We start from the raw sequence: 144,179 nt of genomic DNA on the forward strand, positions 1-144,179 counted from the left end.
GGGCTCACATCCCAGTGGGGAGAGAGACAATGAGGAGACAAATACAGCAATTACATATCACCTAAGCGCCAAGACGGAAATGAACGTGGTGCTGAGATGGCAAGTAACGGGGGACCCAATTAGCCCGGATGGTCAGGGGAAGCCTCTCTGAGGAGGCAGTATTCTGAGCTGAGACATGAAGAATTAGGGGAGGAGCATTCCAGGTGGTGGAAACGGCAAGTGCAAAGGCCCTGAGGCAGGAAACGTCTTGGCTTTGTCTGACAATAACAGAAGACCATGTGTCTGGAGGGCCACGAGTGAGGCAGGTAGTAAAAGGAGATGAGGCTGAAGGGGTGGGCAGGGACCTCAGGGGCCAGTGGCAGGAGGCTGACTTTTAATAAGTGCATCTGGAACCCACCTGTGGGTCTTTAGCAGGAGAGCAACACAGGGTGCTTCCCCTGCAGGGGCAGTGGGGAGACTGGCCAGGAGGGGGCAGAGTGGAAGTGGGGGGCTGGCTGGGAGCTGCCCAGGTATTCAGGTGAAAGATTCAGGAAGTGGAGGTGGTTCAGAGCAGACACAGCAGAAATGCATATTGTGGGACGAATAGACAGGCCTTGAGGATGGACTGGAGGTAGGGGTGAGTGAGAGAGGAACCCAGGGTCCTGGCCTGGGCAGCCTGTCGTCACTCACAGTGGCTTCCCTTCCGGCCTGTGCCATACATACCTGCTGTGCTTTGGGGACTCAGGTCTGACTCTTTGGGGCTCCATTATGAGAGATTAAAGCCCAGAAAAGCGGAACAAGAGGCCAGGCAGGGGAACTGGATTGCCCACTTCATGCCTTAAAGTGCTTAGTTAGTGGCTTCTCAGTCTCAGTTGGGTAACCTGAGCTCCTTGAGTTTAGTCTTGGCAACTGACTCATTGTTTCCCAAATCCTCCAAGATGATGTCTGGTGTGTAGGGAGGGGTTAGGACTTTTGGGAATAAGAAAGTGGGCCTCGCAGGCCTCCATGGTCAGGAGTGGGGTTCACTTGAGCTCTGCTCTGTGGCTTCCAGCCTGGAGGGAGGGTCCTCCAGGCTGAAGGGGCGGTGGGACACTGAGGTTCCTCACTTAGATGTCTCGGTGGGGGAGGAGGCTGCTGGGCAGGATGAGCCCCAGCTGCACCGAGACGTCTGGAGTGTGGCCCTGCACGCAGAGCCTAGTCTGCAGAAAGCCCACGGGTCTCCCTCCCCTGCTTGCCCCTAGGAACCTCTGCTCCAAGTGTGGTGACAGGGTCCCAGAAGTCCTCCATGAGGGAAGGAGAAGGGACTGTATTAGTTTCCCAGGGCTGCCGTAACAATGTGTGACAGACTGGGCAGCTTAAACAACTGAAATGTGTTCTTTCACAGTTCTGGAGGCTGGAAGTCCAAGATCAAGGTGTCAGTAGGGTTGGTTCCTTCAGTCTTCTCCCTGTGTCTTCACATGGTCTCCCCTTTGTGCTTGTCTGTCCTATTCTTCATCTTATAAAGACACCAGTCAATTGTGAGATGGGAATTGACATATATACACTCTTGAAACTATGTCTAAAATAGATAACTGGTGAGAGCCTACTGTGAACTCTGATCAGTGCTCTGCGGTGACCTAAATGGAAAGGAAGGCAAAAAAAGAGGGGATATATCTATACGTGTAGCTGATTCACTTTACAGTAGAAACTAACACAACATTGTAAAAGCAACTATACTCCAATAAAAATTAATTTAAAAAAAAGAGACACTAGTCGTATTGGGTAGTACTCACCCATATGACCTGTTTAAGCCTTAATTACCTTTTGAAAGGCCCCATCTCCAACCACGGTCACATTCTGAGGTACGGGGGGTTAGGACCTCAACCTATGAATTTGGAGGGGACACAATTCAGCCCATAACAGGATCTCAGGAGAGAGCCCGTGGGCCTGCACATAGCTGTCACAGGAGGGCAAAAGGGACCTGCAGCAGTGCGTGTGTACTGTCACCAAGGCTGGGTGGAGTGAGGGTTTGGGACCCGGGCCAGTGAGAAGGGCCCAGGTCAGCAGGGGTGTCTCTTAGACCAGATAGAATCAGACCTGTGACCTTAATCATTAAGCTGTGCTCGTTCCAAACAACCTCATCAGTCCCCCTGCTGGGATGAACCACCCAAAGGGCATGGGGGCTTTGAGGCTAATGTTGGCCCCATGGGTGTCCTTTTAGGGCCCAGCCCGCTGCTAAGCACATTGCAGGCCGTTTGCGCAAACATCTCCTGGTTGTTTGTGAAACACCCTGTGGACGCCCAGGGGCACCGCTCATCCTTACGCCATTTGGGGATTTCCAAGCATCCGCTATCAGGAGTTTCATCTGAACCTCAAACATGCCTGGGAGGTCAGCAGGGGGTTCTTGTCCGGGCTTCTGTTTGGATTTGGCTTCTGTTTGGATTTACAGAGATTTCCTGGGTACCTCTCTGGGTCAGGCATGAAATGCTTCCAGTTTGGTGGGGAAATGTCAGACCCATGAACAGACCAATTCAATATGGTGAGAGGTTGGTCCCGGGGCTTTGGGAGCAAGAGACAGAGCGCTTCGTCCCAAAGGGGTTTGGGAGGAAGTGACCGCTGAGCTGGTGCTTTTAAAATTTATTGTGAAAAACCAAATTCATAGACATACACGCTTTAAAAAGCGGAACAGTCCTACCCAGTTTACAACAAAATTAGAGCTGCCTTGCTCTACCTGATCCCCACTCTGGTTTTTCCCTCCAGTGTCCATTTTCACCCCACTTAGAAGTTTCTTCTGGGGTTTGTTGCCATGTCATTAAATGACATGCTTATCCTACTGTTTCTTGCTTATTCTGGGAGATGAGAGTTCAGGTTTCCGGTATCCTTCTTGCCTCACACCCACTTCCCGCCTTCCCAAAACAGGGAAAGGAAGGGAATTCTTATTTGCTGTTTGCCTCATTATGACCTAAGTTCTCATTATTCACACTGAAGCCGTGCACACGTCTATGCTTCTGTTTCTGTTCTTGACATCTTTTCATTTTCCTTGGAACCAATAATTCCTCTAGTAATGATGAGTTTTCTGTGTCCCAATCTATCACCTGTTTTCCGCCAGAAGTGTAACTCCCCTCTCAGGACGTTCAAGCCCTCCCCAGGCTCTCTCCTTGCTTAGGCCTAGGCTGCTTGCTTCTACATGGCCGTCGTGCTGGGCATTCCCCTTGCCTCTCTGCGGCACTGAGTTACCTGGATCTGTCTCTTTCTTGGTTTTGTCCCTTGTTTTGGTAGAGGGCATCATCTCGTCACATTCTGAGGAGTGATGCCTAGGAGTAAATTTTTTTTTTTTAAGAACTTCCGTGTCTGAATAATGTTCTGTTTTGCATTCATGCTTGTTTGGGCATAGAATTCTAGGTGGCGCAGAATTTTCTGTCTGAATTTGAAGACACAGAGTCTTGCTTCTGGTATTGCTGTTGAGAAGTTTAATGCCCTTCTGATTTCTGTTCCTTTGTGTGTGACCTGTTTCTTGTCCCCACTCCCTTTTGGAAGCTTTTGGGATTTTCTTTTTGTCCCTGGTCTTCTGAAATGTCATGACTCTGTGTCCTGGTGGATCTGCTTTCGTCCATTGTTCTAGGCCAGAGCTGTCCATCCGCCTTTCTGCGCTGATAAAAACGCTCTCTACCTGTGTTGTTCAATACTGTGGCCTCCAGCTGCTTGAGGCTACTGAGCACTTGAAATCTGGCTGATGTGACCAAGGAACTGCTTGTCTGGTTTTATCTAATTTTAAGTAATTTATATTTAAATTTAATTAGCCATATGTGACTAGGGGCTACCATGTTGGATTGGTCATTGCACTTCAACGACCTTTCAGTATGGAGACTCTTGCCCTTTGGTTCTGGGAAGTTTTCTTGAATTATTTCTTTTAAGTTTTAAAAATTATCTGTTCTGAAACCCCTATTGGTCAGATGATGAAACTCCTGCAACGGTTCTTTATTTTTCTTATTTTTTTCTCTCCCATTTTCCATCTTTGTCTCTATTTTTCTTTTGGAGTGAATCATTTAACTTCACTTTCATACCTTTCAATGGGATGCTACATCTTGTGTTATTTTTATTTCTATGAGCGCCTTTTTGCTCTCTGTTCTGATTTCACATCAGCACAGGACTCAGGCCACTGTGACTGTTTTCCAAAGCTCCCTTCCTCCTCCCACATTGCTTCTGTTCCTCTGAGCTCCTTTTTCTGTTCGTTTGGATCTTTCCCTTTAATGCTGTCTTGCCTGTCTGCTTGTGTTTGAGGATGTGTGGGAGTTGTCAATGGTGGGCTTCGGTGTAGAGCTATCTGGCTGGAGAATCCCTGAATATCAGGGTCTGTAGATCCTTTGGGCTGTTCTGCTTCCCAAGAAGGAATTCCCTCGTCTTCTGCCCAGGAGACGGAGGGTGGTGGAAATCTCATGACTCCTTCTGCTTTCAGTAATGCATCCTGACATCCTCTCTGCCAGGTGTCTCCAAGTCCAGAGTACGTCCAGTTCAACATGTGCAGAGAATATCCCCCAGTCTTCTACAGGCTAGGGGAGGTGGCCATAATAAAGTAACACAACCTGGGTGGCTTAAAACAATAGAAATGTATTGTCTCACCGTTCTGCAGGCCAGAAGCTCAGGGTCAGGTTGTCAGCAGGGTTGGTTCTTCCTGGAGGCTCTGAGGGAGGGTCTGCTTGATGCCTCTTCCTAGCTTCTGGTGATTGCTGGAAATCCTTGGTGTCCTTGGCTCGTGGCAGCATCACTTCAGTGTCTGCCTCCATCTTCATATTGCTTCCTTCTCTCTGTGTGTGTCTGTGTGTCTGTTCAATCATTGAATTAGGGCCCACTCTACTCCAGTATAACCTCATCTTACTTACCTAATTACATCTGAAAGTCCTATTTCCAAATAGGGTCATATTCTGAAATTGCTGGTGGACATGAATTTTGGGGGAACATTATTCAACCAAGTACAAGAGGGAAGTCTAATACTTTATTACATAGACTTTAAACAGTCCTCTATTTTCACCCTCACTTAACACTTCCAGTTACAGAGGTACCTGGTGCATGCAGTTCCTGAGTCTTTCTGGCCTCCAGTGGCGTGGTTCTGTTTACTCCTGGTCTCCCGAGTGCTGTGGGCTCAGCTTCAGTTTTCTCTGCTCTGCCAAGTGAGTGCTTTCATGGCAGATACACAGTGGTCATGGGCATAGACTCTGGAGCCAGACCACCTGGGTTTAAAGCTTGGCTCTGTGGCTGTGTGACCTCGTCCAAGTGACCTAACTCCCCTGTGCCTGTAAAAAGGGAGTGATAATGAGAGAACCTTCTATGTACTGTTATTCTGAGGACTAAAGGGAGAACTTAGGAAGGTGTCTTGCACGAAGAGCTCTTGATGACGCTTGGCTACATCTACTTGTAGGTTCAAACAGTTGGTGGCTGTGGTCTCCTATCTGGTTGTCTTTGTTCCTATGGATTTATGCCTTTTAAGAAAGCTCTTTAGGGACTTCCCTGGTGGCCCAGTGGTGAAGACTCTGCACTCCCAATGGAGGGGGCCTGGGTTCGATCACTGGTCAGGGAACTAGATCCCACATGCATGCTGCAACTAAGAGTTTGTGTGCCACAACTAAGGAGCCAGAGAACCACAACTAAGGAGCCTGCGAGCTGCAACTAAGACCTGGTGCAACCCAATAAAAATAAATAAATATTTTAAAAATTATTTAAAAAAGAAAGCTCTTTAGTGCATTTTATGGGGGCTTCAGGCAGCTTCAGAAGTAAATGCTTGTGTTAAACCCACCATGTTTAAGCTTCTGAGAGGAATGTTGAAGAGGCATTCAGGAGGGAATAAGCAGGTGGAGCAGCCTGAGCAAAGGTGGGGAGGTGTGAGGTCACATGGGCTGTGCAGGGACCTGCAAAAACTCCAGTCCAATGCAGCATAAGGTCTGAGGCGGGGGGTCAGGGACACAGCTGGGGTGTCACCTATCACCTAGATGAGGCACAGGCCGTGTGGGGCTGTGGGAGGGGTCAATCGGGGATGCCCTGATTAGATGTGCAAAGGCTGCCCTGTGATAGGTGATCAGACAGGAGGCTGTGGTCATTGTCTAGGTCAGAAATGGTGAGGGTCTGCATGGGGGAGGGGAGTGAGAAGAGAGGAAATTTTTGAAAGATATTGAAACTCTTAAAAATATTGTTAGTTATTCCTTCCTAAAATTTTATTTAAAAAATTCAAATACAGAAAATTTGAACAGAAAGATGGAAAAAATCTTATAGTAAACACCTATCTACCACCTTCTGGACTGAATAATTCGCATTTTGCTTTCTCTGTTTCATCACCCATCTTCCCATCCCTCTATCCATCCATCAGCCCATTTCACTTTCTGACTCAATTCAATGTACGTGCAGAATGAGAATACTTTACCCGTGAACACTGCAGCAGGAGTGTCATTAACTAGATGAACCGTGATGACTAAATAAAACTGATCTACTGATACTATCTTTCTTTAAAATTTGGTATTTTGTTCTTCCTAGATTTTTTTGCATTAATATTGATTTTTTTAAATAGTAGGTTAGAATATAATTTGTCTTGATCACAGATTTTTGGCAAATTTCTGCTCAAGTGGAATGCCTTACTTTCCTCGCCCTATTCCCTGCCCTGCCTGGAAGTCCTGACTGAATTTTATAAATACACTGTGTCTGTAAGGAGGGAATGAGCTCTCCTTACTCCTGTTTTTGGTTCCTTTGGGATTTGTTCTTTCTGTGTCAACAATGCACTCACTTTGGGAATTTTTAGAAATAATTTCTGCTCCAGGGTAGGAGGAGGAGAGTGGGAGGGATTTCAATCCAGGGTCTTTGACATCCTACAGGGGTGGGGAGACCTGAGGCTGGAGGGCCTGCTCAGGGCCCTGAGCTCACACAGCTGGACAGACACCCCCAGCCCCAATTAGAATCCAGGAAATAATGTCCTGAACATTTATGACTCAGTGTCTCCACACACAGCAGGTGGTAAGAGGAGCCATTTAAACACGATCAATAAGAAGGAAAGGGCTTCCCTGGTGGCGCAGTGGTTGGGAGTCCGCCTGCCGATGGAGGGGACACGGGTTCGTGTCCCTGTCCTGGAAGATCCCACATGCTGCGGAGCGGCTGGGCCCGTGAGCCATGGCCGCTGAGCCTGCGCGTCCGGAGCCTGTGCTCCGCAACGGGAGGGGCCACAACAGTGAGAGGCCCGCGTACCGCAAAAAAAAAGACAAGAAACAACAAGTGTTGGCAGTGAAATGGAGAAAGGGGACTCTCCTGCAGTTGGTGGGAATATAAGTTGGTCCAGCCACTATGCAAACTAGGATGGAGGTTCCTCAAAAAACTAAGAGTAGCACTACCATATAACCCAGCAATTCCACTTCTGGACATTTATCCCAAGAATATGAAAACATAAATTTGCACACTGCAGCACTGTTTACAGTAGCCAAGCTATGGAAGCAACCTAAGTGTCCAACAAGGTTCTTGAGTTGCCACCACAAGGCATTTAGATTTTATCCTGTGGATGATGGGAGTGGTTGGAGAGATTTGAACAACAGAAGAATGTTATAAGTGTAACATTTTAATGGGTTTTAACAGGTTCTGTCTGGTGGCAGGGTAGGGGGTTCTCAGGATGAGGCCAGCGTAGGGTTAAGCAAAACTCATTAGGTGGTTACTGCAAAAATTAGGAGAGACTGCCAGCCCTTCACCCCCTCTTTTGCAAAATAACCTGCGATGTTCATCTTTCCCTTCATCTTACACTTGCTGTTTCATTAATTACCTTCCTCGTGGTCTTCTGAAATTTGCCTCTTGGCCTGTGAGTCCCCTTTCACTCATTGATTTCTTTTTTCTTTCTTTTATAAATTTATTTATTTTATTTTTGGACGCGTTGGGTCTTCGTTGCTGCACGCAGGCTTTCTCTAGTTGCGTCCAGCAGGGGCTCCTCTTCATTGTGGTGCGCGGGCTTCTCATCGCGGTGGCTTCTCTTGTTGTGGAGCAGGGGCTCTAGGTGTGTGGGCTTCAGTAGTTGTGGCACGCAGGCTCAGTAGTTGTGGCTCGCAGGCTCTAGAGGGCAGGCTCACTAGTTGTGGTGCACGGGCTTAGTTGCTCTGTGGCATGTGGGATCTTCCCAGACCAGGGCTTGAACCCACATCCCCTGCACTGGCAGGCGGATTCTTAACCACTGCGCCACCAGGGAAGCCCCACTCATTCATTTCATCATTTTTTACTTCCTGCTTCTTGGAAACCCAAATGATTCTGATTGCTACATGTCAGAACTGTTTGCAACATCCCCTATGTGCTGACACCATGAGTTCGGTGAATACATAAAATTTAGTAGGCAGAAGGGTGTGCTGTCATTTTTGTGGCCAAAATCACCTCTGTAGCATTTGCACAACAGTGGAAGCATGGTGGGAGGAGTGGAAGGAAATATTTATCCCATGTGATAAGCTATAAACCTGCCAACTTATTTCAGGGGGCCCTTTGGAGCCCAACCATATATGCCACTGGCACAATTTTGAATCACAAGATGCGGCTCTATTTCCTGGATTCATGATTTAATTGCTTGGGTAAGACCTTTCCCCACCCTGAGCTTCTGTTTCCACATCTGTAAAGTGGGAATTAAATAATCCCAGCACTGCTTATCTCACAGAGATTTCATGAGGATCAATTAAGAGAGACATGAAAGAACTTTATAAACTGTACTTTGCAGTAGAGATGTTAGTGGTTAGTTTATAATGATAAAAATTCTGGGATTGTGGAGAAAGTGAGCAGCCAGAGGAAGTCTTCCTCCTCTTCTTCCCTTTGCTGTAAAGTCTATGAAAGTGCTTCTGCTTCTGGGCATAGGGGAGGGGGTGTGTAGCGGGGCTTTCTGCATGGTGAGGTATGTGTGGGTCAGAAAGAGCATAGCCCTGCCTTACCCCACTCCCCACTGACAGGCTTGCTAGGGGGCCTTGCCTTGTCTCTAGGTTGGGTCAGAGCGCTGGGTCACTACCCTCTCAGAGGACCTGGGCTCTAGACCCAGTCGTTCCACTAATTCTTGGGCAAGGAAGGGCCTGGTAAAGTTAAGACCTTGGGTTATAAAACTAGAAGATCTAGGTTTGAATCCCAGCTCTGCTAGTAGTTAGTTATGCGTCCTTGGCTGGTCACTTAACCTTTCTGTGCTGCAGTTTGCTTATTTGTGAAAAAGGGACACGTATTTTGTAAGTTTAAGGTGTACAACATGGTGATTTGATACATGTGTATATTGCAAAATGATTACCAAAATAAGGTCAGTTAACATATTCATCACCTCACGTAATTACAGTTTTTGTGTGTGTGGTGAGGACATTTAAGATCTACTCTCTTAGTAACCTTCAAGACTATAATACAAAATTGTTAACTCAACTTTGATTACTCAGGACTGAAAAAGCAGATCAGCCATTTACAGTTGATGCGGACACTGTGTTTCTTATATCTATATAATTACTTTCACTGGGTTGTACTGTACTATAATTACCTGTTTATTTGTCTCTGTCTTCAACCTGATTATTGTCTGGGTCTTAGTCGTATCTGTACCCTAAGCACTGAGAACAGAGCTTTGAAAGTACATGCCAAGCCCATTCGTGCACAAATGGGTAGATGAGAGATGTTGGGGTGGGGGGTGATATCCAGGCACACGTCTTCCTTCACAATCTTAGTCTGTCAGACTTTTAAGTTAGGTGTGCCCTGCTGTGGAATGAAGGGGCACGAAGATCATGCCTTCTATTATTTCCCCTTGCAGAGCAAGGCCATTTGCATTGATTAGAACAGGGTACTTGCAGAATTTCAGTCCTAAACAATGACTAGCCTGTCGCCTCTGGGATAGATTCCAACCAGCTGGACCAGGCCCTGAGGCAAATAGGGAAGCAGACGGTCCTGTGGGTTTAGTGAGAAAAATCATTGTAGCCCAGTATGTGTTTTGGAGAAAGATGAAGGCATATAGTTTCCACAATGGTTTTGTTTCCAATAAGAGTAAGAAAGGCTGTGGGTTTAGTTGAGTGAACTAAGTTGTCAGAAGTTATCAGATGACACCCCAGTCATCCCATGTGGGATGTATTTTGTGTTCCTCTCAGTTGGGAACGTAGAGAGGTGGATCCTACACACAAGACCCTAGCGTCCTCATAACCTGCACCTGTCTTTATTCTTGGTGAGGTGAGATAGAGTCCTTGGTTCTGGAGACCCGTGGGGGAGCTCCTGGGCAGGGGTAGCTATGGAGGTAGGAGCCAGATTGTAACCAATTTGCTGTTGTAGTCTTGGGTCTCACTATTTCACATAGTGACCCTCATTGTGAAACAGCAAACGTTGAATACTGGCATTTCAGTGCAGAAGACTTGCCAGTCTATCTTCATGTTAGCTTACATGTGACATGTTGTGATCAATAGCTGTTGAGAAGCCACCTGCAGTCCCTGAGCCTCAGTTTCTGTATCTATAAACTGGGGATTGTATCATGACCCTACTTAAGAGCGCCCAGAGAAGGTACCGAAAGAGGGCAGAAACGCATAAGAATTTGTGGGACTTTCTATGCTACTTTTCCTCAGGATCATCTTCCAGCTTCCCAGGCCTGTCCTTTGTTGGTACTCAAGCTTGTATCCACTTCTCTCCTTCATGACCTCTCTGTAGGGCTCCATTATCCTAGAGGTTCCAGAGGTATGCTACATACTAACCTTGGTTGTGTGTCTCACTCCCTCCTCTGGGAAGCTGCTCTCAAGGTAGGGGACTGTATGGGCTTCTAGCCCCCAGCCCAGCGCAATACCTGCACCTGACATTCACCCACTTGGCCTTGAATCAACGCGTGGATGAACAGATATATTCAGGCATTGTATTTCCAGTGGCAGCTATGGATTTTAACAGGTGCCTCCTGGAGAAAGTCTGAACCCAAAGTTGATAAGCTATGATGGTAGAAATTTCATGTTGCATGACAAGGTCCCAAGGAAATAAAAAAGGCAGGTGACATAGTTGGGACTTACTATAATTTACCAATGAGACCTCCACCCACTCAGGCCAGTGTTGGGCAACTCTGGGGACTTTCAGGCCAGAGGGATGGAATGTATTGGCAAGAGGTGAGTATCGCTTGCTCCAGAAGGACTGAAAATGAGAAGGATAAAGGGAGAAGGAAGTGCACAAACACAGCTTAAACGTCCTGTGTTCCTATTGAGTTTAAGAACTTTTGAGGTTTTGTTTTTCATATAATTCACAGTTTCTCAGTCAAGGAGATACAGCATTTTGGTCAGAGGGAAGACAGTGAACCAGTGTAAATTTCAGACCCTCAGTCCTCTAATTTCTCCCATGAGGAATGGGGTGGAGGCTCACAGATGCCACTGACTTCTACTACAGACCTCCTCCTTAGTAACAACTTGCTACCCCTTAAATATTTTCCATCTAGTCAATGATAAGGAAGCATCTGCTCTGACTGCCCCCCTCCCCCCACTTTGCCCCATAGAAAAACCTCATGTTTCCTTTATGGAGTCTTGTTTGCTGTATGTGCCGCATCACTGGTGGATAAGGAGGTTGGAGGTCCACTTGGTCACTGGGCTGCTCTCTCCGCTTCACTCCCTTCACCCTCATTGATTTTGCACTTGTGGCCTTTCCGGAGAGAGGGGGTCATTCTTTCGTTAAGAATCTGTGTAACTGCTGTCCACTGAAGGACCCTCTGAGGGGCGGGACAGGAGGACTGAATGGATACCCCTTGGTGCAGCCATCACCGTATGATCCATGTCTTGTCTCTCCTTTGGGGGCCCTCTTGTCAACAGAATCCTGATGGATCATCCTGAACGTGCAGTGATGGTGGCCAAGGCACAGCCAGGCCCTCTTGTTGTATTAACGATACAGAAAGATGATGCGGTCACCAAATAGCCACAGGAAACAGACACACAGGGGCCCAGAGTTCTCACTACTACCAACTCAAGTCCACCAACCTTTCTGATGTCCATGCTGCAGAAAGCATTCTGCAAGGTACCAGGGGCATAAGGGTGACTAATACTCAGACTGTAGCCCAAACTCTCAATCTCTTAAGGGAAATAGGTGTGGAAACCAACAATGGTTCTGGAGGATAGAAGGACAATAATAGGATTGTGTGTGTGTGTGTGTGTGTGTGTGTGTGTGTGTGTGTGTGTTGGGGGGGGGCACGACAGAAGTCATCCAGAAGAGGAAGTGGTTATTCCTATTGTTTAGGGAAGTCTCTAAAACAATGTGCTTTCTGAGCTGGGATTTGAAGGATGAGTAGGTGCCTTATGGGGAAACCAGGATATCTAGGCAGAGGAAACTGCATGGTAAAGATTAGTAGACCTAGCATGTCTGAAGGATTTCAAGTTTTGGAGTTCAGGCAGTTACAGAGAAAAGGGCAGTTTAGAGGATATTTGTGGCTAGTGGTTTTATTTGAGTTTCTGTAACCTTTGAAATTACTGATAACACTGATTGAGTTGTTATTGAATGGCCACAGAATATGAAGTCAAGGGAGGTCAAACTGGACTGTCCTTGATGCCAACTATCAAGGCAGGGAGGGCTCATGCAGGTGGAGCACAGGTAGCCCTTCTATTGGCTGCAGCTCCAGCTCTACCGCCTTCCCAGGACATAAACATTTCAGCCTCAATGAATCATCCCTGAGTGTGAAAGGAAGCAGGCAGGCAAAGAGTAACACACGCAGCTGAGAAGAAACTCAGAGGAGAGAATCACCGAGGAGAGTGGCCATGGACCTGATCCCGAGCTTTTCCGTGGAAACCTGGGTTCTCCTGGCTACCAGCCTGGTACTCCTCTATCTGTGAGTATCTGTGATTCTGATCTCCTCTGTAACCTTGGACTTGGGGTGCTCATCAGGTCCCACTTTCCCTTTACTGTTTTGAGGATCAGTTAGTGGAGGGAAAGTTGCTTAAGCTGTGGGTGCTACAAACACCAAAGGGGTTATTATCGATCTTAACCCAGTTCTGTTGAATGAGTAATCAACAAACACCCCCCCTACCACCACCCCGCCAAGTTTTTATCTTCTGTAGCTGGGAGGGTTTAGTGACGTTGTTTACTCCTGGGGATGATTGACTGCCAGTTTCCATGGACCCAGACTAATCAACCAGAATCCACCAGGGGAAGATTTAAAACAACTGGTCCCTGCGCAGTGGGGTGCTGTCCCCTTCCCAAGCTCTGGGGATCCTGGAGGCGTGAAGTAACTTGGGATTTGTCTCATCTTCACCTTCTGGGTTCAGTATCTGCTGCAAGAGCCGTATAGAAGGATTGGCCCCTGTGTCACTCAGGGGGTTCCTGCTTCCTTCCCTCCCTCCCCAGATGTCATTTACACAGGGCACCTTGTCACCCAGGGGCTGGAAATTGATTGCCCTTCACTTCATATCAGCTCTTCCCCCTTTCCTGTGTCCCTCCTACGGCAGCCCCTTCCAAGGCTCAATTCCCCCACCCTGTACTATGCAGAACCATCTACCCCCAAATGAGAAATCTTTAGAGGAGAGGACACTTGGCAGAAACCTTGAAATTATATTCATTTCTTTCAGCTTTTCCTCTCGTCTCTGAGAGCTTTAGCATCAGCATAGAAATCTGAGAGTTCATGTAACACGTTGAAAGTTCAGAAAGGGAAATTGATTTGCCCTGGTTGTGAAGGTGAAGGAAGAAACGGGGGTTGGAATAGCCCAAGTCACTCCCATTTTGGAAGTTGGTGCTCACACCTCCAACTTTTCTGGAGGAAGGATCTAAACACCCAGCTGGGCTTGGCCAAAGTGCCTCTGCTGCCTCTTCAAGCACAGTTCCTTTTAGGCAATTTTTGGGTTTATTTTATCACATAAGATTTGATGGATTTGTACAGAATATTTGGAACCTGTAAGACCTTAAAAACTAAGCTTCAAAGAAGAAAAAAGTCTTAAACATTCTGGAACATTTTATGGTTATTCATTCTGTGTTGCACAATGCCTCTTTTGCTGTCTTCAGGGAGGTACCTGAAGTTTGCAAGGCCCACTTTTAGCTAAAAGGGCTTGCAGAGCATGTTGAAGCATTTCTACATAGCACACTTTCAGCCATACCTTTCTAATTTGCCCCTACAGAGTTAGTTTTGACGGCCTAGCAACTTCATCACTAAAACCATTGCCAGCAACCTCTTCCCCTCAACCTCTCTTTTCCTCCACTCTGTCAATTCTCAGAAACACCAGACTGAGAAGACCTGCAAGATTTCAAACCCCCCATTTGCGGGATTCCACACAGAACACGTGAAGATGAGTTTCACGTACACCAGCTGTAGGAAGCACCAGCCTTAATGGCTTTTTGAGGTAGTTGGCGCACAGAGGCAGTAAACAAACTAATCTGTGATAGAGGATCTTGAAAATAATGAGTGTACCTGGTACTGTGTTTAGCAGGTGAGTATCACAGGTTGGAGGACCAGATACCATTTGAGAAAGAACGGTCTGGAAATGGATCCTCTAGTCGTTGGTTCACTTATACAGTTACATTCAGGGAACATATGGTCAGTCACCCTTCTCTGTAGGGCAAATCAAGCAAATTGCCTGACAACAGAGACTTGAGTGTAGCTGAAAGGTGCTCACATTTCTATGATGCCAATGGAAGCCTTGAACACAGTTTGTATTTTATAGAAATTAGGACACTGTTATTCTCTAAGGCTTGATTATGAAGTTGGACTTAAGAAGAATTAAATCCTAAAATGGGGTCAGGATACAGAGGGAAAGAAAAGCATAAAAATCTCCGTGCAAATTGTAAGAACAATGTCACAGTAGGCTCTCAATAACTGTTGTTTTGCAGACGAAGTTGAGCAAAATCTCATTATTGGAACAGAAAAAGAAATTTTCCCTTTCTACCTAGAATGAGAATCTCCAAATCATCTAAGAGTCAAGTTACCAAATAAATATGAGTGAATTCCCTGGAAGAATTCCAGCCTGAACCTCTCAGGACCACTCCAATTAGAAACATTTATAAAGTATTCACTCTAAGATTGGAACTGTGAAGACTTAAGCTGACTTTGGCTAATCATCATTACCTTTAATGGGTCTCGTATTGGTGGTGGGCAAGGAGATGATGAGTAAATGTAATGATTGCTTTTGGAGCTGCTGGTATTTTTTATTGCCTACATGCTATCTCCTTAGGTTGACTGTTCCAGTTCTGAGTCAGTGACTGGCCAGCTCCAGCACCACTATTCCATAATTCCTGTGACCTGGTTTCTTCTTTCACTTTACAGATATGGGACTTATTCACATGGACTTTTTAAGAAGCTGGGGATTCCTGGGCCGAGACCTCTGCCTTATTTTGGAAATATTCTGTCCTACCGAAAGGTGTGTGTTGTTTGAGCTCCAGCTTTGCTTCTTATGGTGGCAAATCTCAGCTTAATAATATAGTAAAACTGCCCCTCCTCAGGAGGAAGTTCTGAGGTTTCACACTTTCCAGAAATATCATGGGCCCCACCCAGCACATGGCCAATTTTACAACACACCTCTATTTTTAGGTGTTAGGAGCCTCAGGTTTTGCGGCTTCAGACAGACCAGCTCTCTAGCTGATTCAGCACAGGACTTGATTTTCCATCTGGTGAGTATTGTGAAGAGGATTTTCTTTCTGCCGGGTGCAGATTCCCAGGAAGGCACCATCCCCTTAGTATTAGGAGAAAAGCATGAAGAGGGTGCCTGGTCGTGGCTTATTAAGCTGCCTACACTACAGTCAGGCTTTCCTGTTGGTAGCATAAGCTCTGGGTAGCATTTTTTTCTTCCTCCTGGATTGCTTGGTAACTCCAGTTTCTAACGCAGCCTGAGTATTCAATGTCGGGTAATTTGCACCTACTTGAATTATCTCAAGAACTACTAATGCCTGTAGTTATTTCTGTGGCTCTACTCCATTTTTGCTATAACCCTGACATCTTCTGTGTTTCGAGGGGTGGAGCAAGAGCTTTTTGCTTTACTTCCGTGCCTCCAAAGAAAGCACGTTATGGATGCATCTGAGCAGTGAGTAGGTGTAACGGAGACAGGATGGTGGTTGTCTAGTTACTTCAGGTATTTAACCACTAAATAAGTTGTGGGGTTTTAAAAAAAAAAAAAAAAAAGGCAGAATCGGGTTTCCCTGGTGGCGCAGTGGTTGAGAGTCCGCCTGCCGATGCAGGGGACGCGGGTTCGTGCCCCGGTCCCGGAAGATCCCACATGCCGCGGAGCGGCTGGGCCCGTAAGCCATGGCCACTGAACCTGCGCGTCCGGAGCCTGTGCTCCACAACGGGAGAGGCCACAACAGTGAGAGGCCCACATACCGCAAAAAAAAAAAAAAAAAAAAAAAAGGCAGAATTACATATACAAAATCACTAGAAAGGATATGATTTGACAAAATTATTAAAAATTGAACTGAACTCAATAGAATGTACTAGGTGGCATATGGACTATGAATTCTGGCTGAGCCTTGATATTAATCCAGCTCTGATGCCTTGCCCAGGGCCTGGCCCTGAAATGAAGGTCATGAGCTACGTCCATGTGTCCAGGGGGCAGAGCCTTGTGTGCAGGCTGCTCTCTGGCTCAGATTTCCTTTCCTGCAGACATAAGCCTTGTTTCTCAGATCCTGATTCTCCCAACTGAGGTCTTCATTGTCTCATTACTGCCTGTGAACTTCATGAACTGTTCTCTCTCTGAAAAAGCAATAATTTATTTTCCACCTTTCCCGGATGAAACTCCTTAGTAGATGCACTCCAAGACCCATGTTTCTGGGACCTTCATTTTCATAGGTAAACCATCAAATATCACAGCAGAAACTTAGTAACAGGAAGTTTGTTTTCCTTTAAGCAACAGAGGGAAAATTCAGGGCAAGTGTTTTAATTGGTGGTGTTGTTTGTAGTTGTGGTAACTCCCCATCTTTTCTGTGTTGAGCTGGAAAACTAGAAGGTGATCTACTTTGTCATTCATTCACTCATTTATTTTCTCACTCAACACACACCCCTTAGACTTACTTAAATCTGCTGGACTAAAAAGGTCGCTGGTGTCTTTAACTTCCTAATTCTTCTAGAAATCTAGAGAAGGCTCATGAGATAAATGAAAAGGCTGCTTAACTAGGAGATGAAAGTGTGTACAGGCCAATCTAACTTACCCTTCGCTTCAATTTTCTCATGAAAGACAAGGAGGTACTTAGTATTCACAGGCAAAGGTAAACATTTAGTATCTGTAATAGAGAAAATGCAAGAGTGATTTAAAATTCTCTGTTCCAATATCTCCTTTTTTTCCCTTCATTTCCCCTAAGAAGTCTCTGAATATGAACTTCCTTCTACCTGCCAGTGGAAAATAGCCTGATTTCATGGGTTTCAAGGTATTTTTGTCCCCAAAAGAGGTAGGGTTTAATACATTTAGTTTAATAATCTAATTTTGTTTCTCTTGCAGGGTTTTTGGGAGTTTGACAATGGATGTTTTAAAAAGTATGGGAAAATGTGGGGGTGAGTATTCTGGAAAGTTCCATCGGATAGACTTGTTATGATGTGGCGCCCCCTGTGGTATGGAAGATAATCTCAGTCCAGAGCTTCTTGAGATGAAGTCTATTGTAAAACTTTGGAGTCTTGTTCTTTCTACCAGGGATCCCAGGTGTCAGCCAGGTGTCCAGGTCTACAGTCTGAATTAGGCCTGGAGATTTGCAGGTCATCACTTTTCTCCAGACTTTGAGGCCCAGGGACTCCTAACATCGCTTTCTGTCCAGTGTCACTCTTCCCCCCTTCTCCATTTTTCTTTCCTTAGGTTGCATTTAATTGCATAAAATGCATTATTCCAGAACATTCTAATATGTGCCCATAAATGCATTTTTGACCCTTTTCCACATGATTCACTTAATTAAAAGCCAAGAATCCTTTATTTAAGTTTTGCATTTAATATGTTCTTTTGGAAAAAGAGCTGGGGGTTACAGGTAAAGAAAATAGGAAACAATTTCTGCTCAGCTTTTTACATTCTCTACAAGTATGGAGGTTTTTTTGTTATTGTTTTTCATTTTCAGCCAAGACTTTCCAATGTAATTGTATTCAGTTATTGTTTTATCTACTATTTTTCTCTGGCTTTGAAGAGATGTGGGATATATCTAACCCAGAGTGTGTCATGTGGGCTCACAGACTTTAGGAGTTTTGTAGGTTTGATGAGAGCAGCAGGAGAGGTGTAATGTAGTGACTGTTTGCCAAAAGGAAATGGGAGAAGGCTCTGCCTCTCTGTACCTCTTCATCTTCTCTGATCAAGTCCTCGGAAACCATAGGGCCCTGCTGAGTTGCCATGGCCCCAAAAGTCAATGTGATTGAGTGGACAGAGCACATAGCTGTGGATCACTACTGGACCAGCTCCAACTGCCCCTTCAACATTTAATACTTGTGAGCTCTGGATAGAGTCACTTTTTCATGGTGGATCCCAGTTCTCTCATTAGAAAATGGTTCTCATGCTTGGGTGTAAATGAGAACCACCTGGGAGAACTTGTTATAAATACAGAACTTTGACCCCACCCATCAGCATACCAAATCAATATGATCTGGGATAGGGCCAAAAATCTGTATTTTAACTGGTAATATAAGAAATACTAAGGCTGGAGTGACATCTGAATATAAAGTGTCACCCCAAACCACGATCTCTTCTCCACCCAGGTGTTTTTGAAAAAACATGATGGGAAGAAGGGAATCATCCAAGTAATATGGTCAATCAGATGGAAGAGCAGATTAAGTACCTCTTCAATCCCTTCCGTCACTGCTTCAACACTAAATGCACATGACACCCACTTAAACCCTCTGAGTTTTAGAATTTTTTTGGGGGGGGAAATAATGCACTGGTTCTCATCCATTTTTATATGTGATCACAAAACCATCTGAAACTCCTGTGTGAAGTCAGAGGAATAATAGGTAACATGTAGAAAACCTTCCATTGTGTTCTAGCCATCGCAAGCGATTGATAGAGGAAACAAAATGCCGGAAGACAGTGTGATTAACTTAGAGTCAACCTCATGCCAGTGGCCCATTCCCATGAACGGGCATCCTGACAGTCAGGAGATCAGGCCAAATTGGGATGTATCACATCTGAGGAGTTGGCTTTATGTGGTTAGGTGGGTCAAACATAGGCCTGCCCTGCTGCTAATGGCTGTCACCTACACGGAGCCTGAGGCCCACTTGGGACCCATGTCGAAGAAAAAATATAAGTAATGAAAAGAACATATTTTAAAAATGAATTATACATGCTCCTCTGAATTTCTTTATTCTCTTTGTCCTTTTGTTTCAAATTTTTCTAACCTTGATGCTACCAAGGATATCTCCTTATTAGTTAATATAATATTTCCTTTTAAAAATTATGAACTAGAAAGCAAATTTTAGAAAATAGAGCAGAGAAAATCTTTCATAATCCCACTCTCACTTGTGGAGTATTCCAAATCTTCTTCCATTTGCAGACACATTTTACATATTTATGATCAATGTGTCTATAAGTTTCATAGGCCTTTTTCATGCTTTTGATATATCTTCAAAAATGAGTGGGTGGACTCCTTAATTAATTAGTTTTTTCATTCTTAGACAATTTACTTGCCTTCAATTATTTACTAAGCTAACTTCCTTTTTGATAATGAAATATTTTAAACCTATAAAAGTTATGGAGAATGGCATAGGAAATAACCCATGTAAACAACACCTAGACTTAACAAATGTTCTAATGTTATTTCTAACCATGATCTCTAGGAGTAAGGATTATGTAATGTCAGGATGAGAGTCTGGACTTAAGCTGTGAGTCCAGCTGCAGAAACCAGATCATTAAATTTAATCACATCTCTGTTCCCTACACAGGTGTTATGAAGGTCGACAGCCTCTGTTGGTTGTCACAGATCCAGACATAATCAAAACAGTGCTAGTGAAAGAATGTTATTCTGTCTTCACAAACCGGAGGGTAAGCATCCATTTTTAAAGTTTAAATATTATTTATTTATTAAATATTTATTCTGTAATAATTATAAATTCACAGGATATTGTCAAAAAAGAAAAATACAGGAAGGTGCTGTGAAGGAAACCCTTCATCCTGTTTCTCCCAAAGGTTAATACCTTGCATAATTATAGTACAGTATCAAAGTAGGAAATTGACATTGATACTATCCACATAGCTTATTCAGATTTTATCAGTTTTATGTGCATTCATTTGCTGTGAGTGCGTGTGTGTTACTCTATGAAAATTTATCATAGATGTAGATTTGTGTAACTACCACCACAATCAATGTATAGAAATGTTACTTCCCCATCAATCTCCCTCTAACCATTCTTTTATAGTCACAGTGAGTAGCTTGTCATTTCCTCTTATCAGGGTCTTAGTAGAGCAATTTTTTTGGTTTTTTTTTTTTTTTTTGCGGTACACGGGCCTCACTGCTGTGGCCTCTCCCGTTGCGGAGCACAGGCTCCGGATGAGCAGGCTCAGCGGCCATGGCTCATGGGCCCAGCCACTCCGCGGGACGTGGGATCTTCCCGAACTGGGGCACGAACCCGTATCCCCAGCATCGGCAGGCGGACTCTCAACCACTGCGCCACCAGGGAAGCCCTTTGGTATTTTTATAGTTTATTATTTTATCCATACTAAAACACTTCGTGAAATCACTTACTGTTTCTTTTTAACATCTTTATTGGAGTATAATTGCTTTACAATCGTATGTTAGTTTCTGCTTTATAACAAAGTGAATCAGTTATACATATACATATGTCCCCATATCTCTTCCCTCTTGCATCTCCCTCCCTCCCACTCTTCCTATCCCACTCCTCTAGGTGCTCACAAAGCACTGAGCTGATCTCCCTGTGCTATGTGGCTGCTTCCCACTAGCTATCTATTTTACGTTTGGTAGTGTATATATGTCCATGCCACTCTCTCACTTTGTCCCAGCTTAGCCTTCCCCCTCCCTGTATCCTCAAGTCCAGTCTGTAGTAAGTCTGCATCTTTATTCCCATCTTGCCCCTAGGTTCTTCATGAGCTTTTTTTTTTTTTTAGATTCCATATATATGTGTTAGCATACAGTATTTGTTTTTCTCTTTCTGACTTACTTCACTCTGTATGACAGTCTCTAGGTCCATCCACCTCACTACAAATAACTCAGTTTTGTTCCTTTTTATGGCTGAGTAATATTCCATTGTATATATGTGCCACATCTTTATCCATTCATCTGTTGATGGATGGTTCAGTTGCTTCCATGTCCTGGCTATTGTAAAAAGAGCTGCAATGAACATTTTGGTACATGACTCTTTTTGAATTATGGTTTTCTCAGGGTATATGCCCATTAGTGGGATTGCTGGGTTGTATGGGAGTTCTGTTTTTAGCTTTTTAAGGAACCTCCATACTGTTCTCCATAGTGGCTGTATCAATTTACATTCCCACCAACACTGCAAGAAGGTTCCCTTTTCTCCACACCCTCTCCAGCATTTATTGTTTGTAGATTTTTTGATGACGGCCATTCTGACCGGTATGAGATGATATCTCATTGTAGTTTTGATTTGCATTTCTCTAATGATTAACGATGTTGAGCATTCTTTCATGTGTTTGTTGACAATCTGTATATCTTCTTTGGAGAAATGTCTATTTAGGTCTTCTGCCCATTTTTGGATTGGGTTGTTTGTTTTTTTAATGTTGAGCTGCATGAGCTGCTTGTAAATTTTGGAGATTAATCCTTTGTCAGTTGCTTCATTTGCAAATATTTTCTCCCATTCTGAGGGTTGTCTTTTTGTCTTGTTTATGGTTTCCTTTGCTGTGCAAAAGCTTTGAAGTTTCATGAGGTCCCATTTGTTTATTTTTGTTTTTATTTCCATTTCTCTAGGAGGTGGGTCAAAAAGGATCTTGCTGTGATTGATGTCATAGAGTGTTCTGCCCATGTTTTCCTCTAAGAGTTTGATGGTGTCTGGCCTTACATCTAGATCTTTAATCCATTTTGAGTTTATTTTTGTGTATGGTGTTAGGAAGTGTTCTAATTTCATTCTTTTACATGTAGCTGTCCAGTTTTCCCAGCACCACTTATTGAAGAGACTGTCTTTTCTCCATTGTATATCCTTGCCTCCTTTGTCATAGATTAGTTGACCATAGGTGCATGGATTTATCTCTGGGCTTTCTATCTTGTTCCATTTGTCTATGTTTCTGTTTTTGTGCCAGTACCATATTGTCTTGATTACTGTAGCTTTTGTAGTATAGTCTGAAGTCAGGGAGTCTGATTCCTCCAGCTCCATTTTTTTCCCCTCAAGACTCTTTTGGCTATTTGGGGTCTTTTGTGTCTCCATACAAATTAAGATTATTTTGTTCTAGTTCCATTAAAAATGCCATTGATAATTTGATAGGGATTGCATTGAATAGATTGCTTTGGGTAGTATAGTCATTTTCACAATATTGATTCTTCCAATCCAAGAACATGGTATATCTCTCCATCTGTTGGTATCATCTTTAATATCTTTCATCAGTGTCTTACAGTTTTCTACATACAGGTCTTTTGTCTCCCTAGGTAGGTTTATTCCTAGGTATTTTTTCTTTTTGTAGCAATGGTAAATGGGAGTGTTTCCTTAATTTCTCTTTCAGAGTTTTCATCATTAGTGTATGGGAATGCAAGAGATTTCTGTGCATTAATTTTGTATCCTGCAACTTTACCAAATTCATTGATTAGCTCTAGTAGTTTTCTGGTGGCATCTTTAGTATAGTATTATGTCATCTATGTATAGTATCATGTCATCTGCAAATAGTGACAGTTTTACTTCTTCTTTTCCAATTTGTATTCCTCTTGTATCTTTTTCTTCTCTGATTGCCATGGCTAGGACTTCCAAAACTATGTTGAATAATAGTGCTGAGAGTGGACATCCTTGTCTTGTTCCTGATCTTAGAGGAAATGCTTTCAGTTTTTCACCATTGAGAATGATGTTTGCTGTGGGTTTGTCGTATATGGCCTTTGTTATGTTGAGGTAGGTTCCCTCTATGCCAACTTTCTGGAGAGTTTTTATCATAAATTGGTGTTGAATTTTTTCAAAAGCTTTTTCTGCATCTATTGAGATGATCATATGGTTTTTATCCTTCAATTTGTTAATATGGTGTATCACATTGATTGATTTGCATATACTGAAGAATCCTTGCATCCCTGGAATAAACCCCACTTGATCATGGTGTATGACCCTTTTAATATGTTGTTGGATTCTGTTTGCTAGTATTTTGTGGAGGATTTTTGCATCTATATTCATCAGTGATATTGGTCTGTAATTTTCTTTTTTTGTAGTATCTTTGTTTGGTTTTGGTATGAGGGTGATGGTGGCCTCATAGAATGAGTTTGGGAGCATTCCTTCCTCTGCAATTTTTTGGAAGAGTTTGAGAAGGATGGGTGTTAGCTCTTCTCTAAATGTTTGATAGAATTCACCTAAGAAGTCATCTGGTCCTGGACTTTTGTTTGTTGGAAAGTTTTTTTGTTTGTTTGTGGTACGTGGGCCTCTCACTGTTGTGGCCTCTCCTGTTGCGGAGCACAGGCTCCGGACACGCAGGTTCAGAGGCCATGGCTCACAGGCCCCGCCGCTCCACGGCATGTGGGATCCTCCCAGACCGGGCCACGAACCCGTGTCCCCTGCATCGGCAGGCAGACTCTCAACCACTGCGCCACCAGGGAAGCCCTGTTGGAAGATTTTTAATCACAGTTTCAATTTCATTACTTGTGATTGGTCTGTTCATATTTTCTATTTCTTCCTGGTTCAGTCTTGGAAGGTTATACCTTTCTAAGAATTTGTCCATTTCTTCCAGGTTGTCCATTTTATTGGCATAGAGTTGCTTGTAGTAATCTCTTAGGATGCCCTGTATTTCTGTGGTGTCTGTTGTAACATCTCCTTTTTCATTTCTAATTTTATTGATTTGAGTCCTCTCCCTCTTTTTCTTGATGAGTCTGGCTAATGCTTTATCAATTTTGTTTATCTTCTCAAAGAACCAGCTTTTAGTTTTATTGATCTTTGCTATTGTTTTCTTTGTTTCTATTTCATTTATTTCTGCTCTGATCTTTATGATTTCTTTCCTTTTGCTAACTTTGGGTTTTATTTGTTCTTCTTTCTCTAGTTCCTTTAGATGTAAGGTTAAATTGTTTATTTAAGATTTTTCTTCTTTCTTGAGGTAGGCTTGTATAGCTATAAACTTCCCTCTTAGAGCTGCTTTTGCTGCATCCCATAGGTTTTGGATCATCGTATTTTCGTTGTCATTTATCTCTGGTATTTTCTGATTTCCTCTTTGATTTCTTCAGTGAGCTCTTGGTTATTTAGTAATGTATTGTTTAGCCTCCATGTGTTTGGGATTTTTACGGTTTTTTCCCTGTGATTGATTTCTAATCTCATAGCGTTGTGGTCAGAAAAGGTACTTGATATGATTTCAATTTTCTTAAATTTATTGAGGCTTGATTTCTGACCCCAGATGTGATCTATCCTAGAGAATGTTCCATGCACACGTGAGAAGAAAGTGTAATCTGCTGTTTTTGGATGGAATGTCCTGTAAATATCAATTAAATCTATCTGGTCTGTTGTGTCATTTAAGGCTTGTGTTTCCTTATTAATTTTCTGTTTGGATGATTTGTCCATTGGTGTAAGTGAGGTGTTAAAGTCCCCCACTATTATTGTGTTACTGTCGATTTCCTCTTTTATAGCTCTTAGCAGTTGCCTTATGTATTGAGGTGCCCCTATGTTGGGTGCATATATATTTATAATTGTTATATCTTCTTGGATTGATCCCTTGATCATTATGTAGTGTCTTTCCTTGTCTCTTGTAATATTCCTTATTTTAAAGTCTATTTTATCTGATATGAGTATTGCTACTCCAGCTTTCTTTTGATCTCCATTTGCATGGAATATCTTTTTCCACCCCTCACTTTCAGTCTGTATGTGTCCCTAGGTCTGAAGTGGGTCTCTTGTAGACGGCATATATATGGGTCTTGTTTGTGTATCCATTCAGCAAGTCTGTGTCTTTTGGTTGGCGTATTTAATCCATTCATGTTTAAGGTAATTATTGATATGTATGTTCCTATGACCATTTTCTTAATTGTTATGGGTTTGTTTTTGTAGGTCCTTTTCTTCTCTTGTGTTTCCCACTTAGAGAAGTTCCTGTAGCATTTGTTGTAGAGTTGGTTTGGTGGTGCTGAATTTTCTTAGCTTTTGCTTGTCTGTAAAGCTTTTGATTTCTCCATCGAATCTGAATGAGATCTTTGCCAGGTAGAGTAATCTTGGTTGTAGGTTCTTCCCTTTCATCACTAAGTATATCATGCCACTCCTTTATGGCTTATAGAGTTTCTGCTGAGAAATCAGCTGTTAACCTTATGGGAGTTCCCTTGTATGTTATTTGTCGTTTTTCCCTTGTTGCTTTCAATAATTTTTCTTTGTCTTTAATTTTTGCCAATTTGATTACTATGTGTCTCAGCGTGTTTCTCCTTGGGTTTATCCTGTGTGGGACTCTCTGCATTTCCTGGACTTGGGTGGCTGTTTCCTTTCCCATATTAGGGAAGTTTTCGACTTATAATCTCTTTAAATAGTTTCTTAGGTCCTTTCTCTCTCTCTTCTCCTTCTGGGAGCCCTATAATGGGAATGTTGTTGCGTTTAATGTTGTCCCAGAGGTCTCTTAGGCTGTCTTCATTTCTTTTCATTCTTTTTTCTTTATTCTGTTCCGCAGCAGTGAATTCCACCATTCTGCCTTCCAGACCACTTATCTGTTCTTCTGCGTCAGTTATTCTGCTATTGATTCCTTCTAGTGTAGTTTTCATTTCAGTTATTTTATTGTTCATCTCTGTTTGTTTGTTCTTTAATTCTTCTAGGTCTTTGTTAAACATGTCTTGCATCTTCTCGATCTTTACCTCCATTTTTTTCCCGAGGTCCTGGATCATCTTCACTATCATTATTCTGAATTCTTTTTCTGGAAGGTTGCCTATCTCCACTTCTTTTAGTTGTTTTTCTGGGGTATTACCTTGTTCCTTCATCTGGTACACAGCCCTCTGCCTTTTCATCTTGTCTATCTTTCTGTGAATGTAGTTTTTTTCCCACAGGCTGCAGGATTGTAGTTCTTCTTGCTTCTGCTTTCTGCCCTCTCCAGATAGCTATTTCTTTGGAGCTTCAAGAATAGGCTCCCAGATCTGGTCAATCACCTTGGGACAGTGCCAATAAGACTCTGTGTTTTGCTTTTGACTCTAGTCTTTTGGTCCAATGGGAATTATGAAATATGCCGTCTCTCTGTCTGAGGATGAACAATGGAAGAGATTACGATCATTGCTGTCTCCAGCCTTCACCAGTGGAAAGCTCAAGGAGGTAAGAAAAGAAGAAGACTTTCAACTAGAAACTTAAGGAATGACTGTACGGACAGGTAGAAAATAAGGTCATAGTCCCTTTCCAAAGAGAAGTCTGCTGATTTTGAGTTTTCTAATGATGGTCTTTTATCTTTACTTCCTAGAAGAGACAGTTTAAGATTCCTTATAAAATGCCACTTACTGCTCCATGCTTGGGAAAGCCAGGTACTTCTAGGACTTGAGTCTGCATTTAACTTCAGGTGATGTTGTACTTTGTATCTAGATGTTCCCCATCATTAGCCAGTTTGGAGACGTGTTGGTGAGGAACCTGAAGAAGGAAGCAGGGAAAGGCAAGCCAATCAACATGAAAGAGTAAGTAGGGGTGAAGCTGCTGGTACCTGAGCTGCATTGAGACCCTCCAGATGCCTGCCATGGAGCCAGATTCCCACTGCTGAGTTACTGTAGTGACCGACAGAAGTAAGTGTGTGGTGGTACCACTCCAGTGGGCCACCCCAGAATGAGTGGTGGCTCGCCAAAGAAAGCAGGGCAGCGGGGAGAGAAAGGGTCTTCTCCTGTGTACATGAGCCAGGATGAACTTATCTGCTTAACTGTCGCTTTGGGTATTCTGGAAGGCAAAACACATAGTTTAGAAAGGAGAAACATTGTTGTGTACAGTATTGAGTGTAGAGGGTGTGGAGCGGAGGTGGGGAAGGCTCTTCGTACATATTGGCAGACAGTGCACTGGGCAGGAATGTTACGGTATGGAACTTGAAACAAATTAAATCTCTTCACAGTTTTCCTGAGGAAAATGCTAAATATTAATTCTTAACCACCATTTGTTCTTCCTTTAGCCTCAAAAGAGAGAAGGCCCTGTACAGGCTATGGGTAGAGTGATCATAGCATTTGTTGTCTAAACTGAGATTTTTTTTTTTAAATTCTGCTGTAACAACAGGTATAAACTGAGAATGTCCCGGGAAAACTGAGGACATAAGATCACTTAGCTATGGGATTCCCTAAGTCAAATTTGGAGTAATTTATTATTTTTTTAACTAGAAATATTTTTAGTTCTTACATTTCACAGAAATGAGTCTGCCCTCAGGTCAACCACAGACCACTGGAGTTGAGGAAGTATGGGTGTTTCAGGATCCTTAGCAGGGGTGTAAGACAGTGAGGGATGATGTTCCTGGGACCTCAGAACAGGGTGCTGCTGTTCTGTAATTCATTGAAGAGGAATCAGCTCTGAGTGCACACTCTATGGTGAGGCAAGACCCAGATCAACGTCCCCTTTCTTGACTCCCCCAGGATGTGTTAAATTTATACACTTGGTTATGCTCAGACGCAGTCCTTATACACTTATTATTGCCTGTAGTCAAAACACACTACTGTACTTTGTCTGATTATGGGTGTCTATCCCTGTATGACTGAGCTCCTTGAGTTTGTGGGGGGACGTCTAACTTGCCTTAGTGTCCCCAGCCCTCCTGGCACAGGGCCAGCTGCATCACTGGCACCTCAGACACACCTCATGTGTGAGTGATAGTAGCATAGACTCTTCCATGGACCAACAGGTGGTTCTGAAAGAGTGTGGCTCTCTACCTGCCTTGTCTGGGCATCTGATTTTACATGCACTTCTTGTTATATGTGTTGGGTAAGGAGAGTAAAGAGGTGTTGATTTTAGTTGTTCCTATCTTTCTCTACTCAGCTTCCTTGGGGCCTACAGCATGGATGTGATTACTGGCACAGCATTTGGAGTGAACATTGATTCCCTCAACAGCCCACAAGATCCCTTTGTGGAATATAGCAAGAAGATGTTAAAATTTAATCTCCTCTCTCCATTAATTTTCTCAATAAGTATGTGCACTACTTTATTCCTTTTTTTTTTATTCCTTTTTCTTTATTCCTTCTTCCATCCCTCCTTCTCTCCCTCCTTTCCTCCCTCTCCACCTTTCTTCCTTTATCTTTCTTTTTTTTTTTAACTATTTATTTATTTATTTATTTTTGGCTGAATTGGGTCTTCATTGCTGCACACAGGCTTTCTCTAGTTGTGGCAAGCGGGGGCTACTCTTCGTTGCGGTGCGCTGGCTTCTCATTGTGGTGGCTTCTCTTGTTGTGGAGCATGGGCTCTAGGCGTGTGGGCTTCAGTAGTTGTAGCACATGGGCTCAGTAGCTGTGGCTCGTGGGCTCAGTAGTTGTGGCACACGGACTTAGTTGCTCCGCAGCATGTGGGATCTTCCTGGACCAGGGCTCAAACCCATGTCCCCTGCATTGGCAGGTGCATTCTTAACCACTGTGCCACCAGGGAAGCTCTATCTTTCTTTTTTAAATAATAGCTTTATTGAGATACAATTCACATGCCATATAATGCACCACTGTAAAATGTATAATTCATTGGTTTTTACATCCTACCTATCCATCAACAGATGAAATGGACAGGCAAAATATATACAACATTCAGTATACACAACTGGATATTGTATGTGCGCGTGTGTAAATATACACACACACATATATGTGTGTATATATAGGTATATATACATATATATATATGAGAAAGCCAGGTTCTTCTAGGACTTGAGTCTCCATATATATATATATATATATATATATATATATATATATATATACATATACACACACACACATACACAATTGAATATTATTCACCCAGAAGAGGAAGAAAATCCTGCCATTTGCAACAAAGTGGAAGGACCTAGAGGGTATTACGTTAAGTGAAATAAGTCAAACAGAGAAAGGCAAATACTTATATGTAGAATAAAAAAAAACTAAACTAAAAAAAGGAAGAAGAAGAAAACCAAACTCATAGAAAAACAAGATCAGATTTTTGGTTACCAGAGGTGTCGGTTGAGTGGTGAGAGAATTGGATAAAAGTGGTCAAAAGGTGTAAATATTCAGTTGTAACATAAAAAGTACTGAAAGTGTAATGTACAATGTGAGTATAGTTAACACTGCTGTATGATATATTTGTACATTACTAAGAAAGTAGATCGTAAAAGTTCTCATCACAAGGGAAGATATTTTTTTGTAACTATATGAGGTGAGGAATGTTAACTAAACTTATGCGGTTAATTTCACAATATACGTATGTTAAGTCATTATGCTGTACCCAAACTAATACAGTACTGTATCTCAACTATAACTCAGTAAGGTTGAAAAAAAAAGGGTTTTAGTACATTCAAAGATATGTGCAACCATCACTCCAGTCAATTGTTGTACATTTTTGTCAACTCACAAGCCCTGTACCTAACTATAACCTCTCACTCCTCTTAGCCCTAAGCAACCACTAATCTACTTCCTACCTCTATAGATTTGCTTATTCTGGACACTTCGTATAGATGGAATCATATATGTGGGCTTTTGTGGCTGGCTTCTTTCACTTATCATGATGTTTTCAAGGGTAATCTAAATTGTAGCATATATCAGTACTTCATTTCTTTGTATGGCCAAATAATATCCCATTATATGGACATTCTGCATTTTGTTTATCCATTCATCAGTTGACAGACACTTGGGTCATTTCCAGCTTTTGGCTCTTACGAACAGTGCTGCTATGCCCATTCATGTACAAGTTTTCGTTTAAATACCTGTTTTCAATTCTTTGGGTATGTAGTCAGAGGTGAATTTGCTGAGTTATATAGTAACTGTGTTTAACTTATAAGTAACTGCCAAACTGTTACCCCACAATCTTTTTTAGATAAATGTCTATCCAAATATTTTGCCTATTTATAGTTGGATTATATTCAATACTACTGTTGTTGAGTTGTAAGTGTTCTTTATGTATTCTAGGTAAGAGTCCCTTATCAGACATGATTTGGAAAGTTTTTTTTTCCCTTTCTGTAGGTGTCTCTTCACTTTCTTGCTAGTTTGCTTTAAAGTGAAAAATTTTTATTTTCATCATGCACAAATTCTTTATTTTCCTTTTTTTCCCTGTGCTTTTGGTGTCATGTCTAAGAATCCATTGCCAAATCTGAGGTCATGAAGATCTACCCATTCATTGGTTTTCTTCTAACAGTTGTACAGTTTTAGCTCATATGTTTAGGTCTTTGATTTATTTTGAGTTTATTTTTGTATATGGTGTAAGGTAAGGGTCTATTTCATTCGTTTGCATGCAGCTATCCAGTTATCCCAGAACCTTTTATTAAAGACTATTTTGTCTCCATTGAATGGTCTTGTAACCCTTCTCAACATGCAGTTTACCATAGACAAGTGGATTTATTTCCAGAGTCTAAATTTTATTCTATTTATCTATATGTCCATTCTTATGCCAGTATGACATTGCCTTGATTATTATAGATTTATGATAAGTTTTGAAATCAGCAGTACGAGTCCTACAACTTTATTCTTTTTTTTTTCGAGATTGTTTTGGCTCTTCTGTGCCCCTGGCAATTGCATATGAATTTTAAATTCAGCTTTTCAGTTTCTACAAAGAAGCCAGCCAGAATTCTGATAGGGAATGAGTTAAATCTGTAGAGTTGCTGTCTTGACAATGTTTAGTATTCTTATACATGTACATGGGATGTTTTTCATTTACTTAGATTTTCTTTATTTCAACAGTATTGCAGTTTTCAGGGTAGATGTTTTGCACTTCTTTCGTTGACTTATTCCTAAATATTATTATTATTTATTTATTTTGTGGTACACGGGCTTCTCACTGTTGTGGCCTCTCCCGTTGCGGAGCACAGGCTCCGGACGCGCAGGCTCAGCGGCCATGGCTCACGGGCCCAGCCGCTCCGCGGCATGTGGGATCTTCCTGGACCGGGGCACGAACCCGTGTCCCCTGCATGGGCAGGCGGCCTCTCAACCACTGCGCCACCAGGGAAGCCCTAAATATTCTTTTTTTATGTTATTATAAATAGAGTTATTTTCTTAATTTCACTTTTGGGTTATTTATTACAGTGTATAGAAATAGAATTGATTTTGTATATTGACCTTGTTTCCTGAAACCCTGTTGAAATTGTGTATTAGTTCTAATAGGATGTTAGTGGATTATTTAGGACTTTTTATATACAAGATCGTGTTATCTGATGGTGGAGGAGTTTTACTTCATTTTCTATACGTATACATTTTATTTCCTTTTGTTGCCTAATTACCCTGGCTAGAACCTCTAGTACAGTGTGGAGTGGAAGTGATGAGAGAGGCTTCCTAGTCTTGTTCTTTTTTTTTCTTCTTTAAATTATACATATGTATTTTATTTACACTTTGTATTTGATATATTTCATGATAAACATTTTTTTTCCATCTTAACCATTTTTTAAGTGTGCAGTTCGGTATCAAGTACGTTCACATCGTTGTGTAAAAATCACCTCTGTCCATCCCCATAACTGTTTTCATCTTGTGAAACTGAAGCTCTATACCCATTAAACAATAACTCCCTGTTATTCCTTGCCCCCAGCCCCTGGTAACCACCAGCCTACTTTCTGTCTTTATGATTTTCCTAGTCTTGTTCTTAAACTTAGGGAAAGTTTAAGCTTAGGGGAAGCATGCAGTCTTTCATTATTAAGTATAGTGTTAGCTTAGTTTTTCATAGATGCCTTTTCTAAAGTTGAGGAAATTCCCTTCTGTTCCCGTTTGTTGAGTATTTTTATCACAAGAGAGTGTTGGGTTTTGTCACATGCTTTTTATGCATCTATTAGATGATCATGTGGTCATTGTTTTTTATTCCTTTGACACGGTTTATTATAACACTTTGTATTCCTGGGATAAACCCCACTTGGTGATGGTGTGTATCACTTTTTTTTTTTTTTTTTTTTTTTTTATGCGTTACGCGGGCCTCTCACTGTTGCGGCCTCTCCCGTCGCGGAGGACAGGCTCCGGACGCGCAGGCTCAGCGGCCATGGCTCACGGGCCCAGCCGCTCCGCGGCACGTGGGATCCTCCCAGACCGGGGCACGAACCCGCGTCCCCTGCATCGGCAGGCGGACTCTCAACCACTGCGCCACCAGGGAAGCCCTCACTTTTTATATGTTGCTAGATTCAGTTTGCTAGTATTCTGTTGAGGATTTGTGCACCCATGGTATAAGGTATGTTGGTCTGTAGCTTTCTTTACTTGTGCTGGTTTGAGTGATTGATTGATTGATTGACTGATTGAAGCAAGGTATAGTGACTTTATTAGGAAAGCCAGTAGACCAGGAAGATGGTGGACTGGTGTCCCAAAGAACCATCTTATCCGATTTGCCTGGTTTTAGTACAGATTCATACAATTTGGAAGTGTTCCAACATCTTCCAATTTTTGGAAGAGTTTGTTAAAAAAAATGGTGTTAATTCTTTAAATATTTGGTAGTATTCACCACTGAAACCATCTAGACATGAGCTTTTCTTTGCCAAACTGTGGGTGGTTTCTTGATTACTAACTAAAACTTTGTACTTCTTATAGGTATATCAGATTGTCTATTTCTGTTTAAGTCAGTTTCTATAGTTCGTGTCTTTCTAAGAATCCATACATTTTATCTAAATTGTCTAATTTATTGCCATACTGTTGTTCATAGATTACTTTTTTGTATTGAAATAAAGTTAATTTACAATGTTGTGTTAGTTTCAAGTGTACAGCAAAGTGATTCAGCTATGCAGACACACACACGTATATGTATTCTTTTTTTTAAATCAATTAATTAATTTTTGGCTGCGATGGGTCTTCGTTGCCACGTGTGGGCTTTCTCTAGCTGCGGCGAGTGGGGGCTACTCTTCACTGTGGTGTGCGGGCTTCTCACTGTGGTGGTTTCTTTTGTTGCGGAGCACGGGCTCTAGGCGCAGGGGCTTCAGTAGTTGTGGCTCGCGGGCTCTAGAGCGCAGGCTCAGTAATTGTGGCACAGGGGCTTAGTTGCTCTGAGGCATGTGGGATCTTCCCAGACCAGGGATCAAACCCGTGTCCCCTGCATTGGCAGGCAGTTTCTTAACCACTGCGCCACCAGGGAAGTCCCTGTATATGTATTCTTTTTCAGATTCTTTTCCTATAGGTTATTACAAGTTATTGAGTATATGTAGATTTCTTTAAAGTCATTTTCATTTTTAAAATGTCAGTAGCAATTTCTGATGCTAAAAATTTGAGTGTTTTCTCTTATTTTCTTGGCCAATCTATCTAAAAAACCTTCTCAAAACATCAGCTTTTGTTTTCACTGATTTTCTCCATTGTTTTTTATTCTCCTGTTCATTATAGTTTCTTTACTTATCTTTACTATTTTCTACCTTCTGCTCACTTTATGTTTTGTTTGCTCTTCTCCTTTCAGTGTATTAAGGTGGAAATTTAGCTTCTTGATTTGAGATCTCTGTTCTTTTAATATCTAAACATATATATATATATATATATAGCCATAAATATCTCTCTGAACACCACTTTTGTTCCATCCCATCAGTTTTGGTATATTGTATTTTTATTCATCTAAAAGTAATTTCTGATTGCCTTTTGATATCTGCTACAACCTGTTGGGTATTTAAGTGTGTGTTATTTAATTTCCACATATTTGTGTGTTTCCCAATTTTCTTTCTGGTATTGATTTCTAAGTACATTCCATTGTGGTGGAAAGACACGCACCATATTATTTCTATCATGATTATTATTTTTTAAACTGCACAATTAGTTGAAGCAACAGATTACAGTCTGGTTTATCCAAAGAGATGCTAGTCCAAGAATTAAAGGCCATGAGGTCCCAGAATGTAATCCAGTTCCTTTAGTCAATCCAAAGATGCAGAAGAGGCCACTGATCTCACTGCTGCAGTGATAGCCCCTATATGTGGACTTGGCCTTGCTCAGTCATTGGCTTCGAAGTCTGAGCAAAGGTCATAGAGGCAATGGGTCATGATTGAGCATCCTGGTGGTTTTACTTTTTTGATTGGTAGAGCACATTATGATTGCACCAAGTAAACTTTGCATTTTCGCTGTGCTTCCTTTTATCTTTTTCCCTACAGTATTATTTCCATTCCTCACCCCAGTCTTTGAAGTATTAAATATTACTCTGTTTCCAAAAACTTCTGTGAATTTTTTGGCAAAGTCTGTAAAAAGGATGAAAGAGAGTCGCCTCAAAGATAAACAAACGGTAAAGTCTGGTGGTGGTTACATGAGGGGGCTCACTTTTTGATAATTTATTGAGCTGTACACATATTTCTTATGCATATCTCTACATTTTTTAAATGTAGGTAGAAAACTATAGAGTTTAGAATAGGAGGACTCTAAAATTTGGGGGGAATGAATAAGGAGGAAGTTGGGGAAGGAAATAAGAGTATGAGCCAGAGAGCAATATTTAAATATAATAATAGGCATGCCAATTAATATGTCACTGCATAAATATTATTGAGATAAGGAGTTTACCACTTTTCTTCAATAAATGGTTAAGGGATAAAAGTTACTGATTAAAAATGATTTCACTGGTATTTCACCAAATATTAGCTTGGCAAAGAATCACTTCAGTTCCAAGCTTCCTATTTCACAGGTTGTCCAATGGAAGGCCCTGTCAGCCACCTGATGCAGTGTAGTCATTTTAAAAGTTGAGCTCACTCATAGTTGGAGTGGGCAGGAGTCTTCTCTGGCCAATGGAGCCACAAGTGGGTTAACCCAGCTCTGCCTTCATGAGGGCTGGAGGCCAGCACAAGTATGTCTGCAGGTCAGGGGACAGGGCTGGGTACTCAGGATGTCACTGAAGAATGTGTAGCATTCTGGAAGGGTGAAGGGCTTGAAGATGCTTCTACAAAAGCTGCCGATGAACTCTGCAAATATCAGGGGATTAATTTATGTGATCATTCATTAAGAATTAAAGTTGGAGACAAGCCTCTTAGACAGCCTCATCCACCAGAGGGCAGACAGCAGAAGCAAGAAGAACTACAATCCTGCAGCCTGTGGAACAAAAACTACATTCACAAAAAGATAGACAAGATGAAAAGACAGAGGACCATGTACCAGATGAAGGAACAAGATATAACCCCCAAAAAACAACTAAATGAAGTGGAGATAGGCAACCTTCCAGAAAAAGAATTCAGAATAATGATAGTGAAGATGATCCAGGACCTCGGAAAAAGAATGGAGGCAAAGATCAAGAAGATGCAAGAAATGTTTAACAAAAACCTAGAAGAATTAAAGAACAAACACCTAGAAGAATTAAAGAACAAACAAACAGAGATGAACAATATCATAACTGAAATGAAAACTACACTAGAAGGAATCAATAGCAGAATAATTGAGGCAGAAGAACAGATAAGTGGTCTGGAAGACAGAATGGTGGAATTCACTGCCACGGAACAGAATAAAGAAAAAAGAATGAAAAGAAATGAAGACAGCCTAAGAGACCTCTGGGGCAACATTTGCATTATAGGGGTCCCAGAAGGAGAAGAGAGAGAGAAATGACCTGAGAAAATATTTGAAGAGATTATAAGTTGAAAACTTCCCTAACATGGGAAAGGAATTAGCCCCCAAGTCCAGGAAGTGCAGAGTCCCATACAGGATAAACCCAAGGAGAAACACACCGAGACACATAGTAATCAAGTTGACAAAAATTAAAGACAAAGAAAAATTATTGAAAGCAACAAGGGAAAAATGACAAATAACATACAAGGGAACTGCATAAGGTTAACAGCTGATTTCTCAGCAAAAACTCTATAAGCCAGAAGGGAGTGGCATGATATATTTAAAGTGATGAAAGGGAAGAACCTACAACCAAGATTACTCTACCCAGCAAAGATCTCATTCAGATTCAATGGAGAAATCAAAAGCTTTACAGACAAGCAAAAGCTAAGAAAATTCAGCACCATCAAACCAGCTCTACAACAAATGCTACAGGAACTTCTCTAAGTGGGAAACACAAGAGAAGAAAAGGACCTACAAAAACAAACCCATAACAATTAAGAAAATGGTCATAGGAACATACATATTGATAATTTACCTTAAACATGAATGGATTAAATGCTCCAGCCAAAAGACACAGGCTCAGTGAATGGATACAAAAACAAGACCCACTTCAGACCTAGGGACACATACAAACTGAAAGTGAGGGGATGGAAAAAGATATTCCATGCAAATGGAAATCAAAAGAAAGCTGGAGTAGCAATACTCATATCAGATAAAATGGACTTTAAAATAAAGAATGTTACAAGAGACAAGGAAAGACACTACATAATGATCAAGGGATCAATCCAGGAAGAAGATATAACAATTATAAATATATATGCACCCAACATAGGAGCACCTCCATACATAAGGTAACTGCTAACAGTTATAAAAGAGGAAATAGACAGTAACACAATAATAGTGGGGGACTTTAACACCTCACTTACGCCAATGGACAGATCATCCAAACAGAAAATTAATAAGGAAACACAAGATTTAAATGACACAATAGACCAGATAGATTTAATTGATATTTGTAGGACATTCCATCCAAAACCAGCAGATTACACTTTCTTCTCAAGTGCACATGGAACATTCTCCAGGATAGATTACATCTTGGGTCAGAAATCAAGCCTCAGTAAATTTAAGAAAATTGAAATCATATCAAGCATCTTTTCTGACCACAATGCTATGAGATTAGAAATCAATTATAGGGAAAATAACATAAAAAACATAAACACATGGAGGCTAAACAATACACTACTTAATAACCAAGAGATCACTGAAGAAATCAAAGAGGAAATCAAAAAATACATAGAGACAAATGACTACGAAAACACGACAATCCAAAACCTATGGGATGCAGCAAAAGCAGTTCTAAGAGGGAAGTTTATAGCTATACAAGCCTACCTCAAGAAACAAGAAATGTCTCAAATAAACAACCTAACCTTACACCTAAAGCAATTAGAGAAAGAAGAACAAAAAAACCCCCAAAGTTAGCAGAAGGAAAGAAATCATAAAGATCAGATCAGAAATAAATGAAAAAGAGATGAAGGAAACAATAGCAAAGACCAATAAAACTAAAAGCTGGTTCTTTGAGAAGATAAACAAAATTGATAAACCATTAGCCAGACTCATCAAGAAAAAAAGGGAGGAGACTCGGGCTTCCCTGGTGGCGCAGTGGTTGAGAGTCTGCCTGCCGATGCAGGGGACATGGGTTCCTGCCCCGGTGCAGGAAGATCCCACATGCCGCAGAGCGGCTAGGCCCATGAGCCATGCCTGCTGAGCCTGCGCGTCTGGAGCCTGTGCTCCGCAACGGGAGAGGCCGCAACGGTGAGAGGCCCGTGTACCACAAAAAAAAAAAAGGGAGAAGACTCAAATCAATAGAATTAGAAATGAAAAAGGAGAAGTAACAACTGACACTGCAGAAAAACAAAGGATCATGAGAGATTACTACAAGCAACTGTATGCCAATAAAATGGACAACCTGAAAGAAATGGACAAATTCTTAGAAAAGCACAACTTTCCGGGACTGAACCAGGAAGAAATAGAAAATGTAAACATACCAATCACAAGCACTGAAATTGAGACTGTGCTTAAAAATCTTCCAACATGGGCTTCCCTGGTGGCGCAGTGGTTGAGAGTCCGCCTGCCGATGCAGGGGACACGGGTTCGTGCCCCGGTGCGGGAAGATCCCACATGCCGTGGAGCGGCTGGGCCCGTGAGCCATGGCCGCTGAGCCTGCGTGTCTGGAGCCTGTGCTCCGCAACGGGAGAGGCCACAACGGTGAGGGGCCCGCGCACCGCAAAAAAAAAAAAATCTTCCAACAAACAAAAGCCCAGGACCAGATGGCTTCACAGGTGTGGTGTGATGAATTGGGAGATTGGGATTGACATATATACACTAATATCTATAAAATGGATAACTGATAACTAAAAAGAACCTGCTGTATAAATAAATAAAAAAAGTTGGAGGGATAACAGGGACTGATGTCATGGATCTTTTCCTAAGCAAACAGGTATGACAGGAGAGAGAGCAGATAACTTTAGTTAAGAAGCTGTTTCAAAAGCCAGAGAAACCAAAGATCAGAGAGAGTGAGGACCAAAAAGCAGATGGACATGATGGCTGGGTTTCTCTCAGGGAAACATCATGCTCTCTAAGATTTGTAGGTGGATGTTTTGGTCACTGAGGACTTAGTACTGGTCAGCCTTCTGCTCTTTAAGGGGTCATATTCTCAGGAAAGAGGTGTGAAATATACACTCCTGATTTATTTCTGTCTTCACAAGTAACTTTCCGCCATTGACATTTCTCTTTCTGCTTCTAGCACCGAGTGGATCTTCTTCAGCTGATGATTAACTCTCAGAATTCCAAAGAAATTGACACCCATAAAGGTAACCAAGGAGAGCTTCAGAGGGGCCACTGTCGGTGGGGCGCAGAGCTAGGGGCTGGTTCTGAAAATGTGCAGGAAGTTTTCCAGGCAGCTGGGGATTTCTGCCAAGTTGAAGGAAGACACATGGTCAGATAGAAATGGTAGCCAGAGGTACTTTCTAGAAGTACGCAGGCACAACCTTGTTCAGAGCTCGAAGGGCAAGTATAACAAGGATGTCATGCCCATGAGTCAGTCGTGGTCTGTGGATCACCTACAGCCGAACCTCTGGGGAGCTTGTTTCCAATGTCAATTCTCAGGCTCCTCTGGACCCAGTGAGTCAGAACCTCTGCCTGAAAATTTGCATCAAGGCTTCATCCCATCAGGAGGAACATTGCCCCAGTGTTGATGACCTTAACTTGGAACACGTGGTTAAAGTTGTGTTCACTAGCTTAGTCTACTGTAAAGTTCAATTTTTTCCTTTGTCATTAACAAGCAGCTGGTGGGAGAAACCTTTGAGACTGGAAATATAGTGTTCTTCTTCAAATTGTCACCCACTAGTCTTACCACCCATGGATGGTTTTTGACTGAAACCATTGTTACTATGGTGGTTGCAATATGATGACTTTCTAATTCCATCATTCTTCTGTATTTATGAATTGATGTTCTTTTGTAGGGAGAGCTTTCCATTCTCCCCCAATCATTTATTTGTTTATTTATATCAGCATGATCTCATGTATAACTAAGTTACTCTCTTACATCACTCTTCATTTTGATTTTCAGGTTCTTTCAGTTTTGTCCACTGGAGCTTTTTCAAGTGCGATCTTGTATTCTCTTTTCTTTTCTTCTTTCTTCTTTTTAAATCTTTTTTTTTTTAACGGACTATTGTTTAGAGCAGCTAGGTTCACAGCGAAATTGAGTGGAAAGTACAGAGATTTCCAGTATATACATCCTACCCCAACTACACACAGCTTCCCCACTATCAAAAGATGATACCAGAGTTGTGCACTTGTTACAATCAATGAACGTACATTAATACATTATTATCACCCAATGTCTATAGTTGACCTTAGGGTTCATTCTTGGTTTTGTACATTCCATGGGTTTTTGACAAAGGTATAATGAGCTATATCCACCATTACAGCACACAGAGTATCCAGTATTCTTTAATCTATCATTTTTTGGGAACTTCCTCACTTTCTGATGTAAGACAGTCCAGGTTTCTCTTTTATTTCCCCTGAGTAGCCCTGGAATCAGCCATTTTTTTCCCAAGGAACTCTGGTTCCCTTTAGTGAGAAATGGTATTTAGAAATCAAAATCTGGGATCTTAGGAATGCTCATTGCTACTAGGGTTTCTTTGCTTCTAGATCCTCTCAATGGACAAAGTTAAGAACATCAAATATATTTCTACAAGACTGATGAACATAAGGATTTCTGTATCACCCATAAACAGTGATATAAACAGCCTTGTTCTTTCAAACAAGAAGGCCCTGATCTTTAGTTTATTCGATGACATGAATACTCCCATGTGGTTAATTTCAAGCTATGAATGGTTTGACAACCATCTCACAAAATTCTTGAATTAAAAAAAAATTGTTCTTGAGCAGGGACGAGCTGACGCCAGCACACCACTATAAATATATCTAAAACTATGTGTAGATATTTTTCACACTCATTTTGTATTGTGTGTGTGTGTGTGTGTGTGTGTGTGTGTGTGTGAATTGCTTGGTTGGGGCAGGTACCACATTGATCTGAGCGCTCTAAGTAACTAAAGGTCCTACTTCAGTCCCATCAAATAGATAAGAGCCTGATCACGCTTGGTCTCTTGGGAGAAAATAAAAAGAGAGACCTATTTATAATTACATGGGCTGTTTAGTGAGGCTAAAGGAGAGCAAGGAGAGGGGGCGTGTACTGAGAAGATGACATTCAGGCCATGATTGAATAAGCATTGCTAATTCCACTCCCTGGACCCTATTTTTCTATATTGCGTGCTGACTAATACCCTTCTAGGGACACATTCTTCCTTCTGCTACTTTAATGCCATTGATTAGACTAGGGTCAATCACAACTCTTTTAGCTTTTCGTCAATCCCTGTAGTTTCTGTACATATCTGAGATCCCCCAGAGAAGACGTATGCCCCAGGTCTTCCATTGCCTGATGCCTGTCAAATGTATAATCCATGCTTCTCAGGCCAGGTTTTGCTCGCAAGTCATCACGTATCGTGAAAGTTCTGATTCTGTAGTTCTAGTTTAGGATTGCAGACTCTGAATTTCTCATAAGTTCCCAGATGTTCGTGATGCTCGAGGTCCATCAACACGCTTTGAGTAGAAACAGCCTGATATTGTTCTCTTAAGTTCCCACAAACATGTTTAGATAAAAGATAACTTCATTTTCCCTATAATATAGCCTTCGTCTTGTAAAATCTGCCAAAGAATCAAGTTTTACTTCAGCTAGAATAATTTAAATTATTCTGGAAGAGAATGTTACCCCATATTAATTACAGCTAAAGCACTTGTAGGATTCTCCAAGGGACATACTAATAGTACTGTGTAAGTTAGACAAAATTGCTGTCTCTTGAAATTACCCAGCTGTGCCGTGAGGGAGGTGGCGTAGTCAGCAGCAGGAGCTGAGGAGAGTATAGGCACTGGGGAAAGCTGGATTCAGACAATTCTTGCCTTTTTCTGGCTCTTTAAGGAAGACATGAGAACACAAAGCACTGCCAGTTTAATTTTCAGTTGCTTTTACATTTTCCCGCCAGGGATGTGGCAGCTTCATTTGGATTTCATCTAAACTGTGATGTTTTATATTGATGTGGTTTATCTAAAATGTCTCTCCTCTCCTTTTAGCTCTGTCTGACACAGAACTCGTGGCCCAAAGTATCATCTTTATTTTTGCTGGCTACGAGACCACTAGCAGTTGTCTTTCCTTCATTATGTATGAATTGGCCACTCGCCCTGACGTCCAACAAAAGCTGCAGGAGGAGGTTGATGCAACTTTCCCCAATAAGGTGAGTGATGATACCTGGAGAGAGAGGGGGAAGGTGAAGCCTTAGCAAGAATGCCTCCTCATTACTTCTTAGAATATATTTGCAGAAAGCATGAGCCTCAAATCTTTAACCTGTGCTATTTAGGAAGGATCTAAAGCATACAAAACAAAGGGGAAAACATAGGTTATGTGTGGTACACACAGGAATATAGGTACTGTGGAAAAAATGCTGGTACTGGCATATCATACATTACAGTATGCCATGTAAAAATCACAGTACCCCAGTGGCATCTAACAGTAAGCATTTATTGCTCCAGTGTCTGCATAGTTATCTGTTGATATGGCTGGACTTCCTTGGTTCTGGGTGTTGGCTGATGTAGGCTGGCCTTGGCTATGCAGTTAGGGTGACTCAGCTCCACACGTGCTCCACATGTGTCTCATACCCCACATGTCTGCTTCTCAGGGCAATGGCAGATGGCACGAGCAGGAAGCCCAATCACGTGGGTGACTTTCAAATTTCTGCAAGCACCACACTTAGCCAACTTTCCACTGGTTCAGAGTGAGTCACCTGGCCAACCTGAGTTGGAATGGGAGGCACCACTGGGTTAGATGACAAAGGGCATGGACCCAGGAAGGACTGGAGAACTGGGACCATTAATTCAGTCTACCGCCCTGGGTACACTGCAGCCTAGGAGGAGCCTTGTAACAACAAAGGGCTTAAAGTAGGAAACAGAGGACGTGAGTTTGAGTCCTGGCTGTGGTTTTAGACAAGTTTTATCACCGTTCAGAATCCTGAGTCCTTCAAATATACAAGATAAGGATAGATTGTAGTGCCTACCTAAGTTAGAGATGATCTGTCTTCTCTGGTAAATCTCATATTGGGATTCTTTTGATGCAATAAGGTGAAAAGGTCACTAAGAGACAGGCTAGCTAAAGCATTGTGTCCTCCCCTTTTTATAATAATACTTATAATAATGACACTATTGGCTAACATTTGCTTCTTACGATATATGTCTATCTAAGTACTTTCTAGTTATAAATGAATCTAACCTTCATAAGATTCTGTATAAGTCAGGAGAAGCTAGGTTATGCCTCAGTAACAGGTTAGCCCTCAAATCTCAGTGGCTTTACAGAGCAGAGGTTTACTTCTAACCCATATCTACATGACCAACATGGATTGTTAGTGGAGGATGGGAGAGGGCAGCTCTGCTCCACAGCGTTACTCGGGGATACAGGCCAAGAGGCTCCACCTTCCTGTAGCTACCTTATCTGGAACATGAGGACTTCCTGTTGTCTGGGGAATAAGGGACTCGAGCGTTGCTCACTGGCTTTTCAAATGATTTCTCCCCGAACTGACATAATTGCCTCAGTTCACAGCCCATTGGCAAAGCTGGTTTCCTGTAACTTCAAGTGGGCTGGGAAATACAGGGACTACATGGATACTGGGTGAGCAGTGAGTGTGTCTGCCACACAAGCCTATGAAGTGTCAACTCTAATTATCTCCATGTAACGTTTCAGAAACCTGAGCGACAGAGAGATTAAATACTTTCACATACTAGTCGTGTACCTAGTGGTGAAAATGCCAACCTATGTGCCAGGGTGTCTGTCTCCTGAGCCAACTCTTACCCTCTACAATGTTGCCCCTTAAATATAACCCCACGTGACAACCACGTGTCACCCCCACTGGTCTCAGATCTCTGCCGAAAGTGGAATTCTTTGTGGTGTGAGGAGAGCTGGCCTCTGGGGCTGGAGTGGCTTGTTTAGACCTTCAGACCTTACAGTCACCCCTGAAGGGACAATAGGAGACTGTTCCAGCAACAGAGGCTGTGGCTGAGGGTAGGGTTCTCATCCCCTTGTAACATTCCCTGGATTTGAAATTGTGTTCCTTGTAGCACCCAATCTTGCTCTTTGTTTTTGTATTTGGTTTAGAAAGGAACTCGTTTCTCCCCAAATTATTTATAGAGTTTTCATATAATATAGTGATTCCAAACTTTATATGTATAATGAAAAGAATTAGCAGTCAGGAGTTTTCAACTAAAAACCTTTATGTTGAACAGGGGATTTGCTCTTTTATACATTTCTTTCCTTGGTACAGATGTGTGGCCTCACTTTCAAAAGGAAACAGTGACTTTGGCCTATTTCACTTAAGACTAAGGGTCATAGTCTATTGGTCACGTTTGTTCTCATGAGAAAGAAAATACACTAGATGATAACGTGCGGGATTTCAGGCCCTGTTTAGGGCATTGTCCTAACATTGCCCACAGTCATAACTACTCTACACACCGCTGTGGGCCATTGAGCAGGTCAAAGCACATGATAGATATTAAAATGTCTATAAATGCTAAGGTCCTCTACCAATTTAAATTATTCCCCGGAGCTCCTAACATTTCAGTAGGACTACACAGATGGAGTTGAAGGTTGATCCGAAATCTTAATTTATCAAAATCTCTTTTTCTCTTCCCAGGCGCCTCCCACCTATGAGGCTCTGGTACAGATGGAGTATCTTGACATGGTGTTGAATGAATCTCTCAGAATATTCCCAATTGCTGGTAGAATTGAGAGGGTCTGTAAGAAGGATGTGGAAGTCAATGGAGTGTTCATTCCCAAAGGGACAACAGTGGTGGTGCCACTCTTCGTTCTTCACAATGACCCAGAGCTCTGGCCAGAGCCTGAGGAGTTCCGTCCTGAAAGGTACAAGACCCTGAGGAAAGGACACCCACCCTGATCCTTTTTGGTGCTTGCATATTTTGACACCTCTTATTATAGTTGACAAGTGGGTGATCATGCAATAATTTATTTGTATATCATTTTATTGTTGGAAGATTTTTCTGTTTAAGGGTGTTCACTATGTGAGTCAAAATTATACAAAGTATAGACTAGAAAAAGAAAATTATAGCTGTCTACATTCCTAATACCTTAAGATGGGCCTCATTTATAATGTCATATATGTCCTTATGGACATTTTTCTATGCATATACAGATTTTAAAAACAGGATGGTATTATACTTTATTTGGTTTTGAACTTCTTTATTTAACAGTAAAGTATAAACAACATTCTATGTGTATATGTTTGTATGCATATGCCATAACTTACCAAACCACTGTCTTTTTATTCCCTTTAAGCCTTTCTCTCTGTTCTCTCTTAGCTCTCTGAATTCACCCCATGTTCCCACATTCCATATTTTTAAACATTGGCTACATTTCCTCTAGCATTATTGTGAGAGTGTAGGCTGGGACCTAGAGGTCTCATCCCTGATGGTTCAAGCAGCCTCACTGAGGACGGAGGTGCACACAGGTGCCCTGGTTCTGTCTGTGGCTGCACACCTGGGTCAGGTCCCTTCTACCTCAGTATTTGATGACTTTCCAAAGTGAAGTCATCTGTTCTCTACATGTCTGAGATTTCCTCCTTGGATGGGTCTTGAGCATCCTCTTCTGGGAATTCAGAGCCAAGATCTGGTTTGGGCACAGATTGGACCCTGGAAAGAGTTAATGCTCTCCCATTTAGTGTATGGTAAGCAAAATTTGGAATGAACTTTTTAGGCCAGTAGCTGAGATCTAGACCTTTATTACACCCTATCAGCTCCCTGATGGCCAAGAGTTGTTTTGTTTGCCATGGAGTCCCGAGTGCTAGCACAATGGTGACACATAGCACTTATTGACAGAAGAGTCAGAGTGGACCAAGTCCTCTGTTTTCTGGGCCAGGGAACCTCTGCAGTTCCTCCAAGCTCAGTAGCTCCCTGTCCTGCCGCTTCACGAACCTGGAACCAGAGACCACTCACTGTACTTCCCTTTGATTCATTCAGTCATCAAGCAGAGAATAAATGCTTACCTGTGGTTGAGGGACTGGGCCAGCCAGTGAGAAATCCAAAGGTTAGGAAAAAAGCCCATTATGGAGAATTTAAAAAATACTCACGAGTATGTGTGATTTGACACGTACACAGGAATATTCTATAGGCACAAGCCTATTAAATACTTCATTTAAAAAAAATTTTAACATCTTTATTGGAGTATAATTGCTTTACAATCGTATGTTAGTTTCTGTTTTATAACAAAATGAATCAGCTCTATGCATACACATATCCCCATATCTCCTCCCTCTTGCATCTCCCTCCCATCCTCCCTATCCCATCCCTCTAGGTGGTCACAAAGCACCGAGCTGATCTCCCTGTGCTTTGTGGCTGCTTCCCACTAGCTATTTTACATTTGGTAGTTTTTATATGTCCATGCCACTCTCCCACTTCGTCCCAGCTTACCCTTCCCCCTCCCCGTGTCCTCAAGTCCATTCTCTACGTCTGCGTCTTTATTCCTGTCCTGCCCCTAGGTTCTTCATAACCATTTTTGTTTTTTTTAGATTCCATATATATGTGTTAGCATACGGTATTTGTTTTTCTCTTTCTGACTTACTTCACTCTGTATGACAGACTCTAGGTCCATCCACCTCACTACAAATGACTCAATGTTGTTTCTTTTTATGGCTGAGTAATATTCCATTGTATATATGTGCCACATCTTCTTTATCCATTCATCTATTGATGCACGCTTAGGTTGCTTCCATGTCCTGGATATTGTAAATAGAGCTGCAATGAACATTGTGGTACATGACTCTTTTTGAATTATGGTTTTCTCTGGGTATATGCCCAGTAGTGGGATTGCTGCGTCATATGGTAGTTCTATTTTTAGTTTTTTAAGGAACCTCCATACCGTTCTCCATAGTGGCTGTATCAATTCACATTCCCACCAGCAGTGCAAGAGGGTTCCCTTTTCTCCACACCCTCTCCAGCATTTATTGTTTCTAGATTTTTTGATGATGGCCATTCTGACTGGTGTGAGGTGATACCTCATTGTAATTTTGATTTGCATTTCTCTAATGATTAGTGATGTTGAGCATTCTTTCATGTGTCTGTTGGTAATCTGTATATCTTCTTTGGAGAAATGTCTATTTAGGTCTTCTGCCCATTTTTGGATTGGGTTGTTTGTTTTTTTAATGTTGAGCTGCATGAGCTGCTTGTAAATTTTGGAGATTAATCCTTTGTCAGTTGCTTCATTTGCAAATATTTTCTCCCATTCTGAGGGTTGTCTTTTTGTCTTGTTTATGGTTTCCTTTGATGTGCAAAAGCTTTGAAGTTTCATGAGGTCCCATTTGTTTATTTTTGTTTTTATTTCCATTTCTCTAGGAAGTGGGTCAAAAAGGATCTTGCTGTGATTGATGTCATCGAGTATTCTGCCTATGTTTTCCTCTAAGAGTTTGATCGTGTCTGGCCTTACATTTAGGTCTTTAATCCATTTTGAGTTTATTTTTGTGTATAGTGTTAGGGAGTGTTCTAATTTCATTCTTTTACATGTAGCTGTCCAGTTTTCCCAGCACCACCTATTGAAGAGGCTGTCTTTTCTCCCTTGTATATCCTTGCCTCCTTTGTCATAGATTAGTTGACCATAGGTGCGTGGGTTTATCTCTGGGCTTTCTACCCTGTTCCATTGATCTATGTTTCTGTTTTTGTGCCAGTACCATACCGACTTGATTACTGTAGCTTTTGTAGTATAGTCTGAAGTCAGGGAGCCTGATTCCTCCAGCTCCGTTTTTCGTTCTCAAGATTGCTTTGGCTATTTGGGGTCTTTTGTATTTCCATACAAATTGTGAAAATTTTTGTTCTAGTTCTGTGGAGAATGCCATTGGTAGTTTGATAGGGATTGCATTGAATCTGTAGATTGCTTTGTGTAGTATAGTCATTTTCACAATGTTGATTCTACTAATCCAAGAACATGGTATACCTCTCCATCTGTTTGTATCATCTTTAATTTCTTTCATCAGTGTCTTATAGTTTTCTGCATACAGGTCTTTTGTCTCCTTAGGTAGGTTTATTCCTAGGTATTTTATTCTTTTTGTTGCAATGGTAAACAGGAGTGTTTCCTTAATTTCTCTTTTAGATTTTTCATCATTAGTGTATAGGAATGCAAGAGATTTCTGTTCATTAATTTTGTATCCTCTACTTTACCAAATTCATTGACTGGCTATAGTAGTTTTCTGATAAAGTCTTTAGGATTGTCTATGTATAGTATCATGTCATCTGCAAATGGTGACAGCTTTACTTCTTCTTTTCTGATTTGGACTCTTTTTATTTCTTTTTCTTCTCTGATTGCTGTGGCTAAAACTTTGAAAACTATGTTGAATAATAGTGGTGAGAGTGGCAACCTTGTCTTGTTCCTGATCTTAGTGGAAATGGTTTCAGTTTTTCACCATTGAGAATGATGTTGGCTGTGGGTTTGTCATGTATGGCCTTGATTATGTTGAGGTAAGTTCCCTCTATGCCTACCTTCTGGAGGGTTTTTATCATAAATGGATGTTGAATTTTGTCAAAAGCTTTTTCTGCATCTATTGAGATGATCATATGGTTTTTATCCTTCAATTTGTTAATATGGTGTATCACATTGATTGATTTGCATATACTGAAGAATCCTTGCATCCCTGAGATAAACCCCACTTGATCATGATGTATGATCTTTTTAATGTGCTGTTGGATTCTGTTTGCTAGTATTTTGTTGAGCATTTTTGCATCTATGTGCATCAGTGATATTGGCCTATAGTTTTCTTTCTTTGTGACATCTTTGTCTGGTTTTGGTATCAGGGTGATGGTGGCCTTGTAGAATGAGTTTGGGAGTGAACCCCCCCCTCTGCTATATTTTGGAAGAGTTTGAGAAGGATAGGTGTTAGCTCTTCTCTAAATGTTTGATAGAATTCACCTGTGAAGCCATCTGGTCCTGGGCTTTTGTTTGTTGGAAGATTTTTAAGCACAGTCTCAATTTCAGTGCTTGTGATTGGTACGTTTATATTTTCTATTTCTTCCTGGTTCAGTCTCGGAGAGTTGTGCTTTTCTAAGAATTTGTCCATTTCTTCCAGGTTGTCCGTGTTATTGGCATATAGTTGCTTGTAGTAATCTCTCATGATCCTTTGTATTTTTGCACTGTCAGTTGTTACTTCTCCTTTTTCATTTCTAATTCTATTGATTTGAGTCTTCTCCCTTTTTTTCTTGATGAGTCTGGCTAATGGTTTATCAATTTTGTTTATCTTCTCAAAGAAGCAGCTTTTAGTTTTTTTTTTTTTTTTAAGAAGATGTTGGGGGTAGGAGGGTTTTTTTAGTAATTTATTTATTTATTTTTGCTGTGTTGGGTCTTCGTTTCTGTGTGAGGGCTTTCTCTAGTTGTGGCAAGCGGGGACCACTCTTCATCGCGGTGCATGGGCCTCTCACTATCGCGGCCTCTCTTGTTGCGGAGCATAGGCTCCAGACGCGAAGGCTCAGTAGTTGTGGCTCACGGGCCTAGCTGCTCCGCAGCATACGATATCCTCCCAGACCAGGGCTCGAACCCGTGTCCCCTGTATTAGCAGGCAGATTCTCAACCACTACGCCACCAGGGAAGCCCCAGCTTTTAGTTTTATTGCTCTTTGCTATTGTTTCCTTCAGCTCTTTTTCATTTATTTCTGATCTGATCTTTATGATTTCTTTCCTTCTGCTAACTTTGGGGTTTTTTTGTTCTTCTTTCTCTAATTGCTTTAGGTGTAAGATTAGGTTGTTTATTTGAGATTTTTCTTGTTTCTTGAGGTAGGCTTGTATAGCTGTAAACTTCCCTCTTAGAACTGCTTTTGCTGCATCCCATAGGTTTTGGGTCGTTGTGTTTTCATTTTCATTTGTTTCTAGGTATTTTTTGATTTCCTCTTTGATTTCTTCTGTGATCTCTTGGTTATTAAGTAGTGTATTGTTTAGCCTCCATGTGTTTGTATTTTTTACATATTTTTTTCCTGTAATTGATATCTAGTCTCATAGTTTTGTGGTCAGAAAAGATACTTGATACAATTTCAGTTTTCTTAAATTTACCAAGGCTTGATTTGTGACCCAAGATATGATCTATCCTGGAGAATGTTCCATGAGCACTTGAGGAGAATGTGTATTCTGTTGATTTTGGATGGAATGTCCTATAAATATCAATTCAGTCCGTCTTGTTTAATGTATCATTTAAAGCTTGTTTATTTTCATTTTGGATGATCTGTCCATTGGTGAAAGTGGGTGTTAGAGTCCCCTACTCTGATTGTGTTACTGTCGATTTCCCCTTTTATGGCTGTTAGCATTTGCTTTATGTATTGAGGTGCTCCTATGTTGGGTGCATAAATATTTACAATTGTTATATCTTCCTCTTGGATTGATCCCTTGATCATTATGTAGTGTCCTTCTTTGTCTCTTATTATAGTCTTTATTTTAAAGTCTATTTTGTCTAATATGAGAATTGCTGCTCCAGCTTTCTTTTGATTTCCATTTCCATGGAATATCTTTTTCCATCCCCTCACTTTCAGTCTGTATGTGTCCCTAGGTCTGAAATGGGTCCCTTGTAGACAACATATATATGGTTCTTGTTTTTGTATCCATTCAGCCAGTCTATGTCTTTTGGTTGGAGCATTTAATCCATTTACATTTAAGGTAATTATCAATATGTATGTTCCTATTACCATTTTCTTAATTGTTTTGGGTTTGTTATTGTAGGTCTTTTCCTTCTCTTGTGTTTCCTGCCTGGAGAAGTTCCTTTAGCATTTGTTGTAAAGCTGGTTTTGTGGTGCTGAATTCTCTTAGCTTTTGCTTGTCTGTAAAGCTTTTAATTTCTCCATCGAATGTGAATGAGATCCTTGCTGGGTAGAGTAATCTTGGTTGTAGGTTTTTCCCTTTCATCACTTTAAATATGTCTGCCACTCCCTTCTGGTTTGTAGAGTTTCTGCTGAAAGATCAACTGTTAACCTTATGGGGATTCCCTTGTATGTTATTTGTTGTGTTTCCCTTCCTGCTTTTAATATTTTTTCTTTGTATTTAATATTTGATAGTTTGATTAATTTATGTCTTGGTGTGTTTCTCCTTGGATTTATCCTATATGGGACTCTCTGTGCTTCCTGGACTTGATTAAGTATTTCCTTTCCCATATTAGGGAAGTTTTCAACTATAATTTCTTCAAATATTTTCTCAGTCCCTTTCTTTTTCTCTTATTCTTCTGGGACCCCTATAATTCGAATGTTGGTGTGTTTAATGTTGTCCCAGAGGTCTCTGAGACTGTCCTCAATTCTTTTCATTCTTTTTTCTTTATTCTGCTCTGCAGTAGTTATTTCCACTATTTTATCTTCCAGGTCACTTATCCGTTCTTCTGCCTCAGTTATTCTGCTATTGATTCCTTCTAGAGAATTTTTAATTTCATTTATTGTGTTGTTCATCATTGTTTGTTTGCTCTTTAGGTCTTCCAGGTCCTTGTTAAACATTTCTTGTATTTTCTCCATTCTATTTCCAAGATTTTGTATCGTCTTTACTCTTATTACTCGAATTATTTTTCAGGTAGACTGCCTATTTCCTCTTCATTTGTTTGGTCTGGTGGGTTTTTACCTTGCTCCTTCATCTACTGTGTGTTTCTCTGTCTTCTCATTTTGCTTAACTTACTGTGTTTGGAGTCCCCTTTCGCAGGCTGCAGGTTCATAGTTCCCATTGTTTTTGGTGTCTGCCCCCAGTGGCTATGGTTGGTTCAGTGGGTTGTGTAGGCGTCCTGGTGGAGGGGACTAGTGCCTGTGTTCTGGTGGATGAGGCTGGATCTTGTCTTTCTGGTGAGCAGGACTGCATCCGGTGGTGTGTTTTGGGGTGTCTGTGACCTTATTATGATTTTAGGCAGCCTCTCTGCTAATGGGTGGGGTTGTGTTCCTGTCTTGCTAGTTGTTTGGCATAGGGTGTCCAGTGCTGTAGCTTGCTGGTCGTTGAGTGTAGCTGGGTCTTAGCATTGAGATGGAGATCTCTGGGAGAGCTTTCACCATTTGATATTACGTGGAGCCGGGAGGTCTCCGGTGGACCAGTGTCCTGAACTCGGCCCTCCCACCTCAGAGGCACAGGCCTGACACCTGGCCGGAGCACCAAGACCCTGTTAGCCACACGGAATTATCAAGATAGTGGTCACTGGCAAGTGAAACCACAAGAGAAGAGTCCCGTGCTATGCCTGGTCCTGCTGAGCAATTTTCAGACTTCAGCTCATTCTGGCAAGAGGGCAACTGGGTCAGTGAGGCAGGGTGGGGTCCGTTAGGCGAGCGGCCTGAAGGGCCCTGTCGAAGCCCTCGGGGAAGGCCAACGGCAGCCCAGACCCTGGCTTCCTGCAGCTGTGGCCTCTTTGGGGTCTCCTTCCCGGCGTCAACTTGCTCTCAGTCCTGCCTTACCCTGAGCTTCTTCACTAGGCGAGCGCTCCCTGAGGTGATGCACAGAAAGCGCGGGCCTAGCTGAAGCGTGAGAAACGGGGGTGGAGCCACCTGAAATGCTTTCAGTGTACCTGTATGTGCACATTCCCTGCTTAACAACCACCAGCCCATGTCTCCGTCCCATCCACATGCCACTGCTGCCCTTCTCCATGTTATTTTAAGTCACATTGTCTGTAAATATTACAAAATGTTTTGCAAAATAGGGCCTCTTTAAAATATACATAACTGCAACGCCATTATCACTTTCCCCAAATATACATTTTTTCCTTGACATATTCAAATATCGAGGAATCAAATTTGAATAGAACAGAGGTCTAACCATCAAGGAATTTATAGGCTAGTGGAACAGATAGACAAGGATGTCAGTGATTATTCTGGAGTAGAGTCATATGCCCATGTACATATTCTGACCTAAGCATCCCCTGTGTGGGAGAGAAAGACAGAGAGACAGAGAATGGCACAAGGGAATTGGAAGGGAAAGGAGAGGAAAACAATTGAAAAATAACAATTTAAATACTCAGAGACGTTTCTCCGGCTTCCTTCCCCCACGAGCATGTGACCAACATAAGTGTGCGTGCAGATGGGAACCCATGTTTCCTTCAGCCAGCCTCATTTCCTAACTGCGATTCAGAGTGTGAACTTCTCACCACCCTGAATGTAATTTTAGTGTTTAAAGATAAATTTTCTTTAAACAGCATTTATCTCACCTCCTCAACAGGACTGAAAGCTCCTGTAGAGTCAGGGGAATGGGAAGGATCCATTGTCACACAAAATAACCACAGCAGGATTCAATGACTAGACCTCACAGGTATCTCTTACGCTGCTGGTCCAAGAGTTAAGTTTAAACCTCAGGTCTGGAGCTCTTGTGGTTTTTCTGTTTCATTAACTTGTTTCATCGACTTTTATGGTTACAGGTTCAGTAAGAAGAACAAGGAGAGCATAAATCCTTACACATACCTGCCTTTTGGAATTGGACCCCGAAACTGCATTGGCATGAGATTTGTTATCATGAACATGAAACTTGCTCTCGTCAGAGTCCTGCAGAACTTCTCCTTCAAACCTTGTAAAGAAACACAGGTCAGTAGTTAATTTTCTGCATGAATAACATTTTATTGGGAGTTCTTTTTTTTAACTGATGGGTCTCTATATATCTAAGCATGTTATCAATTCAAAGAATAATTTATTCTGTTAGCCAGAGAATCTGTTTGGAGCCATCGGAAATCTTTAATTGTCAATATCCATGGAGGGCTGAGTCTGTGGCCCACATTCAAGTCCACTGGAATGAAGGGAAGTGTGTGCAGTCATGAGAGCACACACTGAAAAGTCATGGCTCTTCAGCGATCTCTTCTCCACCAGAGCTTACAGAAGCTCTCCTGGCAGTGGTTCTCAGCCTCTGCTTGTATAACGAAATTGATGGGGAGCTTTAAAAAAGCCCTGATGCCTAGGTCATCTCAGACTTTCTAAAATAATTCACCTGGAGTGTGGCATTCAAAGAGGCCCCACTGATTCTCCTGTGCAGCCACGGTGAGACCCCCTGATGGAAAGCATTTCTGCCAGATGTGAAGGACTCCCACAGCCCCCTCACCTTCCAGGGGTCCTGCTGCCATCAAGATGGGCTCCCCTTACATTCTAATAATAACTCTATGTGTGCTCTTCCCCACCCCCATTCTATTCTTCCCCCTTCAAGTTCTAGTTCAATCCCAAGCCCCTCCATGAAGCCTTCCCCACCCGGTCCAAAGCCCACTCTCTCCTCTGCTCTGTTATCAGTTACCACAGGCTGGCATCATGGATCCTACTACCTAACTTAACACTTTGCCATGGAACCATCCAGTTTGGTTCTTATGTTTTCTTTGCCCCTAAGAATACCCTTAACTCTAGCTCCTCACTTTATTTCTTTAATAAACTCCCAATGCTGCCTTGCAGTCATCCGGTAAATGCTTGCAGAGTGACTTTCAGTTGAGTTAGAGTTCTGGGACACAGATTATGTTCAGTTTGAACTTTTAAAATATAAAAAAAATGACATGTAAGTACATGCTTAGTGTGTGTGTGTCTATTTGTCTGCAGGGGAAATATATGTATGTCATATGAAATTTTAAAATACAAGGTGTTACATATATAGAAAGATCTGGAATCTCTCCTCTGAGGAACACAAAGAACAGTTGCCATTGTTCATTCATCTCAAGCACGGCCCTGTAATAAGGCTTATTTCTAGGAGTCACACATTTAGTAAGCAGCTCCTCCCCTTGGGTAGGCTTTCTCAGGAAAGAGGAGGATAGAGACGGTTTCCATTTTACTTGTGGGAGTCTGTGTGTCCGTACTGTAGGTGTGTACAGACAGGGGACTCAGCCCTGAGAGAAAGGGGGCCTGTGGCACACCTGGGAAGGGCAGATGCTCCCTGAAGCTCCACCCAGGCATCCACAGGCTGGGGCTTCTCCCTCCACGACAATTTGTTTGCCCTTCAGTCAACTGAGATTAGAAGGTCACTGTTGGTTCCCCCAACTCTGAAAGGGGCTAAAGGTGAGAAAGGGGCTAAAAGTACTGGAACAAACACTGTGGTCATCAGAAGTTCACCATTTGCACTACACTTGGAGCCAGGAGGTGTTAAGAAACAGACATAATGCTTCACAACGACCTCGTCCCATCATGAAACTGGGTGGATTCTACTGGGAGAGGTGATTGGACGCTTTAGAAGTTGAGGAACGTGCTTACAATTAAAATTGTAATACCTATTCAGGATTACCTTGTAAGTTCCAACGTACACAAAATTACCTCTATATCCTTTTCCGAGAAATTTGCCATAATGCCTAAGAATCTGTTATGTTTTTAAAACTCAGTATTTTTGCTTAAAATTTAAATCAATAAAGAACACAGGCCAACCTGGTTTTGTATCAAGCCTGGTACAGAATAGGTGCTCAATAGATATTTTGCTGAATGAATGATAGATGAATTCTTTCACCATCCCTCTTAACACAGCTTATAGAATAAATATAAAGAATCAAAGATAGGTAGGGAAAACTGAATGAAGGTGTGCAAAAGGTACAAGCTTCCAGTTATAAATAAGTACTAGGGCTATAATGCAAAACATAATGACTATTGTTAATATTTCTGTATGGTATAAGAGAGTGGGTCCTAAGAGTTCTCACAAAGGGAAAATAATATTTATTTTTTTCCTTTCCTATCTATATGGGATGATGAATGTTAACAAAACTGTGGTAATGTTATGATATATTTATGTCATATATTTAATGTTTATGATATATGTAAGTCAAATCATTTTGCTGTACACCTTAAATTTATGCACTGCTGTAAGTCAACTATATTGCAATAAAAATGGAAGTTAAATTCTGATGGGACATGAAAAGGGAATACCGTGAACAACTATATTCCCGTATGTTTTATAATATGCGTTAAATAGACCAGTTCTCTGAAAGACACAAGCTATTAACATTCAATCAAGAAAATATAGACATCCTGGCTGTCCCTATATCTGTCCCGCTATCTATCAAACATACTGAATCGGTAGTTTAAAAAAATCGAATATACATGATGCTAAAAGTAGCTTTTACATGTTTGTAAAGCATTATTGTCCCTAATGTATCTCGTCTACTTTGCTTTTTTTTGTTGGTGGGGCTCCATCAATCGGTTCTCATGTGTTTGTTTAAATGTTGCAGATCCCCCTGAAAGTGCTCACTCAAGGACTTACACAGTTGGAAAAACCTGTTGTTCTAAAGGTTGTGTCAAGAGATGCGACCGTAAGCGGAGCCTGACTTTCTCGAAGGACATGGGCTTTGATCTTCAAGGAAGCTGTATCCAGGAACACCTGAGACTTTACTTACTTTGTGATAAAACCATTAAATGAAGATAGGCTTCACCTACTGCCCTTGATGGATGATTAGTTATTCTGCCCAATCATTTAGCTTTCTCATTGTCTATGTGGAGTGTTATATATTGCGTCATATAAAGGAGGTGACAAGTAGGTGCCGGACACTCAACTTCATGGGCTCTCCTAGGACCATCTCCATCCACTTCCTGATGGTAGTTAGTACCATCTACTCCTCCTGAGCACTGATCAGAATGAAAATTTCTCAACAAATTCTAATGAAAATAAGAATGATCGTGGTGACTGAAGTAGCGACATTTATGTCACAGATTTTATTTTGAATATTCTAAATTAAATATTACATTGAGCAAGTCAATAAATATCTCTTTACAAAAGTATAATCTGATGCCTTTGTGCACATTAGGGGGAATGTATACAGCAGAATCAGAGAGACTCAGGGACTAAATGCTTTTGACCTTCACAATCCCTGGTGGGTGGGGCCTTTTAAAAACTCCAGGTTGACATATTAAGTAGGTAAGAGTTCATTGACTGTGACTTTTCCCAGTGCTTAGAAATCTGCCTTTTAAATCTACCTTTATAGTTTAAATCTACCTTTTTTGGAGCACATATGTTCTGTTTCTTTTTTAAAATTAATTTATTTATTTAGTTAGTTAGTTTTGGTTGTGTTCGATCTTCTTTGCTGTGCGCGGGCTTTCTCTAGTTGCGGCGAGCGGGGGCTACTCTTCCTTGCGGTGCGCGGGCTTCTCATTGCGTTGGCTTCTCTTGTTGCAGAGCATGGGCTCTAGGTGAACGGGCTTCAGTAGCTGCAGAACGTGGGCTCAGTAGTTGCAGAATGCAGGCTCAGTAGTTGTGGCTCGTGGGCTCTAGAGCGCAGGCTCAGTAGTTGTGGCGCACGGGCTTAGTTGCTTCATGTCATGTGGGATCTTCCCGGAACCAGGGCTTGAACCCATGTCCCCTGCATTGGCAGGCGGGTTCTTAACCACTGCGCCACCAGGGAAGTCCCGGAGCACGTATGTTTTCATACCTCTTTGTATTCCATCCTCGACTCCCAACTGTCTTAATGCAATGAACATGGAATAAAGGTGGCTGATTGGTCAGTTGATTGGGCAGAAAGGCTACAAGCACTGGTCAGTTTCATTTGGTATCAGAAGGGTACAGGGCTCTTCCTTTCCCTTTTCTCCCCCTTCCCTCCCTTTTCCTTCCCCTGCCTTGCCCTCCTGGATAATCCAGCTGTAAACCAGTAAGTGGGACACAGAACGTGGGCAGCCTCACACTGCAGGGCAGGAGCAGAGAAGGGTTCACAGTGACTCCAAGTCAGAGGCAAAGTAGGGAATAGAGGGTGTCCACAGGGATGGCAGCCCGGCATGGGCGTGGGAACCCAAAATACCCACTCATAGGGGTGGCCTGTAACAGCAGCCAGAGACTAACTAGGGTGTGGAGCACCCAAGTAGGGTAAGGGGAGGGGGCATCAGGAGTGGAAAGGGATGGATCATGGATTTGGTACATAAAGGAGGGGTGATCAAGTGAGTAAATATATAAAGGGTGGTAGAAGGGAGAATTCCCACTGTTGGAGAAGAGAGTCACTGATTCAGAGAGCGAGAAAACCAGAATAAACCCCGTGGAGTCAGCGATTGAAACTGAATGTATCAGTGTAAATCCATGCTTTTCTTTTTTAACTTTTTATTTTATATTGGAGTATAGCTGATCAACAATGTTGTGAGGGCTTCCCTGGTGATGCAGTGGTTAAGAATCCGCCTGCCAATGCAGGGGACATGGGTTCGAGCCCCAGTCTGGGAAGATCCCACATGCACAGGGCAACTAAGCCTGTGCACCACAACTACTGAGCCTGAGCTCTAGAGCCCGCAAGCCACAACTACTGAAGCCCGCGCACCTAGACCCCGTGCTCTGCCACAAGAGAAGCCACCACAGTGAGAAGCCCACACACGGCAACAAAGAGTAGCCCCCGCTCGCCACAACTAGAGAAAGCCCACACAGCAACGAAGACCCAACGCAGCCAAAAATAAAAATAATAATTAAGTAAATAAATATATAAAAACAAAACAAAACAAAGCAAAACAAAACAATGTTGTGATAGTTTCAGGTGCACAGCAAAGGGACTCAGCCGTATATATAATGTATCCATTCTCCCCCAGACTGCCCTCCCATCCAGGCTGCCACATAACAGTGAGCAGAGTTCCCTGTGCTATACAGTAGGTCATTGTTTGTTATCCATTTTAAACATAGCAGTGTGTACATGTCAATCCCAAACTCCCTGACTATCCCCCCCGCCCTGTAATGATAAGCTTGTTCTCTAAGTCTGTCTGTTTCTGTTTTGTAAATAGGTTCATTTGTATCATTTCTTCTTAGAGTCTGCATATAAGGGTTATCATACGATATTTCTCTTTCTCTGTCTGACTTACTTCACTCAGTATGACAATCTCTAGGTCCATCCATGTTGCTGCAAATGGCATTATTTCATTCTTTTTAATGACTGAGTAATATTCCGTTGTATATATGTACCACATCTTTTTTATCCATTCCTCTGTCGATGGAAATAGGTTGCTTCCATGTCCTGGCTATTGTAAATAGTGATGCAATGAGCACTGGGGTGTATGTATCCTTTTGGGCCATGTTTTTCTCCAGATATATGCCTAGAAGTGGGATTGCAGGGTCATATTAAATCCATGCTTTTCTATGTAGGTAGATGATAGCAGGCTGGATGATATAGACAGATAGATAGATAGTTAGATAAATAGATGATAGATAGACAGATGACAGAGAGTTACAGATATAGATAGGTATGTGTGTGTGTTTGTGTAGCTACAAAAACACATAACACCCATTGCTTTCCACTGATACAGTGTAGAAACAGTAACACCCTAATAGCAATAAGCATACCTTGTGCCCAGATCTTGGATTATAAATATCATTTTCCACTGAAAGGAATTGGGCTCCTTAGAGAAATGGCTGATTCCAGGGCTGGGAAAGTACATGACGACGATGGACCGTCTTGGGCTAGAAAACAAGGAACTGTAAACATTGAGGGGGATGTGTCCAAAGGACCCAGAAGCCAGCCTGAGGGGCTTCCACTGCCCAAATCAGAGACCATTTGAGCATCATAATAAATAAGGATAGTAAGAGCTGTTAAGCCATTCAAGAAAATAGGAAAACATGAGTACATACAGATATATGTAAATAAATTAATGGATAAATTGCAATTTGACAAGGAAACTTACATAGCTTCAAAGTAGTGCTGCTCAGAATACCCATTAATTGTAGAGCAGAAGGGGTGACTTCAGAGTGGAGGAACCTGGCAGACAGCCCTTTCCTCATCAGAGAGCAGCATCAGGGATGGGACGACTTGATCGTGTTTCACCCGATGGGACTCCGTGAGAACAGCTCATCTCACCTGTGTGATATTCCTGCCGAGAAGGCAAACCTGAAGGAAATCCTGAAAAGAGTCAGGCAAATCCAAACGGAGGAACATTCTCCTCCTTGTCTGTAACTGGTTTGGAATCTTCGAAAGAGTCAATGTCATGAAAACCAAAGATAGACTGAAAATGTTCCAGAAGGAGACCACAGAGGGGTGACATCTAAACACACCCCGAGGGCTGGATCCTTCTGTTACAAGGACATTGTTGGAACAGGTGGGGAACTGGGGGCTCTGAGGTTAGACGGCAGTAATGTGTCAGCGTTAACTTCCTGACTTGGAGGTCATATTGTGGTCATGTAGAGATGTCGTCGTCTGTGTGAGACTCAGGGGGTGTGAAATATGAGATTGGCAACTTGCTCTGAGATGGGTCAGGAAAGTGGTTCTTTCAACAGACACTTCGGTAAGTTTGTTTGTTTAGGGTGGTGGTCACAAGGGTACCTTTTGGCTTATACAGCTCTCCGCCTCTCTCACCTTAGTTTTCTTTGTCTTGTTTTTTTTCTAAGGAGGTGGCACTACACTGTGACCGTGACCATGACCGAGGAGTGGCTCTGAAGCTGGAGCCCCTGAGTTTAGAATCCCAGGACCGTCCGTCCAGGACTGAGTCTAGACTAATCAGTGGCTTTGGGCAAATCAGACAAGCCCCTCCATTCCTTGCATTGCTTGGCCCACAGAGTTTGGGCTGAATTTCAGTGCTTCTGTGCCCCTCAGCTGAATGCCACTGTGCACACATTAGCTCGGGCTCAGCCACCGTCTTAGGTCTGGTTCCGTAAAAGCAGGGCCTGAGGGCTCTGGCACAAATAGTTTACTGAGAGAGTGATCTCAGGGGAAGGGAATGAGGGGATCTGGGTGGGCAAGGGGAAAAGCTGGGTGAAGATGTGCTCTCTGTGGAGATTGATTCCATAGGAAGCCTGAAAGACATTTGTAATAGAGTAGATCCCACTTGGAGGCACAGGCCAGCCTTTTGTACCCCATCATAGACTGGTCTTCTTATCCCCCAGGAGGCACAAGCTCCCAGCTGAAGTGGCTTCAATTTGGCCCCGGGAGATTCTCTAGAGAGCAGGGCAGCCTTTAATCAGTAGCAGCTGATACTCCCAGTAACTGGGGGAGGAACTTGCAGCTCAGGGTGAGGGATCTGCTAACTGCCTGGAAGTCCTGGCTGAATTTCATGAATACACGGTGTCTGTAAGGAGGGAATGAACTCTCTTGATTCTTCTTGTTTGTTTATTTTTTCCCTTGGGATCTGTCTTTGCTCACCAGCAATGGACTCAAGTTTGGAAACTTTTCAGAAACAATTTTTGCCCCAGGGTAGGAGGAGGAGAGTGGGAGGGACATCACCCCAGGGGACTTTGAGGTCCTACAGAGGTGGGGCGAAGTGGGGCTGGAGGTCCTGCTCTGGGCCCTGAGCTCACACAGCTGGACGGACACCCCCAGCCCCAGTTAGAATCCAGGAACTAATGTCCTGAACATTTATGACTCAGTGTCTCCACACACAGCAGGTGGTAAGAGGAGCCATTTAAACACAACAAGGAGGAAAGAAATGAAGAGTTCACGTTCAGCAAACTCCCAACATTTTAATGATTTTTCACTACAGCTTCAGCTCATGTCTCCTCCTCTTGCTGACAGAAGATACATTCCATAATTTGTGATTACGCTATAATTCTTGTCCTTTTTAGCACTAGTTGAACAGTTTATGAGCTCACAAGAGTGAACGTTTCTAGAGGGTCTGCTGAGGGTCAGTTATCTGATGGACAAGGTCACATGTTCTCTTCACTCAAAGCCACCAGGAGGCCGACTTGCAGATCAGGCCCCAAAACCTTCAGGTCAGGGACCAGGGTCTGGTCTGATCTGGGCTCCTTGAGGAGGGAAAGACATAATTATGAATGCTCATTTTATAGATTAGGCAACTGAGGTTGAGAGGGTTTAAATAACTCACCCAGCGCCTGATATCAGCCACATTTTGTGGATCCCTACTAGCCAGCTGTCTACACAACAGGAGCGTAGATGTCCCTGGAGTCCATAGGAAGCTAAGGGACCTCCTGGGGCAGGTTCCCATCCGTACCCTTTCCTCCCCGCTTTCCCCGTCTATCCCTGGCAAATTCGTACAGATTCTTAACCATTTGGACGTTTTGATTTTGTGGTTACAAAAAGTCAAAATTTCAGAAATGTTACTGCATCACAGCCACTAGGATGGCTATAAAAAATAAGGTAAAAAGCAAGTGTTGGTGAGAATATGTAGAAATTGGATGGCTCATTCATTGCTGGTGGGGTTGTAAAGTGGTGCAACAATCACGGAAAACGTTTGGCCACTCCTCAGCAAGGAAAGCATAGAATTACCATGTGACCCAGCAACTGCACTCCTGGGGAGATGACAGGATTGGAAACAGTTTCTCAAAACCAGTACATGTATCTTCATGTTCATTGCCACACTATCCACAAAAGCAAAAGGTTGGAAACAAGGAAAATCCACGGATGAATGGATAAACAAATGGTTGTATATGTTGTATACAGTATGATGAAACAAACTTATTTTTAACGCAAGACAAGAAAAAAATTTTTCATACATTAACTTCCCTCTCTGGGGGCTTCCCTGGTGGCACAGTGGTTGAGAGTCTGCCAGCCGATGCAGGGGACACGGGTTCGTGCCCCGGTCCGGGAGGATCCCCCATGCTGCGGAGCGGCTGGGCCTGTGAGCCATGGCCGCTGAGCCTGCGCGTCCGGAGCCTGTGCTCCGCAACGGGAGAGGCCCCAACAGTGAGAGGCCCGCGTACCGCAAAAAAAAAAAAAAAAAATTCCCTCTCTGCCGGGACTTCCCTGGTGGTCCAGTGGTTAAGACTTTGCCTTCCAATGTAGGGGGTGTGGGTTGGATCCCTGCTGGGGAGCTAAGATTCCCACATGCCTAGAGGCTAAAAAACCAAAACAGAAAACAGAAGCAGTATTGTAACAAATTCAATAAAGACTTTAAAAGCGGTCCACATCAAAAGAGAAAAAAATCTTTAAAAATTCCGTCTCTGCCATTTGGGCCACGCTCCCCCTTTAGAGTGCATTGTGCGTGTGCATTAACCAGACCTCCTTAGAAGACACAGGAATGCCTGCTTCATTGTCAAGAGCAATTTTCTCTGGTGCCAGCAAGATAACTCCTTAGAGATAACAATCCTTTTAGTCTTGTAAGGGGTTGTAATGTGCAGATCTGGCTTGTGTAAACTGTCAGTATGTCATCTGATGTATAACCCCCTTTTTTTTTTTTTTTTTTTTGCAGTACACGGGCCTCTCACTGCTGTGGCCTCTCCCGTTGCGGAGCACAGGCTCCGGAAGCGCAGGCTCAGCGGCCATGGCTCACGGGCCCAGCCGCTCCGCGGCACGTGGGATCTTCCCGGACCAGGGCACGAACCCGTGTCCCCTGCATCGGCAGGCGGACTCTCAACCACTGTGCCACCAGGGAAGCCCTGATGTATAACCCTTTGACTCAAAAACTTACATAACTGTGCTTTGACCTCTAATGGTTGAAACGGTCCTCAAAGCTTTCTGAAAGATTGTCTCCCAGGTTATGATCCTCAGATTGGCTCGAATAAAATTTTCTATTTCTTTCTTAGATTGACTATTTTTTTAAGGGAACTTTTAATTTTTATTTATTTATTTATTTGTTTATTTTTGGCTGCATTGGGTCTTCCTTCCTGCACTGGTGTTCTTTAGTCGCAGTGAGCAGGGGCTACTCTTCCTTGCAGTGTGCAGGCTTCTCTTGTTGCGGAGCACGGACTCTAGAGCGCAGGCTCAGTAGTTGTGGCGCATGGGCTTAGTTGCTCTGTGGCATGTGGGATCTTCCAGACCAGGGCTCGAACCCATGTCCCCTGCATGGGCTGGCAGATTCTTAACCACTGTGCCACCAGGGAAGCCCTAGATTGACTGTTAATTAATTTTTTCATAAACAAATAGAATAGTATTCAGCCATCAAAGGAGTGAAGTACTGATGCATGGTGCAAGAGGGATGAACCTTGAAAATGTGAATGAAAGAATCCAGACACAAAAGGCCACATATTACATGAATCCATTTATATGAAACATCTAGAACGTACACTGGTGGTTATCAGGGCCTGGGGGGAGGAGAGTGGAGAGTGTGTGCTTAATGGGCGCAAATTTGATTTTGGTGTAAATGGAAATATTCTGGAACTAGATAGTGGTGTAGGTAGCACAACATTTTGCATGTGCTAAACGACACTAAATTGTTCGCTTTAAAATGGTTAATTTTGTGCCATATGAGTGTTACCTCAGTTAAAATTTTCAAATCCCAGGACTGTACCCTATCAAGTACAAGACAGGTCACTATGGTGCCTGCAAAGCCCAATAGCTCTTTCCAGAGGCCTTGCACGCTCTCCAGCCCCCTGTTGACCAGACCAGGGTGAGACATTGACCCTAGAAGCAGAGGATCCCTGTCTTGGCCTGGGATCTGATCACTCCTTTATTAGCAGTAAGAAAGTTGGCTTGATTTAGACCCTGTCTTTTTCAACCAAGAAATGAGACGCATACTCAACAATGATAATGATGGTAAGGTGGGCCACTCTCACATCCTGAGATGCCCTCTCCCCTTCTCTCCTTCTGGCCAAGTGCATGAGGAGATGGGATCAAGACAAGTCTGAAGAAGCCACTCTTGGCCAGATGAAGAAGAGTCTTCAGATACTACCCTGAGGCACTTAGATTTTATCTTGGGGATGATGGGAGTGTTTGTAGGGATTTGAACCACAGAGGAATGTTACAAGAGCTGTGTTTTACCAGGCTCTGTCGGGTGGCTTAAGAAGGGAATTCCCTGGATGAGGCCAGCACAGAGTCAAGCAAAACTTGTTAGGAAGTTACTGCAGCAATGAGGAGAGACCAATGCTTTCCCTTTCTTTCCCAACATGCCCCAAGACCCTCGTTTTTTTCCTTCATCTTACACTTCCTATTTTGTTCATTCCTTTCCATATGGTTGTCCAATATTTGCCTCTGTTCTCTGATTCCTCTTTTACTCCTTTTCATCACTTTTTACTTTCTGCTCTCCTGGAAACCCAAATGATTCTGATTGTGACATGTCTGAACCGTTTGCTACATCCTCTAACTGCTGACACCAAAAGTGCAGTGAATACCCAACTTAGTAACGGGTAGAAGGATGTGCATATCGTTTTTGTAGTCACAACCAGCTGTGCAGCATTTGGAACAAGAGTGGAAGCATGATGGGATGTGTGGCAGGAAATATTTATTCCATGGGAAGATGACATAACCTGCAAAGTTATTTCAGGAGGCCCCTTGAATCTCAGCAAACAAGCCATAGGCACAATTTAGAATCGCAAGATCTGGCTCTGTGATCTGGATTCATGGTTTAATTGCTTGGGCGGGACTTTTCTCCACCCTGAGCTTCTATTTCCACATCTGTCAAGGGGGAATTAAATAATCCCAATACTGCTTATCTCACAGAGTCTTCACGAAGATCAATTAAGAGAGACATGAAAGAACTTTATACGGTGTACAGGGTGGTAGAGATGTTAGTGGCTAGTTTATCAGGAAAGAGACCCTCCAGTATGGAGTAGAAAGTGAGCAGCCCTGAGGATGTCCTCCTCTTCTTCCCTTTGCTGTGAAGTCTATGGAAGTGCTTCTGCTTCGGGGCATGGGGGAGGGGCTTTCTCTATGGTGCAGTGTGTGTGGGTCTTAAAAAATATTCTCCTACCTCACCCCAGCTCTCATCGATGGGCTTGCAAGGGGACATCACCTTGTCTCTGGTTTGGGGCAGAGCACTGGTCACCACCCTCTTGGAAGATCCGGGTTTTAGTGATAGGCTCCCATTAAATTCTTGGGCAAGGCTGAGCCTGGTTTAATTTAAGACCTTGGGCTCTAAAGCTAGATAATCTAAATTTGAATCCCAACTCTGTGAGTAATCAGTGATGCATCCTTGAGTGGTCATGTCCCAGCTTGCTCATTTGTAAAAGAGAGATCATAACAACACCTACCTCATGGGCTTGTGTGTTGGGGGGGGGGGGGACTGAATCACTTAATGAAGGCTGAGTACTTACAACACGCAAGAGGGAAGAGATATGGGAACATATGTATATGTATAACTGATTCACTTTGTTATAAAGCAGAAACTAACACACCATTGTAAAGCAATCATACCCCAATAAAGATGTTAAAAAATAAAAATTAAAAAAAAAAAGAATTGTTAGCTTTCCTTGCCTGAGGTTAGGTCTTGCTCTATGCGTGTGGTGTGTGTGTGTGTGTGTGTGTGTGTGTGTGGTGTATGCCCCTCTCTGCAGCCCCAGTTGAGAAACCACTCTAGAATTTAGAGCTCAAGACCTAAATGGTTGGTTGTCTTCTTCCAGGTCCATCCTATTCCATCTTGGCTCTCCATCTTGCCCTCAAGAACCCTTGGTTCCTGACTGGGCTGGGGGACTTGGGGACCCTCAATGACCTATAAGGGAGGAAGAATAATGGAGGGAATGTTTAGAAAATCCTCCACAGACACAGAGGCTGAGAGAGGCAGGCAGTGAAGGAACCACGTGGTTGAAATAAGTTCCTTTTAGATGAATTCTGGTCAATTTCCATCACAGACAGATGAGGAAACAGACCCAGGGATGCCCAAGGTCACACACTTCCAATGCATCAAGTCCTGCTTATTCTGTTGCCTTCATATCTTTCAAGGAGAACAGAGTTTAAGGAAAGAAAGAAAAGTCAACTATATCAATGGTAAGGGAGCTTAAGTAAGGGGTTCTTCTATGTCATAATACATGTCCTGATATGTAACTCAATACTTATTTGAGAAGTTATTTGTTTATGTCTCTCTCCCTTTTAAGTGTAGGCTTCATGAGAGCAAAGATTTTGACTTTTTTATATTCAGGGCTTGGCATGTGGCCTGAACGCAAGCATGGATCCCAACCAACATACAGTGACACTGGGGTGAGGTGCCCACCTCCTCTAAGGCCAGGACAGAATGTCCTGTCACTATCTCCCTACCCTTGATACTAGGAGACCCTGAAAAGTTGTCTACTCACCTCCCCAAGCCACCAAAACTTAGCTATCACCTGTTACCCTGAAATGGCATGCTCAATGCCATTGCCCTACTGAGAAGAATGAGGGCATGGGAGCAGAGATATAATACAAACACAAAATCTTGCTTTCATTGTTTGTACGCTCCAGGTTGTGACCTGTGAAATTTGAGTCTAACACACAAATCACTCCAGAGCAACACTGCCTCCCCATATGGTGGGCAATTCTTTCAGCCATTGGACATCAGGACAGGCTTCCCAGAAGAGGAGCCACCTAGGCAAACAATATAAAAGGACAGGAATAGCAGACTGACAGTGCCTCTTGCATCACTGAGTCCCTGACACCCTGTTCACCTATTAGTGAGCCTAACGCCTCCCTGAGTGTTATTTGATTTTCAACTCCAGCTCATTGCTAAGGACTGAGAAGATAAGCCATTTATAGTTGATGAAGACACTGTTTCTGAAACTTGTATAATTAGTTTACCTTGGCTGTACTGTAACTACCTATTTGTCTCTGTCTTCAGCCTGAATACTGTCTGGATTTTAGTCATATTTGTGCCCTAGGCATTGAGAAAGAGCTTTGAAAGTACATGACGAGCCCATTAGTACACAAATGACTAGATGAGAGACATGGGGTGTGGGGTGATCTTCAGGCACACATGTCTTCCTTCACAATCTTAGTATATACGTCGCTTCCTGTTAGGTCTTCCTGGCTGTGAATGAAGGGGCACAAAGATCGTGCCTTCTATTACTTCCCCTTGCAGAGCAAGGCTATTTGTATTGGTTAGGACGTGGTACTGGCTACATTTTATTCCCAGGAAATGACTATCCTATCGCCATTGGGATAGATTCCAACCAGCTGGACCGGCCCTGCGGTGAATAGGGCAGGTAATGGTCATAGAAGGCTTAGTGAGAAAATCATCATAGCCAAGTGTGTGTTTTGGAGGAAGATGAAATCGTATAGTTTCTATAAATGGTTTTGTTCTCAAGAAGAATAAGAAAGGCTGTGAGTTTAGTTGAGTGAACTAAGTTGTCAGTAGTTATCAGACAACACCCCAATCATCCCATGTGGGATGTATTTTATGTTCCTCTCAGTTGGGAACATAGGTTGATCCTACACACAAGACCCTTAGCGTCCTCATGACCTGCACCTATCTTTATTCCTGGTGAGGTGAGATAGAGTCCTTGGTTCTGGAGACCCATGGGGGAGCTCCTGGGCAGGGGTAGCCATGGAGATAGGAGCCAGATTGTAACCAATTTGCTGTTGTAGTCTTGGGTCTCACTATTTCCCATAGCGACCCTTATCACGAAATAGCAAACATTGAATACTGGCATCTCAGTGCAGAAGACTTGCCAATCTATCTTCATGTTAGCTTACATATGACAGGTTTTGATCAACAGCTCTTGGGAAGCCACCTGCAGTCACTAAGCCTCAGTCTCTACATCTGTAACCTGGGGGCTGTAACACGACCCTACTTAAGAGCGCCCAGAGAAGGTACCGAAAGAGGGCAGAAACGTATCAGAGTTTCTGGGACTTTCTATCCTACTTTTCCTGGGGATCATCTTCCAGTTTCCCAGGTATGTCCTTTGTCGGTATTCAAGCCTGCAGCCACTTCCCTCCTTCACTACCTCTCTGTAGGGCTCCATTTTTTTTTTCAGAGATTCCAGAGGTATGCCACATACTAAGCATGGTTGTGTGTCTCACTCCCTCCACTTGGAAGCTGCTCTCAAGGAAGGAGACTGTATGGCTTCTAGCCCACACCCCAGCACAATACCTGCACCTGACATTCGCCCACTTGACCTTGAATCAACACACGAATGAATAGATGTATTCATGCATTTTACTTACCAGTGGCAGCTATGGATTTTAACAGGTGTCTCCTGGAGAAAGTCTGAACCCAAAGATGACAAATTATGATGGTAGAAATTTCATGCTACATGAGAAGTCCCCAAGGAAACAAAAGAAGGCAGGTGACATAGTTGGGACTTATTGCATTTTACCAATGAGACATCCACCCTCTCGGGCTGTTGTCCAGGAGCCCTGGGGACTTTCAAGTCAGAGGGAGGGAAAGAGTTGGTGAAAGGTGGGTATCACTTTCTGCAGAAGGACTTAAAGCGAGAAAGGATAAAGAGAGAAGGAAGTGCACAAGCACAGCTTAAATGTCTTGTGTTTCTGTTGAGTTTAAGAATCTTTGAGATTTTGTTTTTTACGTAATTCATGGTTTTCCAGGCCAAGCAATCCCAGGACCTGGGTCAGAATAATGACAATGAGGCCATGTAATTTCCAGACCCTCAATCCTCAGGTTTCTCTCATAAGGACTGGGGTGCGGGCTCACAGATGACACTGACCTCTAATATAATCCTCCTCCTTCCCAGGTCCTCATACCCATTATAAATTCCCTACTTGTCAAAAAGCAGGAAGCCATCTGCTCTGACCCCACTTTGCCCCATAGAAAAACCTCATACCATCTTTTTGGAGTCCTGTGTACTGTGTGTGCCACAACACTGGTGGATAAAGAGGTGGGGCCCACTTGGCTATCAGGCTGCTTTCTCCTCTTTACACCCATTGATCTTGGACTTGCAGCCTCTCCAGAGACTGGGGGCCATTCTTTGGTCTAGAATCTGTCTAACTTGCTGTCTAATGCGGGACTATCTGAGGGCAGGACAGGAATCAGCCTGAATCAGTACTCCTTAGTGCACCATCACCATCTCCTCCATATCCTGTCTCTCCCTCAGGAGACCTCTTGTCAACAGAATCCTGATGGATCATCCTGAATGTGCAGGGATGGTGGCCGAGGTGCAGCCAGGCTCTCTTGTTGTAGTAATAATCCAGGAAGATGGTGTGGTCACCAAAGAGCCACTTGAAAAGGACATAGAGTAGCCCAGTGATCTTACCTCCACCAGCTCAAGTCCACCAAACTTTCTCATTCCTACTTGGCAGAAAGCACCGTCTTGGTTCCAGGGACATGATGGTGACGAACACCCAGACTGTGCACAAGCTCTCAATCTGGTGGGGGAACTAGGTAAGGAATCCAACAATGGTGATGGACATATTAAGAATTGTGTGCAGAGGACGGAAGTTCGCCAGATGAAGAAGAGGTTATATCTGTTCAAGGAAGTTGGTTAGGAAAGTCTCTAAAACAGTGGGTTCTGTCTGAGCTGGGATTTGAAGGATAAACAGGAGACTTATAGAGGAAACAAGGACATTTCTAGGCAGAGGAAACTGCATGGGTAAAGATCTGTAGACCTAGCTTGTTGGAAGAATTTCAGGTATTTTAAAGTGTGGACAGTTATGGAGACGAGGGTAGTTTAGAGGAGATACGGTCAGTGGCTTTATGTGAGTTTCTGTAAGTTGGGCTTACTGATAACACTGATTGAGTTGATATTGGATTGTCACAGATACCAACTCAAGGGAGGTCAAACTGGTGTGTACCTGATGCTTTGCCAACCATCAAGGCAGGGAGGGCTCATGCAGGTGGAGCACAGGTGGCCCTTCTACTGGCTGCAGCTCCAGCTCCACCCCCTTCCCAGAACATAAACCTTCCAGCCTCACTGCATCTCCGCTGGCCAGGAAGGGAAACTCCACACACAAAGGCCTGCAAAGAATAGCACACACAGCTGAAAGGAAATTCAGAGGAGGGAAACTCAGAGGAAAGTGGCCATGGACCTAATCTCAAGCTTTTCCACGGAAACCTGGGTTCTCCTGGCTACCATCCTGGTGCTTCTCTATATGTGAGTAACTGTCCAGGCTTGTCTCCTCTGTGATCTTGGACTTGGGGTGCTAATCAGGTCTCCCTTTCCTCGTCTGTTTTGAAGATCCAAGTTAATGGACCAGAAGTTGCTAAAGCTTTGGGTACTACCAAAAAAAACCTTTTCCCCTTTCTACCTAGAATGAGAATCTCCAAATCATGGAAGAGTCAAGTAACTAATAAACATGATTAATTCCCTGGAAGATTCCTGCCTCTTCTCGGGAACACTCAAATTGGAAACATTTATCAAGTATTCACTCTAGGATTGGGACGGTGAAGACTTCAGCTGCTTTTATCTAGTCATCATTACTTTTTATGGGTCTCACAGTGCAGGAGGGAAAGCAGGTGATGAGTGAATATCACTTTTGGAATCACTGTTATTAGTTATCACCTACATGTTACCTCCCTAGGTTGACTGTCCAGTTCTGAGTCAGTGACTGGCCAGCTCCAGCACTTACTACTCAATCCCTGTGACCTGGTTTCCTCTTTCACTTTACAGATATGGGACTTATTCACATGGACTTTTTAAGAAGCTGGGGATTCCTGGGCCAACACCTCTGCCTTATTTTGGAAATATTCTGTCCTACCGAAAGGTGTGTGTTGTTTGAGCTCCAGCTTTGCTTCTTATGGTGGCAAATCTCAGCTGAATAATATAGTAAAACTGCCCCTCCTCAGGAGGAAGTTCTGAGGTTTCACACTTTCCAGAAATATCACGGGCCCCACCCAGCACATGGCCAATTTTACAACACACCTCTGTTTTTAGCTGTTAGGAGCCTCTGGTTTTGCGGCCTCAGACAGCCCAGCTCTCTAGCTGATTCAGCACAGGACTTGATTTTCCACCCGGTGAGTATTGTGGAGAGGATTTTCTTTCTGCCAGGTGCAGATTCCCAGGAAGGCACCATCCCCCTTAGGAGAAAAGCATGAAGGGGGTGCCCAGCCATGACTCATTAAGCTGTGTACACTACAGTCAGACTTTCCTTTTACTAGCATGTGCTGTGGGTACCCTTTTAAAAGAAATTCCTCCTGGATTGATTGGAAACTTCACTTTCTGAGGCAACCCTAGTACTCACCGTTGAGTAATTTGCACATACTTGAATTCCCTCGAGAACTGCTAACCCCAGCAGTTATTTCCATGCTCTAATCCACCTCTTGTACCGGTGACTATTTTGGAGATTTGAGAGATGGAACAAGAACTTTCTGCTTTACTTCCGTGTCTTCAAAGGAGGCACCTCATGGAGGAGTTTGAGCAGAGAGAGAGTATAATGGAGACTGGGTAGTGGTTGTCGTCGACTTCAGATATTTAACTACTAAATGAACTGTGGGTTAAAAAACAAGGCAGAATTACTTACGGACAATCACTAGAGAGGACATGATTTGGCAAAATTATTAAAATTTTAATTTAACTGAACAGAATGTACTAGGTGGCATATGGACTATGAATTCTGGCTGAGCCTTGATATTAATCCAGCTCTGATGCCTTGCCCAGGGCCTGGCCCCTGAAATGAAGGTCATGAGCTACGTCCATGTGTCCAGGGGGCAGAGCCTTGTGTGCAGGCTGCTCTCTGGCTCAGATTTCCTTTCCTGCAGACATAAGCCTTGTTTCTCAGATCCTGATTCTCCCAACTGAGGTCTTCATTGTCTCATTACTGCCTGTGAACTTCATGAACTGTTTTCTCTCTGAAAAAGCAATAATTTATTTTCCACCTTTCCCGGATGAAACTCCTTAGTAGATGCACTCCGAGACCCACGTTTCTGGCACTTTCTTTTGCATCGTTAAACCATCAAATATCACAGCAGAAAGTTAGCTACAGGAAGGTTTTTGTTGTTGTTTGTTTTTAAGTTACAGAAGTGAAAACTCAGGGCAAGTGTTTTAATCGCACTGTCCTTTGTCCTTTGTGTAGTTGTGGTATCTCCCCATCTTTTCCGTGCTGAGCTGGAAAACTAGAAGGCGATCTACTTTGTCATTCATTCATTCACTCACTCACCACATGCCCTAGATGTTTTGTTTACTGCTAGATCCAAAGAAGTTACTGGCGCCTTAACTCCCTTATTCTGCTAGAATTCTAGAGGGGGCTCATGAGATAAATGGAAAGGCTGCTTAACTAGGAGATGCTTCAGTTTTCTCACTTGTCCCTGGAGGATTAACTCAGAGGGTTATGAGATTTTAGAGACAACACGGTGCTCAAGCAAAAGCCCTCAGAAAGACAAGGAATAATTAGTATTCATTGACAAGGGTAAGTGTTTAGTATCTACAATACTCAAAGAAAATTCGAGTGATTTGAAATTCTCCATTTCAAATATCTCCTCTATTTTGTCTTCTTTCCCTTAAGATGTCTCTGGATAAGTGTTTCCTTGCATTTGCCAGTGGGAAATAGGAAGCCTGATACCATGCGATTCAAGTAATTTTTGTCCTAATTAGAGGTAAAGTTCAATGCATTTAAACTAATAATCCAATTTTTTTTCTTGCAGGGTATTTGGGATTTTGACAATAAATGTTTTAAAAAGTATGGGAAAACGTGGGGGTGAGTACTCTGGAAACTTCCATCGCGTAGACTTGTTATGATGTGGCGCCCCCCCCCCCCCCCCCCCCCCCCCCCCGCCGTGGTGTGGAGGACAATCTCAGTCCAGAGCTTCCTAGGATGAAGTCATCTATCGTAAAGCTTTGGAGGCTTGTTCTACCAGGGATCCCAGATGTCACCAGGTGTCCAGGTCCACAGTCTGAGTCAGGCCTGGAGAGTCACAGGTCATCACTTTGCTCCAGACTTTGAGGCCCAGGGACTCCTAACATCGCTTTATGCCCAGTACCTTGCTCTTCCCCGCTTCGCAATTTTTTCCTTCCTTGGGGCACCTTTAATTGCATAAAGTGCATTATTCCAGAACATTCTAATATCTGCTTACAAATGTATGCTTTTATCGTCTCCCCCATGATTCACTTTTAATTAAAAACCAAAACTCCTTTACCTAAATTTTGGATTTAATATGTCCTTTTCAAAGAAGGACTCGGGTGTATAGGTAACAAGAAAAGGAAACCATTTCTGCTCAGCTTTTAAAAAATTTCTCTGTACTTATGTAGTTTAGTTTGTTGTTTTTAAGTCAAGACTTTTCAGTAGAATTGTGTACTGGTATTGCTTTAACTACTCTATTCCTCTGACTTTGAAGAGATGTGGGATATTTCTAACCCAGAGTGTTTCCGATGGGCTGAAGGACTTGATGATTTTGTAGAGTGGCCCCAGCTGATTGCAGTGGCTGGTCTCTTTTGCAGCTGCTGGAGGTTTGGTGTGAGCAGCAGGAGAGGTGTAACGTGGTGACTATTTGCCAAAAGCAAGCGGGAGAAAGTTCTTCCTCACTGTACCTCTTCATCTTCTCTCATCAAGTTCTCAGAAACCATAGGGCTCTGCTGAGTTGCCATGACCCCAAAAGGCAACGTGATTGCGTGGAAAAACACATAGCACTGGATTGCCACTGGACCAGCTCCAAATGCCCCTCCAACATTTAGTACTTTTGAGCTCTGGATGGAGTCACTCTTTCATAGTAGATCCCAGTTCTCTTTTTAGAAAATGTTTCTCATGTTTAGGTGTAAATAAGAACCACCTGGGAGGGCTTTTTAAAAATTAAGCCTTGGGCCCCACCCGCCAGCAACACTGAACCTGGAGGATCTGGGATGGGGCCCAAGAATCTGAATTTTAACTCAGAGTGTAAGAAATACTAAGGCTGGAGTGATATCATGAGTATAAAGGGTTACCCCAAACCACGATCCCTTCTCCACCCAGGTGTTTTTGAAAAAACATGATGGGAAGAAGGGAAATCATCCAAGAAATATGGTCAGTCAGATGAAAAAGCAGATTAAGTGCCTCCTCAATCCCTTCTGTCACTGCTTCAACACTAAATGCACATGACACTCACTTAAACCCTCTCAGTTTTAGTTCTCATTCATTTTTATATGTGATCACAAAACCATTTGAAATTCCTGTGTGAAGTCAGAGGAATAATAGGTAACATGTAGAAAACCTTCCATTGTGTTCTAGCCATTGCAAACGATTGATAGAGGAAACAAAATGCCGGAAGACAGTGTGATTAACTTAGAGTCGGCCTCGTGCCAGTGGCCCATTCCCATGAACGGGCATCCTGACAGTCAGGAGATCAGGCCAAATTGGGATGTATCACATCTGAGGAGTCAGCTTTGTGTGGTACATGTGTCAAAAGTGGGCCTGCCTAGCTGCTGATGGATGTCACCTACACGGAGCCCTAGGCCCTCTTGGAACCCACGTCGAAGAATAAATATAAATAGTGAAAAGAAAATATTCTAAAAATGAATTTATACATGTTCCTCTGAATTACTTTATTCTCTCAGTCCTTTTGTTTCAAATCCTTGATGCTACCAAGGATATCTCCTTGTTATTTAAAATATGATTTCCTTTAAAAAAGTATAAAGTAAGCGTATTTTTGAAAATAGAGCAAAGAAACCTTTCATAATCCTACTTTCACTTTTGAGCATTCTTAATCTTCTTCCATTTGCAGACACATTGTACATATTTATGATCAGTGTGTCTACAAGTTTCAGCTATTACATCATTGCATTTTTCATGCTTTTGATATATCTTCAAAAATGACAGAATGGGTGGACTCTCCGTAATTAATTATTTTTTTGTTTCAAGTTAATTAACTTGCCTTCAATTATTTACTAAGCTAACTTATGTTTTGATATGAAATATTTTAAAGCCCTACGAATTATGAAGTTGGTATAGGAAATACCCATACACACACCACCTAGACCTAACCCATGTTTTAATGTTATTTCTAACCATGATCTCTAGGAGTAGGGATTATGTAACATCTAGTTGAAAATCTGGACTTCTGGTTGTGGCTCCAGCTGCAGAAACTGGCTCATTAAGTTTAATCAGCTCTGTTTTCCCTACACAGGTTTTTTGATGGTCGACAGCCTGTGTTGGCTATCACAGATCTAGACATGATCAAAACAGTGCTAGTGAAAGAATGTTATTCTGTCTTCACAAACCGGCGGGTAGGCATGCACTTTAAATTTTTAATTAATTAATTATTAAATTTTCATCTTGAAATAATTATAAATTCACAGCATGTTCTCAAAAGAAAAAAATACATGTTATGTACCCTCGTCATGTTTCTCCCAATGATAATATCTTGAAAAATTATAGTACAGTATCAAAGCAGGAAATTGACATTGATTCTATCCACAGAGCTTATTCAGTTTTAATCAGTTTTTTGTGCACTCATTTTTGCGTGTGTGTTGCTGTATGAAAATTTATCATGTATTTATGTTTGTGTAACTACCTCCATCAATATACAGAACTGTTCCATCACCATAACGTTCCCTCCTACTATTCTTTTATAGTCACCGTGAGTACCTTGTCTTTTCCTCTCATCAGGGTCTTTAGCACAGCAAAAATTTTTTTTTTTTAATTTTGATGAGGCCAATTTTGTCTTTTATAGGTTGTACCTTTGATGTCAAGTCTGAAACCTCTACCTAGTCCTAGGTTCCAAAGTTTTTCTCCCTTATTCCTCTAAACAGTATATAGTATTATGTTTTACATTTAAGTCTATGATCTTTTTTTTTTTTTTGCGGTACGCGGGCCTCTTACTGTTGTGGCCTCTCCCGTTGCGGAGCACAGGCTCCGGACGCGCAGGCCCAGCGGCCATGGCTCACAGGCCCAGCCACTCCACAGCATGTGGGATCCTCCTGGACTGGGGCACGAACCCATGTCCCCTGCATCGGCAGGCGGACTCTCAACCACTGCGCCACCAGGGAAGCCCAAGTCTATGATCCATTTTGTGTTGATTTTTGTATAACATGTGACGCTTAGGTCATAGTTCTTTTGTCTTTGGGGTTTTTTTTGGGGTTTTTTGCCTGTAAATGTCTGCGCTTTTCCTCCACCATTTGTGGAAAGATTCCTTCCTTCATTAAATAGCTTTTGCACCATTGTCAAAAATCATTAGGGCCTATTTCTGTGGGTCTATTTCTTGCTCTCTGTTCAGTTCATTGATCTATGTATCTATCCCTCCCCCAGTACCTCACAATCTTGATGACTGTACTTGCACAGTAAGTCTTAGCAAGTAGAATATCGCTCCCACTTAATATTTTTCAGAATTGTTTTAACTATTTTAGGTCCTTTGCCTTTCCCTACAAATTTAGGATAAGCTAATCTATGTTTGCAAAATACTTGCTGAGGTTTTGATAAGAATTGAATTAACCCTTACATCAACTTGGGGAAAATCTATATTTTTACTAGGTCACATCTTTGAATCTATGAACATAGTATTGTTTCTCAATTTATTTAGGCTTTCTTTGCTCATTTCACAGCAGTTTGTAGTATTCAGCATGAGATTTCATACATATTTTGTTTTATTTACACCTAAATTATTTCATTTTCTTTAGAGTGATTGTAAATGGTACTGTGTTTTAAATGTGTTGTCACATATTCATTGTTATCATATAGAAATGGGGTTGAGTTTTGTGTGTTGATCTTATATGCTGCTAACTCGCTCAGGTCATTTATTAGTTCTAGAGGTTTCCCTATTATTTCCTTGAGAATTTCTATACTGACAATTATGTCAACTGAAAATAGGAACACTTTTTTCTTTTCCAATCGGTATGCCTTTCATTTATTTTTCTTGTCTTGCTGCACTAGCTAGAACTCACTGCACTAGTTCAAACTTTTTATAATGTAGGAAACGAATGGTGCATTTTTCCTGAGCTTTCACCACCTACATTTTTTTATTTGTTTATTTTGGACAAAAGAATTGTATATACTCAAAACATGATGCTTTGATATATGTATATGTTGTGAAATGATTACCACAGACTAATTAACACATACATCCCCCCTCATGATCACCTTTTGTGTGTGAGTGGTATGAACGTTTGAGATCTACTCTTTCAGTAAATTTCAAGTGTGCATTACAGTATTATTAACTAGAGTCACCATACTGTAAATTAGGTCTCCATTTATTCACCTGATAACTGAAAATTTGTACCCTTTGATCAACATCTTCTCCCCTTCCCCCTGCCCCATCTCCCACTAGCCTCTGCTAAGCACGATTCTTCTCTATGTTACTATCAGTGTGAATTTTTTTGGTTTTTTTTAGATTCCATGTATAAGTGAGATCATGTGATATTTATCCTTCTGTGTCTGGCTTAATTCACTTAGTGTGTTGTCCTCAAGGTTCATCCATGTTGTAGCAAATGGCAGGATTTTCTTTTTTAAAGCTGAATAACATTCCATTATATATATAATTATTCACACACACGCACACATTTCTATATCCATTCATCTGTTCATCTACATTTAGAGGGATTGTAGGTCAGACTTACTGTTGCCATTTTCTTAATCCAGGTGTTTCATAGATTCTTTGTGTCTTCCTTTTCTCTTCTTCTTGTCTCCTTTGTTATTTCATGATTTTTTTATAGTGGTATCTTTGATTCCTTCCTCTTTATCTCCTTATCAACTATAGGTTTTACTTACTGGTTAGTGAAGCTTACAGAAAACATCTTATACATACATATAACAGCCTATTTATTCTCATTCAAAAGCTGAATGTTTTTACTCTCCCTCCCCTACTTATTTTATGTTTTTGATGTCACAGTTTATAGTTGATCCTTGAACAGTGTTGGGGTTAGGGGTGCTAACCTTCCCTGTAGTCAATTTGCATATAACTTATAGTCCGTCCTCTGTTATGTGGTTCCTTTGTATTTGAGGTTCCTCGGTCCGTGGTTTCATATCCACAGATTCAACCAATCATGGATCATGTAGTACTGTAGTATTTACTATTGCAAAAAATGCACCTGTAAGTGGACCTGCATAGTTCAAGCCTGAATTGATTAAGGGTGAATTGTACATCTTTTTATATTGTGTATCTATTAACAAATTATTTTAGCTATACTTTTTAAAAACTCTTTTGTCTTTTAACATTTACCCTAGAGTCATAAGTGACTTGCACACCACCATTACAATATTACTGTATTCTGAATTTGACTGTATATTTACATTTACTAGTGAGTTTTATTATTTCATATGATTTCATATTACTAGTTAGTGTTCTGTCTTTTCAGCTTGAAGACCTTCCTTGTAAGGCTGTTCTAGTAGTGACAAATTCTTTCTGCGTTTGTTTGTCTAAAAATTTCTTTATTCCTCCCTCATTTCTGAAGGATCCCTTTTTTGGGAAAAGTATTCTTGGTTGGTTATTTTTTCATTAAATGTTTTATATATTTTAACAATGAACTCATTTGGACCTGGGATATTTTATGGAGAGATTTTAAGTTAGTACTTCAATTTATTTACTTGATCTTTGCAAAGTACTGACTTTTTTTTTTTGCTATAGTTTTTTTGTTTTGTTTCGTTTTGCTTTGTTTTTGGCATATGCCCTTTATCAAGTAGAGGGAGTTTCCCTCTCCTCCTAGTTTATGAGTTTTCATCATGAATGGGTGTTGGAAATATCCGTTTTAAAACAAAATTTTATTTTGGAAGAATGTGGAAATTTCCAAGCAGCTCGGTTTGATAGGCCAGTCCCAAGTTGAGAAATAGAATTACCTTTTTTCCTTCTTATCCTGGGCAAAAAATATAGGGGAAAATGTTTTTTGTGTAATTGCATTATTTCTTCAGACTAGCAAATAGATTCCTAATCTTTCAAGTGTTTTTAGAAACAATCACCATATCAAGACACCCCTTTTTCCACTTGCTCAGGCTTTAGATATATGTAAAGACAGAACTTGTCTGAGTCAACATACACTTTGCCAAGGCTATCTGGCTATCTGTCACCAATACCCTTGTACTTTGCACAGCCCAGGAGGATGAACTAGGTCTTATGCCTGTCTATTCCTCTGGAAGAACAGTTTTCCTACTATGTGGGTCGTTTCATTTAAAAGGAGATTGGCATATAAAGTCTGGAAATGATGTCTGGTGGCTGGATGTCTCCTTGACCCTCACAGGAAGCTATGCATTTGGGATAAATATTTATTGAGCATCTAGCATAGGGCCTGCTTCCAAGTAGACAGTCACTAAATATTTGTTGAATAGTTGGTGCACATTGAACACAATTTCCAAAAATGTCGAGACTTTCAAAACTTATGTAGGGTAAAATGTGTTTTTTTCAACTCTAGACGTTTGGTCCAGTGGGAGTTATGAAAAATGCCATCTCACTGGCTGAGGATGAACAATGGAAGAAAATACGATCATTGCTGTGTCCAACCTTCACCAGTGGAAAGCTCAAGCAGGTAAGAAAAGAAGAGGACTTTCAATTAGAAACTTAAAGAATAAGGTAGAAAATAAAATCACAGTCCTTTTCCAGGGAGGAGGCTACTAAATTTGAGCTTCCTAAAATAGCCTTTTATCTTCACCTCCTAGAAGAGACATTATGAGATTCCTTATCAAATGTCACTGCTCCATTCATGGGAAAGTCAGGTCCTTCTAGGACTTGAGTCTCCACATTTAACCTCGGGTGGTGTTTATTTTGTGTCTAGATGTTCCCCATCATTAGCACGTACGGAGATGTGTTGGTGAGGAACCTGAGAAAGGAAGCAGAGAAAGGCAAGCCCATCACCGTGAAAGAGTAAGTAGGGGTGAGGCTGCTGGTACGTGAGCTCCACTGAGACCCTCCAGCTGCCTGCCAGGGAGCCAGATTCCCACTGCTGAGTTACGGTAGTGACCAGACAGAAGTAGGTATGTGGTGGTACAACTCCCAAAGGCCCATCCCAGAAAGAGAGGTGGCTCACCAAAAAAAAAGCAGGACAGCCAGGAGAGAAGGAAGAAACGTGACTGCACCAATCTTGAGTGTGGATGGCATGGAATGGTGGCAGGGAAGAGACTTGGTACATACTGGTAGGCAGTGGGTGACAGACAGTCATCACAATATGGGACTCGGAACAACTTAGATCTCTTCAGAGTCTGGCTGAGGACACCTGCAAATGCTGAATGTTAAATCTTGCCACCACTCCCCTTTCTGTCAGTCCCAAAAGACAGAAGGCCTCATACAGGCTATGGGTAGGATGACCATAGAATTGACCATTTTTACTCTTTACCTTTTACAGAAATGAGTCTGCCCTCTGGGCAACCACAGACCACTGGAGCTGAGGAAGTGTGGGTCTTTCAGGATCCTTAGCAGGGGTGTAAGACAGTGAGGGATGATGTTCCTGGCAACTCAGAACAGGGTGCTGCTGTTCTGTAATTCACTGAAGAGGAATCAGCTCTGAGCACAGGTTCTGTGGTGAGGCAAGATCCAGATCAATGATCAACGTCCCCTTTCTTGACTCCCCCAGGATGAGTTAATTTTACACCCTTGGTTCTGCTCAGACACAGTCCTTATACACCTATTATTGCCTGTAGTTAAAACACACTACTGTACTTTGTCTGATTATGGGTGTCTATCCCTGTATGACTGAGCTCCTTGAGTTTGTGGGGGGACGTCTAACTTGCCTTAGTGTCCCCAGCCCTCCTGGCACAGGGCCAGCTGCATCACTGGCACCTCAGACACACCTCATGTGTGAGTGATAGTAGCATAGACTCTTCCATGGACCAACAGGTGGTTCTGAAAGAGTGTGGCTCTCTACCTGCCTTGTCTGGGCATCTGATTGTACATGCACTTCTTGTTATATGTGTTGGGTAAGGAGAGTAAAGAGGTGTTGCTTTTAGTTGTTCCTATCTTTCTCTACTCAGCTTCTTTGGGGCCTACAGCATGGATGTGATTACTGGCACAGCATTTGGAGTGAACATTGATTCCCTCAACAGCCCACAAGATCCCTTTTTGAAATATACTAAGAAGCTCTTGAGATTTGATTTCCTTGATCCACTCCTTTTCTTTTCAGGTATGTGGACCAGTATATTTCTTTTTCTTTCCTTCGTTCGTTCGTTCCTTCCTTCCTCCCTTCCATCTCTTTCTTCCTTTTATAGATATCTATATTGAGATATAATTTATATACCATGTAATTCACCCATTTAAAATGTACGATTCAATAATATTTAGAACCTAAGTGTCTGTTGACATATGGATGAAGACAGCGTGGTAGGTATACGTACGTGCGTGTGGGTGTGTGTGCGCACGCAGTGGAGTTCTAGTAAGCCATCAAAAGGAAGGAAATCCTGCCATTTGCATAATGTGGATATACCTTGAAGGTATTATGATAAGTGAAATAAGTCAGACAGAGAAAGACAAACACTTAAATGCTAAATCAAAAAGAAGAAAATCAAACTCATAGAAGAACTATTTCATAGTTTTTTTTGTTTTGTTTTGTTTTGTTTTTTTATTTATTTCATAGTTTTGATTTACCAGAAGTGGGGTGGGGTGGTGGGGGAAGTGAATGAAGGTGGTCAAAAGGTACAAACTTTGAGTTATAACATAAATAAATACTGGTGGTATGATGTGCAATGTGACTACAGTTAAAACCGCTATATGATATATTGGGGTGCTGCTAGGGCATAGAGCTTTGCTTATTGCACCTTTGTGGTATAAGTTTTGAAATCAGGAAGTATGAGTCCTGCAACTTATTTCCTTTTTTTTTTTTCCCCAATATTGGTTTGGCTCTTCTGGGCCCCTTGAAATTCCATATGAATTTTAAATTCAGCTTGTAAATTTCTACAAGGAAGCCAGCTAGGATTCTGACAGGGAATGTGTTAAATCTGTGGATTTGCTATCTTGACAATGTTAAGTCAAGATAGCAAATGTTAAATATTAAATCCTGATACATGAACATGGGATGTTTTTCATTTACTTCGATCTTTATTCCAACAATGTTGCGGTTTTCAGAGTAGAAATTTTGCACTTTTTTGTTAACTTATTCCTAAGTATTCTATTTTTTACTTTATTATAAATGGAGTTATTTTCTTAATTTCACTTTTGGATTACTTATTGCAAGGTATAGAAATACAGTTGATTTTTGTGTATTGGTCTTGTATCCTGAAACCCTGCTGAACTTGTTAATTAGTTCTAATAAGTTTTTAGTGGAGTCTTTATAATTTTCTATATACAAGATTATGTTATCTTATGATAGAGATCGTTTACATCTTCATTTCCTATATGGATACGTTTTATTTCTTTTTCTTCCCTAATTCTCCTGGCTAGGACCTCTAGTACAATGTCGAGAAGAAGTGGTGAGAGAAGCTTCCTTGTCTTGCTCTTAAACTTAGAGGAAATCATCCAGTCTTTGACGATTAAGTATTGCGTTATATGTGGGTTTTTAGTAGATGGCCTTCATCAGGTTGAGGAAATTCCCTTCTGTTCCTTTTTGCTGAGTGTTATTATCACAGGAGGGTGTTGGATTTTGTCAGTTGCTTTTACTGTATATTTAGATGGTCATATGGTTTTGTTCTTTATGCTATTGAAACTGTGTATTACACAACCTTGCATTCCTTGAATGAAACCCCCCTTTGTTGTGGTGTATACCTCTTTTTATATTTTGCTGGATTCATTTGTTGAGGATTTGTGCATCCATGTTTCTCTCTGAGCACTCCCTTTGCAACATTCCATCAGTTTTGGTATGTCTTGACTTCATTTTTATTCGCTTCAAAGTAATTCCTGATTGCCCTTTTGATTTCTTCTACAACCCATTGGTTATTTAGGAGTGTATTGTTTAATTTCCACACATTTGTGCGTTTCCCGATTTTCTTTCTATTTTTGATTTCAAATTACATTCCATTATGGTTGAAAGACATACACTGTATTAAATCTCTCCCATTATTTTTTTGAACACCATGATTAATTGAAGTAGCAGACTATGGTCTGTTTTATCCAAAGAAACTGTAGTTCAGTAGATAAAAGTCAATGAAGTCCAAAATGTAATCCTGTTCCTCTGGTCACGTGAAAGATAGAGGGAGGACCACTGATCTCACTACTACAGTGATGACCCCTATATGTGGACTTGCCCTTGCTCAGGCCTCGGCTTGGAAGTCTGAGCAAAGGTCATAGAGGGACTGGTCCTGGTTGAGATCCCTGGTGTCTCTTACTCTCTGATTGGTAGTGCAAATTATAATTGCTCCAGGTAAATTTTGCATTTTTACTCTGCTTTCCTTTTATCTCTTCCCTTACAGCACTTTTTCCGTTCCTTCGTCCAGTCTTTGAAATATTAAATCTCTCTGTGTTTCCAAAAAATGCTGTGAATTTTATCACAAAATCTATAAAAAGGATGAAAGAAAGTCGCCTCAAAGATAAAGAAACGGTAAAATCTGGTGGTGGTGACATGAGGGTGTTCACCTTTTGGTAATTTATTGAGCTGTACACACATGACTTATGCACATCTCAGCACTTTTAAAGGTAGGTAGAGAACTACAGATTTTAGAGTAGAAGAGTTCTAAACTTTGGGGGTAAATAAATATATAATTTACCTTTGGGGGTAAGTTCTTTTGGGAAGAAGATAAGAAAATGAGTCAGAGAGAACTGTTTAAGTTTAAAATAGGTGTGCCAATTAGTATATCACTGCATAAATATGGTTGTTAAGACTTTACCATTTCCCTTCAATAAATTGTCAAAGGATAAAAATTACTGTTTATAAATATTAGATTGGCAAAGAATCACTTCAAATCCGATTCTCCTATTTTATAGATTTTCCGATGGAATGCCCCATCAGGCACCTGGCGGAGGGTAGTCTGTGTTAAATTCGAGCCCTCTCATAGGCTGGAGTGGGCAGGGGTCTTCTGCTGGCAATGAGACTGCAAGCTGGTTAAGCCAGCTTTGCCTCATGAGGCCTGGAGGCCAGCACAAGGGTGTCTGCAGGTCAGGGGGACAGGGCTGGGTATCCCAGGAAAGCACTGAAAGCTGTGTAGCAATCTGGAAGGATGGGGCTCTTGAAGGTGCTTCTACAAAAGCTGCCAGTGAACTCTGCAAATGTCTGGGTGTTAATTGATGTGGCCATTCCTTAAAAATTAAAGCTGGAGGGAAAAAAAAGATTGAGGTTTTTTCTTCTTGCTCTCCTGAGCAAACAGGTATGACAGGAGAGAGAGCAGGTAACTCTTTGGTTAAGAAGCTGTTTCAAAAACCAGAGAAACCAAAGATCAGAGAGAGTGAGGACCAAAAAGCAGTTTGGCGTGATGGCTGGGTTTCTCTCAAGGAAACATCATGATCTCCAAGATATGTAGGTGGATGTTTTGTTCACTGAGGCCTCAGTCAGTACTAGTCAGCCTTCTGCTCTTTAAGGGGCCGTATTCTCAGGAAAGAGGTGAAATATACACTCCTGATTTATTTCTGACTTCACAGGTGACTTTCAGTCACTGAAATTTGTCTTTCTGTTTCTAGCATCGATCGGATCTTCTTCAGCTGATGATTAACTCTCAGAATTCCAAAGATGTGGACACCCGTAAAGGTAACCAGGGAGAGCTTACGAGGGGCCGCTGTGGGGAGGCGCAGAGCTAGGGTGTGGTTCTAAAAATGTGCAGGAAGTTTTCCAGGCAGCTGGAGATTTTTGCCTAATTGAAGGAAGACACGTGGTCAGACAGAAATGGTAGCCAGAGGTACTTTCTAGAAGTACGCAGGCACAACCTTGTTCAGAGCTCGAAGGGCAAGTATAACAAGGATGTCATGCCCATCAGTCAGTCATGGTCTGTGGATCACCTACAGCCGAACCTCTGGGGAGCTTGTTTCCAATGTCAATTCTCAGGCTCCTCTGGACCCAATGAGTCAGAACCTCTGCCTGGAAATTTGCATCAAGGCTTCATCCCATCAGGAGGAACATTGCCCCAGTGTTGATGACCTTAACTTGGAACACTTGGTTAAAGTTGTGTTCACTAGCTTAGTCTACTGTGAAGTTCAATTTTTTCCTTTGTCATTAACAAGCAGCTGGTGGGAGAAACCTTTGAGACTGGAAATATAGTGTTCCTCTTCAAATTGTCGCCCACTAGTCTTACCACCCATGGATGGTTTTTGACTGAAAACTTCATTACTGTGATGTTTGCAAAATGAATTTGTAATTTCATCATTCTTCTGTATTTATCAGTTGATGTTCTATTTTAAGGGAGAGATTTCCATTCTCCCCCATCATTTATTTATTTATCTATATCAGTACATTCTCATGTGTAATTTACTCTCATATCATTTTTTTAACATCTTTATTGGAGTATAATTGCTTTACAATGGTGTGTTAGTTTCTGCTTTATAACAAAGTGAGTCAGTTATACATATACATATGTTCCCATATCTCTTCCCTCTTGCATCTCCCTCCCTCCCACCCTCCCTATCCCACCCCTCTAGGTAGACACAAAGCACCGAGCTGATCTCCCTGTGCTATGCAGCTGCTTCCCACTAGCTATCTATTTTACGTTTGGTAGTGTATATATGTCCGTGCCACTTTCTTACTTCGTCCCAGCTTACCCTTCCCCCTCCCCGTATCCTCAAGTCCATTCTCTAGTAGGTCTGTGTCTTTATTCCCGTCTTGCCCCTAGGCTCTTCATGAGCTTTTTTTTTTTCTTTCCTTAGATTCCATATATATGTGTTAGCATACAGTATTTGTTTTTCTCTTTCTGACTTACTTCACTCTGTATGACAGACTCTAGGTCTATCCACCTCACTACAAATAACTCAATTTCATTTCTTTTTATGGCTGAGTAATACTCCATTGTATATATGTGCCACATCTTCTTTACCCATTCATTTGTTGATGGACACTTAGGTTGCTTCCATGTCCTGGCTATTGTAAACAGTGCTGCAGTGAACATTGTGGTACATGACTCTTTTTGAATTATGGTTTTCTCAAGGTATATGCCCAGTAGTGGGATTGCTGGGTCATATGGTAGTTCTATTTTTAATTTTTTAAGGAACCTCCATAGTGTTCTCCATAGTGGCTGTATCAATTTACATTGCCACCAACAGTGCAAGAGTGTTCCCTTTTCCCCACACCCTCTCCAGCATTTATTGTTTCTAGATTTTTTGATGATGGCCATTCTGACCGGTGTGAGATGATATCTCATTGTAGTTTTGATTTGCATTTCTCTAATGATTAATGATGTTGAGGATTCTCTCATGTGTTTGCTGGCAATCTGTATATCTTCTTTGGAGAAATGTCTATTTAGGTCTTCTGCCCATTTTTGGATTGGGTTGTTTGTTTTTTTAATGTTGAGCTGCATGAGCTGCTTGTAAATTTTGGAGATTAATCCTTTGTCAGTTGCTTCATTTGCAAATATTTTCTCCCATTCTGAGGGTTGTCTTTTTGTCTTGTTTATGGTTTCCTTTGCTGTGCAAAAGCTTTGAAGTTTCATGAGGTCCCATTTGTTTATTTTTGTTTTTATTTCCATTTCTCTAGGAGGTGGGTCAAAAAGGATCTTGCTGTGATTGATGTCATAGAGTGTTCTGCCCATGTTTTCCTCTAAGAGTTTGATCATGTCTGGCCTTACATTTAGGCCTTTAATCCATTTTGAGTTTATTTTTGTGTATGGTGTTAGGGAGTGTTCTAATGTCATACTTTTACATGTACCTGTCCAGTTTTCCCACCACCACTTATTGAAGAGGCTGTCTTTTCTCCACTGTATATTCTTGCCTCCTTTACCAAAGATAAGGTGACCATATGTGCATGGGTTTATCTCTGGGCTTTCTACCCTGTTCCATTGATCTATATTCCTGTTTTTGTGCCAGTACCATACTGTCTTGATTACTGTAGCTTTGTAGTATAGTCTGAAGTCAGGGAGCCTGATTCTTCCAGCTCCGTTTTTCTTTCTCAAGATTGCTTTGGCTATTCGGGGTCTTTTGAGTTTCCATACAAATTGAGAAATTTTTTGTTCTAGTTCTGTGAAAAATGCCATTGGTAGTTTGATAGGGATTGCATTAAATCTGTAGATTGCTTTGGGTAGTAGAGTCATTTTCACAACGTTGATTCTTCCAATCCAAGAACATGGTATATCTCTCCATCTATTTGTATCACCTTTAATTTCTTTCATCAGTGTCTTACAGTCTTCTGCATCCAGGTTTTTTGTCTCCTTAGGTAGGTTTATTCCTAGATATTTTATTCTTTTTGTTGCAGTGGTAAATGGGAGTGTTTTCTTAATTTCACTTTCAGATTTTTCATCATTAGTTTATTCTCATATCATTTTTAACTTTGATTCTAAAATTCTCTCAGGTGTGTCCACTGGATCCCTTTTAAGTAGGCTCCTGTATCCTTTTTTATTTCTTTTTTTATTCTTAAATGGTTTTTTTTCCAATAGACTATTCTTAGAGCAGTTTGGTTCACAGCAAAATTGAGGGGAAAGTACAGAGATTTCAAACATACATCCTCCCCCCACCTACACACAGCCTCTTCCACTATCAAAAGATCACATCAAAGTACAATTGTTACAGTCAATGAACCTACACTGACATATTATTACCACCAAAAGTCCATAGTTTACATTAGTGTTCATTCTTGGTGTTGTCCTTTTTATGGGTTTTGACAAATGTACAATGACGTGTATCCACCATTATAGTATATAGAGTATCATTTTCTGAGAACTTCCTCGCTTTCTTTTTTTTATTGGAGTATAGTTGCTTTACAATATTGTGTTAGTTTCTGCTGTACAATGAAGTGAATCAGCTATATGTATACATATATCCCCTCCCTCTCGGACGTCCTTTCCATCCCCCACCATCCCGCCCAACTAGGTCATCACAGAACACCGAGCTGAGCTCCCTGTGCTATACTGCAGGGTCCCGCCAGCTATCTATTTTACATATGGTAGTGTATTTATGTCAAACCTAATCTCCCAATTTGTCCCACCCTCCCCTTTCCCCCTGTGTCCACATGTCCATTCTCTACATCTGTGTCTCTATTCTGATGCAAGACGTTCCAGGTATCTATTCTGTTTCCCTTAACTAGTCCTGCAAGGAGCTCTGGTTTCCTTTAGTGAGAAATGGTATTTAGAAATCAAAACCTGGGATCTAGGAGTGTTCATTTCTACTATGGTTTCTTTGCTTCTACATCCTTTCGGTGGACAAAGATAAGACCATCAAACATATCATCAAATATATTTACGCAAGACTGATGAACATAAGTATTTCTTTTTTTTGTTTGCTTGGTTTTTTAAATTAATTTTATTTATTTATTTTTTGCTGCGTTGGGTCTTTGTTGTTGTGCCTGGGCTTTCTCTAGTTGTAGCGAACGGGGCCTACTCTTCATTGCGGTGCACGGGCTTCTCACTGCGGTGGCTTCTCTTGTTGTGGAGCATGGGGTCTAGGTGCACAGGCTTCAGTAGTTGTGGCACAGGCTCAGTAGTTGTGGCGCATGGACTTAGTTGCTCTGCGGCATGTGGGACCTTCCTGGACCAGGGCTCAAACCCATGTCCCCTGCATTGGCAGGTGGACTCTTAACCACTGTGCCACCAGGGGAGCCCCAAGTATTTCTATATCTACTCATAACCAGTGATGTAAACAGAACGTCTCTTTGAAACAAGAATGCCCTCGTTTTTAGTTTATTTCCATGATATGAATACTCACACTTGGTTAATTTCAAGATACCAATGGTTTGACAACCATCTCACAATATTCTTAGATTTTTACAGATTGATTCTTGAGAGAGGGATGAGATGACTCTAGCACACCACTATAAATATATCCACAACTATGTCCCTGTCTATCTATCTGTCTATCTATCTAACTACTTACCTATCTATCTGACATCTATCTAACTACATGGTCCAATACAAATTTCCATAGGAAATATTCTATATCTGTACTGTTCAATATAGTAATCACTAGACATGTGGCTATTGAACATATGGGTGATGCCACAGAAGAACTAAATGTTAAATTGTACTTAATTTTAATCAATTAAAATTTAAATTAAATCGCCACATATTAGACAGTACAGCTCTAAACTTTTAGTACCCTAGGGTTTATGCTAACTGGGGGAAAGAATTTGATAGTTGAATTTACCCACAACTGCTTCACAGAAATCATCATGGGGAAATCAGAACTCTGTAGATCTTTCTTCCACTCATTTTGTATTGTTTTAGTTGTGAATTACATGATTGGGCAGGTACCATGTTGATCTGAGTGTTCTAAGTATCTAGTATAGTCCCATCAAATAGATTGGAGCCTGACCATGCTTGGATTTTCTCAGGAGAAAATAAAAATGGAGACCGATTTATAATCACAAGGGCTGTTTGCTGAGCACAAGGGAGAGCAAAGAGAGGGGGCTTGTACTGAGGAAGATGACATTCAGGTCATGACTGAATAAGCATTGCTAATTCCACTCCCTGGACCCTATTTTTCTATATTGTATGCTGGCCAATGCCCTTCTAAGGACACATTCTTTCTTCTGCTACTTTAATGCCATTGATTAGACTAGGATCAATCAGCACTCTTCTAGCTTTTTTTTTTTTTCTGTAGTTTCTGTATATCTGTGATCATCCATTTGAAGACTTGTGCCCCAAGTCTTCTATTAATTTTCCCTAGAGTACAGCCTTAGTATTGCAAACTTTCTCAAAAAAATTCATGTTATACTTTAGCTAGAATAATATAATTTTTTAAAGGAAAAACATGGCTACCCCATACTGTTTGTAGCTAGAGTGCATTTAGGATTCTCCAAGGGGCATACTGATAATGCTGTGTGTGTTAGACAGAAATGCTATCTCTTGAAATTACTCAGCTGTGTTGGTGGAAACTGTGGCATAACCAGGAGCAGAGGGCCAAGTATAGTACAGACCTTGAGGAAAAAGTGGATTAAGAAAAGTTTTGCCTGTTTCTGGCTCTGTAAAACAGACGTGAGAGTGCAAACCACTCCCAGTTTTGCTCTGAATTGCTTTTCCATTTTTTCCCCTAGGGATTTGGGAGTCTCATTTGGATTTCTCATCCTCTAACCTGTGATGTTTTATATTGACCTGCTTTCCCTACAATATCTCTCCTCCCCTTTTAGCTCTGTCTGACCCAGAAATGGTGGCCCAGGGTATTATCTTTATTTTTGGTGGCTATGAGCCCACTACTGAGGCTCTTTCCTTCCTTTTCTATGAATTGGCCACTCACCCGGACATCCAGCAGAAGCTGCAGGAAGAGATTGATGCAGCTCTCCCCAGTAAGGTGAGTGATGCTACCTGGAGAGGGAGGGGGAAAGTGAAGCCTTAGCACGAATGTCTCCTTGCCACTTCTCAGGAGATTTTTGCAAAAAGCATAAGTATCAAAGTTTTCAATTGTGCTATTTAGGAAGGACCTCAAGAGTCAAACACAAAGGGGGAAAACGTAGGCAATGCGTACTACTCACAGAAGTATAAGTGGTTTGAAACAAGTGCTGGTCCTGGCATATCAGTTATCACAATAATGCCACATAAAAATCACAAAACCTCGGGGCTTCCCTGGTGGCACAGTGGTTGAGAGTCCGCCTCCCGATGCAGGGGACATGGGTTCATGCCCTGGTCCGGGAAGATCCCACATACTGCGGAACGGCTGGGCCCGTGAGCCATGGCCGCTGAGCCTGCGTGTCCGGAGCCTGTGCTCCACAATGGGAGAGGCCCGCGTACCGCAAAAAAAAAAAAACCACAAAACCTCAGTGGCACCTAACAGTAAGCATCTATTGCTCTAGTGTCCACATAGTTATGGGCTGACATTGCCTGGACTTGCTTGGTTCTGGCTCTTGGCTGATCTAGGCTGGCCTTGGCTAAGCTGGCTAGGCTGACTCAACTCCACACTTGCTTCTCCTGCCTCTCAATCTCCACGTGTCTACTTCTCAAGGCAATGGTAGATGGCAAGAACCAAAAGTCCACTCATATGGGTGATTTTCAAAACTCTCCTAGCATCACACTTAGCCAGATTTCCACTGATGTAAAGCAAACCACCTGGCCAACCCCAGAGTCAGAATGGGAGGGAACCACAAAGGTAGGTGGCAAAGGGCATGGACCCAGGAAGGGCTGGAGAACTGGGACCATTAATTCAGTCTACCGCCCTGGGTACACTGCAGACTAGGAGGAGCCTTGTAACAACAAGGGGCTTAAAGTAGGAAACAGAGGACGTGAGTTTGAGTCCTGGCTGTGGTTTTAGACAAGTTTTATCACCGTTCAGAATCCTGAGTCCTTCAAATACAAGATAAGGATAGACTGTAGTGCCTACCTAAGTTAGAGATGATCTGTCTTCTCTGGTAAACCACATATTGCAATTCTTTTCACTGTAATAAGATGGTCACCAGGCAAGAGAGAATTGCTAAAGCATTGTCTTCTTCCTCTTTTATAATAATACAATGACAAGAACACTATTTGCCAACATTTGCTTTTTTACTATATATGTCTGTTCTAGATGCTATTTATAAACGAATTTAATCTTCATAAGATTCTGTATAAGTCAGGAGAGGCTAAGTTACGCCTCAGTAGCAGATGAGCCCTCAAATCTCAGAGCTTTCATGGCGAAGGTTTACTTCTAACCCACATCTACATGACCAACATGGATTGTTAGTGGAGGATGGGAGAGGGCAGCTCTGCTCCACAGCGTTACTCGGGGATACAGGCCAAGAGGCTCCACCTTCCTGTAGCTGCCTCATCTGGAACATGAGGACTTCCTGTTGTCTGGGGAATAAGGGACTCGAGCGTTGCTCACTGGCTTTTCAAATGATTTCTCCCCGAACTGACATAATCGCCTCAGTTCACAGCCCATTGGCAAAGCTGGTTTCCTGTAACTTCAAGTGGGCTGGGAAATACAGGGACTACGTGGATACTGGGTGAGCAGTGAGTGTGTCTGCCACACAAGCCTATGAAGTGTTAACTCTAATTATCTCCATGTAACGTTTCAGAAACCTGAGAGATGAAATACTTTCACATACTAGTCGTGTACCTAGTGGTGAAAACGCCAACCTATGTGCCAGGGTGTCTGTCTCCTGAGCCAACTCTTACCCTCTACAATGTTGCCCCTTAAATATAACCCCACGTGACAGCCACGTGTCACCCCCACTGGTCTCAGATCTCTGCCGAAAGTGGAATTCTTTGTGGTGTGAGGAGAGCTGGCCTCTGGGGCTGGAGTGGCTTGTTTAGACCTTCAGACCTTACAGTCACCCCTGAAGGGACAATAGGAGACTGTTCCAGCAACAGAGGCTGTGGCTGAGGGTAGGGTTCTCATCCTCTTGTAACTTTCCCTGGATCTGAAATTGTGTTCCTTGTAGCACCCAATCTTGCTCTTTGTTTTTGTATTTGGTTTAGAAAGGAACGTGTTTCTCCCTAAATTATTTATAGAGTTTTAACTTCATAAAGTATTTTCAGATTTTATAGGTATAGTCAAAAGAATTAGTAAACGAGATTTCTCAAGTAAAAATTTTATGTTGGGCGACTTCCCTGGTGGTCCAGTGGTAAAGAATCCGCCTTACAATGCAAGGGACACGGGTTCGATCCCTGGTCAGGGAACTAAGATCCCACATGCTGCGGGGCAATTAAGCCCATGCGCTACAACTACAGAGCCCAGGTGCCTTGAAGCCTTCATGCCACAACTAGAGAAGAGAAAACCTGCACACCACAACTAGAGAGAAACCCACGTGCCGCAACGAAGATCCCGTGTGCCGCAACTAAGACCCAACACAGCCAAAAATAAATTTAATAAATAAATTAAAAAAAAAATGTTTTGTTGAGTAGAGGATTTGCACTTATACATTTCTTCCCTTGGTACAGATGTGTGGCCTCTCTTTTGAAAGGAAACAGTGACTTTGCACATTTCACTTGAGACTCAGGGTCATAGTCTATTAGTCGTGTTTGTTCTCTTGAGAAAGAGAATACACTAGATGATAACGTGCGGGATTTCGGGCCCTGTTTAGGGCATTGTCCCAATGTTCTCGTATAGTCATAACCACTCCACACATCTCAGTGGGCCACTGAGCAGGTCAAAGGACATGATAGATATTATAACATCTATAAATGTTAAGGTCCTTTACCAGTTGAAATTATTCTCTGGAGCTCCTACCATTTCAATAGGACTACTTAGACTGAGTTGAAGTTTGATCCCAATCTCAATTTATCAAAATCTATTTCTTTCTTCCAGGCGCCTCCCACCTATGAGTCCCTAGAACAGATGGAATATCTTGACATGGTGTTGAATGAATCTCTCAGATTATTCCCACTTACTGCTAGACTTGAGAGAGTCTGTAAGAAAGATGTGGAAGTCCATGGGGTGTTGATTCCCAAAGGGACAGTGGTGATGGTGCCACTCTTCACTATTCACAGAGATCCGGAACACTGGCCAGAGCCTGAGGAGTTCCGTCCTGAAAGGTAGGAGAACCCAGGGAAGGGAACCCTCTCTGATCCAGAGTGGTTCCAGCATATTAGACGCCTCTTCCTGTAGGAGACAAGTGAGCGATTGTACCATCATTTATTTGTGCCTCTTTTTATTGTTTGATGTTTTTTCTTAATATAAGAGTGATCATTGTTCGAATCAAATTTTACAAACTGTGGACTAGAAAAAAGAATTATAGCTGTCTAAGTTCCTAATACCTTAAGATAAGCCTCATTGATAATGTGATGTATGTCCGCATGGACATTTGTCTAGGCATATATAGATTTTTTAAACTAGAATGGTAGTATATTTAATTTGGTTTTGAACTGCTTTAACAGTAAACTATAAACAACATTCTATGTGAATTGTGTGTGTATCTATCTAGCTATCTCTCTCTCTATATAATAAGTGATTATATGCATATGCCGTAATTTACGTAACCACTATCTTATTTTAGGTGTATAGGCCTTTTATTTCCTTTAAGTTTTCCTGTCTGTTCTCCTTAGCTCTTTGAATTCATCACTAATGTGCCCACATTTCCATTTCTTTAAACACTGGCTACATTTCCTCTAGTATTATTGTGAGAGAGCAGGCTGGGGACCTAGAGGTCTCATCCCTGGTGGTTCAGGCAGCCTCACTGAGGACCGAGGTGCACACAGGTGCCCTGGTGCTGTCTGTGGCTGCACACCTGGGCCAGCTCCCTTCTACCTCAGTACTTGGTGACCTTCCAAAGAGAAGTCCTCTGCTCTCTAGATGTCTGAGACTTCCTCCTTGGAGGGGTTGAGCATCCTCTGGGAATTCAGAGTCAAGGTCTGGCTTCGGTACAGATTGGACTCTGGAAAGAGTGGATGCTTTCCCACTTATTGTACAGTGAGCAAAATTTGAGATGAATATTTTAGGGCACTAGCTGGGATCTAGACTTTTATGAGTCCCTGACTATAAGCTCCCTGATGGCAAGGACTTTATCTTGTTCGCCCTAGTGTCCTGAGTGCTAGCGTAACCTCTACACATAGCACTTCCTGAAACAGGAAGTTGGAGTGGACCAAGTCCTCTGTTTTCTGGTCCAGGGAACCTCTGTGTTTCCCTGAAGCTCAGTAGCTCCCTCTCCTGCAGCTTCACGAGCCTAAAACCAGAGACCACTCACTGTTATTTCTTTTTTGCTGTTGTTCATTTTGGTTCACTTTATTTTTTTATTGGAGTATTGTTGCTCTACAATGTTGTGTTAGTTTCTGCTGTACAGCAAAGTGAATCAGCTGTATGTATACCTATATCCCCTTCCTCTTGGACCTCCCTCCCCCGCATCGCACCCATCTAGGTCATCACAGAGCACCGAGCTGAGCTTGCTGTGCTGTACCGCAGGTTGCCACCAGCTCTCTGTTTTACACGTGGTAGTGCGTTTATGTCAATCCTGATCTCCCAGTTCGTTTTTGATTCATTCAGTCGTCAAGCAGAGAGTTAGAGCTCACCTGCGTGTCAGGGACTCGGCCAGGCAGTGAGAAATCCAAATGTTTACAAAAAAGCCCATCATGGAGAATTTTTGACGTATGCACAAGTATATTCTATAGGCACTAGCCTGTGGAAGACTTTTAATGTATCTATATGTGCCCATTCCCTGCCCAACAACCATCCCATGTCTCTGCTCCATCCACATGCTACTGCTACCCTCCTCCATCTACCCATATTATTTGAAGTCACAGTGTCTGTAAATATTCCAAAATGTTTTGCAAAGTAGGGACTCTTTAAAATATACATAATCGCAATGCTATTATCACTTTCCACAATTCCATATTTTTCCTTAATATATTCAAACACTGAGGAGTCAAATTTGAATAAAACAGAGGTCTAACCGTCAAGGAATTTATAGGCTAGTGGAACAGATAGACAAGGAAATCAGTGGTTATTCTATAGTAGCGTCATATAGTTATGGAAGTGTGACCTAAGCATTCTGTGCTGTGGGGGAGACAGACAGACAGGCACAAGGGGATGGGAAGGAAGGGAATACAAGGGGGAAATGACAATTTAAATCCTGGGAGCTGATTCTCCTGCTGCCTGCCCCCATGAGCACATGACCGACATAAGTGTGCATGGAGGCAGGAACCCACGTTTCCTTCAATCAGTTCAGAGTATGAACATCTCACTGCCTGAATGTAAATTTAGTGTTTAGAGATAAATTTGTTTTTAAACAGCATTCATCTCATCTCCTCAACAGGACTGAAAGCTCCTATAGGGTCCGGGGAATGGGAAGGATCTGGAGTTTACCTTTCTCATAGCAAAATCACCACAGCGGGATTCAATGACTAGCTCGCACAGGCATCCCTAATGCTGCTAGTTGAGTGTTTAAGTTAAGCCTCAGACTTTGAGCTCTTGTGTGTTTTCTGTTTCATTAATTTGTTTCATTTACTGTTGTGGAACCAGGTTCAGTAAGGAGAACAAGGAGAGCAGAAATCCTTACACATACATGCCTTTTGGAAGTGGACCCCGAAACTGCATTGGTATGAGACTTGGTATCATGAACGCGAAACTTGCTATTGTCAAAGTCCTGCAGAACTTCTCCTTCAAACCTTGCAAAGAAACACAGGTCAGACAGTTACCTAGCTGCATTAATTGTGTTTATTGTGAGTTGTTAAAACTGATATAGATAGATAGATATCATATATATATATGCACACACACACACATACACACACATATATGAATGTGTTCTATTCAAGGAATAATTCGTCATATTGGACATGAATGTATTTGGAGCCATCTGTGACCTTTGTCCTTCAGCTCTGGATGGCTAAGCCTGTGGCTTTGTAATGACCCAACTATAAAGGTCATCTAGAGTCAATGCAGTTAGCATGACATGATTCTTTGCAGTCTTTTGAACCTCAGCAATGTTTTAAATTTCATTTCAAGTCCACTGGAATGAAGGGAAGTGTGTGCAGTCATGAGAGCACACACTGAAAAGTCATGGCTCTTCAGCGATCTCTTCTCCACCAGAGCTTACAGAAGCTCTCCTGGCAGTGGTTCTCAGCCACTGCTTGTACAATGAAATTATTGTGGTGCTTTAAAAAATCCTGATGCCTAGGTCATCTTGTTTATTCTAAAATAATTCGCCCGGAGTGTGGCATTCAAACCACTCCCGCGGATTCTCCTGTGTAGCCACGGTGAGAACCCCTGATGGAAAGCATTTCTGCCAGATGTGAAGGACTCCCACAGCCCCCTCACCTTCCAGGGGTCCTGCTGCCATCAAGATGGGCTCCCCTTACATTCTAATAATAACTCTATGTGTGCTTTTCCCCGCCCACCACCCCACCACCCCGATTCTGTTCTTCCCTCTTCAAGTTCTAGCTCAATCCTGAGCCCCTCCATGGAGCCTCCCCCACCCAGTCCACAGCCCACTCTCCCCTCTGCTCTGTCTCAGTCACCACAGGCTGGCATCACGGTTCCTACGACCTAACGTAACACTTTGTCATGGAACCATCCAGTCTGGTTCCTATGTTTTCTTTATACCTATGAACGTCTTGAACTGTAGCCTCTCGTTTTATTCCTTTCGTAAACTCTGAACGATGCCTCCCAGTCACCCAGCAAATGCTTAAGGAGTTCGACGTGCGGTGGATTAGAGTTCTTGGATACAAATTGTGAACAATTTGAACTTCTGAAACTTAACAAATGACATTTGTGTACATGCCTGGTGTACGTGTGTATGTCTATCTGCAGGGGACATATATGCATGTCATTTGAAATTTTAAAACAACAAGATGTTACATTTATAGAAAGATCTGGAATCTCTCCTGAAGCACACAAAGAACAGTTACCATTTTTTCATCTCAAGCACGGCCCTGTAAGAAGGCTTATTTCTAGGAGGCACACATTTAGTAAGCAGCTCCTCCCCTTGGGTAGGCTTTCTCAGGGAAGAGGAGGATAGAGACGGTTTCCGTTTTACTTGTGGGAGTCTGTGTGGCCGTCCTGTAGGTGTGTACAGACAGGGAACCCAGCCCTGAGAGAAAGGGAGCCTCTGGCACACCTGGGAAGGGCAGATACTCCCTGAAGCTCCACCCAGCCATCCACAGGCTGGGGCTTCTCTCCTCCATGACAATTTGTTTGCCCTTCAGTCAACTGAGATTAGAAGGTCACTCTGTTGGTTCCCCCAACACTGAAGGAGTGACTGGGTGAGAAAAGGGCTAAAAGTACTGGAACAAACACTGTAGGTCGTCAGAAGTTCACCATTTGCACTGCATTTGGGAGACAGGAAATGTTAAAAAAAAAAAAAAACAAAAAAAAACAGGCATAATGCTTCACAACGACCTCTTCCAATCATGAAACTGGATGGGTTCTACTGGGAGAGGTGACTGGACTCTGCAGAAGTTGAGGAAGGCCGATGTAATTAACATGTGTGATTCCTACTAGGATTACCTTGCAAGTTTCAATGGACACAAAATTATCTTTACATGGCTCAAGATAGTTGGCCATAATGCCTAAGAATCTGGTAAATTTAAAAACCTCATCCTTTGTACCTAAAATTTAAATCAAAAAAAGAACACAAGCCAACCAGATTTTTGTCTCTAGCCTGGTATGAAATAAGCGCTCAATAGATATTTCGTGGAAAGAATGATGGATGAATGCTTTCACTATCTCGTCTTGACATAACTTAAAGAATAAGTATAAACAATCAAAGATAAGGAGGGTAGATTGGATGAAGCTACCAACCTCCGTTTATAAGATACATAAGTACTAGAGATGCCACGTACAACGTGATGGCTCTAGTTAACCTTTCTGTATGGTGTACAGGAAAGCTGTTAGGAGAGTAGATCCTGAGAGCTATCACCTGAAGGAAACAATATTTTTTCTTCGTATCCGTGAGCTGATGGATGTTAATGAAACTTACCGTGTGATGATTTCACGATATATGTACGTCAAATCATTATGTTGTGCACCTTAAACTTATGCGCTCCTCTAAGACAGTTACGTCTCAATAGGTGGAAATTTTAATTGAATAAAAAAGATAATAAGGGAATGCGGCAAACAACTTTACTCCATATAGTTTATACATAAATGCGGCCAGTTCCTTGAAAGACACGACTATTAAAGTTCACCCTATGAAAAACAGATAAGCTGACCATCCCTGTATCTATTAAATACATGGAATTTGTAGTTTTTAAAAAAGAATCAAAGGTATACGATGCTAAAACTAGCTGTTACGTGTTTGTAAAGCATTTTTGTCCATAATGTATCTTCTATATCAATACTTCGTTTCTCTTGCTGGCCTTGCTTCATTATTCGATTCTCACGTGTTTGTTTAACTGTTGTAGATGCACCTGAAATTAAGCCGTCAGGTACTTCTTCAACTAGAAGACCCCATTATTCTAATGGTTGAGCCCAGAGATGGGACCTTAACTGGAGCCTGACTTTCCCTAAGGACTTGCGCTTTGTTCTTCAAGGAAGCTGCGTCCCAGGACAACAGAGGCCTTGATTTACTTTGTGATAAAACACAGAAATGAAGATGCGATTCACCTACTGCGACTGATGGATGACTAGAGATTCTGCACATTCGTTTAGCTTTCTCACTGTCTACGTGGAGTGTTATATATTGTGTCATAGAAAAGAGGTGATTAATAAGTGCAAACTCAGCTTATCTGGTTCTCACAGAACTATCTCCACCCCACCACACCCCACTTAGGACCATCTACTCCTCCTGAGCGAGCACTGATCAGAATGAAAATTTCTCACAAGCTCTAATGAAAATGAGAATGATAGTGATGATTGAAGTAGTGACATTTATATCACAGATTTTATTTTGAATATTCTAAATTAAATATTATATTGAGAAAGTCAATAAACATCTCTTTACAAAAGTATAATCTGATACCTTTGTGCACATTAGGGGGGGAATGTATACAACTGAATCAGGGAGATTCAGTGACTACTTGCTTTTGACCATCAAAATCACTGGTTGGTTGGGGCCTTTATCAAAACTCCAATTTGACTCCTATTAAATAGGTAAGAGCCAATCCACTGCGACTTTGCCTGTTGCTTAGAAAGTATATTCGTAGTTTATACCTACCTTTTTTGGAGCACATATTTTTGTAACACTCAACTGAGAAACATATTATTTGTTTGATTTAATGTTTTCATCTCATCTCCCCTGATGTTTCTGGAAGGCAGGAAAGATGTTTTTCACACCTCTTTGCATTCCGTCCTCAACTCCCAACTGTCTTAACCACAATGAATGTGGAATAAAAGATGGTTAATTGGTCAGTTGTTCAGAAAGGCTACAAGCACTGATCAGTTTCAGTTGGTATCAGAAGCTGCCTAGGGCTCTTCCTTTCCCTTTTCTGCCCCCTCCCTCCATTTTTCCTCTCCCGCCTTGCCTTCCCTTCCTGGACAATCCAGTCCTAAAGTCATTGGGGGGTGGGGTGACAGAAGGTGGCAGGCACACAATGCAGGGTGGGGGCAGAGAAGGGAGGCACAGTGACTCCAAGTCAGAGACTGAGTAGGGAGGGGAAAGTGTCCACAGGAACATCAGCCTGGCATGAGTGGATTCATGGTTGAATTGCTTGGGCAAAACTCTTTCCCGTACTGAACTTCTGTTTCCACACCTGTAAAGTGGGATGTAAATAATCCCAACACTGCTTATCTCACAGAGTTTTCCTGAGGATCGATTAAGAGAGACATGAAAGAACTTTATAAAGTGTACAGGGTGGTAGAGATGTTAGTGGTTAGTTTATCAAGAAAGAGACCCTCCAGGATGGAGTAGAAGGTGAGCAGCCAGGAGAAGACCTCCTCCTCTTCCCTCTGCCGTGAAGTCTAGGGAAGTGCTTCTGCCTCAGGATAGGGGGCTTTCTCCGTGGTGCAGTGCATGTGGGGCAGAAAGCATATCCTCCTACCTCACCCTAGTTCTCATCGACAGGCTTGCTAGGGAGACTTACCTCGTCTCTGTGTCGGGGCAGAACCCTGGTCACTACCCTCTCAGAAGACCTGGGCTCTAGAGCTAGTTCCCCCACTAATTCCAGGGCAAAGCTGGGACTAGTGACAGTAAAGACTTCAGGCTCTAAACCTAGATGAACTAAATCTGAATCCCAGCTCTGTAGGAATTGGTGACGAGTGCTTGGAGGGTCACTCAACCATTCTGTGCCCCCGTTTGTTGCTCATCTTTAAAATAGGAACCATACAATACCTATCTCATGGGGTTGTTGGATGGATTGAATCACTTAATGCAGACCAACTATTCAGAACAAGAAATTTATCTCTCCTTGCCTGAGGTTAGGTCTTGCTCTGTGTGTGGGGGTGGTGTGGGTGGGGGGGGGTGGGTGCACGTGTGTGTGTGTGTGTGTGTGTGTGTGTGTGTGTGTGGTGTGATGTGTCTCTCTCTGAAGCCCCAGTTGAGAAACCACTCTAGAATTTAGAGCTCAAGACCTAAATGGTTGGTTGTCTTCTCCCAGGTCCATCCTATTCCATCTTGGCTCTCCATCTTGCCCTCAGGAATTCTTGGTTCCTGACTAGGCTGGGGGACCTGGGGACCCTCAATGGCATGTAAGGGAAAGAGAATAAAGGAGGGGGCAGGGTCACAGAAGTTGAGAAGCAGGCCATCAAGGGGCCTCGCAATTTGGATAAGGTCCTCATAGGTCAATTCTGGTCAATTTTCCTCACAGACAGGTGAGGAAACAGACCCAGGGATGCCCAAGGTCACATGCTTCCAATGCATCAAGTCCTGTCGATTCTCATCTCTTCACATCTTTCAAGGAGAATGGAATTTTAAAAAAAGAAAGGTCAACTGTATCAATGCTAAAGGAGCTTATTTTCTAGCACATGTCACAGATATAATTCAATATTTATTTGTGAAATTATTTATGTTTCTCTCCCTTTTAAGTGTAGGCTTCATGAGAGCAAGGATTTTGACTTCTTTATAATTAGTCTTGGCACGTGGCCTGAACACAGCAGGCACGGATCCCAACCAACCTACAGTGCCACTGGGGTGAGGTGCCCACCTCGTCTAAGGCCAGGACAGAATGTCCTGTCACTCAGCACCACCTGTAAGCCAGGAGACTAAGAAAAGTTGGCTGTTTCCCTCTCCCAGCTGCCAAAACTTAAATACCACCTGGTTACCCCCAAATGGCAAGATCAAGTTTTTCCCTTCTGAGAAGCATGAGGGCTTAGGAGCAGAGTTACAAACACATAATCTTGCTTTCATTGTTTGCACACTCCAGATTGTGACATTTGAATGTAATGCACAAATCCTTCCAGAGTAACACTGCCTCTTCATACCGTGAGCACTTCTCTCCGCCGTGAAAGTCTAGATAGGCTTCCCAGAAGAGGAGTTACTTGGGCTAACAATATAAAAGGACAGGAAAATAAGACCATGATGCTTCATCTATACTGACATCTGAGCCTAATGCTGCCCAGAATGCTATTTGAGGTTCAACTTTGAGTGCTAAGGACTGAGAAGCCATTTACACCTGATGAGGGAACTGTGTTCTCTTACCTGTATAATTAGTTCACACTGGCTGTACTATAACTACCTGTTTGTCTCTCTCTTCAACTGAATACTGTCTGGGTCTTAGTCATATCTGCATGCTAAGCATGAGAACAGAGCTTTGAAAGCTACTCCGTTCGGATAGTACCATATATCTCGGGATAACCTCAAGAAGAGCTGCGTGGTAATTATATCATCAAAATGCAGACTTTTGGGGCTTCCCTGGTGGCGCAGTGCTTGAGAGTCTGCCTGCCGATGCAGGGGACGCGGGTTTGTGCCCTGGTCCAGGAAGATCCCACATGCCACGGAGCGGCTGGGCCCGTGAGCCATGGCCGCTGAGCCTGCGACCCTGTGCTCTGCAACATGAGAGGCCACAACAGTGAGAGGCCCGCGTACCGCAAAAAAAAAAAAAAATGCAGACTTTTGGAGAGGTGTGTATCTTGATTAAATGAAAGAGCGACCTTGGCTTCTTTACACCCCCTGACTGGGCTCACCCTCGGGCCAGTGGTGAAGGCATGGAAAGTTATAAAAGCCGTAGGTGGTCTAGCTTGCTCATTTCTGGCAAATTGGCGTAGAATGCCTCGAGAGCAGAATTCCTCATGCTCTTACCCCATGCCTCTTGAGGTTTGCTTACAAGCGGTGATGACAGTGTAAAATAGAAAATGCCATGGATATGACCTACTTCTCGGGTAATTGACTGTTAGTTCAGGTGTGTACCCAGGAGCTCTCAGGAGAACACAAGCTCAAATGAATCCTTTTGGGGAAACTCAACCTCTTCTTCAGCATGAACCCTTTGCAGACTTGGCTGCCGACTAGCTCACCTCGAATTAGCGTTGGCTTTATTTGCACGTCTTTCTCATTAGAAGCTCATTGTCATCAGTTGGGGGGGTCATTACCAGAGCAGCTTGCAGTGGATCCTGTGCCCTGAAAAAGAGCCCTTTGCTTTGCTTGATCCGATTTTTACTATGTTCTGGGCTTCACACACATTTGGAATCAAAAGTACACCGAACACTGCAAAGTTCTGCCAGTTTTCTCTCCCTGTAGCCACAAATCAGGCTGTAAAGTAGAATTTTTCCTGAATTCACTAATTAACTCCTCTTATTTCTGTCTGCTTTACTCGATGACCTTCCTCTTTTCTCTGTGATAGATCCCCCTTCCTGTCTATATAACATCTCTTTATTTTACAGAATACAAATTTGGAATTTGGAAACATCCTAATCTACTCAGAAATAACAAGTAGGCTTAAAGAAATTTTAAATAACAAATAATGCCAGAACCCTCATTTTGAAATCAGGCAAAATCATTTCAAATTTCATTTGTAAGAAAAATCAATTTCAAGAAAATAATTATATAAGAGAGTGATTAGGGTGAAAACCCCATTTAAGATATTGAAGGTTATTAAAAACTACTCTTTCTTCACCATCATTAAAGCACTCTTGTTTAAAAACAAGACAAAGATGATCATTTTGCCACAATTGGGTAAGTCCAGTCTCTAAATAAGTACACAAAAGTGCAGCAGCTTTTCTATGGACAAATAATAACCGTATTAACTCTATGGCTGAAAAATATTCCAAAATGTAGGTACGCGTTTAAAATATTTAGTAATGAACTGCAAGTACACAAGTCTGATACAATAGTATTCTAAAATTATTTGTTGGGGAAATATGGAGTCAATAATCTTGACACAGGCAAGGGATGCTACTCAGGTGAGATGATTCAAGCTCAGTCTAGAGACAGGTGTTTATAGTTAGTTACGTGGAGAAGGGAGGAAATGATGCCCCAGGAAGAAGAGAACAAGAGTGATACACACAGGTATGAAGACAAAGGAGCATTCTGAGAACTGAAGGTAGATTTCTTTCAAGGTTTTGATAGTAATGAAGGATCTCAAAGGGCTGCTCACCCGACAGGACACCCGGTCCTGATCAGTTGAGCTGAAGATTCCATTAAACCTTCAGGAAACAGGTAATTTTCACTCAATTTAATAGTACCATAATTTTTTTAAAGAGGAAAGCTTCATAAATTTTATGGTTTGCTTTTGTTTATTATAATTCAGCATAAAATTCTTGCCAATATTTGGACTATTGTGAACTCAGGTCTGCCTGACTCTAATGTTCTTTCAAGTTCTCTTGTTAGAAAACATTTAAAAATTTTAGTCCCGGTTGGCTGTGGTGTGCTATTTATTTAATGTACTTGATTAATCATTTCTAAGGCTTTATTTAAAATTTATTAGCATTTTATAAATGAGATTGGCCTATGGTTTTCTATTTGATGATAAATTTATGAAATTAAATCTTGAGAAATTCGTATTGAGATAAATATCAAAATACAGAAATTTCTCTAAACCCTGTAATTCGAAGAGAATGACAGCTTTTTAAGAGAAAAGGTTGTAATGAACATGAAAACTAGCAAAATGTGTGTAAGGGAAAGATCACAGGCTTTGGAATCAGACAAACGTGATTAGGGCCCAGACTATGATAAGGAAAGTGAGGTGCAGGAGGTACAAACATTAATGAGGCGCCTGGGGTCTTGCAGGGGCAGGGTTGGCACCTGAAACAGAATCCTGCTTGAATTTTGCCCCTATGGGTGTCCTACTTGGCTCACCCTAATTCAGCCCCCTGGTCACGAGTCTACATCTAGCCCTGCTCGACCTACCTCCAAGATCTCGGGTGAGTTACTTCAGCTCTTTAAGCCTCAACAGTTTTCACCTGCAAAGTGGTTGCTTCTATCTACCTACCTCCTGAGATTCTGTGAAAATTGAAGGGGAGATATTATATGAAGCAAATTGCCTGGAGTATCACAGGTACACATTAGAATTGTTTTCTTTAGCCTCCCTACTCCACGGCCTCAAAAAAAAGAAGGTACTGCAGGAGAAGTAGGTAGAATGTAGATAATAACGGAGCTTTTTGCGTGGTTGAGAGTTTGGACTCAATCTAGAACAGCGATTCTCAAAGTGTAGTACGTATACCAACAGCATCAGCATCGCTGGAGAACGTGTTAGAAATGTAAATTCTGAGTTTCCCAATCAGAAACTCTGGTGGGAGAGCAGCAAACTGCTTTAACAAGCCCCCCATGTGATTCTAATGCATGCTAATGTCCGAGAATCACTGATCTAGAAGAACATGAGAATAATTGTGGCATTTGAATCATGGAAGTAGTATGAAAGGATTTAAATAATAGAAACAATAATACCTGTGATTGAATGGTTGAGAGATGAGAGGGTTTCAAGACAGAAGACAGGGAGACTCATTAGGGAGTTATTCTGTTAAAAAACAAGTTATTCAAATTGGAACAACATAGTAAAAGTGATAATGAACAGGACATAGGTTTGCAGTGATGTGGATAACAGAAATAATGTGAATTTGTAGCTTATTAAGTTAGCGTTTATGCCTTGGTGCTCTCTATATGTGCAACAGTTGGGATATTCTCTAGGTCACTGCAGGTTATCAATAAACACTTGCTTTTGAGTGAATGAATCCAGGATATGTCCTACTCTGCCCATATCTAAGTGAAATAGTTGGGTGTAATTTCTGTTTATATGAAAGAACATGTTCCTTTGCATATGTAAGATAAACAAAAGAGGTGATGTTAGGTTCCTTGGTCCTAGATATACTAAGAAACACTAGACAGCATTAACTCAGAATTCTTCACTCTGTACTGTTCCTTTATTTGGTGTCGAATTATAGAAACTTGACCACATGTAAATATTTAGGGAGATCAAGAGAATCACTGAACCCAAGGTAATGGCACCTTGCTTTTCTTGCTGGATGTGAAGCAATGTATGAAGTGTCCAGACCATCAGTACCCAAATAGTGATCGAGATCGTTGCCTCTCAAAGGCTGTGACCTTCTTGTCCTATGAAGATCCTCTGGGGATGGTCCTTGCCTGCACTGCCCCTTGTCTGTCTGTCTGTCCTCACAGCTGTAGCTCTTGGCGTCTTTGTGAAGTACAGGGACACCTCCGTAGTCAAAGCTAAACACCGGGCTCTCAGCTGCATCCTGCTCGTCTCCCTCATCCTGTGCTTCCTCTGCTCTTTCCTCTTCATTGGCCATCCCAACACTGCCACCTGCATCCTCCAACAGATGACATTTGGTGTCGTGTTCACTGTGGCTATTTCCACCATTTTGGCTAAAACCATCACTGTAGTCCTGACTTTCAAGGTCACAACCCCAGGGGGAAAGATGAGGCAGTGGTCGCTTTCAGGGGCACCCAATTTGATCATTCCCATCTGCTCAGATTCAAGTGACTCTCTGTGCTGTCTGGTTGGGAACCTCTCCCCCTTCGTTGACATGGATACACATTCAGAGCCTACCCTCCTAATCATTGTGTGCAATATGGGCTCCGTTGTCATGTTCTAACTTTCCTTAGGATACTCGGGCTCCTTGGCCCTCTCGAGCTTCACCTTGGCCTTCCTGGCCAGAAGCCTGCCTGACACTTTCAATGAAGCCAAGTTCCTGACATTCCGCATGTTGGTGTTCTGCGGTGTCTGGATCACCTTCCTCCTTGTGTATAATAGCACCAAGGGGAAGGTCATGGTGGCTGTGGAGATCTTTTCCATCTTGGCTTCCAGTGCTCTGTTACTAGGATGCATCTTTGCCTCCAGGTGCTATAATATTCTCCTTAAGCAAGATAAGAATACCCTGCGAAGATTAAGGGGTAAAACAAACTCTGGGGAAAAATAAATATTTAAGGCTTTATTTCATGGAGTTCATAAAACATTTAGAAAGCTTTAAATTAAGCAATACTTTGAAGAGTTCACTCCTCACACCCTGCCATGAGTACCTAAATGTTCTAACATCATTTCCTCCTTGATTTTCAACGCTCTGGTTATTATAAACTAAATTCCTAGATATAAATCTGTATTCTGCACTCACTATTCTTTCACTGATGCTTTCTCTGAATTAATACCACGCTGTTTTAACTTTCTGGATTTCATGGTATGTTCTGACAGTTGATAATACCTGTTCTTCGTTATTGCTGTTTTTCAGTCATTTTCTGTTTATTCTTACAATATTCTCTTTGACTTTTTGAATGGTCTTGGCAAATTCCGTAATACACAGTAAGAGATTTGGATTGGAATCGTTTTGAATTCAAAGATTAATTTGAAGAAGGACTGACCTCTTTGCAATTAAAAGTTTCCCACTCAGGAATATGGGTTATCTCTATTTATCTTAGCATTTTCAGTTTATTTATTAATGTTTTAGTATAGTTTCTGACTGGTTATTTGGGTTGTTAAGTAATGTTTCTTGTACATTTCTTGAGCTTACTTGTTTGCTCCTGTTAATGGTAAATTGATTCTTTTGGTCTTCTAAGGTATGAAAAATACTGTAAGGTTTCTTTCTGCTCAGGATAACTTATTTCTTTCCTAGTGTATTGGCAAGATTCTTTAATACAATGCTTAATCGTAGCAGTAATTGTAATTTTGTGTCTTGGCTTTAGTGGGAAAACTTCTAACGTGTTTTTTTTTTCCATTAAAATGTATGTTTGAAAAAAAAAAAAAAAATGTATGTTTGGGGCTTCCCTGGTGGCACAGTGGTTGAGAGTCCGCCTGCCGATGCAGGGGACACGGGTTCGTGCCCCGGTCCGGGAAGATCCCACATGCCGCGGAGTGGCTGGGCCTGTGAGCCATGGCCGCTGAGCCTGCGCGTCCGGAGCCTGTGCTCTGCAACGGGAGAGGCCACAACAGCGAGAGGCCCGCGTACCGCAAAAAAAAAAAAAAAAATGTATGTTTGTGGTAGGTCTTTGGATCATACCTTTTTGTTAATCCAAATGAATATCTCATTAATGATGAGAGTGCCCTGTATTCAACCCAACCTAAGTTTTTTACATAAAATTTTTAAAATTGTGATAAATACCCATAACATAAAATTTACCATCTTAACCATTTTTAAGTGTATAGTTTCAGTAGTGTTAAGTACATTGGCGTTGTGTGCAACAAATCTCCAGAACTCTTTTGGTCTTCTCAAACTAAACCTCTACACCCATGAAACAATTCCCTACCCCCTGGCATTCATCATTCTAGGTTCTTTCTCTATGAATTTGACTGCTCTAGGTACCTCAGAGAAGTAGAGTCATACAGTATGTGTGTTTTCATTACTGGCTTATTTCACTTAGAATAATGTCCTCAAGGTTCATCCATGTTGTAGCATGTGTCAAAATTTCCTTCCTTTTCAAGGATGAATAATATTCCAATGTATGTATATTTACCACATTTTGTTAATCCATTCCTTCATCAATGGACACTTGAGTTGCTTCCATTTTGGGGCTCTTGTGAATTACACTGCTATGAACAAGGGCATACAAATACCTCTTTGAGATCCTGCTTTCGGTTCTTTTGGGCATATACCCAGAAATGGAATTGCTGTAATTCTTTTTTTTTTATTTTGTGAGGAACCACCAAACTGTTTGCTAGAGTGGCTGCAGCATTTTACATTCCCATCAACAGTGCACACACGTTCCGATTTCTCCACATCCTTACCAACACTTGCCCTTCTCTGCTGTTCAATAATAGCAATCTCAATAGCGTGAGGTGGAATCTTATCGTGGTTTTTGTTTGTTTGTTTTTATTAAAGGGTAAGATTCATTTTTCCTACTGCTGTTGATCTCAAAGAGACAGCAGTGAGCACTGGCTTGAAGGGAGATCTTAGTTCTCCACCCAGGAATTGAACCTGGGTAGACTGGACGAAAACCAGGAATCCCAGCCACTAGACTAGCCAGGGCTAGAGGCTGAAGCAAATTTTCCCTGGCCCTTGCCCCCCACTGAAAAATGCATTTCTCAAGGAGGCAAAAACTGTAAAAACAGGCACAAAGTTTATTATTAGAGACAGCACAAGTGGGAGAGCACACAGGGAAACAGTTTGTTTGGTTAAGACCAACGCAAGGCAGAGATACACACCCAGAGAGAAAGGGTGTGGGCGTCCTCCCTAATGAGTAGGAGCCAGTAAAAAGGCGGTTAAATCATTTATACAGGGCAGTCCTTAGGGTCCTTGTTTACCTTTGGCCAATTAACCGATTTCTTTCTCCACACCTGCCCTACCCTAGGATCCTCCCCAGCATGCGTGCACAACTTTTTTCCCAGATGGATTCCAGCCCACCCTCTGGGGGGAGCCTTGACATCACCTATTATGGGGTGGTACCCCCTCCTTTTTGATCCCCAAGGAGCCTTTCTGCACGTGTGCAATGTCTCCCTTGTCCCAAGAAAGGGAAATATATGACCTCTTGATCTTTTACTCAAAACGGTTTAGCCCCTCTCTGTTCCTGCCATGACTGTAAAGTTTCCTCAGGAGACAAAGTCTGGCTACCCTGTTTCTGTTGTTATTTCTATGTCGAAGGGCAAACAGGAGGCTGGTTGTAAATATCTAACCTAGAGCCACCTATCTTGTGTCTCAGGAAATGCAAACAGGAGGCTAGTTCTAAGTGTCCAGCCTGAAGCCCATCTTTTTCTCACGGCAAGAAATGTAAACAGGAGGCCGGTTGTAAATGCCTAGCCTGGAGCCCATCTGTCTCCTGCCTCACTATTAAGATGTAAATGACATATAACACTGTATTAGTCCAAGGTGTACAACACACTGATTTGATAGATGTATGTATTCCAAAATGATTACCAAAATGAGTTTAGTCAATTCACCTCAAGTAGTTACAATTTATTTCTTGTTATAAGAACTTTTAAGATCTACTTCCTTGGCAACTTTCAAATATACAATCCAGTACTGTTAACTGTAGTCACCATGCTGTACATTATAGCCTTCAAACTAATTTATCTTGCAACTGGAACCTTTTTTTTTTTTTTTTTTTTTTTTTTTTTTTTTTTTTGCGGTGCGCGGGCCTCTCACTCGGAGCACAGGCTCCGGACGCGCAGGCTCAGCAGCCATGGCTCACGGGCCCAGCCGCTCCACGGCATGTGGGATCTTCCCGGACCGGGGCACGAACCCGTGTCCCCTGCATCGGCAGGCGGACTCTCAACCACTGCGCCACCAGGGAAGCCTGCAACTGGACGTTTTTACCTTTTGATCACCTTCACCCATTACCCCCACCCTCAGCCCCAACTCTGGCAATCACTAATCTGTTCTCTGTACCTAAAAGTTGAGGGGGTTTTTTGGTTCCACACACAAGTGATAGCGTAGAGTATTTGTCTTTCTCTGTCTGACTTATTTCACTTAGCATAATGCCCTCGCGGTCCATCCATGTTGTCGCAAATGACAAGAATTCCTTATTTTTTATGGCTGATAATATTCCATTGTATATATATATATACCACATTTTCTTTATCTATTCATCCATAGATAGACACTTAGGATGTTTCCATATCTTGGCTATTCTTGGGTGGGCCAAAAGGTTCATTCGGTTTTTCTGTAAGATGGCTCTAGTAGCACTTAGTTGTCTTTAACTTCATTCAAAACAATTTTGTTAGATTGTATGTGACAGCTGTCATATCAGTGTACATTTAAAAAAAGACTTATCAAAATTGGTGAATTTTGGTGTGGCCATTTTAATATTGAAGATGGAAGAAAAAAGCAACATTTTCAGCATATCATGCTTTATTATTTAAAGAAAGGTAAAAAAACGCAACTGAAACACACACACAAAAAAAGATTTGTGCAGTGAAGGTGCTGTGACTGATCGAACATGTCAGAAGTGGTTCGCAAAGTTTTGTGCTGGAGATTTCTCGCTGGACGATGCTCCACGGCTGGGTAGACCAGCTGAAGATGGCAGCAATCAAATCGAAGCTCAAAACATCCAAATCAGGCGCTGAAAATCATTTGCACCAGCTTGGTTATGTTAATCGCTTTGATGTTCGGGTTCCACATAAGTTAAGCGAAAAAAAACCTCTGGACCGTATTTCTGCATGCGATTCTCTACTGAAACGTAATGAAAACGTTCCGTCTTTAAAACAAATTGTGAGGGGCTTCCCTGATGGCACAGTGGTTGAGAGTCCGCCTGCCGACGCAGGGGACACGGGTTCGTGCCCCCGTCCGGGAAGATCCCACATGCTGCGGAGCGGCTGGGCCCGTGAGCCGTGGCCGCTGAGCCTGCGCGTCTGGAGCCTGTGCTCCGCAACGGGAGAGGCCACAACAGTGAGAGGCCCACGTACCGCAAAAAAAAGAAAAAGAGAGAGAGAGAAAATAAATAAATAAAACAAATTGTGAGAGGTGATGAAAAGTGGATACTGTACAACAATGTGGAACAGAAGAGATGGTGGGGCAAGCGAAATGAAGTACCACCAACCACACCAAAGGCCGGTCTTTCATCTAAAGAAGGTGATGTTGTGTATATGGTGGGATTAGAAGGGAGTCCTCTATTATGAGCTCCTTCCGGAAAACCAAAAAATTAATTCCAACAAGTACTGCTCTCAATTAGACCAACTGAAAGCGGCACTCGACAAAAAGCGTCCAGAATTAGTCAACAGAAAACGCATAATCTTCCATCAGGATAATGCAAGACCGCATGTTTCTTTGATGACCTGGCAAAAACTGTTACAGCTTGGCTGGAAAGTTCTGATTCATCCGCCGTATTCACCAGACATTGCATCTTCAGATTTCCACTTATTTTGGTCTTTATAAAATTCTCTTCATTGAAAATTTTCAATTCCCTGGAAGACTATAAAAGGTACCTGGAACAGTTCTTTGCTCAAAAAGATAAGAAGTTTTGGGAAGGTGGAATTATGAAGTTGCCTGAAAAATGGCAGAAGGTAGTGGAACAAAAGAGTGAATACGTTGTTCAATAAAGTTCCTGGTGAAGTTGAAAAATGTGTCTTATTTTTACTTAGAAAACCGAAGGCGCTTTTTGGCCCACCCAATATTAATAACACTACAGTAACTGGGGGGCAGATAACTTTTCAAGATAGTGATTTCACGTCCTTGGATATATACCCAGAAGTTGAATCCCAAGATCATAATTGTAGTTCTAGTTTTAATTATTGAGGAACCTCCATATTTTTTCAATAGTAGCTCTACCAATTTACATTCCCAACAGGGCACAAGGGTTCCCTTTTCTCCAAATCCTCTCCAGCACTTACCTCTTTTTTTTTTAAAATAAATTTTACTTTATTTATAAATTTTATTTTTAATAAATTTTATTTAGTTTATTTATTTCTTATAAATTTATTTTTTTATAAATTTTTATTTATTTATTTATTTTGGTTGCATTGGGTCTTTGTTGCTGCATGCGGGCTTTCTCTAGTTGCAGCGAGCAGGGGCTACTCTTCATTGTGGTGCACAGGCTTCTCATTGTTGTGGAGCACGGGCTCTAGGTGCGTGGGCTTCAGTAGTTGTGGCACTCAGGCTCCGTAGTTGTGGCTCGCAGGCTCTAGAGCGCAGGCTCATTAGCTGTGGGGCACAGGCTTCGTTGCTCCACAGCACGTGGGATCCTCCCGGACCAGGGCTCAAACCCGTTTCCCCTGCATTGGCAGGGAGGCTGTTAACCACCGTACCACCAGGGAAGTCCCTTTTTTCTTTTTGATAAGAGCCATTCTACCAGGTGTGAGATGATATCTCATTGTGGTTTTGATTTGCATTTCCCTGATGATTAAGGATGTTGAACACATTTTTATATTCCTGTTGGCCATTTGTGTATCTTCTTTGGAAAAATGTCTATTCAGTTCCTCTGCCCAATTTTTAATCTGTGTTTTTGCTATTGAGTTGTGTGAATTTCTGTTATATTTTGGATATTAAGCCCACATCAGATATATGATTTGCAAATATTTCTCCCATTTTCTAGGTTGATTTTACATTTTTTGATGGTTTCCCTTGCTGTGAAAATCTTCTGCTTTTTAGTTTGCAGTCCCACTTGTTTCTTTTTGCTTTTGTTGTTTTTGCTTTTGGTGTCATATCCAAAAAATATTGTCAAGACTGATGTCAAGGAGCTTATCTCTTATGTTTTCTTCCAGGAGTTTAATGGTTTCAGGTTTTACTTTCAAGGCTTTAATCCAATTTGAGATGATTTTTCTTAAATCATACCCCAGATAACTAGTGAGGTTGAGCATCTCTTCATGTGCTTGTTGACCATTTGTATAACTTTTTTTGAAAAATGTCTACGCAAGTCCTTTGCCCATTTTTTAATTGGATTATTTTATTGTGGTTGCCTTTGAATTGTAGTCATGCTTTATATATTCTGGGTATTAACCTCTTATCATGAAGCTTTCCCTTTATGTTTTCTTCTAAGAGTTTAACAGTTTTAGCTCTTACATTTAGGTTTTTGATACATTTTCACTTAATGTTTTGCATAGTGTAAGGTAAGGGTCCAACCTTATTCTTTTGCATGTGGATATCCAGTTTTCACAGCACAGTTACTGAAAAGACTGTCCTTTCCCCACTGAATGATCTTAGTATCCTTGATGATAATTATCTGACCATATATATGACAGTATTTTTCGGGGTCTCTATTCTGTTTCATTGGTCTATACATCCATATATATGCCAGTATCACACTTTTTTGATTACTATAAATTTGCAATCAAAAGGTGTGAGCCAGCTTAATCATCAATGAGTCCAGAGTCAAAAGAAAATCTGTTTGGGATTTCATGCTCCATTGGATCACTCAAAGCACTCTCTTCTTAGCTTTACACTTCCTTTCCCATTTTAATAAAATAAGAATTTGGCTCTAGCACTGGTGTTTTTAGAATAAGCCCCTTCCTGAGCTTCCCTGGTGGCGCAGTGGTTGAGAGTCTGCCTGCCGATGCAGGGGACACGGGTTCGTGCCCCGGTCCGGGAAGATCCCACATGCCACGGAGCGGCTGGGCCCGTGAGCCATGGCCGCTGGGCCTGCGCGTCCGGAGCCTGTGCTCCGCAACGGGAGAGGCCACAGCAGTGAGAGACCCGCGAACCACAAAAAAAAAAAAAAATAGAATAAGCCCCTTCCTGACTGCATGAATGTTTCCTCAGCAGGAATCATAGGGGCTAGAATGAGGAAAGACTTGGCCTGACAGGAGCCAATTATGAAGGAAGAGGGGCATCACCTGTGAGAAATGAAACACCCCCCCCTCAACCCAGAGGACCTATGTCAGCTGAGGCAAACTGGGGACACTAAATATATGGCATCAGGGATTCCCACCCAAAGGACACATCCTGAATCTCTTCTGGAAACTATTACTCAAGATGCCAGTTAGACTTGCATTGTGCATGAGATAAGCATTCCCAAAGGGCTTTGCTTGAAGTTTGTTTGTAGGGGTCAGGGGGCTGAGATATTTTGACGACTGTGGCTCTGAAGATAACATGGGAATATCTTCTCCAAGGGCCAATTAGCCGTGGAGAGAAACAATTCCTAGAGTCCCTGGCTTGTTTTTCATCCTGGAACCCAGATCACTCTTGCCCCTTTCCCTCCAACCCTTTGGAGAAGACAATCTGAGAAAGATATAGTCTCTATTGCCCACGGGAACCTGTGGAGGTTTCCCCCTGTGCCATATCATAGGAAAAAAGTCAAGGAATGGTGGCAGGCGATTACCACTAGTACTTCCCACCCTCGCTGTTGGTCATACTCCAATTTTATAGACTACATTCATAGAACATGTCCAAAGACTTCAGATACAGAAGAAAAGAAAGTGATGTATCTATACATCTCCTCATTTACTCCCATCTCAGTCTTATGCCCTGCTCTCTTCTCCATTAAAGGATCTATTGAGCTATTCTTTGCTCTCTATCTCAACTCAGATACTAAAATGTCTTATTTCACTGAGTTTATCTTGTTGTTTATTCTTTGAGTAGATTCAGTGTATCATCACTTTCCTCAAAACTTCTGTCTAGGGCTTCCCTGGTGGCACAGTGGTTGAGAGTCCGCCTGCCGATGCAGGGGACACGGGTTCGTGCCCCGATCCAAGAAGATCCCACATGCCGCGGAGCGGCTGGGCCCGTGAGCCATGGCCACTGAGCCTGCGCATCCGGAGCCTGTGCTCTGCAATCGGAGAGGCCACAACAGTGAGGGGCCCGCGTACAACGAACAAAACAAAACAAAAGAAAACTTCTGTCTAATGATTTACTTGGTGCTCTCAGTCTTGCCAGAATCTAATATCCCTCTAGTTAAAGCAGTTATGGCATTTATATAATGCATTAATTTATTTGACCAATATTTGATGATCATCTGCTAAGTTCCGAGCACTGCACTGTGTACAGTGACAAGCAAGCAGGGTCCCTCCCCCCAGGGGGACCTAGAGATAGAACAGATAAATAAACAAATATACTATATTGGGTTAATAATTTGTAGTAAGCAATACTCCTCAAATGCCAATGACATTAAAACAAAATTTATACTATCTTAAGGGAAGGGTTTGGAATCACAGCAATGGCTAGGGTAGAACTCATCTCAGAACCAGCTAGAGCCAGTTACTTGAATCATGTCAATGCCTTCTTTTTCCATCTCTCATCTTGGCTTGGGTCTCTGTTTTGATCTCATTCTCTCAGGCATTTTTACATGCAGGGTACCCATACAGCTGGAAGCTCTGATGCCGTACTTTTGGCTTGAAATCTAATACTCCTCCACCCCCAGTTGCGAAAACTCCAGGGAAGAAATCTGTTCAACAGTTTAGCCCTGTGGCCACACCTTGGAGCAATCACTGGGCGCCAAAGCCTGCAGTGAAAGGATAGACTTCCCTGGGACACGTGCCCATCTCCTGCAGGGGTTGGAGACGGAGGGTGGTGATAGAATAAGAAAAACATGGATTTGGGGGACCTTCCCTGGTGGTCCAGTGGATAAGACTCCACGCTCCCAATGCAGGGAGCCCGGGTTCGAGCCCTCGTCGGGGAACTAGATCCCACATGTGTGCCGTAACTAAGTCCACATGCCACAACTAAGACCCGGTGCAGCCAAAATAAATAAATACTTTTAGAAAAAGGAGAAACATGGATTTGGAATGGCGTAATATTAGAAAGAAAGTGTGGTTGTGAAGGGGTGACTTTAGCAGAAGTAGGGAAGGAGTGCGTGACAGACAAAACAATGCAAGTCCACTGCTAAACTATGATGAAGAAGAATTTACTATGCTAGAGTAAAACAGGGAGGTCACTGCAGTAAACCAGGTCATAAGGGAAAGCCTCTTTTAAAAACGGCAACTAAGCTAAGATCTCTGAATTGAGGTAAGGGTTATCCAGGAAATTGAAAGTGAAAAGAAGTCCCGAGACGTCAAAGACGTGCAAAATCCTTAAGCTGAGAAAATTCTTGATGTAATTAAGGAGCTGAAAGCAAGCCAGTATGACAGTAGGTGCAATGAAGAGCAAAGTAGAAGAAGCCATGATGGATATAAGCATGAGGCAGGCGAGGGGGAGAGAGAGAGGGAGAAAGGAAGGGAAGAAGGAAGGAAGATGGAATAAAGAAAGAAAGGAGGGGGATGGAAGAGGAAGGAAGAGAAGAAAGAGAAAGGGAAAGAAGGGAGGGAGGGAAGGGAAGGTTAGGGTTAGGAAGGGAAGGGAAGGGAAAGGAGGAAAGCAAGGTCTAGTAAATTTTATTCAAAGTAGAATGTGAGTTCTTAGAAAGTTTTAAAGTAAGGAAGCATCGGACTTCCCATCGGACTCAACCTGGCGCAGTGGTTGCGAGTCCACCTGCCGATGCAGGGGATGCGGGTTCGTGCCCCGGTCCGGGAAGATCCCACATGCCGCGGAGCGGCTGGGCCCGTGAGCCATGGCCACTGAGCCTCGGCATCCGGAGCCTGTGCTCCGCAACGGGAGAGGCCACAACAGTGAGGGGCCCGCGTACCGCAAAAAAAAAAAAGTGGATCCATTTAGAGAGAAACACACTCCACAGACAGAGTGTGGGCCATCTCAGAAGTCAAGAGCAACACCTGGGTATGGGGTTGTCAGTTTTTATAGGGGTGGGTAATTTCATAGGCTAATGAGTGGGAGGGGCATCCCAGCTATTTTGGGGAAGGGGTGGGGATTTCCAGGAATTGGACCAGCGCCCCGGTTCCTCATGGTCAGCCTTGGAACTGTCATGGCACCTGCGGGTGTGTCATTTTGCACGCTGATGTGCTACCATGAGGCTCAAAGTCTAGTGGAAGTCGACTCACCTGCCATCTTGGACCTATTTGGTTCTAATCAGTTTATGTCATGTCCTCAGGCTATGTCATTCTTTTAAAGGTCGTGCCCTGCCCCCTCCCCTCCTGGTTCAGTTGCAGCACGTGGGATCTAGTTCCCTGACCAGGGATCAAACCCAGGCCCCCTGCATTGGGAGCAGAGTCTTAGTCACTGGACCACCAGGGAAGTCCCAATCCAGGGGAAAGACTTCAGCAGAACCTTATCCAGGGCCACACAGTGTGGGTGGCTTATAGCACCAATGCATGTATCCACCAGCTCTGGGGGCTAGGGGGTGCAAGCTAGATTGGAATCTGAGGTGGCCAAGATCACCTCAAGAAAGTGCAGGCTAAACAGTGCTGCCAAACTATCTTCTGGGGAGTCTTCAATGCTGCTCCCAGAGCTAAGGTTTCTGTGGTAGAGAGCTGTGTTCAGTAGCCTATGATAAACCATAATGGAAAAGAATATTTTTAAAAAAGAGAGAATCTGTATATATATATATACACACATATATATATTATATATATGTATATATACACACACACATATGTGTACGTATGTATACATAAATACATGAATCACTTTGCTGTACAGCAGTAATTAACACATTGTAAATCAACTATACTTCAATAAAAAATAGTTTCTGTGGTGAAATAAACTTAAGAAATGGTGAATAAATACCCCTCCTAAAGAGTCATATAACACACTAATAGAGTAAAGACTCAGAGAAACTAAGTAAAATAGGAAACTGACTGGGACACATTTATTCTCAATCCTGTTTGTACATCAGAAGAGTTTATTTTTAACCAATACAACAACTGGGTCCCATTCCATACCTGGAGAGATGAGAGATGGTCCAATATCAAGACCCAAAAAAGAGGCAAAAAATTGTTAATCAGATGGGTAGAAGAGAAAAAAATTTTTCTCAGTAAAAGATGCAAGTTCTTTGCAATAATAAGTAGTGAGAGAAACCAGAATGTGTCACCCCAAAATATGCCTCTTTGACATAAAAATCATTTTGAGCTGAAGGCAATTAAGAGGCAGCAAACCCAGAAACCCTAAAGGCAGGATATAAATTCTTCTTTTACCGGAGACAGACTCAGCCCAGAGGCAGTGCCAGAAGAATCTGCAAACATACACTGACCCATTTGTTTCCACACGTATATTTACCCTCACACAGTCTGCCACCCTTGGAAGACTAAAACTGCTTACCTTTGTCCTATCATCTCTCCACAGTTTTATTGTTCTTTGTCGAAGATACTATGAAAGCCAGAATTCTAAGCCAAGGCTCTGAGTTAGTATTCATTTTGTTTCTCCTGCATGATGTGTTGCATGTGTTAAACTTTTTCTTGTTAATCTTTCTTTTCGTTAGAGTCCCAGCTGAAAACCTCAGATAAGTAGAGGCAAAGTTTTACCTCCGTTATAGTAGTATAAAGGGAGGCTTATAAAGGCCTTTTCTTTGAGAAAAGAGGAAAAGGTTTGGAATCACTGCCATCAGAAGATGTAAAAAGGAATTTAAGATCAAGCTTGTTTACCAAGCAGCCCAAAGAGCCTACTTGAAGTCAGAGAACAAGTCTTTGTAGCAGAACCAACCAACCTGGTTCAACAGCCCAGAAAGAAGAGTGGAGGAAAGGTACTAATGAGTTTCCCAAGGACTGGAAATTAACAATGTAGGTATTGTCGACAAAAAACTAATCGATCTAAGAAGGAAATGGAAAATTTTATTCGAGCCAAATTTGAGGATTATAATCCAGGAAGAGTATCTGAGAAAGCTCTGAGAACCGTTCCACCCGTTAGAAGTCAAGGCACAGTTATACAAGTTTTTTGAGATGGGGGCTGTACATCAAATGACATATTAATGACAGTTTACATCGGATCTAAGCACCACGTGACCCCTTATCAAGAAGGAAAGTTATCTTTTAGGGAGCTGTCTTGTTGATGCTAGAATGCTGCTCTTTATGGTCGAGCAGGTATTTCTGCTGATGGGGGAGGTTTGGCCGATGCATAGTGCAGACACAAGATGCACAGTGCAGGGACAGAGACCAATCGGCAGAGAAAATTTTTTGTTTAAATTTTTCTTGCCTTGCCATAAAATATGAATATTATTTCACAGTACTGAAGGAAGTCCTGATGGGCAAGTGTGTTAAATTCCCAAGTTCCACAAACTGGGTGGCTTAAAACAACAGAAATTTACTGTCTCACAGTTCTGGAGGCCAGAAGTCTGAAATGAGGGTGTTTGCGGGGCCATGATCCCTCAGAAGCTTCTAGGGGAGGATTCTTCTTTGCCTTTTCCAGCATCTAGCAGCCCCAGGCGTTCATTGGCTTGTGACAGCATAACTCCAGCCTCTCCCATAGCCATCTTCCCTCTGTGTCCTCACATGGCACTTCCGTGTATGTAAGTGTATGTGTGTGTGTACAAAATTCCCTCTAGGGCTTCCCTGGTGGCGCAGTGGTTGAGAATCTGCCTGCCAATGCAGGGGACACGGGTTCAAGCCCTGGTCTGGGAAGATCCCACATGCTGCGGAGCGGCTGGGCCCGTGAGCCACAATTACTGAGCCTGCGCGTCTGCAGCCTGTGCTCCGCAACAAGAGAGGCCGCAATAGTGAGAGGCCCGCGCACCGCGATGAAGAGTGGGCCCCACTTGCCGCAACTAGAGAAAGCCCTCGCACAGAAACGAAGACCCAACACAGCCAAAAATAAATAAATAAAATTAAAAAAAAAAAAAAATTCCCTCTAAGGATACTAGTGATACTGGATTAGGTCCCACCCTAATGGCCTCATGTGAATTTCCAGATAAGGTCACATTCACAGCTAGGACTTCAACATATCTTTTTCTCTGGAGGACAGAATTCATTCAACTCATAACAGCAAGTATCTTGGAGAGTGAAGGAGAACTCAGCAGAAATCACTGAATGAGGGGGATTGCTCCAGCTGCAAAGGGAGACAAGCCAGGATGGGCTGGGACACAGGAAGGGGAGGACGGATTAGGGAGGGTGCTGGAAGTTTTGTAAGAAGCTGCCAGAAAGCCTATTGCAAGTCTGGGAGGAGACACATTAAAATGTTAGTGGTGCTGGGATTATCAATAACTTTAATTTTCTTCACGCTTTTTATATGTTCCAAAGTTTCTATAATAAGTACGTGATTTTATAACCAGAGAGAAACATTCATTATTTTTCAAATAACTCTCCAGTAACAGTCACAAACCTCTGAGCGCATACAATCTAGCGCAGGAAGGTAAAGAGAGGAGGACACTCACACAGGGTAAAAACATGTAACAAAATAAAAACCTGAAACAAAGGTGCTGGAGACCACAATCAGCATTCAGTAAGTGCTCACGTAGGTGAGTGTAAGGTGAACGTAGAGTAGAGAAGACCAGGACTTTCCTCTCAGATCTAGATTCAATCCCAACATGCCCATTTGACAGCTGGGCAGGACTGAGCAAATTAATCTCAAGGTTTGTTTTTTCTTTTGTAAAGACAGGATTTTAATTTCCATCTCTGTTGCAAGAGTCACGTGGGAGCATTATGTGAAGAGGTTAGCACAGTGTAAATACTTAACATTTACTTAATGTAAATCCCAACATTTTCAGGATGACATGAATACCTTGTGCACACAGTATACGACTCTGACGAATGGAGAGCATAATGAACCCTTGAGGGCAGAGACACGGTCAGGTGAAGAGTAACAACACGGGCAGAGCAGGGGAAGACTGCCTCAATTTTCCAATCCAAGAAGTGAGGAATATCAGTACTTACTGGAAAGAAGAGGAATTACATGACTAAACAGAAAGGGATTCTATAAAGCTGTCAAGTTTCAGGAAGAAAAGTGAGACAGGCCTGTACTGTGAGGTGTCCAAGCTTTGCGCCTAGAGCACTGGTTAGGATACTTCAGCCTGCAAGTGACCAGAAGGCAACTAGACTGCCTTATACAATAAAGAAGCAATAATCTCATATAACAAGAAATTCAGGATTAGGGAAATTCCGACCATTTCACGATGCCAACAAAGACCACATTTCTCCTCCTTTTTCCACGGTTACTGTGCTCCTCTCAGTTCCAGTATACCTACTAACAACAGGAGAGGGGCTGTGTCTTCCCAAACATCTCTTTCTAAAAAGCTAAAAAACTTTCCTCAGAGGCACCTTGGAGAATTTCTCACCCCGCCTCACTGGCCAGAAGCCCCTCCTATGGGCCTGTGTCTCCCTGAAGCACGTGGAGGGCACATCCTGAGCAGTTCATTTAGGAAGAACCAGAGGAGAAGGAGAAAAAGTGGGCCAAGTGGCTACTGGAAAGACACCCAGCAGGGTCTCCCACATCTGTCTACGCACATGATGTCCAGGGGGGCTGAACAAAATGTGAAGCTGTAATCTGAATGGACAGAATTGAGGGACCACCCAGGATGGATTTATATATGAAGTCAAAGATGAGGGCCAGGGCTTCCCGGGTGGCGCAGTGGTTGAGAGTCCGCTTGCCGATGCAGAGGACATGGGTTCGTGCCCCGGTCCGGGAAGATCCCACATGCCACGGCAGCGGCTGGGCCCGTGAGCCATGGCCGCTGAGCCTGTGCGTCCGGAGCCTGTGCTCCACAACGGGAGAGGCCACAGCAGTGAGAGGCCCGCGTATCGCAAAAAAAAAAAAAAAAAAGATGAGGGCCAAGGGATGTATGTACCTGGGCTGGGGCACAAGGCGAAGATTCTTGGGCAGGAGAGGAACAGCCTCATTTCCCACCAGTTGCTGGTGGGATGACTAAAGATGCTAATGGACTCAACCAAAAAAACGGCCGGAGACGTGAGATGGAAGGACAGGAAAAAGTGTGTAGGTGTTCTCCATCCACAGCACTGTAGAATGAGATTTCCCCAGCCCTGTGATCTAGGAAAACTCCCACCCGGTGAAGAGCTGGCTCTAGCTTGGTAGGCCTCACAGAGATGCCTGTCAGGGGCCAATAGCCAGCAGAACTCCAACAAAGAGCCCAGATTCCCATGCGGGGGGACATTGTTGAACTACCAGTAATCCCCATGATGTCCTCCCGACACAACCCCACAGCAACCTCCAGGCTACCTTGGTGCTCAACTTCCCAGTAATGTTTCCCTGAGGTGAAAACGTTTTTTCCCAAAACGCAGGGTAAGTGCTGAAATCTCTCCACAAAGTCTGTGGTCCTCTGAGGATTCCTCCATCCAGCAAAGTAGCTCCACGCTGTAGAAAATAGTGGCCAAGAACTGGCTGATTCTCCATTTTTCACATATCTCCCTTCCTGGGAGAAGACAAGTTTGGGATAAGCAGTGTCCTCAGCTAGATTTACAGCCACTGCAGAGAAAATGAGAGCTGAGATCAATAATGCAAGAGCTTACCACCAACCCTCCTCCAGAAACACCCTCTGTCCCAGCTTCAGTACCACCCTTCTTCTCCTATCACATACTGTTAGGGATAAGACGACTCATTGTCCTTCAACTGACCGTCAGCTGGGCCTAACAGGCCACAGTGTGTGTTAGTGACCTGAAATCTTCATTCCCCTTCTGCTTTCAAAGACTATGATCTAGAAAATGGGGAGCCCATTATTTCATGGCCCCAAGTCTTCACCACCAGCATAAAATTTGGAGAAACAGTAACAAATACTGCCTTGTTGAATGAGGACCAGAACCAAAGCTGTCGACTGGCTGGTTCTTTGTACAGGAACACACAGATATCATCATTAACAAGGTATCTCTTTACCGATTCCAGCTGTTCACTGGGCATCTCTGCAAGCCCCCAGCAGGTAACTCAAAACCGAATTCAGAGCATCCCAAGTCCCCTTCCACTCTCTTGGGACTAATCCTCCCTCACATGCAGACTTTGTTTTCTATGTTCTCTAAGGTCTAATAATATTAGCTCCACCCAAACACTCACACTTGGAAATCTTAAGGTTATTTGATTCTTCTTTCTTCTGACCCTCGGTGGCTAATTAATCTCCAAGTCCTATCAATTCTACCTCTCAAATATCACTCAGGTTCTTTTCTCCCTCTCCTTTCCCATCGCCATTGTCTTCACTCGGACCTTCTGCATCTTTCACTGTAACCGTGTCTATAACTTCCTCCCTGGGCTGCCTCCAACTTCTCTTCCCTCCTAGACTCTCCATGTCTCTTTAGTTTGCTGAGCGTTGTTTTTCTTTTCTTTTGTTTTTTTTAATCACAAATGAATGTTAGATTTTTTTTTTTTTATTTAGCACCATAACTGGAGTATAACTGCTTTACAATGTTGTGTTAGTTGCTGCTGTATAACAAAGTGAATCAGCTATACATATATCCCCATATCCCCTCCCTCTTGCGTCTCCCTCCCCCCGCCCCAGGTGGTCACAAAGCACTGAGCTGATCTCCCTGTGCTATGCGGCTGCTTCCCACTAGCTATCTATTTTACGTTTGGTAGAGTATATATGTCAGTGCCACTCCCTCACTTCGTCCCAGCTTACCCTTCCCCCTCCCCGTGTCCTCAAGTCCTGAATGTTAGATTTTGACAAGGACTTTTTCTGCAACTACTAGGTGATCAAATCGTTCTCCTTTTTTTAAGTTGCTAACGCCGTGAATTATATTGACTTTCAAATGTTAAACCAAACCTGCTTTTCTACAATAAACCCCATTTGGCTGTGATGTATTATACACTGTTGAATTCAATTTGCTAAAATTTTCTTTAGAATTTTACTATGTTCGTGAGGGACACTGATCTATAGTTCTCTTCTCTTATAATGTCTTTGTCTGATTTTACTATCATGCTAATGCAGGCCTCATAGAACAAACTGGGAATAGTCTCTTCAATTTTTTGTTAAGAGTTTATGTAGAATAAATATTTTTTAAATGTTTGGTGAAATCACCAGTGAAACCATTTGGAAAGGTTTCTAACACAAATTTCTTTAATAGAAATAAGGTTATTCCAGTTACCTATTTTTTCTTGAGTCAGCTTTAGTCATTTGAGTCTTTTACGGACTTTGTCCATTTCATCTATGTTGTCTGATATATCAGCATAAAGTTGTTTGTAATATTCCCTTATCATCCTTTTAATATCTATAGAATTTGTAGTGATGATGCCTCTCTCATTCTTAATACTAGTGATGTATCTGGTCATTCTGCTTAAAATATATCAATAAAATTGATATTCTCAAAGAAAGAGCTTTTGGTTCCACTAACATTTCTTTTGTTTTCTGTATTCTATTGCAATGACTTATGCTCTGATTTTTATTATTTCCATTCTTCTGTTTTGGGGGGCTTTATTTGCTCTTCTTTCTCTAGTGTCTTAAGGTAGATACTGATGTCACTGATTTAAGAACTTTCTTCTTTTATAATATGGGTGATTAGTGCTATACATTTCCCTGTAAGTGTCGCTTTAGCTGTATCCCACAAATTCTGAAATGTTGTGTTTTCCTTTTCATTCAGTTCAAAGTATCAACACTCTCTACTTCCCTTTTGATTTCACCTTTAATTCACGGATTATTGAGAAGTGTGTCATTTAGTTTCCTAACATTTGGGGAACTTCCAAGGATTTTTTTTTTTTAACTGATTTCTAACTCAAATGCATTGGGGTCAGAGAACACACTTTGCATGGCTTGAATCCTTTTGAATACTGACGTATGTCTCATGGCCCACCCTGTTCTACCTTAGAAAATGTTCCATGTACACTCAAAAAGAATATGTACGCTGTCTTTGTTTGGGGCAGTATTCTATAAATAACAGGGTGGGCAAGTTGGTTGACACTGCTATTCAAATTGATAGTGTTATTCAGTCTAATATATCCTTACTGATTTTCTGCCTACTTGTTCTAAAAATTATTTTTAAAAGGTACTGAAAATTCCAGCTATAACTGTGGATTTGCCTGTTTCTCCTGGCAGCTCTATTAATTTTTGCTTAATATATTTCGAAGCTCTGTTATTAGGTGTATAAATGTTTAGAACTGTTATGTCCTCCTGATAAAATGACTCCTTATTCATTAGGACTTGACTTTATCTCTGGTAATAGTCCTTGCTCTGAAATCTTCTTGATATTAATATAACCATTCCAGATTTCCTTTGACTAACGTTAGCATGGTATAGCTTTTCCCATTGTTTTACTTTTAACATTTAATGTGCGTTCCTTGCAGCATATAGTTGGGTCTTGCTTTCTTTATCCAATCCAACCAGTCTGTCCCTTCTGCTTAGGACCATTTATACTTAATGTGATTATTAATATGATTAGGTTTGTGTCTATCATCGTTATGTTTTCTATTTGTCCTATTCTTTTTTCCTCTTTTTTGCCTTCTTTCTGATTAACCAAGCATTCTTATGATTCCACTTCATCTCCCTTGTTGACTTATTAGTTACAACTCTTTTATCTTAGTGATTGCCGTAAGGTTTATAACATACACCTTTAACTTAACAGCCTACCATCAAGACATAGCATAACACTTCACATATAAGAATTGTATAATAGGGACTTACCTGGTGGTCCAGTGGTTAAGAATCCACCTTCCAATGCAGGGAACATGGGTTCGATCCCTGGTCGGGGAACTAAGATCCCACATGCCGCAGGGCAACTAAGCCCATGCACTGCAACTACTGAGCCCACGTGCTCTAGAGCCCATGCACCACAACTAGAGAGAAGCCCGCTCGCCTCAATGAAGCGCCTGCATGCTGCAATGAAAGATCCTGCATGCCGCACTAAGACCCGACGCAGCCAAATAAATAAATACTTTAAAAAAAAGAACTGTATAACGGTATACTTGTAGTTCTCCCCTCCCAACATTCATGCTGTTATTGTTGTGCATTTTACTTGTAAATATGTTATAAACTCTATAATATGTTATTTTCTGTCTGTTTAAACAGTCAATTACTGTATTTGTCAGGGTTCTCCAGAGAAATAGAACCAACAAGATGTACGTGTATAGAGAAAGAGATTATAAGGAATTGTTTCATGTGATTATGGTGACTGGCAAGTCCAAATCCACTGTGTGTGACAGAAGGCTTACAACCCAGGGAAAAGTGATGTTCCAGTTCAAAGGCCACACGGCAGGAAGAACCAAAGCTGCAGATGGAGTCCTAAGGCAGCCTGCTGTAGAATTCCCTCTTGTTCAGGGTGAAAAGTCAGCCTTTTGTTCTATTCAGGACTGCAACTGATTAGATTAGGCCCACCAGCATTATGGAGAGCAATCTGCTTTACTCAAGTTTCCTGGGGTTTTTTTTTGTTTTTTTTTTTTTTCGGTACGCGGGCCTCTCACTGTTGTGGCCTCTCCCGTTGCGGAGGACAGGCTCTGGACGTGCAGGCTCAGCGGCCATGGCTCATGGGCCCAGCCGCTCCACGGCATGTGGGATCCTCCTGGACTGGGGCACGAACCCGTGTCCCCTGCATCAGCAGGCGGACTCTCAACCACTGTGCCACCAGGGAAGCCCAAGTTTCCTGATTTAAATATTAATCTCATCCCAAAACACTCTTACTGTCACAGCAACACCTGAAATAATGTTTGACCAAATATCTGGGCACCTTGTGCCCCAGTCAAATTAACACATAAATTAGCCATCCCTATTACCTTTTAATGAGATTTAAGTAATGACAGAAGTACATATTTCTTTATGTCATTATCATTTCAGAAGATGTTTTACTCCTTTGTGTAGATCTGACTTCCATCTGGTATCATTTTCCTTCTGCTTAAAGGACTTCCTCTAACATTTCTTGCAGTGTTGGCCTGATAAACTCTTTCTGTTTCTGGATATCAGCAAACATCTTTGTTTCACTTTGTTTTTGAAGGGTATTTTTGCCAGGAATAAAAGTCTGGGTTAACAGTTATTTTCTTTCATTCCTTTAAAGATTTTGTTCACTTGCATTGCTTTCAATGAGTAATGTGACATCATCTTTATCTTTGTTCCACTGTAACATGTCCTTTTCAACTTGTTGCATTTAAAATTTTCTCTTTATCACTGGTTTTGGTGTAGTTTTCATCATGCTTAGGATTTGCTGAGTTTCTTGGATCTGTGTACTTATAGTTTTCATCAACTTTGGGAAGTTGTCGGTCATTATTTCTTCAAATGTTTTTTCTGTCTCATCCCCATCCCACTCCTCTCCCTGAGGGGTACCAATGACCAGACACAAGGCTGCATGAAAATGACCCACAGCTCACTGATGCTATTTTCATTTTTTAAGTTTTCTTCTCTGTGTGTTTCATTTTGCATAGTTTCCACTGCTCTATCTTTTCAAGCTCACTAAGCTTTTTTTCTGCAATGACCCATTAACCCCAACCAGCTTGTTCTTCATCTCAGTTACAGTAGTTTTCACCTCTAGAAGTCTGTCTGGGATTTTTTTATATCTTCCATGTCCCCATATGCCTCTTTACAAAATAGTTACAACAACTGTATTAATGTTCTTCTATGCTTATTCTAGCGTCCAGGTAAAGCCTGGATCAGTTTCAATTGATTATTCTCCTCATCATGGGTCATGTTTTCCTATCTTTTTGCCTGCCTAGTAATCTTTGATTGGATGCCAGGCATTGTGGTTTTACATTGTTGGGTACTCATTTTTTTAAATTCCTATCCATCTTGTTGAGCTTTGTTCTGGGATGCAGTTACTTGGAAATAATTTCATCCTTTTGAGTCTTATTTCATGATTTGTAAAGTGGGTCCAAAGCAGTGCTCAGTGTAGGGTTAATTATTCCCCACTAATGAGGCAAGATTTTCCTGAGTACTCTACCCAGTGCCCCACGAATTAAGAGTTTTCCAGAGGCTGGTAGGAACAGGCATTGTTCCTGGCCCCGTGTGAGCACCAGGAACCGTTTCTTCTACTCATTTTGGAAATTTCCTTCCTCACACTCGGTTAGTTCTTCACAAGCATGTACTGATCAGCATTCTGCTGAATGTTCACGGCGTGTCTCTGTAGATCATCTGGGTTCTCTCTCTGTCCAGCTCTCTCCTCTCCAGTACTCTGTCCAGTGCTCTGTAAACGCTCACTGCTTTGTTCTCCCTGGACTCTCAGCTCCACTCCTCAACTCAGGAAGTCCACCTGGCTCCACCTCTGTTACCCTCTCTGAGGTGGGCTGGAAACTCTCTCAAGGCTGTAGGCTGGGGCCATCGTAGAGCGCACCTCATTTGTTTCACATTTCCCATGGATCACTGGCCTTCACTGCCTGAGGTCCAGCGTTTTAAAAACTGCTGCTTTATGTATTGTCTGTTTTGGGATTTTTTTTTTTTGGTCAACTAAGTTTCAGGAGTAAATCCAGTCCCTGTTACTGCATTTTAGCTGGAAGTAGACATCCACAACGTGATTCCTAATCAGGTACACGCACATGAGAATTGAGTGCATACCTTTACATCACGTACGTGCCTTGGTACTTCCCTGGAGATCTAATAAGTTTATCTTCAGTCTTTCCTACACTCATCTTAAACTCAGTTCCTGCCTTTCCCCATATGCACCTTATGGTTGAGTCACATCAGGTACCCTCTCCTCCATTTTCTCCACACCTTAGCTCATGCTGCCGCCTCTGCCTGGAACAGGATTCCCTCATTTTCCACTTGGCAAACTGCTACTCATCCTTCAAATTCCCAAACAACTGTCATCACCTCTGCTGTGAAAACTTTCCCACTTCACCCCCAACAGAGGTCTTCCTCTGTAGTTTTGCAGTATTTTATTCATACCACTGATAAACACTGGATCCCACTGTATTAGAATAAAGTGATATGTGTCTGTCTCTCCAATTTGTAGGCAAATAGGTCTTTTTCTTTTTGTATCACAAGTACCTTATAACACACAGTATGTGTTATAAATGGATGTTTCTTGAATGAAGCATATATCCATTTATTCCTAAGTACTTATTACCATTTTCCTGACCCTCCTGTCAGCTGCATGCTCTGTTTTCTCTTTCCTTTCCAGACTTCTCTCGTTCATTCTCTGAGCTCCAACTCCCAGAAATTCTGCTCACCTTGAAATCGCTTCAGCATTTCCTTCATCATTGGTAGCCGGCACACAGTCTTCACCTTTAGAACTTCAAAGGAATAGGTCACATCCTGGTTCTCACACCTAAGAGAAGTACAGAAGGCTGCTCTGCTTAGGAGACAACTAGGACACCCAAGACCCCCAACTCCCAACTGAAGGTTCAAATCCCAGAGCTCAGACTACTTCTCTCCCATTCCTCCCGGCAAAAGTGAACAGTGGAACTCCTCCCCGACAACCCCCTCACGTCAACGTCCACACTGATCTATGGAGCCCAGGCCTCATTTCCCCTCTGCTTGGCCTGTATCTTTACCATTCTACTCAAGCCCCCATAAGAAGGCAAGAGTTTGTACCTGGTCAACACATCTTTTGGATTCTGTGAAGAGAAGAAAGAAATAAGTTATGTACCTTCCCCTAGAGATCTGTTACTCAACTTTGTGAGCAGGTATTTTTCTGTCAGTTGCTTTGATTAACGTCACATATGCTCTCATGCTGTCAAACCCAATGCATTAACACAATGTAGTCTTTGTTTCATGTGACCCCTCTGAACTATTTAACAATGTTGACCAATCCTTTCCTTGAAGCCCTCCTCTTTCTCCTTTGGCAGTATGACATTAGCTCTCTCCTGGCTTTTTGCTTACTTCTCCGTCTACACTCTTTCAATCACAGACAAATGTTAGTGAGGATGTGGTGGGAATATAAAATGGAAAAAGGTAGCTTGGAAAAAGGCAGTTTCTTTAAAATTTGAATATAAATATAGCATACAGCCTAGCACAGAGAGAAAGGAAAACATATGTCCACACAAAGAATGACAGACAAATGTTAAAGCAGCATCCTTCCTAATAACCAAAAGGTGGTAACAACCCAAATGTCCATCAACTGGTGAACAGATATAAAAATGTGGTATATTCTACAATGGAATACTATTCTGGAATTTAAAAAAGGGATGCAAATACAATACTAATATATGCTACAACATGAATGAATCTCAAAAACATTACACTAAATGAAATAATCCATATACAAAAGAAATGTGTTGTTTCAAAGATTCTGCTATAGTATATCTTTAGACATGAAATTGGAACCTCACTGCTCAGTCAAATTGTAAACGTTCTAGACAGTTCTTGGAATCTAAGTATCTCATATTACCTGAGCTCATCAGGCCTAAATTTCACATTAATTTCCTTTGAAAGATGAATCTTCGACTCTTTAATTGTATAATGAAAATAATAACACAACAGCAACACAGAGAAAACATGTCTTCTACTAAACCCACTCACCAGGAAGGACATTCAGTTCTAAAGGCAAGAGGGAGTTCAGTTAGGGATGTTAAATAACAACTCTGTAAAGACAAAGACTACGCCCTTCCCTGCCGGTCTCACCTGGAGCAGCTCCAGGGTGGAGCTCTGGCTCTTCTCCCCCACCTCGAAGATGAGCTTCTTCATGGAAGTGATCATCTGATTGAGCCTTAATGTGTTCTCATTCTGTTTCTTCTTTGTCTCTTCTTCTTCTTGGCTCAGTCTCTTAAGAAACAATTGCTCTTCTTCAGCCAGGAAGACGTGCAGCTTTGCAAACTCCGCACTGACTCTCGTTCGCTTATTCTTCATCTTCTCCTATAGCCACAGGGGACTGGCTCAGTCTTGTTCTGCCTGGCCCTTCCTCCTAAATTCCTTGCACATGACTCCCTAACAACCCATGATCCTTCCATCCAAATCACCTTCTCTAGAAAAGTTCCTGCCCAGCCCCTACAAATTTCCCCTACTCCTTTCTTTACACCTACTTGATATCTTTGTACTAGTCTATATAGTATTAGTTCATTCTTTGTAACATCTGAGTCTCTGTTATGATAGCAATGCCTTGTTTGTACACTTTTTAAACTAAAATGCACTTGCACATCTATTATTTAATTTAGCCCTCAGATCACCTACCATTTAGTTAAATCTTAGATGTGCGTATGTGCGCCCACATCATGCCTCCCAACTGGACTAGCATCTCTGGAAGCAAAGTCCATTTGCTTTCCACAGTGCCACAGACCCAAATCAACTCCAATGTAGGAAGCCAACCTAGGCAGAAAGCAGGAAGCAAAGGAACACTACCCTTGAGATATGAGGATGAAGTGTGTGGAACTCATGTTGCCCAAAGACACAGGTCAGTAGAGGTAGATTCTTCCTGTTCTATCACCTTATGTGAAAGGGGCCTAACAACTGGTGAGATCCACAAGCTCTTCCCAGCGAAAGCCCTTGAGCGGCCTCAGACTAAAAGGACTCAAGGGCAAGAAATACCCAACCAACTTCTGCTCTTACCTTCCACTCTGCAGCATTCTTCACTTCCATGTCCTGTAAATGCATGGCTTTATTCATCTTGGCTGTCAGACTATGTTGAGTCTTCAGAAGTTTTTCCTGTCAGCAGAAACACGCATAAGTAAGAAATCATCTCTCCCAGCATCTTCCTTGTTCAAGAGCTAAAAGTCACCTAATTCAAACAGGGGATGAGATTGAGAAAATGCTGAAGATGACTACAGGCTAATGCATAAGAATTATTCTGGGGCTGCCCCGGTGGCGCTGTGGTTGAGAGTCCGCCTGCCAATGCAGGGGACACGGGTTTGTGCCCCGGTCCGGGAAGATCCCACATGCCGCGGAGCGGCTGGGCCCGTGAGCCATGGCCGCTGAGCCTGAGCGTCCAGAGCCTGTGCTCCACAACGGGAGAGGCCACAACAGTGAGAGGCCCGCGTACCGCAAAAAAAAAAAAAAAAAAAAAGAATTATTCTGGTCTAAAATCATCATAATACAATATAGAGTATGCCTATTAAACAGACAAAAATTTAAAATTGTTAGAAGATTAATAAATGCCTAGTCCTGGCACGGGAAAAGGCCTCTGGCACCATAATAGTAGGAGAGTGAAGGTCCCATCTTTTTGAAGAGCAACTGGCAGGATTTAACAAAATTTAAAATATGCATAATCCTATTTCTAATAATATCCAACAAAACATTAGCAAAAATAATAGGTATAGGAATGTTAACTGCAGCATTATTCACTACCCATCAATGTGAAATCATTAAATTATGGTATATTGATACTCTACATCAATTTCAGGTAGCTCTCTATATGATTCCGTTTTGAAAAGAACAAATATACATGTGTCTGTGCAAGTGTGTGCGTTTGTATCTGAACAGAGGGAAAATCCGGAAGGGTATATACCTAAGTATTATTAACACTGCTTATCTCTGGGGAATAGGAATGGCTTGAAAGTTGGAGGGGGAGGACTAGAAATTTTATAAATCTCTGTTTTGTTTGAATTTCTACAAGAGGCACATATTCTTTTTATAATTAGAAAAAAACAAATAAGCTATTAAAAAAATTGAGTCGATCAGAAGGAACACAGTGGGCTGCAGAGGGGAAGCACCTAACAGCAGAATCTCAGGGATGACCTTAGAGACAGAGGCAGACAGGTTAGAGACATGCACAAATCACTGTCAAATCTGATGTACGTGTGAAGGCTGTCATGAGATAAATAGCTCCTTTGAATGTGACCAAGATTTTTTTTAAGCTTTCAAATATATTTGAAATAGAACTTTTCAGTTTTTAAAAGCCCTTAACAATTTTCAGTATGTATGAATTTTCCTGTTTCATTACCTAAGCTTTTTTGTATCTTGCCACAGTTGGGCTCTTATAGTGGTCCCCTGAGTAAACTTGGTAACGTTCTGGGAGCAGAAAACTTCTTCCCTGCAATAACAGAAACTGCCACGAGGTGGCAGGACGGCAACACAAGCATTTCAAAGCTGGGTAGACGCACCAAAGTTTAAAAATCACTCTTCATTTAACATCAGACAATTGTGTGTATATAAAACTATAATAAAAGAGCAGACATTTATAGAATGAAGACATTTGCTGACTTGTGATCATGTAGTTCAAACGACATGAAACTTCAAATCAGGTCTGAGTTTCAGTCTAGACCTTCACAAACTAGCTATGGATCTGTGGTCAAGTCAGCCTCACACATTTTCTGGGCCACAGCTGCCTTACCTAGAAGATGAAGACAACGAGACTAGATGGTCTTTTCTTAAACACCATCCCAGCACTTAGGTTCTGTGAATTTGAGTCACTGTAACCTCTGTATCCAACCCAAGCAGGGAGGTCTACCTCCAATATACATATCAAATCTGCCTATCTGCCGTCCCCAGCCACCTCCTAGTTCAAGCCACCTCCTGTCTACACAACTACAATAACCTCATGACTGGGCTCCCTACTTCCAATCTTGTCCTTCTCTTATCCAGCGTCCACAGAGAAGCCAGCATAATCTTCTAAAGACCAGTCAGATCATGTCAGTCCCCTGCTTAAGATTCTCCATTGGTCTCCCGCATCACTAAGAAAATTCAAACACCTTGCAGTCCGACATAACCCCCCCTCTTGTCTGCATCTCCCAGCTCGTGCTGCTTTCCCCCTTGCCCGTGATGCTCCAGGTGTATAGGTCTTTCAGTTCCATTGATAGGTCCTGCCCTTCCCAGCCTCAGGGTCTTTGAATTTGCTATCCGCTGCCTGGGATGTTCTTCCCACAGTTCCTCAGATGGCTGATTCCTCATCCATCAAGTCTCAACTGAAATGTCATCTCCTCAGAGGAGGCTACCGTGTTCCCTTATTAAAGCCCGTGTCGCTTCTCTGGCACGGCACTATCTTTCTTTCACAGCACATATCATCATCTGCGGTCATTTACTTGTCCATGGTGTGCCTCTCACCCCCACCCTAGCCAGACTGTAAGCCCCATGGTCTTTTCACCACTGTTTGCCCAGTGCCGAGTCTGGTACTGTAGTACAGCAAGTGACACAAAACAGGTGGTTCAAGAAATACTGAGTATCTGTTAAATGAGTTAATAGCAATGAAGGGATTAGCTCCCAGAGTCACAGACTAAACATTGGCTTGAGGGAAAGAAGAGCTGGAAGCTTTTTCCAGGCAGAGTTTGCTCCCTGAAGCTTAGGACGCTATTCTTTCTCTGTTCTCTTTTTCTCTCCAACCACCAATGACTCCATTAAAGACAACTTCTGCTCTGAAAGATTTTTTTGACATTCCCTCTGTGAAGATACTAAGATGTAGGTCCATGATCCTCTATCCTATCTGTACACTAGAATCACCTAGTGAATTTTAAAACAATGCTGATGCCAAGGGCCCCACCAACTGAATCAAACACTCGCGGGGGTTGGGGGGTAGTATTGCTTAAAAGCGCTTCCAGGTGTATCCTGGGCCACTGGTGGGGCCCAAGAGGGTGAGCAGAGTGGACTAGGAATTCATCAAAGCAGGTTTCCTGGATGCAGTACTCAGGGGCTCAGATCCTCAGAGAAAGCATCTAGCACACTGTCTGCAGGGCTCAGGTGTGGGCATAGGATGGGGGATATTTTCCACGGATTTAGGGAACTCCAAACTTTTAAGTCACAGTGCACCCACCTGAGTATGTGCTTGCAGTAGGATGGTGGAAACAGAAATGCTCCACCCAAGAGCAACTTAATGTTTTTCTAGCTAACCTGGGGTGGAGATGGATAAACTAAGCAGCGATGAAGCAGAGAAGGGTGCAGAAGAGGACACACAACGGGCAACTGTGTCTAATGACCCGACTCCGGAACACCTGGCCAGTCAACCCCATGACATTCCACCCTCCCCAGCCTTACTCTCACCCACGCCCTACCTGTTGGCCCGTTTTAGTTTAATCCTGAAATCCCACCTCTTCCGATTAGTCTTCTCAGTTAGATCAGCTGTAGCAGAGTGACAAGTGACGTGGACTATAGGAATTAGAGGAACTCAGTCCAAGCTTAGCCACTTCCTAGCTTCTGTGACCCTGGCTAAGTGGTCTCACATCTCTGGGCCTCAGCTGCCTCATCTACAAAATGGGGAAAACAGAATCCATCCAACAGGGCTGCTATGGAAATTTAAAAATTACTATACGAAAAATGCTTAGAACCGTCAGTGAGGCGTAAGTAATCAACACCTGATAGCTATCATTATGATTATGATCATTGCCAAAGGTTGAAGCTTTAAGGGTTATTTTCCCCTTTCACACCTAACCACTTACACTTGCCTCAGCCCTCCCCCATACATTTTTTTGGGGGGTCTTTTGGGGGTTTTTTTTCGGCCGTGCAGTGTACCATGAGGGATCTTAGTTCCCAGACCAGAGATCGAACCCACGCCCCCTTCAGTGCAAGCGCGGAGTCTTAACCACTAGATCGCCAGGGAAGTCCCATATATTTTCTCTTCCATTTCTCTGATGGGTCCTTTCAATCTCTTTTGCTGGCTACTAAGTATTGGTGTTCCCCAAGCTTCTCTTCATGCCCCTCTTTTTTTTTTACCTTTTATGTGGTCCCTCCCGGAAAATCTAATCAGCTTACTTCTTCTAAGACTTCAAGGGTAGGCTGATGATTCTAATCTAAAATACTGTGTTTCTAGCTTCCTATGCCCCCTGCCTCTTGTCCCTCTTCCTTGACTTCCTGTCACAGTTACTTTACTCTCAACATGTCCCAAATAAGCACCAGATATCCAGACTGCCGTCCTAGACTCCTCTCTCTCCCCGACCCATCAGTTCCCATTAGTCACAATGTCATTCAGCTCCAGCTCATCATAACGCCATGCCCTCCTCTTCTCCATCACCCCTGCCCCGCACTAATTCAGGCCCTTACTACTTCTTGCTTGAAGTGGTGCAACAGCAGCCCAATTGGTCTTCTCCATTCATCCCCGTGGATGCCACAATGCACTTTCTAAAACAAAAGAACTGATCGTGTCATCTCCTGCCTTAAAAGCCTTCAATGATCCCCATTCCCTGGAAGAGAAAGCTCAGTCTTCTCAGTATGGTCAACAAGATCCCCCACAACATGAACCCTGCCTCTGTCTTCAGCCTCAACTCCCACCATCCTCCCTGCCATGCACTACCTTCCTGAAGCACAGAGCGACCTCTGGTCTTCTTATTTATCACATGCTATTCCACGTTGCCACACTACTGAATATGCTGTTCCCTTGGCCTGAATATCCTCCCCCCTACCTTGCTGTACTCATCCGTCAAGAGTGGACTCATGTTCCACTCCTCTGTGAAGGCGATCCTCACTCCTGTCTGATCACTCTAACCTCAGACCTTCTGTGTGTTGGTACAAACGTCAATAACTCTCACACACACTGAAATTACAGGACTACATGCTTATGCCCCATACAAGACAAGGCCCATGTCTTTCTCATCAATTTACGTCCAGATTCTAGAACAATGACTAGCATACAGGAAGCACCGATAAGGGTTACTGAATAAAAAAATGAATGTACACTTTCTAGTCTAACTTTGCATCTGTTTCCTGTTTGTAGTCAGCTGATAAAACCGTACAGCATTTCACAGTTTACAGTACACTTTAACTTGTATCATTAAATTCATGTTTTCAACAAGTACTTACTAGATACCAATTCAGATGGAGACCACCGGAGTGACACCGTCAGTAATGGAAGGGGGTGGGGCTACTCTGGAAAGGATGATCAAGGAAGGTCTTCAAGCTAAAGTCTAAAAGGATCTAAAGGATGGAAGGTATGAGTAGAGAGTGAACAGGCTTGAAACAAAAGCAAGAAGGCCAGTGTGGCTGGACCAGAATATGATAAACCGATTTATTTGACTGAAGCTTCTTAACCCATAAGATAAGGCATAACAGATAATCTCCAAATTCAAACATTAAGTGATTTTCCCAATTGATGAAGGAAGCTAGTAAAATCCAGACTCATCCCTACAAGCCAGGTTTTTCCCAAATCATTAGTTGTCTGACATCTGTAGGTATAAACCCGTACTGTCCAATACAGCATCCATTAGCCATGTGAGCTCCTGAAATGTGGATAGTCCGAACTGATGTGTGTAAATGTAAAGTACACAGATTTCAAAGACTATCATGAAAAAAAAAAGGTAACATATCTCATTGATAATTTTTTATATCAATCAATGTTGAATGAATGTTCATTGCAGCACTATTTACAACAGCCAGAGCATGGAAGCAACCTAAATGTCCATCAACAGAGGAATGGACAAAGATGTGGTACATACGTACAATGGACTATTACTCAGCCATAAAAAGGAACGAAATTGTGCCATTTGCAGAGGCATGGATGGACCTAGAGACTGACATACAGAGTGAAGTAAGTCAGAAAGAAAAAAATAAGTATCGTATATTATTGCATATATGTGGAATCTAGAAAAATAGTATAGATGAACTTATTTTCGAAGCAGAAATAGAGGCACAGACGTAGAGAACAAACGTATGGATACCAAGAGGGGAAGGGGGTGGGATGAACTGAGAGATTGGAAATGACATATATACACTACTATGTATAAAATAGATAACTAATGAGAACCTACTGTATAGCACAGGGAACTCTACTCGGTGCTCTGTGGTGACCTAAATGGGAAAGAAATCCAAAAAAGAGGGGACAGATGTATCCGTATAGCTGATTCACTTTGCTGTACAGCAGAACCTAACACAACATTGTAGAGCAACTATACTCCAAAATGTATATGTGAAATCACACTATCTGTGCCCATCCAAGTCAGAGAACAGCTGTAAGAAGAACCTGAGTTCTCCATTTTCTGATTATATTTTGTTTCATTTTCACAATAAAGAGGAAACAGAATGAGCTTTAAGAAAAAAAATCAATGTTGAATGATATTTTTGATAATTGGGTTAAATAAATTATTAAAATTAACATCACCTGTTTCTTTTTACCACTAGAAAACATTCTAATAACATATGTGGCTCGTATTTTTGTTTCTATTGGACAGCACTGGTATATAACCTCTCAGGATAACCGTCTTAAACTAGAAGCTCCCGGAAGCCAGTCCCTTGAAAATTCTGCGGTGATGACTGAGCCTTGCACCGGCCCTCCCAATCCCAGTTTTAACTCCAGCTCTGAGATCCGTGAGTAGCTTAACTTTTCTGAGCCTGGTGGGGATAGGATGGGGGTTCATGCTTCCAACGTGAACAGTAAACGTTCCCAGGCAATACTGGCAGCCCCGTAAGGGCCGGCTCACCCGGTAGCTCGCGAAAGCCTCGTCGACGGGGGCCATGGTGTGGGCCTGGTGCTCCTGGGACTCCCTGCACACCAAGCACACGAGCCGCTGATCGTCCTCGCAGAAGAGCCGCAGCGGCTCCCAATGGCGGCCGCACAGGCCGTGGGGCGCGGGGCCCAGGCGCCGGCGCCGCATCCTCTCCGTCAGCCTGGCCAGGGCCCAGTTGGGCCGCATCGCAGCGGGCGCCGACGGCTGCCGGCACTCGGGGCAGGGAACCGGGCTGCCGCTCTGCGCCCAGCTGCGGCGCAGGCAGCCGCGGCAGAAGTTGTGGCCGCACTCGATGGACACTGGGTCCTCGAAATAGTCCAGGCAGATGGAGCAGGTCAGCTCCTCCTGGAAGTCCTCGGCCTCCATGCTGCTCCTCGGCCCCAGAGCCGGAGTCGTGGTTGGATGAGAGGTCTGCAGGCTGCGGGAGGTGGCCTTTGGACCCGCGGCCACCGCCTCCGGCGGGAGGTTAAAGTACAGCCTCTTCCGGGGTTCGGCACCCAGCGGGGCCACGCAACCGCCGGGCGGCGGCCCTTTCCCACGCGTACTAAGGGCGCCAACCCCGCGAACCTCCGGGTTTCCTCGCGAGGGCTGCGCGCTAGGCGTGACGGGACTGCGGGCTGCAACTGGACGAACAGTAGAGATGCGGAAGTCCCCCAAGAAGCCTAGAGAGGCCTCGAGGAGCCCGTAGTTCGGGGGACGCGCCGGAATGCGACGACTGCGCAGCTGCAGCAGCTGCTGGTGAAGTAAAATGGTTAGGCGCTCATTAACTTCGTCTGGACTTCAGGTTTGCGGGTTGAGGTCAATGTTCGCCGTCCGCTCCGGAAGATTTAGGCTCTGGAGTCCTAGGCGAGCTGCTGCCCAGAAGGGCGTTCCAGGCGGGCAGCAGCCTAGCGGCAGAAGGGCCAGAAGAACGAGGCGCATCTGTGCTGCCGGGCCTGGAGTGCGGTTAAGGAGGCGCCGTGCCCCGTAGGCTGGCTCTTCTTGAAGTCTCTCCTTTTTCTTTCAGCCTCATTCTCCAGGAGAGGAAGCCGTTCTTGTCCTCCAACCCCAAGGTCTAGTTGAGTTTCTAGAAAGGCAGGATTTCTGGCTCCCCACACGAAGCCCACCAACTCGAAGCCCACAAGCTCTCCTGGAGTTCGAGGATTCAGGCGAACTGGAGAGCCAGTTTTCTACGAGGCGACCAGGGAAGGAAGTGTTTAGCCCCACGACCTAGTGGGGAGATGTCTGATCACTCTGCACTCTGATTTCCCTCTCTTTCTTCCCCAGCACAAGAGACACGCCAGGTAGAGGAAGCCCATTCTTAGAGCAGGGGCCTCACTCACCCAGTGCAGATAGAGGGTCTAATAATTAAGTTAGGGGAAAGAATCTAGGGTTAGATGGTCTTCCCCAGGTTTGAGACTTCCCACCAGTATTTTAGGTGATTCAGTGCGGAGGAGGACTGTGGGCTAAAGGATGCTCTAAGCCAGCTCTGGGTGATCTGCTGTGAGCGGCTGTCATCCTATATGCTGGGAAGGAGCAGATCCTGACCGTCCTACCTGAGAAAGTCAACACCAGGTTGTGAGAGCAGTACCTGGAGAGTGGAGCTGAAGCTGTAGTTGTTCTGAGGGCATTGTGAAAAAACTTATAGCACCGGGAGAGTGGTGGGAAGGAAATCAGGTGTTTTAAGTTAAGATTCAGAAGCACAGATGCATTGCTTTTTGGTACCCAACTTGAAGACAGCAACCGTTTTGCTATCCCAAGGCACATCCACTGAGGTTTTCAACAAGCAGTGTGCTTGCCTGTTTCAGGGAATTATCTGTTCCTCATCAGTGGATTTTTGAGCTTGTGTTTCTGAGGTGCTTGGTTTTTTATTCTTCCCTCTATTCCTTTTCTTATGAAAGAAATTTTTAATTCTTCCTGTGTCCCAAAATCAGATACCACCTTTCCTGTAATATGCTCTGTAAGTGGTCACTGAATGTATGATTAAATGATTTGGAAAGGGGGTTCCTGAGATCACTATTTTGGGGTTTTGGTGAAAGTTCCACGGGATGTCTTCAAATGTTTACAACAGATAGCTGCGTTTTCCTTGTAAATTGGAATACTATCTTGAGAAGGAATCTGAGGGCATTCCCTGGCAGTCCAGTGGTTAGGACTCCGTGCTATTACTGCAGGGGACCCGGGTTCAATCCCTGGTCCCTGGTTGGGGGAACTAAGATCCCACGTCTCGCAAGCCACACGGTGCGGCCAAAAGAGAAAAAAAAAAAAGAGAGAGAGAGAAGGAATCTTGAGTCTTAAATATGGACCAAGCAGAATGAGGTGCTCTTAAAAAAAATAATAAAAAAAAAAATAATAAAAAAAAGAATGAGGTGCTCTTATCAGTTACTGATGTTTGCCATGAGTATCTGTGGTGTGTGTCTTTGTATCTGTATGTCTGCCTTTGTATTGAACTATATCTCCTTAATGTCTTTGTGTCTTCAATCCTGCCATACTCCTGAAATGAACATCCTTCTTTACTGAAAATATTGAGGCTCCCTGATTTACAATTTTATTCATATGGAATTCCAGGGGATCCCAATTGGCCAAACAATCTTGAAAAAGAAGAACAAACTAGGGGTACTCACACTTCCCAATTTCAAACGTTATTACAAAGCTGCAGTAATCAAAACATGGTACTGCTATAAGGATAGACACGTAGATCAATGGAATCGAATTGAGAGTACAAAAACAATGCCATACATCTACAAGCAGTTGATTTTCAACAGTGGTGCCAAAACCATTATATGTAGGGAAAATAGGCCTTTCAACAAATGGTGCTGGGACAACTGGATATCTCCATGCAAAAGAATGAAGTTGGACCCTTATCTCATACCATATACAAAAATTAATTCAAAATCAAAGACCTAAATGTAAAGCTAAAACTATAAAATTTTTAGAAGGAAACATAGGTCTAATCTTCATAGTCATGGATTAGGCAATGGTTTCTTAACTATAACACCAAAATCATAAGCAACAAAAGAAAAAAATGATAAACTGGATTTCATCAAAATTAAAACCTTTTGTGCATCAAAGGACACTCAATAAAGTGAAAGACCACCCACTGAATGGGAGAAAATATTTGGAATATCAGATCCTTAAGTCTGATAAGGATCTAGTATCCAGAATATATGAAGAATTCAACAATAAAAATACAAACAGCCCAATTTTAAAATGGACAAAGATTTGAGTAGATATTTCCCCAGAGGAGCTCTACAAATGGCCAATAAGCTCATGAAAAGATGCTCAACATCATTAGTCATTAGGGAAATGCAAATCAAAACCACAATGAAATATCACTTCACCCACTAGGATGGCTAGAATTTAAAAATCAAACAAACAGAAAAATAAAAACAAAATACCAAGTGTTGGCAAGGATGCAGATTAAATTGGAATCCATTTGTACATTGCTGCTGGGAATGTGAAATAGTAAATAGTACAGCTGCTGTGGGAAACAGGTTGGCAGTTCCTCAAAAATTTAAAGAGTTACCATATGCCCCAGCAATTTCACTCCTAGGTATTTACCCAAGAGAACTGAAAACATAAACAGAAACTAGTACATGAATGTTCATAGCACCATTACTCAGAATAGCCCAAAAGTGGAAACAATCCAAATGTCCAGCTGAAAGATGAGTAAATAAAATGTGGTATAGCCATACAATGAAATAATAATCATAAAAGGAATGAGGTACTGATACATGCTACAACATGGATGAACCTTGATAACATGATGCTGAGTGAAAGAAGCCAGTCACAAAAGACCACATACTGTATGATTGAATTTGTATGAAAAGCCCAGCCTAGGAAAATCTGTAGAGACAGAAAGTAGATTAGTGGTTGCTTATGTTTGGGGGCGTGGGGATTTGTGGGTAACAGCTAAGCACTATAGGATTTCTTTTTGAATTGTTGAAAATTTTCTAAAATTGTGTCAATGGATACACAACTCTGACTATACTAAAAGCCATCCAGGGCTTCCCAGGTGGCGCAGTGGTTAAGAATCCGCCTGCCAGTGGAGGGGACACGGGTTCGAGCCCTGGCCCAGGAAGATCCCACATGCCATGGAGCAACTAAGCCCGTGTGCCACAACTACAGAGCCTGCGCTCTAGAGCCCGCATGCCACAACTACTGAGCCCTCGTGCCTCAACTACTGAAGCCCGCGCGCCTAGAGCCCCTGCTCCACAACAAGAGACACTGCAATGAGAAGTCCGCACACAACGAAGAGTACCCCCTGCTCGCCACAACTAGAAAGTCCACACACAGCAACAAAGACCCAGCACAGCCATAAATAAATAAATTTATTAAAAGCCATTGAATTATATACTTCTAATGGGTGAATTATAGGGTGTGTGAACCATATGTCAATAAAGCTATTTTAGGGACTTCCCTGGTGGGGCAGTGGTTAAGAATCCGCCTGCCAATGCAGGGAACACGGGTTCGAGCCCTGGTCTGGGAAGATCTCACATGCCATGGAGCAACTAAGCCCGTGCGCCACAACTACTGAAGCCCGCGTGCCTAGAGCCCATCCTCCGCAACGAGAGAAGCCACCGCAATGAGAAGCCTGCGCACCACAGCAAAGAGTAGACCCCGCTCGCAGCAACTAAAGAAAGCCTGCGCACAGCAACAAAGACCCAACGCAGCTATAAATAAATAAATTTATTTAAAATAAATTAATTAAAAAATAAAGCTATTTTAAAAGGGACACCATCAAGGAGGAATTCAGAATGATGACATTTGCTTTTTTTCTGTCCTTGGTCACTTGGCTGGGCTCTGGCTATGCTAGATACGGGATTCTTTATGAAACACTGTAGCAGAAAGAAAACTGTTACTTTGCTAGTTGTTGCCAAAGTGTCTTTGGGGAATCAAGTATCTTTCCTTAGGAATGAGCCTTCCTAATTTAATTGGGGATCATCTGAGATTCAGAGGAGACAACCAAACCTGGAAACTGCTCTTTGTTGAGAATTTGAGGGCAAGGAAGAACTGAGAAGGGAAGTGTTTCTGCAGAAAAGGTGGGAGGCTGGGATGCTTTTGGACAGAAATGACTGAGAGACACAAGAAAAGAGAAGCCTGATATTCAGCATTAGATCATCTGCTGAATCACACTGTGATATAAATGTCCCTTACTGTTAGCCCTGAATCAGCAATAAAACTCTGCGGTCTTTTCTGTGTGATACCGAGAAGTATGAGTTTAAAAAGTAACGACTTGGCCCCTCCCCCCCATATGAAACAATGGAGCAGCTGCAACGTACAAGGCAGAGAATGAGGACTGAGCAGAAATCAGATCTGTCAGTGGTCCAGGGTATGTAAGCCTCTGAATTCACAGGAATCTTCCAGAAGAGTGTGGCTGAGTGTTTGAATACATTGAATCTATATATTAAAGGACCCTGGGTTAGTTACATATGCTTGGAAAGCCAGAGTTTCTGAATATGACATATATTGCAGGGCTGGGTGCATTTATAGGTTACAAGATTTTAAAGGTTGGGGGAGCAGAGATGTGGACAGCAGGAAAGAGGAGTAGACTCATTGAGACAGGAAAGAGGATTGTCCTCAGCAACAGGAATGCCAGCAACAGTGGTCAATATTTATTGTGCAGGACAGAGAGGCACGGTTTTATGGAGGTTTCTGCTGGCTGACTCTGGAACCAAGCCCATGAAAATTGTGATGCTGACACCAGGGAATTCTGGTGAGGAGGCACAAGCAGGAGATCTCCAAGGAAAAGCTTCAGACACCGTGGCCCCCCAAGGCTCTTGGATATGCTTCAACAGCCTTTAATTTACCATGGAGATAGACACCCCACTCACTGGATGTTCGGACAAAGATGCAGTCAGAGGGTTTCCTTCAGAGGTGAGCCAGGTGTCTTCATAATTCTGCAAAGTAGAGGATCAAGCAGAAGCTGAGCCTTTTCCTAAGTGGGAAGAGACCTAAATGGAAGGGCAGGAGGTACAATCAACTGAGCACTTGGGCCCTGGTTCATTGGAAGGAACCATCCAGTTGATGGGGATGCAGCTGGGCGATGGGGTGGGATGAGTGGTTAGGACACCTCTGCGTAGAACCTGGTTTTCTACTTTGTAACTTGTGGGAGTTGTACTTCCCGGAGGGTGAGGGGCTTGCCGTGGGGGATCATCAGGACCCATACATCAGGGACAGGTAGAAAGAGGGACATCAGTGCCCCTCTCACCTGCTTCTGCAAACCGTTCTTTTGTTTCCACCACTGGGAAGTTATCAGTCGGTTCCTTGTGTCTTTGGGCACTCTCTGAAGTTGGGAAGTGGTTAGAAGAGGGAGATTTGTGCTTCCAGATCTTCCACCATCTCCCCAGGCCCAGGAGCACAAGCTCCAAAAGCGTGAACAAGAGACAGAGCCCAGTGACCCCAAACATGGTCTTCAGGAAGATGGTCTTCTCAGAGGGGCGAGACAGATTACAGCTTATACTACCAAGGCAAGGCTCTCGACGACACGCAAAGGAGCTGGGCATCTTGAACCCGTACAGATGGTACTGCCCCCCCAAAGCTGCCCCTTCAAGGGCCAGTCGCACCCCCAGCTGTGCCACATAGGCCCAGAGCACCCTGGGGCTTCCAGGCCCCAAGGCATCTCTGCTTTTCTCCCCTTGGCGGATCAGGGTCTCCTCTTCCTTCTTCACCTTTTCAGATTCCTCCCAGTGCCAGATCACATGATACAGAATGAAACCCATGTAGAGGGCACTGGGTACAGCCACCAGGGTGACCTGGAAGGCCCAGAAGCGCAGCGGGGAGAGAGGGTGGAAGGCATCGTAGCAGGCAGCCTTGCAGCCCAGCTGCTGCGTGTGACACACGAACTCGCTCTGCTCGTCGCCGTAGACCCCCATCCCACTGGCGGCCAGCAGCACGAAGCGGAACCCCAGGAGCACGGGAAGCAGGAGGCGCCCCACGGGGGTGGAGTGCTGGCTCTCCTCCACCACCAGCCGCCTCAGGAACCTGCCGCACATGCTGTTAGGGAGC

General features: G+C 42.5%; 4 protein-coding genes across 5 annotated transcripts; 2 read left to right on the plus strand and 2 right to left on the minus strand.

Annotated features, from left to right (window-relative positions):
- The first annotated feature begins 12,581 nt into the window (after window positions 1-12,581).
- LOC136135040 (cytochrome P450 3A28-like) lies at window positions 12,582-55,829 on the plus strand. Its single transcript, XM_065892854.1, has 13 exons — window positions 12,582-12,739; window positions 15,161-15,254; window positions 17,322-17,374; window positions 19,730-19,829; window positions 26,087-26,200; window positions 26,462-26,550; window positions 27,878-28,026; window positions 34,095-34,222; window positions 38,327-38,393; window positions 41,215-41,375; window positions 43,818-44,044; window positions 52,526-52,688; window positions 55,283-55,829. The coding sequence occupies exons 1-13, from the start codon at window positions 12,669-12,671 to the stop codon at window positions 55,376-55,378; spliced, it is 1,512 nt and encodes a 503-aa protein (XP_065748926.1). The 5' UTR covers window positions 12,582-12,668; the 3' UTR covers window positions 55,379-55,829.
- A 13,721-nt stretch (window positions 55,830-69,550) lies between these two features.
- On the plus strand, window positions 69,551-98,179 carry LOC136135041 (cytochrome P450 3A29-like). Its single transcript, XM_065892855.1, has 13 exons — window positions 69,551-69,621; window positions 70,138-70,231; window positions 72,108-72,160; window positions 74,559-74,658; window positions 78,769-78,882; window positions 79,129-79,217; window positions 80,321-80,469; window positions 82,688-82,815; window positions 83,889-83,955; window positions 89,467-89,627; window positions 92,556-92,782; window positions 95,202-95,364; window positions 98,084-98,179. The coding sequence occupies exons 1-13, from the start codon at window positions 69,551-69,553 to the stop codon at window positions 98,177-98,179; spliced, it is 1,512 nt and encodes a 503-aa protein (XP_065748927.1).
- A 22,766-nt stretch (window positions 98,180-120,945) lies between these two features.
- Window positions 120,946-137,561, minus strand: TRIM4 (tripartite motif containing 4). Of its 2 annotated transcripts, XM_065892856.1 has the most exons (7): window positions 137,169-137,561; window positions 134,803-134,877; window positions 130,444-130,539; window positions 129,523-129,753; window positions 128,494-128,516; window positions 128,130-128,227; window positions 120,946-121,532 (listed from the first exon to the last, which is right to left on the minus strand). In XM_065892856.1, the coding sequence occupies exons 1-7, from the start codon at window positions 137,559-137,561 to the stop codon at window positions 120,946-120,948; spliced, it is 1,503 nt and encodes a 500-aa protein (XP_065748928.1). The 2 variants fall into 2 exon arrangements, with proteins under 2 accessions (XP_065748928.1, XP_065748930.1); XM_065892858.1 differs by lacking the exon at window positions 134,803-134,877.
- Window positions 137,562-143,341: 5,780 nt separating this feature from the next.
- GJC3 (gap junction protein gamma 3) lies at window positions 143,342-144,166 on the minus strand. Its single transcript, XM_065892862.1, has one exon. The coding sequence runs from the start codon at window positions 144,164-144,166 to the stop codon at window positions 143,342-143,344; it is 825 nt and encodes a 274-aa protein (XP_065748934.1).
- Between the last annotated feature and the right edge of the window lie 13 nt (window positions 144,167-144,179).

Source organism: Phocoena phocoena, chromosome 15 (genome assembly GCF_963924675.1).
Source record: "Phocoena phocoena chromosome 15, mPhoPho1.1, whole genome shotgun sequence".
Classification (NCBI taxonomy): Eukaryota; Metazoa; Chordata; class Mammalia; order Artiodactyla; family Phocoenidae; genus Phocoena; species Phocoena phocoena.

Excerpts from the sequence above, each read along its gene's own strand:
- LOC136135040 (XM_065892854.1), top strand. The coding sequence starts at position 12,669 with ATGGACCTGATCCCGAGCTTTTCCGTGGAAACCTGGGTTCTCCTGGCT. Across the intron at positions 28,027-34,094 it reads TCCATTAATTTTCTCAATAA|TATTATTTCCATTCCTCACC; the intron begins GTATGTGCACTA and ends TTTTCCCTACAG. Across the intron at positions 52,689-55,282 it reads AACCTTGTAAAGAAACACAG|ATCCCCCTGAAAGTGCTCAC; the intron begins GTCAGTAGTTAA and ends TAAATGTTGCAG.
- LOC136135041 (XM_065892855.1), top strand. The coding sequence starts at position 69,551 with ATGGACCTAATCTCAAGCTTTTCCACGGAAACCTGGGTTCTCCTGGCT. Across the intron at positions 79,218-80,320 it reads AAGCCCATCACCGTGAAAGA|CTTCTTTGGGGCCTACAGCA; the intron begins GTAAGTAGGGGT and ends TTCTCTACTCAG. Across the intron at positions 82,816-83,888 it reads GCCTCAAAGATAAAGAAACG|CATCGATCGGATCTTCTTCA; the intron begins GTAAAATCTGGT and ends TTCTGTTTCTAG.
- TRIM4 (XM_065892856.1), bottom strand. The coding sequence starts at position 137,561 with ATGGAGGCCGAGGACTTCCAGGAGGAGCTGACCTGCTCCATCTGCCTG. Across the intron at positions 134,878-137,168 it reads AGGCTTTCGCGAGCTACCGG|AAAGTGCATTGTGGCATCCA; the intron begins GTGAGCCGGCCC and ends CTTTTGTTTTAG. Across the intron at positions 130,540-134,802 it reads TGCACCACTTCAAGCAAGAA|GAAAAACTTCTGAAGACTCA; the intron begins GTAGTAAGGGCC and ends TTCTGCTGACAG.
- GJC3 (XM_065892862.1), bottom strand. The coding sequence starts at position 144,166 with ATGTGCGGCAGGTTCCTGAGGCGGCTGGTGGTGGAGGAGAGCCAGCAC.